Below are 121,896 nucleotides of genomic sequence, written 5' to 3'. Positions count from 1 at the left end.
AACTATCTAACAAACCATTCAGCATGTGTTTTCAACTTTAGCACATTGGCACCCTTGGTGTTCTGTTTTTACCAGTTTGAGAAAACATTTCGTGAAAAATCTTTGACCTCTTGTCTTTTTCACCATTGAGCTGCCTTATAATAGTTCATGAAGCAATTTTTATTTGTAATTCAATTTTTTTAGACATTGAAAGGACAGCGGTGCAAACGCGCACCGCATTTGATGTTACGTAGTCATGGGTTCAAATGTATATTGCTTTTTTTCTACAAAACCAGCTGTTGAAACGGCTTGAAAGTGATGTCATTCGGTTTCTAGTCATTCTGATTTCAGTTTTTGCCATTTGTATGCATGTAAACATTTGGCTTATGAACTCTACAGTAGTTTAGTTGGGATGCTGCAAAACATTGTACTTGCCCTGGCGGAATACTTAATATCCCATAACACTATCTTACACCCCTGTTAGATGAGCACCTTTAGTCTAATAAGCTCTGTTGCAGCCAACTATTGAAACACCAGCCTTGCTGTTAGCTGTAGAGGCTATGACAGGCTGCTCTGGAAGAGCAACCTGGGTTGCAACCCGACACAAGCTACCCAAGTCCAACCTATGCAACACCTGCCATAGCACCTGCCTCGAGCCACTGTTCCCCTTCTCACCTACCCACCGGGTGACTTACTTGCCAAGGTGTAGCCGGCAGCAACCAGGCGAGAACCTGGGGCGCTAATTAGGTGGCACCACCCCTAAGCGCACCAAGCTAAGCATAATGAGCAGCAGCAGTTAGGAGAACGTGATTCGGATGATGCTCGCACAGTAGCTAAACTTCCAAACAAGTTGGGGTGGTAATGAGGTGGTAGCCTGGTACCACCTAGTAGAGCGTAGCTCCAACCGACAATTGTCACGCTAGCGCACATAACCGCATTTGGCCTAATTACTGAAATCGACTGACAACTTTTTTTCTGGGGAGCTGGGCAGTTAATAAATCGACCTTCAGATAACTCGGCCATTTCTTCCAGTCACTTAAAATTCAAAATAATGAGGTTTTACTAGCCATCATGTTATTTTTAGTTGTCAGTGATATGTAAATATATTTTTTGTTACTCATTTTGAATGACCACATAACAGGTTGCATTCTGTTAGCCTGTTTTAATCAAGCAGTATACATTTTTGTATGCATCTTTTTTTTTATATGGTGCTGAGTCTGTCTAGTGTTGTTTATTCAGTTGCAAATTCCACACTCAGTTTTGAAAAAAAAATACGGGCAACAACATTTGCCTGTTTATCACTTTCCGAAATAACTTTTTTCCCATAGCAGGTATTCGATCCGATATTCGAAGCCATCTTTTCTTTATTCGTATTTGATCCACATTCAAAAATACCATTATCACAAACCCCTAGAAAAACATGTCGAAGTTCCACAATCACAGTTCAGTTGGTCACAGTGGATACTCGTCCCTCAGTAGGAGCATACAAGCATCCACATTGTACAACGCTGAGAGAATCTTGGCCAGTACTTAGCTTAGCACGACGCTGCTGTCAGGAGGGCTGTCACAAAATGCTGGCAGAAGGGGCCGAAGATCCGTGTAAAAGTGTTTTTTTCAAAATAAATTTCAATTGAGAGTAAGCACTTATGTCGTCATCTTGCTTTGTCCCTGTTGCCGTTGTACTTCAAAATCCAAGTATGTTATTCTCAGTTCAGGTGCAGCCTGTGGACAGATGCCCTTGGAGCAAGGTGACACTAGAGTGGTTTATCATTTCTGTGGGTATGCACATGACGCTTTAGCGTAGTCTTTTGTGCGAAGGCCATGGGACACCACTGACACCGATACGGCTTCTCCCCTGTGTGGGTGCGAATGTGCTCGGTCAGGATGCACTTTGTTGTGAAGCTCTTGCTGCAGTGATTGCACTTGTACGGCTTTTTGCCCGTGTGGGTGCGAAGGTGCACAGTCAGGACACTCTTCGTTTTGAAGCTCTGGCTGCAGTAACTGCACTGGAATGGCCTCTCGCCCGTGTGCGTGCGGAGGTGGTCTTCCAGGGAGCCCCTTGTCAAAAAGGCCTGGCCACAATGGCTGCAGCGAAAGCGGCGCTCTCCGGAGTGCGTCCTCTGGTGACTCTTCAAGGTGGTATAACTAGCTGCGGCATAGCCACACTCGGGGCACAGGTAACATAGTCTTCCTGCCTGCAATTCTTGCTGAGGTGATGAGCTGCAGCTGCCGTGAGTGGTGACCAAGCCTGCACAGCAAACAAAACATGTTGCTTAAAATATGACGGATACACCTCAATGCATAGATAACAGCTGGCCTTGCCTTAAAAATGAGTTACAGAATGGAAATTAGATTTCTCATAGTTCCAGATGCCATTTGCAACACTCAACTTCCCTCTAGCAGCGAATGGAAACTTGGTACGCTTATTGCTGCTTATTCATGCGCCAGGATGATAACTTCCAGCTGTAATAGTCATCCTTTGGGCATTCACGATTTCTCATAGTTCCAGATGCCATTTGCAACGGCTGTTGCCTCAGTGTTCTCATCATGTATGCTTATAACATCTTCGTTACTTTTGGGCAGTGTGTGCAATTACAAAAGACATCAAGCATAAGTAGACACTTCAACACAATGAACAAAAGAAAACAATGTACGACAGGTTTTCAAATATGCCTGGAGAATACCTGTCATGTTCTTTAATCTGTTAACCAAACGGCTAGTTTGGCCTCTTAACCAGAGGTATCTACATATCAACAGTGTGCTTTTAATGTTTAATGTCCACTTTACAAACTCATTAAAAGCCCACCTTGTCGGTTCAGGTCAAGTGTATTGGAGAGTGCACTTTATATCTGATCAAGGAGCTTATTACACTATAGCAGTGGTGAAAAACACATTTACAAGTATTTCATTAGTATAAAAGCAGAAACTATGACCAGTTAATTGTATGTACTATGGAACACGAAAGATAGCAGAACATGCATGCGATGTTGGAACTACATCGCTGTTTTGCTACACATGTTCCATCATGACTGGCACCAGTGCTTCCTTTTCTAAAAACAAAAGTACCCGTCTCTCTTCCTCACAATACCCTTCAATTATCTGGGTTTGAATGCCGAGTACAGATTGCAGCCTTGTCCAAACAGCAGCACAAACTGCAATGCTTTGCGACCCTACTGTCAGTGCCACTTCTTAAACCACGCCAACAAAAGAGCCACCACACAAAAGCTGTTCGCTAAATGATTGATGAAACAGACATGCCAAGTACATTCTCAGTTGTGGAATGCTAAGCCACATAGTGATGCTTTTTAACAATCTGGTGAAATCTCACAATTCCATAGCCTTAATGCCCCAACAGAATTTATTAGCTTGACTGGTTTTATCAACACAGACTTTCTTGAGCATGCGCAGCTACCTTGATGTCAGTGTGAAGTTGCACATTTTTAAAGTGCAATTTTAATGGTGCATGTAGGGCAAAGCGTGAAATGGCAACAGAGAAATTGCTGCTGGGAATGCCAAATGCAAACATCTAAGGCAAGCCTGAGCAAATATTGCATGGTACAGTGTACAGGGTTTAACGTCTCAAAGCAACACGAGCTATGAGGAAGGCCATAAGGAAGGACTTCGGATTAATTTCGACCACCTGAGGTTCTTTAACATGCGTTGACGCTGCACAGTACACGGGCACCTTGCGTTTCGCCTCCATCGAAATGTAGCTGCCATCGTCAGTGCGAACAAGTTAACAAAGCATCACATCAGACTTCAAATACAGAACAAAACGGCAATAGGTTTGTTGGTACAGTGCATGAATGAGTGATGGACATGACAAAAAACACTCAGGCACCCTTCAAAAGCTTTTCACTGCTTCAAGAAAAATAGGTCAGTAACAATGGCTTGGTTCTGAGTGATCCGCAGCTTGGCATAGTGGAGACTTGAACTTGAGTGAAAATGTCAGAAGGCAGCCCCACAACCTGAAAGGCCAACAAACAAAACGGAAATAAATCACCACACTGAGTTGAGGACTTCTGTTCATCATCAGCTCAAGCGCATCTACTGCAGGACTACAGCTAGGCCAATTAACCCGATTGTACACCAGCTGCGGCCACCCTGTCCTCACTGACTTCCTTATCTAATCCGCCCACATGGAAAGACTACTCTGATGCTGGGGTTCTTAAACTTAGTTCCGCAAATTGGAATGCTTTTTCGGGTTCCCTCAGCACCAAAGTCCATGCATGCTAAAACCCACACCTTTCCTCTACCAACTTTGCTGTGGGACTAACAAAGCTGTAATTTCTCACTGCCGAGTGTTTCACTGTACAGCCAGTCATTATTAATTGAATTTGGGCATTTCTTGAGACCCCATATTTGTATGCTCCTTTCTGCATGCGTGGCAGACAGGAAGGGATGGACCCCCCCATGGCTAAAAAGAGTGAGAACCTGTGCTTTAGTGTTTGCACCTCAATTGGGATACTCGAAAAAAAAAAAGGTGGATTAATCCAGTGCTTGCTCAAGGATTCAGGTACCTATGCTATGCTGACTAGCTTCCATGGATTGCAATCTCTCCCTATATTTTCAAAACAGTAATCTTGCTCGTCATCACATACAAAAGTTGAAATTCTCTTGCAATATCAAATGACATGCCCAGTCAAAAACATGGCAATAAAGCCTCATCTGCTGTTACCAAATACACAGCATGTGCCAGTTGCAAGAAGTTTTCTTCAGTGGTCTCGGACATGCTATTGAGGGTAGGCGCTTTATATGAGAAGCACAGCTAACAAGCACAAGAACAACACTAGAAGACAGCAAAAACAAAATACATATTGCAATATCTTAGCACTCACTAGGATATGCCTTTATGAAGGGAAGTACCTTTCATGATGCACTTTTTCCAATTAAACCAACACTCCGAAGGTAAAATACATGTTTTATACTAGGTAATAAAAATTGGATCCCATACGTGGTAGTCCCCTGGTCGCCACTGAGATTTTTTACAAACCATGATAAAAATGCTCATTTACATCACAGGTCAAAGCATGATAATGCCAGAAAAAAAAAAAAAAAACAGGACAACAACATGTAAGAATTCTGTCGCAGGTATGAATACTATGCTGAATCATTTTCATAAATGGCTGCATTTATGAAAACGGTAGCAGCAGCAATACACACAAGACACAACGTTTATACATGGAAAGATCCATGAACTTGGGCTCATTCAAAGGAATCTTGTCTTGTAGTGCACTGGTCAAGAGACACTAAACATAATGAAAAACAAGGGAAGCAGTTCACATTACGCTTCATGGTACAATTACAGTGCTCAAGCCCACTGCTTTAGGTTCGCTCATGCACACGGCCACCAACAAACAGTCACAAAATGCCGAACTGTCCGTCATGGTCCATATGCATAACCGTGCTGATACTGTGGCACAAGGAATGACGGTAGACAAGTTCCTCTGAACCTATAGACACCACATGTTGCAATCACCAGACATATGCTTTTTTACGAACTGTGGCTACCAAGCTAGAATTAGGTGGGGCAGCAGTTGTTCAGAAAGTGTTTGCCTGAAAACGTTTTTCTTCTGCCTCTTGCGAGAGCTCCAGTGCCTCCAAAAATAAACAGGGTGATGAAGCATACTTAAGCAAAGACCCAAAGTAGCAAGCAGCTGTGCCAACCACTCTATGTATTCTGCTTGCACACTCTGAGCAGCCATCTTTTTCGACGTAGTTCATGAAGCGACTGGAGTGCTTTTAAGGTTTTCTGGTTATTCCGCTACAACTACAAATCCAGATGGTGGGTCCAGTTCTTGTACAACAGCACAGTACCACAAAAGATGCCTTTCATGACAATAATACTCTCCTGGAAAGCCAAAGCTAGCACCCATTTTCTCATTTAGTTGGCATTAACAGATGGTTCATGTTTGAAAGCAGGATGCATTGCCAGCACTATCCCTTCCAGAGCCTCCTTTAATTTATCAGTGCATCCTTAACAACTTAGCACATACTAGCACAACTTCCATGACTAGCAGTAGCAGGCACATCTAGCGCAAACATGGTTTTGGTGACAGAAATGCACACAAGATATTGAGAGTAGTACTGCTTCAATGCTCAACTCTACAGCCCAGAGAACATCTGGATTAGAAGTATAGACAGTGTGCTCGGTAATGTGGTGTTAATACTCATATTAGTCCAGGGCGTCTAAAAATATTTATATAAAACTTGTGCTGTTCTCGCGGCAGTAGATGGCAACTTGTGTTAAAGCAATTCAGGAACACTGGTCGCATGACACTGCCACATGGCCACACAACTACAGACGAATGGAAACAAAATGTCATTTGGTGTTCTCACTGCATTCTTAGCAGAAATTTTAAGGCATGCAATGCTCACGTGTTAAGGAATCGCAATACTTTCATGTGTGGGTCAGGGGCGCATTTATGGGTCACTTTTGTCGGAAATTCGGGAGGCACTGCAATTTGACGCATTACTTGGATGTTTTTCATCGAAAAAATGAGGTTTAGCATGGCTTTTCTATGTAAAATGTAAAATTTCTCGCCTGGGGTAGGGCGGCAACTCCTCCCCAACCCCTTAAATCTGCCCCTAATGGAGTTCCACAAACAGTAAAATTTTTTCTGGGCCGCCAATGCCATAAAATATTCTGGTCACTTCTCTATGTGGGACTGAACTATACACTTCAAGTCGCATGCCAGCTGAAATGCATTAAATGGCCAACCTCAGCTGCGGTAACCTAAAATCGTTTACAGCTGACCATTTCGCCAGTCTTGTTGTTAAGCATAAATTTGAAAGAGCCTGAAATGTGCACTCCTGAGCACAGATGAATCCGGTGACTACACAACAAAGCATGCCCTCTTCAGCTTCAAGATCACAGGTTCTGAGCCGTCCACACTACAAGCTTCAGTGTTAGCACAGAACAGTGCGTATGGGAGCAGTCCATTATTTGATGCAGGCCTAGCTTGCACTTTTTTGATCTGGTTATCACTTCCAGCTACTGATGTATATTCCATGTTTCCTGACAGAACAGAACGCAAGGCTGTACACAAGCAACATGCTTTTGGGGAATACTATGAGTTGTAGTTCAAACGTTGTGAGAAATGCAAAGGGTAAAACGTCAGCACTGTAATTACTCTCGTGAAATTAAGTTGTAAATATCTAGGGCAAAGCCTCGCATAAAATTTTAAGTGCTAAAAAAAACGACAGCTGTTCTGCTGCAGCTGCCTGTGAACGTGAAGTGCACATGGCAGCAAATTACACACTCAAAAAGCTGCAGTGCAGTAGGCAAGTAGCAGTGTATTAACTAAAAGTAAGTCGCAGGTTGTTGCAGTGGAAAGTTGCACTGCATCAAAAATGTGAAAAGGCTGGCTTACACTCTGAAAAATAAACAAAGATTATACATCACCTGAAGCCAAGACTTCCCTTAATCTCTTCCCATTAGTTCTTGTATACCTTTTCAGAAACACAGATGAGAATTTGATAGACCAAGGTTACTCGCTACAACTGCGGAAGGAGCAACTGAGGGTACAACCCTGGCATCAACTAAAGTGTGAGGATAACAGTGATGAATAAATCAACGCTTGTTGAATGATTCCGACACCTCTGCAGTGCCAACTAGCTTATGGATTGAGCTTACATGAAAGTGTCTGCTGGGCGCATATGCTTTCAGCGGAAGTGACCGCTACGATAAAATGACGCTAAGGTAGAAATGATCGCAAAGCACACGAAAAACAGCATTTTCGGGCGCAGATCTACCTACTCCGTGGTATTCACGAGGTGACTGAGCAGTTAAGTGCACGAGAGTAGGTTGAACCCCTGCTGTCTACGGGGCTACAGTGTCAGGCGCGTGTTAAGCAGTTCAATGTTTGCTCGGTCATAGCCTCCGCTCGGTTGCAAAATAACGGAATCAATTGGCACATCTGCTAGCATCTTTCAACACAGACAGCCTTAAGGGTGGCAATGCAGCCTATTTCACGACTAATCACTGAGTACAGTCTTCAGTCTTGTTGTCAGCCGTAGAAGTTAAAATGAGCCCGAAACATCCATTCACTGAGCTCCGACGCATGGCTCGGCGAGTGGACAGCGGAGAACTTCAAGAACACAGTGCTAGACCACCTGCAGTGCAGAATCCAGTGTAAGCGCGCGCTTTTCAAGTCCCTTGTTCTACTACATGTCGCATTAATCACGCAAAGAAAGCGAATATTAGAACAACTCAATGGCATCTCCGGCTTAAACTTGCACATAAGAACTCATAGCCGTCGCCATCGTTGATGCGCACTCTGATGCAACTTTCCAACATCCATAGAGTAGTGATCAAAACAAAATTATTGAGCAAAACCTAACAGGCTCATTTTAACAAACTATTTTGTTTGAAAATAAGTTGTCGTTTTTTGTTTTACTTGCACAGAAGAAAGGGTCGTATAGTTTGGTTTATTGGTGTTTATAGTCCCAAAGCGACTCAGGCTATGAGGGACGCTGTAGTGAAGGGCTCCGGAAATTTCGACCATCTGGGGTTCCTTAATGTGCATTGATATCCACCGCGGCGGCTAAAGTGCTATACGGATAATACCGAAAGTTGGGAAAACTAAACGAACAAAACCATGCACCGCGTTGGTTACAGTTTCGTTTTCTCGTGTTTCGCATATTCCGCCTGTGACATCTGCAAGCTGACTGCCAGAGTGCTGTTAGATCATAGAGTTTCGCACAGTGGCAAAATACCGGCAAGGTTGACAGTCGACATGAAAAGCTGCATCCTTGTCGCGAATTCGTAACGCGTCCCCGACTTTCCGAAGGGGAACGCTATCGCGTACAGGTTCGAACGAAACAACAGAGAGATCAGCGGAAACAAAACGAAGGCATATTTATAAATTAAAGCAAAAGAGCCAATAAGAAACGGGAACAAACCAAGAAAAACACACACTCAACACGCGTACAACACTACAGAATAAAGGAAAGAGTTCACCAGGTACTGAGCGTCCCAGGTGAAGCAGGGATCCCTTGCAGACAGGGATGGATGTAGTGTGGGTGGATGCAGTGCGACGCGTCGCTGGCGTTGCGTCGAAGAAAGTGGCGGAAGGGGTCCAGGTGGTAGTAGGAGCGGAGAGAACTGCAGGAAAACGCCGCTGGTCTTCCGCCAACAGCCCGAAGAACTTTGCAGCAGCAGGATCGAGAAGCGTAGTCAGGACCCGTCTACGGCGTCCCGAAACGCTGGATATCCAACGGCTGCCACCTCCACGCTTGCAAGAACTCAGGAGGCTTGCGTCAGTGATCCAAAGGAGGTCCATGGCAGCACGGGCCCAACGTCCGACGTCTGCCACCTCCACGCTTGAATGGAATGCAGGGGCTTGCGTCGGTGATCCAAGGGAGGTCCACGGCAGCACGAGCCCAACGTCCGACGTCTGCCACCTCCACGCTTGAATGGAATGCAGGAGGCTTGCGTAGGTGATCCAAGGGAGGTCCACGGCAGCACGGACCCAACGTCCGACGTCTGCCACCTCCACGCTTGAATGGAATGCAGGAGGCTTGCGTCGGTGATCCAAGGGAGGTCCACGGCAGCACGGACCCAACGTCCGGGCTGCCACCTCCACGCTTGAAATGACCCGAGCTCCGCTGTGCTAACTCCCTTCACACCTGGGTTTTCTGACACGTCAGCTCTCCGCTCCTCGTGCTCGCCACGCTCTTCGTCGTCGTCGCCTCGCACACACCATTCGCACGTGCACACGCACAACGCTGGACTGGCACGCGCAGCGCTCCGCTATCCAAGGCACCACTGTCGACGCACCGCGTTCACAATTAAATCCTCCGAAGATTTGTTGTGCACCTCAAAATTCTGCATCGTGGTGAGCATCACATTTAGGAAATTGGTATAAATTGTATACATTGGTTTTTTGGGGAAAGGAAGCGGCGAAGTATCTGTCTCACATATATCGGCGGACACCTGAACCGCGCTGTAAGGGAAGGGATAAAGGAGGAACTGAGAGGAGGAAGCAAGAAAGAGGTGCCGTAGTGGAGGGCTCCGGAATAATTTTGACCACCTGGAGATCTTTAACGTGCGCGGATATCGCACAGCACAGGGCGCCTTTGCGTTTCGCCTCCATCGAAACGCTGCCGCCGCGTTCGGGTTCGAACCCGGGTACTCCTGATTAGTAGCCGAGCGCCATACCACTGTGCACGTACCGCGGCGGTCGTGGTGAGCATTAACAATGGCAACAGCTTTGAGTGGCGTGGTGAGATCATAGCAAGCGAGCTCACGCATCTGTCAATTTATGCTCAACAAATTCGTCACTTTTTGTGCTCATACCATAGGCCTGGCTTCAGACGGCTCAGAGCTTGTCAAGTCGCAGCATGTTAGATCGTCTTATAGAGTCTATAAACCTCAGGTGCACCTTTCTATTTCAGGAATTACGAAGAAAGCTGGTATAACATTGGCTGTTCTCAAACAGCTAGATCACGTTGGAACATTTGCGTTCTAACCACAGTCACAGCATCTGTGTCTACACAGATGGCTCGTTAACTCGACCAGTTTCGCGGGGTGTGTGGTGATTCCGGCGAGGTCCATCCTGATGAAGGTGAAGACGACCTACAATACTTCCTCAGCTGGCGCGGAACTAGCTTCTCTTCGTGCTGCGGTTGAGTTCATCGTTCAATAACCTCCACATGACTGGTCAGTTTTCACTGATTTTAAAGCAGCCCTTCAAGGCCTGCAAGCTGCACTATACGCCACGGGTCGCATGGACAACTCGATCGTTGCAGAGATTCGCGACGTGTACCACTGCGTTATATCGAAAGGTCATGATATAATTGTTCACTGACTGCCAGGACCCTGTAGTATCGAAGAAAGCCACCACGCGGACGTACGAGGCTGTCTGAACTGCCCACAATGACTAACTTCAAGTCTGTATTCCTATATCAAGAGTTGACGCAGCGTGTGAGCTACGCATGCAGACTGGCGCTGGAGCTCGCACTTTCTGCATGGAGCACTGGCTACTCAGGAAATTGGACCCTGGTCTGCGCCCTTTTGCCCGTATCATACCGTGTTGCGAAGCAACATAGATCTAACGTTTATGGCTCGGTGTTACATTTACAAAGCAGTACACGTTCCGGATTGGGATGGCCGACAGCCCTGCTTGTGTAATATGCGGCTGCGAGGAGACAACTGTACATCTCCTGTGTCGAGCGCCCTGCTCTTGCGACCGAAAGACATGCGCTGCATAGTGTTCTGGACCGCCTCGATCGTCGAAAAGGGGGTGATAGTGAGAAACAACCCTCCTGGCGCAGTGGTGCAGCTGTTGAGCGATGCGCCAGCGCCCTGCGATGGCAGGTGGCCCCAGCTGTGGGCCTTGTGCGGCCCCGGGTTGCTCTTGCCGAGCTACGAATCATTAATTCAACCGCCACCTGTCGTGGTAGGCAGTTTGCTCAATATCCGGTGGGCAGGTTGTGATGACGCCGCAAGGTCACGTGACCTAGGTGGCCCACCTAGCTGCCTCCTATGTTGCTCTGTGGGCACCACCTGCCAGAGTCATGCTCGTGATTTTTCGCTCACAACGCTGACACCGACAACGCCGATACCATATTTTCTGGACAACCGAAAAAAAATTAAGAGATCAAAATTGGTTGTGGGGGAATGGAAGTGGCGCAGTATCTGTCTCACATGTGTGCGGACACCTGAACTGGGCCGTGAGGGAAGTGATAAAGGAGGGACTGAGAGAAGAAAGAGATGCCGTAGTGGAGGGCTCCGGAATAATTTCGACCACCTGGAAATCTTTAACGTGCACTGACACCGCACAGCACACGGGCGCCTTTGCGTTTCGCCTCCATCGAAATGCGGCCACGGGGTCGGGTTCGAACCCGGGAACTCCGGATCAGTAGCCGAGCGATCTAACCACTGAGCCACCGCGGCGGGTTGGACAACAGGGCCTTCAACACTATCGCGTTAAAAATATTGAGAAGAGGGAGCTGGGGGGGGGGGGGGGTCGCAAAACCGCTCGGGAATAGAAGAGAAACAGCGCGGTGGACTTGGAAGGGAAGGGTGTGTGTGTGTGTGTGTGTGTGTGTGTGTGTGTGTGTGTGTGTGTGTGTGTGTGTGTGTGTGTGTGTGTGTGTGTGTGTGTGTGTGTGCGCGCGTGTGCGCGTGCGTGCGTGCTTGCGTGTGTGTGTGTGTGCGCGTGTGCGCGTGCGTGCGTGCGTGCGCGCGCGTGTGTGTGTGTGTGTGTGTGTGTGTGTGTGTGTGTGTGTGTGTGTGTGTGTGTGTGTGTGTGTGTGTAAGAATAAAAGGAACGAACGAAGGAGGAGGAAAGATGAGTGTAAGGAAGCACTAAAAAGAACCAGCAAAATAAATTAATTGACCTACTGTAAGCAATAAAAACGAGTAAATATAACATGTTGAAATATTATTCTAAGCAATAAAGGCAAATAAGAACACAACACATTGAAATACGGGAAGCTGATGAAAAGCTTGAACGCCTACGTCGGCCGACCTGACTGGTTTGGGGAAGAAGCAACATTTGGCTTTGTGTGTGAATACTAGAGGGAACACTTACACCAATGGCCGCCGCGGTGGCTCAGTGGTTACGGCGTTCGGCTGCTGACCCAAAAGACGCGGGTTCGATAGCGGTCGCGGCGGTCGAATTTTGATGGAGGTGAAATGATAGAGGCCCGTGGGATGTGCGGTGTCAGTGCACATTAAAGAACCCCAGGTGGTCGAAATTTTCGGAGCCCTTCACTACGGCGCCTCTCATAGCCCGAGTCGCTTTGGGACGTTAGACCTCCATAAACCATAAACCAATACTTAAACAGCCTTCGGCAGAAGTAATTTTGAGGGGTTTATTTGCTTGTTTTATTTATTAAGACATGACAGCAATGGGTCGTGCCCGACACCGGCTCCGGCTCTCCTCCGTTTCACATATTGGAAGAAATCACCAACTGACGACCTAGATCAATAAAACATAGCACAAAATTAAATATACAGAACTCGGTGTTGACCCGCCGCCGTGGCTCAGTGGTTACGGCGCCCGGCTACTGATCCGGAGTTCCCGGGTTCGAACCCAACCGCGGCGGCTGCGTTTTTATGGAGGAAAAACGCCAAGGCGCCCGTGTGCTGTGCGATGTCAGTGCACGTTAAAGATCCCCAGGTGGTAGAAATTATTCCGGAGCCCTCCACTACGGCACCTCCTTCTTCCTTTCTTCTTTCACTCCCTCCTTTATCCCTTCCCTTATGGCACGGTTCAGGTGTCCAAAGATGTACGAGACAGACATTGCGCCATTTCCTTTCCCCAAAAACCAATTATTATAATAATTATTATTAATATTAGTGCACACGTGCCAAAATTTCTAACTTGTGGACATAAGTTTCTATTTCGTGGTCACTGCAGCCAACGCCAAGTTATACTTGATCACCTGCACGGTGCAGGTGCTCACGCATGCTCTCGCGGACGCAGCGAGCCGTTTGGCCAACATAGGCCGAACTATATAGTTTAATCAAGGGTTACGGAACAGTCATATTAAAACTTCGCTAAGAAGACAGGACGACAAGAAGAGGCGCGAACAGGAACACACAAGGCGCAGACTTCAAACTAGTTTTATTGCGTGAAAGAAGTAGACTTATAAGGGTCTTCAACATGACAAAAAAAACCCAAAATGAACTGAGCATGAGGCAGCGACGCAGTAAAAATACACGATAGTAACAATACACGTAGTAAAAATACACGGAAAATACAAGATAGTAACAATGCCACGTGTGCATTAGGCACGATAGACCCGTGTGCATTAGGCCCGGACGTGGCCACCTAGGAATTCAATCTCTTTCCTCGATAAAGACAAAAGAGGGTGAGCTGACGCAGTTGTGACCCCTTTTGGCGATGTAGAAGTACTTTCCTCTCCGTTTTTGCTTTTAATAATAATAACAATAATTGGTTTTTGGGGAAAGGAAACAGCGCAGTATCTGTCTCATATATCGTTGGACACCTGAACCGCGCCGTAAGGGAAGGGTAAAGGAGGGAGTGAAAAAAGAAAGAGGTGCCGTAGTGGAGGGCTCCGGAATATTTTCGACCACCTGGGGATCTTTGACGTGCGCTGACATCGCACAGCACACGGGCGCCTTAGCCTTTTTCCTCCATAAAAACTCAGCCGCCACGGTCGAGTTTTTGTTTTTGCCATTTTGTTCTTTCCAGAAAAGGCGTACAGCATTGCTTTCGCACTTTCTGCAGTGTAGGGCAAGATTACTGCCGGTGCGCATGGATCGCTTGTGTTCTATAGAGAGCACTCGTTAAAACAGCACCCAGTTTGTCCTATGTAGGACCGGCCGCACGACAGGGGGTCTCGTAGATGACTTCAGTTCGTACATATCACTTGAGTTATGGAACAACCAATTGCGTCTGTGCGCGCCACGTGTGTTTCCTGGTGCACGTCCTTCTGTCGGGTAGGCTGATTGGGAGCAGAAAGTATGCAGGGACCACACTGCCGAGTAGCTCGATTTTTTTTCAGTTGGTAGGAAAAACTACGAATGCACGGTATTTGTAGTGTGACTTTTTTTTCTCTCTTTCGGGAAGAGCGTCATGCGGTGAATCCTGACATCGCCGGCTCTTTCTATAAGAACAGCGCGAACTTGCACGAGGACTGAAAGAAGACACACAGACTGGCGTCGCGACGTCCAAGTTTGCGCTGTTCTTTAGGAAAACGTCATACCAACTCGCCCAAGCATCCGTTTTATCGCCGGCTCACTGCCCGTCGGGACGAGAGCCACCCAGCGTCGCTTTGCTTTTATGCCTTTTTCAGCGCTATTCGCAGCACAGATCTTGTCATCGCGCAAATATGCTGCGGTGTGATTACCTGCACGGCGTGTTTCTTTCGGCAAGAGCAGCGGCTGCGATGACTCATCCGTAGTGAAGGGCTTACGGAAATTTCGACCACCTATAGGGTTCTTTGAGGAGAACTGACAGCGCACAGTACACGGCCCTTATAGCATTTCGCCTCCATCGAAATGCGACCGCCGCGGCCGGGATTGAAACCGCGTCTTTCGGGTCAGCAGCTGAGCGCATCACTGTTGAGCCCACCGAGGTGGGAAAACACCTCGGTCTCGGCGGACGCGTTTATATATGCAAGCGAAACACAAAACAGAACCCCATTTGAGAGAGAGAGAAAAACAACTTTATTGAAACACCACTCAAAACCAGCAGACGTCTCCCCCGTCGCCCCTAGCCGTCGGCCGGAATCCCTTGAGACACTGCGGTAGCAAGGGCTTGAACGATGATGTCCTGCTGGACTTTGGGGTCTGGGCCGCAGAGCAAAGCCTCCCAGGATTCTTGAGCGCGTGAGCTATCGTACTTAGTTGGACAAGTCCACACCACGGGAACCAAAGTTGCTGCCTCGTCGCAAAATTTGCACTTTGACCAGAATACTTCAGGATCTCACTTGCTGTGGAGTACTGGGTTGGGAAAAACCCCCGTCTGTAATTTTCTCCACATAAGCTCCTCTTTCTTACTGAGCGTTCTGTACGCTGGCGGATAAATTAATTTCACTCAAATTGAGTTAATTCTCTGGGTCTCCGGCTGTCATCCTCACGAATCGGGGATGGTGACGTGGACCCAGAAGAGAAAGGCGCGTTATTAGAGGGCTCCGGATTAATTTCGCTCAAGTGCACTTGAGCGAAATTAATCCGGAGCCCTCTAATAACGCGCCTTTCTCTTCTTATTTCACTCCCGTTGCGGTTCCCTCCGAGTGAAAGACAATTATTTTGCTCCTCATTTTTTCATTAGCCATTATTTTATTTTCAACACACGCCCGATCCGTTCGGTCTCCCCCGCAGTAACAGCTGTCGCCGGAAAAACTGTCACCTATTTTCAGGCAATGTAGAATTATGCGATAGAATTGCAGGCCGACACACGAAAAAAAAATACAATTTTCTAGGCTGGTAGATACTGCGCCGAGGCGAAGAAATCAACAGCTTTTTTTAGTCCCTGGGGAGCCACCCTCTTGTTTACGTGGATCGAGGTTATCTACGAGCAACCTTTGTGGGTCTTGTGGCGAAATTTAGTCCATAGATCACTTTTTCCTCTTCTGCCGGCGGTTCGCTTCGCTCCGTAGAATTTACTTGGAGATTCCCCCCCCCCCCCCCCCCTTGTTCGACAAGGGCTTCCTCTATCTATTCCGATTCTCCTCTCCTTCGGGGCAAGCGCCAATGGATATGCCCTGAAACCAGCGTGCGATTATATTCACAAGTATATAATCGCATCAGGTAGGTTCCTCTGCTAGAATGAGAATTCACTGCTTTTTCTTTTTCATTTTTTATTATCTATTTTTTGTACAAATTTTAGTCTAAGACGCAAAACTATCCAAATACTCCACTCTTTGTCCAAGAGTGCGTTTGTATCCGCAATGAACCCTGGCCAATTCCCCGCCGTGGGTATGAGGACGTCATCATCATCATCGTCTACACGAGGCGCACGAGGACAAGAAGACGAAAAAGATGGCGGATGCCGAGCGCCCCGGTTCTCGCTCTGCGAATACTGCCAAGGGGAAAGGGACCGGAGTCAAATCCCCGAAAGGCAAGGCCTCGACCCCGAAGGGTGTCCAGTCGCCGCAGTCGCAAACACGGAAAAGCGGAGAAACGCCAAGGTCCAAAGCCTCACCCGCATTAACCAGCGACTCGCCTTCCAAGCCGAGAGAATCGACGGACGAATCCCGCACCGACTCGCCAAAAAGAACCGATTCCTTGAAGCCAGCTAGTTCGCCGATGCGAGAGGGTTCTCTGCCAAAGGTGCACGGCGGTTCACCACTTCGCTCTGGACAAAAGGTTCCCTTGAGAAGGGGACCCGCGCTGAAGACTAGCAAATCTAGCCCGGTGTCATCGGAACAGGGCGTTTCACCGGCGGTCAAGCACTCGCCGAGGCCAGGAGGACCTGATCTTGGACACGGCGTATCTTCGGCGAAAGCTGGGGCCCTAGGAAAGCTCGGTGCCACATCAAAACCAGCCAGGTCAAGGGCACCTCACGGCGTAGGAAAACCTCGCAGCCCCTCACCGAGCCCGGGACGGTCGCCGAAACCGGGTGCTTCATCGAAACCGGGTGCTTCACCTCAACCAGGCTCGCCCGCACGAGCAGGTCAGTATTTTTCGAAATCCTAGCAGATAAAACTAACCGCATCGTTATTTTTTAGCAGAAACTTTCGCCGTTGGCATGGGATCAATTTGAACCTGGGAGTGGTTTAATTGGTTTCGTTTGGTTAGGTTTATAAGGTTTATCGTTCCAATTAAAGCGACTCAGGCTATAACGGATGTCTAATCGACACGAAAGGGACCCGATGACGCCATCACATTCTGCATGCTCTTAAAGGCGAACCTTAAGCGTCCCCCAATATTAACGCGACAGCGTTAAAGCCGCCTCTATAGCTGTGGCTCAGTGGTTATGGCGCTCGGCTGCTGACCCGAAAGACGCGGGCTCGATCCCGGCCGCGGCGGTCGAATTTCGGTGGAGGCGGAATTCTAGAGGCCCGTGGTGTACTGTGCGATATATCGGTGGTGGTCGAAATTTCGGGAGCGCTTCCCTACGGCGTCCCTCATAGCCGGAGTCGCTTTGGGACTTTAAACCCCCACAAACCAAACCAGCGTTAAAGGCCCTGCAGTCCACTAGAAAATGCGGTGTCGGCGTTGTGAGCGGAAATCACGGGCATATGCATCTGGCAGGTGCTCCCCAGAGAGCAGCCTAGGAGGCAGGTAGGCCACCTATATAGGTAACATGACCTTGTGGCGTCGTCACAACCTACCCACCGGATAGTGAGCAAACTGCCCACCGTGGCAGGTGGCATTTAAATTAATGATTACCTGTAGTCGCTCGGGGAGAGCAACCTGGACCGCATAAGGCCCACCGCTCCGAGCATCTACCATCGCACGGCAGCGGCGCATCGCTTTACCACTGCGCCAAGAGGGGTATACAAAGACTCCCAGGGATCTATGAATGTGAAGTGTATACCTTCTGCATATATGGGAATTAGCCCACTAAGCTATCGTGTCATGCCCTTAAAAGGGGCTCTGAAACAGCTTCCAACGACTAATAATAATAATTGGTTTTTGGGGAAAGGAAATGGCGCAGTATCTGTCTCATATATCGTTGAACACCTGAACCGCGCCGTAAGGGAGGGGACAAGGGAGGGAGTGAAAGAAGAAACGAAGAAGGAGGCGCCGTAGTGTAGGGCTCCGGAATAATTTCGACCACCTGGGGATCTTTAACGTGCACTGACATCGCACAGCACACGGGCGCCTTAGCGTTTTTCCTCCATAAAAACGCAGCCGCCGCGGTCGGGTTCGAACCCGGGAACTCCGGATCAGTAGTCGAGCGCCCTAACCACTGAGACACCGCGGCGGGTTCCAACGACTACTGATCTGGAGTTCGCGGGTTCGAACCGGACCGCGGCGGCTGCGTTTTTATGGAGGAAAAACGCTAAGGCGCCCGTGTGCTGTGCGATGTCAGTGCACGTTAAAGATCCCCAAGTGGTCGAAATTATTCCGGAACCCTCCACTACGGCACCTTTTCTTTCTTCTTTCACCCCCTCCCTTATCCCTTCCCTTACGGCGCGGTTCAGGTGACCAACTATATATGAGACAGATACTGCGCCATTTCCTTTCCCCCAAAACCAATTATTATTATTATTATTATTATTAACAGCTTCCAAAGAGAGCTCATCAACTTGCCCAATCACCGCGTTGAGTTGTCATGAGTACCTGAGCCAGATAATACACTTTTACTCGCAACAGGGAACCCACAATCACGCGCGAAAGCTAGCGAACTCCTCCCGGCGACTTCCGGGAGCCGGCGAAGGTCGGCGAGGAGCGCCGACCTTCCAGCGTGCAAGAAGTGACGGGAGGAGAGGGAAAGCCACAAACACGCTGAAGTTAAAATTTTGACTACAGATAACTTAGCTTCTACAAAGCGTATTAAAAAAAAGAAACTCATGCTGGACAATATTCGTGAAGTGGCGTGCTCTAACATCCCAGGCAGAGCCCCGTGCGGAGCTCAAGTGACCCCTCCCATTTTTGTGGCGACAGCTACATCACGGTAGCATTTCGAACCTTCAGCGTGGCTGCGTGGCACCCTGTGGCAGCGCCGCCACGCCGTCACGTGGTTCGTCACTTGGTTGGTCACGTGACCAAGTTCCACTCAGCCAGCTGAAGCTATCGCGTCGCTCCAAGTTTAACCAGAGCTAAGCCCCCGCCAATTTTTTTTCGGTTGCTCCTCTCCTCGCAAAGCTAAGTGCAACCGACCACAAATGCGCGATGTGCTACCGCTCATTTCCTTATTTGCCGCAGTGGCACAAGAGCACTTGTAACCCCAACGTCACAGGATCCAGTCTCCTAAGCGCGGTGGCGCCATTTCAAAGGAGGCGAAATGATAAAATTGCTCATGTGATGCGCAATGTCAGTATACGTCAAACATCCCCATGTCCCTGCAATCAATCAGGAGCCCTCTCGTACAGCGTCAGTCATTGCCCATGTGGAGCATCAGGGCATTAAACTGCGCACAGCACCCTCATAAAATTCGCGAATTTAGGCAGTAAATGCACTCCCGCAGTATTAAGCACACGTGAATGCACTAGAATGAAAGTGCCTAAAAACAATATTGATTGTTTACCTGAAAACACTTCTACCTGCAGCTGTGATAACCAGAACCCGCCAATGCGCGCTGACGGGTGTTTAACCTCAGGACACAACGACTGCGCTCAGGCTTTGTTCCTTCAATCAAGAGCTCAAAGCAGTCTAAAAAAAACGCCTTCAGCGCTCACTTCGAAAATCATGCAAGCATCTTCCTATGCAGATGCCAGCGTGATGATTCGTTTTCTTATAGCTACAACAAACAACATAAATCTCATGTTATCGGTTTCTAAGAACACCTGAATGACCATGAACTACTAACAGCATATTGCGCAAGCTGCCACCTGTCAAGCCATATATCTTCATATCTTGCATGATTCGCCAGGTCCATCGCTTATCCAGGAGCTCGGTAAAACCAGCGGTGATAGCTCAACAAAAGGGAAGCCAGAGAACTCTAGACCTAAGTCCGACTCTGAGGAATCCAAGATCCAATCATCGGAGCCCAAGGACGACTCACCGGAATCCAAGCCCAAGTCAACTAAACCCAGGCCTAAGGCTCTGAACACCAGCCCCAAGTCACCAAAGACAAAGGCCCGGTCACCAAAACCCGAGGATCCGCATCGACCGACGATCTCACTAAAGGACCCGCGTTTCAAGTACCTGTGGCGAGCCTTGAAAGCTGTCCGGCGAAGCACTCCTGCTTCCAGGAGCGGCTCTCCCGGAGGCAGCAAGTCCTCACGACGTCCAAGACTCTCTATGGTCGAAGCCGCAGCCAGGGCTGCCGGTTTCCCGACTCGGCGACGGCTCAAGACCACCGCTGGTAGGAGACGCGAGAGCTCCTCTTCTCCTCCAAGCTCTCCCAGGTACAGTGAGCTGCAGTCCCAGATATATACTATAGGTAGCCCTGAGTGCAGCATGACTTCGCTGTAAACGACTTAGCTTTCTCACAATTTTCGCGTTTTTCACGAATCGCGTTCAACTCAAGAAAAATATAGTTTCCACGAATAATTTAGGGAAACTGCCTGTGCACATAATTCGCCAAAAAATCCTTAAAGATAGCACGTTGTCCCCGTCTTCAAGATGTATTTTATACAAATAAACGCTTCCAGTAGGAATTCAAGTGAACTCAAATACTTTGTTTTTCACTCAATACCTTTCACAAGGTGTATGTTCTGCTCAGCTTCCTTGTTCACTTCGGGTTCACTGTACACCTCAGCGAGTCATGCCACGGGAGATGAGTTCATGCTCGCTCTTAAAGGGGCTCTTAAACACCTCCGATGAGAGCACATCAACTCGTTTAATCACTGAAATGTGTTGTCATGAATACCTGAACTAAATGCTACATTTCTACATGAAGCAGAGTGCCCAAAATCACGCGCGAAAGTTTGCGAGCCCTTTCCGCCGACATTTTCATGCTCGTACCCTCCTGTGTCGCACCGCTATGGCTATTGGTCAGGTTCTTTCAGACGCCAGGCAACTATATTGGCCGCTGCCAATAAGCTGCATAGCTCCGGTGGGTCTGGAAGCTCCACCTCCGGCGGTGGGGCCGCCGGGGGGATGAGCCGACTTTTCAGCGTGAAAAAAGCGACCAAAGAAAGAAAGGCGCGAAGACGCGGAAGTTCAAAATTTTGTCTGCATATAACTCAGCTTCCACAAAATGCATTAAAAAATTCTTAGTGGAGAATATTTATGAAGCGGCGTCCTTTAACATCCCAGCTATACCTCAGCTTCATTGAGAACCAGCCATACCTCAACTTCATTGAGAACCCCTTTCTTGGGCCATTTAATTCTCCTTGCGATGTTTGTTGTATACGTGCAGCATTCCAGTGAGAAACATTCTCTCGTGTAAGATGAGGGCACTAAGGTCGTTCCACTACTGTTGCCCAAAAGTTAATGACCGCGAGAAAGTCCCGAACTGCGAATTATAGCTGCAATCGGAAAAATTTGATCTCACGAAAAAGGAGTCGTTTATAGTTCAATACGAGGAAGGCGGTCCAGATACCTCTGTGCATTAATCCAGAGATCATCTGATGACAGAATGAGCCAATGGGGGTGAATAAACGAAGTACTTAGTGACATGACTAGGAGAGATTCAGAAGGCATGCAAACGAATTTTTTTCTCCGATGTTAAGCGAATTTCATCAGTGAAGGCAGCGGACTAGACAGACTTCTAAAAGCAAAGTAGTGACTGATCCTATGTTTGCTCTGTAGTGATCGCGTCAGTGGCGAAGTTCTGTATGAAAAGGTGGCGAAGCCTCTGTAGGAAAGAACAAACCTACGACGTGGCCTCAGCATCAGGAACCTTAACACTTAACACCCAGAGCGCTAAGTTTCACACTGAGGGACTCAGGCATGCTGGTTAGGTGGTACCGTACACACAACTCTTGCGCATTCATCGTCGGCACACTGTCAAAAGCCCACGTGGCACTTGGTCCGCAAAACCTTTTAACCCATTCAGCTATATTTCACGTTAAAAAAAAGTGATGAGGTTTTAACGTAGACGTGCGAAAGCATGTGTTCATTCTTCGCCTCTCCTCCCATTGGCTACAGCTGGCGCGTCGCTCCTCCGAACTTTCTTGAGCTTCCTTCCACTGGCTACAGCTGCGCGAAGCTCGTCCAAACTTTCCCGAGCTTCCTCCCATTGACTACAGCTGACGCCACTCTCCTCCGAACATTCTCGAGCTTCTTCATATTGGCTACAACTGGCACAATGCTCCTCCAAACTTTCCCGAGATTCCTCCCATTGGCTAAAGCTGGCGCCACGCTCCTCCGAACAATCTCGAGCTTCCTCCCATTGACTACAGCTGGTGCGACGCTCCTTCGAACTTTCCCAAGCTTCCTTCCATTGGCTCCAGCTGACGCGACGCGCCTCCGAACATTCCCAAGCTTCCTCACATTGGCTGCAGATTGCGCGACGCACCTCGGAACTAACCCGAGCTTACCCCGACAAGACAAGATTCCTGTTCGGGGTTGGTACATCTGGAGTAGTGCTTTTGCACTAAAATGCAGCTAACTGGAGTTTCCATGACCAGTTTGGTGCCAGACACGAACCAAGGTCCGCCTAAGGGTCTTTGGTGCGAGATCGAGGAGACAAAGTCAAAAACACCTCAATACAAATACTGTGCTTCTGGTCATCTGGAACTCTTGTATCTCTGGAATCTTCAGCCAGTCACACTTAGCACTTATATTCAAGTGCGCAAGCTGAGGCATCATTACTGACCATTCTTGCTTGGGAGGCTACTCCCTGTCAGTCCCCCACAAAATTTAAAATTTAAATCGGTTTATTTTAGCGCGTGAATAGTGTTTTAAAACTATATGTATTCAGTAGGAGGTCCCATAGAAGGGCACTGATTAGGAACCTGCTAGCGAGGTTCTCCACACTAGTTGTGCCGAAAACAATTGTGTCTAATTTGTGAACTCGCTGCTTGTTTTTACAGCAAAGTGTCCACTCCTGGTACCGGGATGCAAGGTTCTCCGCCGCAGTCTCCACCGCAGTCTCCCAAACGGAGCCCGCGTAGGAGTCGCTCTTTGGCAAAAATGAACAGGTGGCAGACGCCGACGGGCGGCGAGTTCTCTTCCTCCTTATTCCATTATGTGAGTCGAAAGGCAACACTTTGCCGGATTGAATCATCGAGATCGAGTGCGTCTGCTAACTGAAAAGTAGCGCTCTGTAGGGTCGGCCGCAAGCTCTATTGGATCCTATTCATCGAAATGGCTCAACGAAGACTTCTACTTGTAGTTCAGTAGGCAAAGTTCAGTGCGCAAGATTTGTGCTGAAATAATTTTTTGAATATGTGATATATATGGCCTTATCGCTGTCTTCCAAAGTGGCATGCCAATTTTACGCACGCATATTTCACTTTCCATACTGAGCATTTCTGTCAATTTGGTTTCAGTGGTAACTGGTTCGTCACCCATAATAGATGCCTTAATTGTTGAGAGAGTAACTTTAAATTCTCAGGGCCAGAGCCAGCCCGTGTCTGGGCAGGTTCGAATGTCGGCTGTCGTTTCATTTCAGCATATGCTTCAAATAGAATGTGATGATGTGCAACTCTGCGGGGGAATACAGAATTATTTCTTTATTGGAATAAATTATCCATAAAATCACTCCCTGTTGAGTGAGCAACGGCATGCCTGTTGCAGTTTGTATTGCAGTTATGTACTTGTGCTCACATATCCGGTGTGGTTAGTGCAACAGTTTGCAACGTTAGTGCAACAGTTTTCAACGTTAGTGCAACAGAAACGTTTTTTTTATACGCGAGTTCCGCTGTGTCTGCTGACTGGGTATATTGTTTCCACGTCATTCCGTTCTCTATAAGCTGGCACGAATTTGTGCACTGTAGCTATCGGCATATCAGCGCATCTTAACCTCCAAACACGTTCAGCCATGTATATATGCGGTCATGCTTGGCGCCTTCCTAAAAGTAGTAGTAGTGGTTGTTTTATTAAATAATAATAAAAAAGGAAGGAAAAGATTTTTGCTAGCCCCGGCATCTGCCGTCGTTAGTGAAGCACCTGAGCTGGAGCAGCGGAAGTAAAGGATAGCAGGCAGGATGGAGAAATGAAATGAAAGACGTGAGGGACAGGGAGAGAGGATAGGACGAGAGGTAATATACACAATTTATTTGTACACAAAGAAATGTGTACAGGTTGCGCGCGTGGTTACTTCATGATGCAGCAATAAAACACATGCGCACAGCACTATGTTGACTACAGCTGGAGTGGGGCGTCCAGTTGCTAATCGTCCAAGGTAGCACTCGCGGAGCGTTCGGTCACTGCGTACGTGTTACTACCTGGCGGAGAACAGACGGGATGTCAAGCCCGTCTGTTCGAGGAATGCACAGAGGCTCAGCGAGGTTCGCCGGAACCAAATCCAGAACAAAGAGAGGACAGTAATTAGTAAAATACCATAGAGCCTGTCCAGGCTTACGCTTCTAGCAATAAAAACGTTCCATTTATCACTTTAGTAATTCAGAATACAGCACCCTTTTATTTCTTCATTCATAATGACTGCAGATATGACATTACGCGAACGCTGAAGGTCACGTTCGTTGGACAAAAACCTTGCAGTAAAATGCGGGAATAGCAACCGAAGCAAATGATGGCAGCTAGTCTGTAGGCGACGGCTGACATGTTGGAAAAAGACTATCCCTGCATGTGCACTCTAAAAACAAATATGCCTATATGGGAGTAAAAAGCAAGTAAGCTGTCCTCTAGCTAGCGCACTCTTTTATAAAAGGGAGTGTGCTAGAGGTCAGATTACTCCCCTTTTACTTCCTTCGGTTCAGAGAGTGCACACTTGAGTAAAAACAAGGAAGCATAGTTAGCGCGCATGAACAAACTACGTCCTTTAAATGAGGCCGGACATATTAAAGCTACAAAAATGCATGGGCCCCAATAGTCTGTGTGCATTACCGCCCTGTTCAGTATACGCTGAAGAAGTTTGGTTCCCCAGAAAGGCTGTACATGCATGCGAGTCGTTCATATTAACGGCGTCGCATCAACTGGGCACGACTGTATAGGGGGCCCTCTCTCTCACCGCGTTCGGGCCAGCCACAAATGCTGGCGAAAGGAAGCGAGTTGGAAAGAACAACAGAAGATGGCGAGACATGGCGCTGATGGTGTACCAGCATCACCACGTGGGCGGCACAAGCGCCCATGTCCTCGGCCCTGCTACATTTTATATAAGGCCGCTGTTGTACTGGCGCGACGCAGGGCTCCGCTGGAAGCAGGTCTGGCAGAGGACGCAAGCATAGCGCTTTGAAGCGGAAGGGATCTTCGCTCCAGACAATGGTCGGCGCGTTCTGCTTCGTCGCCATATTCGCCATCGTCTTTCTCGGCGTTGCCTGGCGGGTCATAGGGATCATAAGGCCTCGGCCCCGCCCCCAAGCTATCCAGCGACCATCCGGCAGCAATGCTAGCGCAAGAAATCCGCGTTCAGGTCCCCTCGAAGATTCAGGCGCCGACTCGTACGCCACGCTTCTTCGAGACGCAGTAAATTCAAGCGCGGATCCTTGCGACAATTTCTACAGGTTCGCTTGCGGTTCGTGGACGCAAAAACACCCCAAGACCTCCTCGCACGCCGACAACCTCTGCTCTTTCATCGACTCGGCTCTGATGCGCATGCGTGAAGTCGAGGCCATGAGCATGGACAGGGAACCCATAGGCAAGGCAGCGCGCTACGTCGAGGCATGTCTCGCAGAGGGAGAGGATGCAGCCATCAGGGACCTGAAGACAGTACTGGCCGAAGCAGGACTGACGTGGCCGGAGCGCAGCGAGCGCTCGGACTTTCTGTCCGCTCTGTTTTTCATGGCGAGGCGAGTGGCGCTGCCTGTGTTCTTCGGCGTCAACCTGCTGCAGCGTCGGGTTGATGGAAGGCAAACGTTAGCGTTTACCCTGGATCTGGCCTTCCAGTCCATCCTGAGGAGATTCCAGCAACTCATCACGACACTGCACGCAGCGGCTTACCTCCGCGTCGCCTGCGAGAGCATGGTAGGGAAAGGCGTCAACGACACCCGCCTGTCCGAGATCCTGGAGGGCCTCGTCGGGGCGACCGACATCTTCGACGTATACCTCCGTTCTACCAACAAGAAGCAAGACATCATGAACAAAACCTCCATTTTTCGCATCGCCCCTGGGATTACGGAAAGCAAATGGAACTCCGTGCTTCAGCAGTACTTGAACACATCCGTGTTTGACGTCGACTATGTTGTCATGTTCGACCTCCAGTCAATGTCGGCAATACTTGGCCTCGTGAATACGAGAGGAGAAGCCGGAGCAAAAGACATGCTGGGCTTCCTCGCTATCCAGGCGGCCATCTTTTACTCAAGCGCAGAAATGCGCGAAAGCTTATTCGGGTCACGACAGGCAGCAGCGAGCCAGCAAAAACTCCACTGCTTTAGGGACACGTACAGACTCTTCCCTCACGTCCTGAATAACTTCCTTCTGAAGGCAAGCAACGAAGCCATGAAGGAGGTAATGGCCATTGCACGCAGCGTCACCAATGCATACTTGAATGTCTTAAACAAGAACACGTCGCATAGGAGCCGTCCTCTCGAACGTTTCGTCGAGGACAGCATTCGGCCAGTCTTGACGCTTCAGGGTAAGTTCAAGTCCGACGACATCAGGGTCCTCTACGAAGCGTACCCCAACATGAGCGCCGGCGCCCTGCTGAACAGAATATCCATTGCGGAGAAACTCGCTGGAAGAGACATTGAAACAGAGGAAGCTGGCAACGTAAATAAATCTAACGGAGTTCATCGGCAGCTTGAATTCGACAGTTACTTTGTAGCCACGTACAAGGACTTTGTTTTGACCCCGTACCATCTCTTCTTCCCGTGGTACTCACCGAGCGCCCCGCGTTCTGTTCTGTACGCAGGCATCGGCGCCCGCATAGCGGCCGCACTGTTCTACGACTGCATCGAGCGGAGTTCAACTTGCCGCGCTACTGTTTACCAGAACGACGGTTGTCTCAGTTCGAGGGACGGTGCGGGAGAGCACCAGGAGCTAGGCGTGGAACTACAGGCAGCCGTCGCGGGCGTCAGCGTTGCGTGGCGAGCTTTCCAAGAGAGGGTCCAAAACGCGAGCGGCCATGATAGCAACGATAGCATCCTCCCCACGGACTCTGCAGCTCCAGTGAGCAGCCATGCCGCGTTCTTCACGTTCGGCTGCTACTTCTTTTGCGGCGAAGACAACGGCGAAGAGCTCTGCAACACGCCTCTGCAGCATAGCGTCGGCTTCGCTCGTGTCTTTGACTGTGCTCGTAGTTCTCCCATGAACCTCGAGCGAAAGTGTGGCATGCTCGTTTGATATAAGGCGATTAGATAACCGCGTAGTGACGCATACGTGGGCGTAACTGCATATTTTCTTAGCTTCGTTATATTTTTGCATGCTTCCTGCTTGAGGGCGCACTAAAATAAAAAAAAGACTCGATGAATAATTTGATGTTTTCTGCGGTCTCCGCGTTTGGAACCACTATTCAGTTCATTTGTTTTTTCTGAAGAGAAAACTTGGACCGTGTAGAAGAGCATCAGTGCAAGGGTGCCGCAGTATAGGTTGTTCACTTAGGTGAGCGTGAATCGTGGTGGATGTACGCTTTCATAAAAAAAGATAGTGAAATTTAGCGCAGCTGCTTGCTGAAACTGGTTGTTACTACACAATTGTTACAATTTTTTTTTACTTCTGAGTAATATGAACAGGCATGGAAGCTTTTAGACATTAACATGAGAACTTTGGCTAACAGTCACTCATATGCCAGTTCCAAGGCCCATTTTTCCAGAGGGGACAGCGCACCCTCCCCCCCCCCCCCCCCCGGTCTCCAACTGCTTGCACTTGGATCACATTTCTGACAACTGAAACAGTTCAGTTTTAGGACTCTCTTAATGCAAATCACAGTGGGGCTGGTCTACTTGGCTTCATAGCCACTTGTGAAGCACTTCTTATATGAGTAACCTAAACCAGTCATGTCCCAAAATAAGTCGACTGTCTGACCCGTGTACATGATCATGATTAGCAGAATTTAAACAAACTATGCACAAACTTTTTTAATGCAATCGATCGCTCCTCGCGCGTAAAGCTTCAATTCATTTTATATTGTCACGCGTGAATGCGGGAGATCACTGACCACAAGAGACAGCGGCGGGCTTCGACGAACGTCTTGACCACAGCTCCAGATTACTTCCACTTCCTCTTTTTGAGGCGGCGCGTGCTTCAGGTCAGCGCTAAGCGAACATGCGAATGCACCGTGTCAATATTGCCGTGAATCTCATCTTTTTTTTTTTGCACCGTTTGTTCGTTCGCACTCAAAACTGCCAGCACGCGGCTTTATCATTTTGTTTTGTAATGCGAGATGCGATCAGACTTATCTCCATTGATCGCGGCCGCGAGCAAATGCTTCATTTTTCCGGATTGTAGTAGTTGCTTTTGGTTCTTTATCTCGAAGGTTCCCTACCAGCTTTAAATTGAACGCGGCATTCAGGTCAATGATCGCCGAGCACGCTTGTGGGTATCGCCGCCGCCGAGTCATTCAGTTCTGAGTGGGCGCGAGCCAGCCCCTTGAACAGTTTCTTCTGGAAGCCTTTTCGTTGTCGTCCTGACTGCTGGAGTGCCGTCACCACAACGTGACAGTAAATTTCCATCATCCTTTGAATATTGAAAAATAATAAAAAATATATAAAATTTATTATGTAAATGGGCATTAAATGAATAAATAAATAACAAAATAAGCTCAGTCCCCCCCCCCCCCCCCCCCACTTCAATCTCCCAACTCAAAAAAGAAGTTCCGGAGTCCCTGGTCGACCTGTAGGAATGCGGAGGCGCCGGCGTCGTGTCCTACCTACATACATGCAGGACTGGTGCCGTGCGTCGAACTTACCGACATCGAGGTCCGCACTGTGCATGACAGGCCAATAGGTTAAAGCGTACAACAAACGGACGAGCACAAGAGCCGTCGTGCTGAGGGTGCCGACGGTGGTGGTGGTAGTGGTTTATTTAAAATAACGTAAAAGGAAGGTAAAAGATTTTTGCTAGCCCCGGCATCTGCCATCACGTGCGGCGGCACCTGAGCTGGGGCAGCGGAAAGAAAGGATATCAGGCAGGTGGGAGAAATGAAATAAAAGAGGTGAGGGGACAGAAGAAAGACATGGGGGGAGGTAAATAGTACACTACATAAAATAGATATACACTGCATAAAAACATTAAAAGTGAACACTTATATTATAAATGCAAAATAAATATACTATATACATTATTTACACAAACAGTCAAAAAGTCAGTTGTCTTCGCGGCGCGCGTGTGCTGATGACGGGAAACTCGGCAGTCAATGGTCACACGCGCGCCGCACTTTGCACGCAACAGCTGGTGTGGGGCGCCCAGCTGTTAGAGCGTCCGAGGTTGCACACACGAAGCGTTCAGTCACAGCACTGTACTACCTGGCGCAGAACAGGCGGGACGTCAAGCCCGCCTGTTCGAGAAATACACACAGGCTCACCAAGGTTCGCTCGCGGGTGTGCGCACTGCCTTGCGGCCACAGGAGCGTCTCGAGCGAGTCCGGGAAGATGCCCAGCGCTCTGTAGGCCGCGAGCATATCGCGACGAGCGTCAGCGAACGCGGTGCAGCGTAGGAGTAGGTGCTCCATTGTCTCCACTGCACCGCATCCATCACACACATCACTCGTCGCGATTCCGTGTCGCACCCGTCGTATACCCGGGCCACACGCAACCAACGCGCGCGCGGAGGATCATTGCGCGTTGCTGCCGCGAAAGGGCACGGCAGCCGTTGAGGCTGGGTATGCGCTCACCTCCGGCGATGCGCGGGTCCGGGTGCTGCTGTCGGAGATGTTCCTGGATCACCGCGCGCACATCCTCCAGCGAGAGGGGGTGGTCACTGGCTGGCAGCTGGTGTGCGGCGGTCGCGAGACTGTCGGCCTCTTCGTTGCCCGCAATGCCGCAGTGGCCTGGCACCCACTGGGCCCGCACAACGCATCCTTGTTGCGCGAGCCGCGCGATGCCGGAGCGGATGGCTCGCACGAGTGGTGTGCCACGGCCGTTGCACTGCAGGCGGGTGAGGGCGGAGCGGGAGTCACACAGCAGAGCACTCCTGGGTGGCGGGGGGGAGATTGTGAGCAACAGGTCCACCCCGAGCTGCAGTCCGAGCAGTTCTGCGGTGGTGGACGAGCCCAGGAATGCTGCGTGCGTCTGGCTGTGCAGCCGCAGGGCGGGGACGGTGGCCGCCGCTGCGAGGGAGCAGCTGTCTCTGACCACTGAGCCGTCTGTATACACGAGGAGGTAGTCCCGGAGTTCCTCGTGTATGACGGCTCTGGTCAGCTGCTGCACAGCGCAGAGGGGTGTGCTCCGCTTTCCCGCGATGCCGACGATGTCTCGCTGTATCTCCGAGGCAGCTGGCCAGGGCGGGCAGGGTCCGTAGGGGGGGGGGGGGGGGGGGGGCGGCATCAGTTAGGCGCTTCGTACTCCTGCAGCGCCGCGCCCATTCTTGAGTGGGGATGCGAGCGCAGACGCTGCAGAAGCGAGGCGCCGTCCGGTGCGCGGTGCAGGCGATCAATGTGATGCAGTGCCCCTGCGCGTTGCTTGGAGCTGGAGCGGCCAAGCTCCTGCCTCGGCCAGCGTTGCGGCGCTCTGAGAGTTCTTGGGCAGGCCGAGGCACACGCGCAGGGACTTGCGATGTTGCGTCTCCAACTTTCGCCAGCACGGTTTGCGCACCGTGACGAGTGGCAGCGCGTAGAGTGCCGCCCCCAGCGCTGCGGCGTTGTAGAGTCGCAGCGCGGCATGCTGGCTGGTGCCCTGGCCTCGAGCGGTGAGCCTGTGCACGGCGGCGGTGGTCCTCTTCAGCTGCAAACAGGCCTTGGTCGCCGCGGGGCGGAAGGAGAGGCGCCAGTCGATGTCCAAGCCCAGGTACCGCACCGACTCTCGCCAAGGAATCGGAGTCCCGTCCAGTGACAGTGGCGCTGGGCGGGCGCGCGAGCGCGAAACGCAAGCCATGGCGACCGATTTGCTCGCGCTCAGCGACAGACCCAGGCCGCGCAAGCGGGCGTCAATTGCCGTCAGCGCCTCCTGAAGGCCCCCACGCACGCGGAGCGCCTCGCCCGGTGGCCCACGGCACCACAGGGCAATGTCGTCCGCATATATGGACATGTACACATGGTGTCGGCCGCCCGCGGGGAGGCAGGCCGGAGGTGACGTTTTTGGTGAGGGGAGTGTCTGTTCGCTTAGCTGTCTTGTCATCTGCTGAAAGTGACGTGTTATTATACTGAATGTATAGTCGAATCGCTGCACATCGCGTTGCTGCGACCCTGCCTAGATTCATTCCAGTTCTTGTGCATTCGAAGCAGCGCTATGTTGCTGCGATCAAAACCGGAAAAAGTTCTCGCCGAGTCTGCCGTTCGTGCTGCGAGCGCAAGACAGTATTTGCTCGATCGTTCTGTCGCGTAAATACGGCAGCTATGATGGATCGCCTTTCTGCTGAAACGCCGTCTGTGAAACTTAACAGATCGCGGACTGCAGCCGCTGGAAATATGAATTTCTGCGGTGCCAGTTTTGGAATTTGGGCAATTAATCATGTGCTGTTTATCCACAATGTGTCCTGCATGAGTAGCAGACAACGTGCAAAGATGTTACGGATATCTAATTGACAGCTATAGGAAGGGTACCTCACAGCGTATACTTGCCACTGCGCAAGCTGCCATGAAACGCCTGCCAAAATGGCGCGCTGGCCGCTACGATGCTCGCCCCCCCCCCCCCCCCCCCCCCCCCCCCCTCCCTTTGTGCGCGTTCCACGACACCTCACATGTGCTCTGCACCTGTGCAGAAGGTTGCCCGCGCGAGGATACGGGTTACGCTCTGTGCAAAGATACGCTCGTTGCAAACATTCCCACTTTTCGCAGTTGCCCCAGAGTTCACCCGGCGCTTAGATGAGAGGAGCAAACTTTGATTTGCTTCTGAAAATTTCACGCCCAAATTGTGTTGCTGCCAATAAATCAAAGCAACGTTGTTTCACAATCTTACAAGGAAAAAAGGTGGCCGGAGGAAAAGCTGCTACACTGCTGCTTGACTGGCTCAGCCACCCATCAGCAATGGAAACGAAAATACATTCAACAGTAATAAAGCATTGTACCAAACATAACATAAAACAATAAGATATTAGAAATCAAACCCGCCATTATAAGTACATCTAGCACTAGTATTCCTTATCAGCCGAAGTTCTTAGCCACAAACGTTCGAAACAGCTCGCATCGTCTCTCATTGAGCTCTAAAGTTGACACTGACAGAGAGGGAACTGGGCGCTCTACGAGCATGCATGCTTACTAAAGCTTCAATACAAGCGACGCATGGCTTGCAGTGCAAGTCTCAATGGAAGTGCGCGTATGCTGTCAAGCAGCCAACGCTTTATTGAACCATGGAGGATCCTCCATGCTTGAGGGTTTATCGTGGATGGATGGATAATAATGGCTTTGTTCTTTATTCTGCCGCCCGATGGCGGCAGCTTGCGCCACCTAAGCCTACGACTCCCTCCTTTTCCTCTATTTCGCTTTGTAGCGAAAGCCACATTGGCCACGACCAACCACTTGACTGGTCACGTGACCTTATGCCTTAGCTATGCCTTAGCTTTCGCTACGTATATCCTGGCATAGCCGAGCTAATTAAGCCACTGCCATTTTTTTACAATGTCTAATTTGACTATACTTTTCTCTCCAAATTCATCCCTCCCTTGACTTCCTCCATCAATCTTCTAACCTTCCCTTTGTCAAAGCCACGCTTTTAATTCTCATCCACTTGTCAGTCCTCCCCAGTAGTGTTCGGGAGCATATACAGGAAGACTACTCCCCAGCAAACGCCAGCGCCCTCTCTATATCTGTTCCCTCGGGGACGGCGGGACGAAGATCTGCGTACAGTGAACTAGAAGTATTGAGTACTTCTAGTTCACTGTAGTTGTGCGCTATCATGTGCGCGAACGCTGATGCGCGCTGTGATGCAGCTTTCCTCAACGCGTCAGTGGAACGCGACAGCGTATTGCAGCGCTGCCACAGAGTGCCCGGAACGCCATCAGCCGTTCGGTGCGACGCCTTGCCCTCTGTGGAAACACCTATGAACGCATTTTTCATTTTTAATTGTTTAATTAATTGATCAATTACACGTTAAATTTCTTAGCATCATCAAGCATTGCCTTTTTCATTGTGAGCATCTGACACCTTTGAACCTCGGCCCCTTTTTAACTTTTTTTCATTTCCTTAATTTATCAATTAATTAAAATGACTTAATTAGCTATTCATCGCCTATCACACACTAATCAATCAGCAATCACTAGAACCACAAATCACCATGATAAGATTTTTTTTTACGCAGCTCGGATGCCGATTATTTCCGACACACGGTGCCGACTACTACACTATGTCGATGGTTTTTCGACCGAACTTTCCGTAAAAAAGCGATGGTAAAGTTGTGACTGTAGTTGTTTTTTAAATCAGAAGCATTGGATCCACTGATCTCCACTAGGTGGCTGGATGCCGCATTCCCGCGCGCAAGTGAAGCCACAGGAAGTTCGCTGTCTGCTGTGTATTTCAATGCAGAAAGTCGAATCTTTCGCCCTTCCGTTCTCAGTTTTTCGCGTTGTTTTCGTGTAACGTCTACTGTAATATCAAAGGAATAAGCAAGCTCAACGCGAGAAATGCGTGCATTGTTTGGGGAACCCTGTAATTTCAGAGAACAGAAGAAAACAGGCATGCAGGTCCATATTACTTGAGGAGAAGAAGAAGAAGAAGAAGAAGAAGGTCTCACCATGCCGCGGCAAAGGGGTACGTGCATTAAGCATTCACTATTTCTGATCTGGTTCTTGTCTTCCGAGCGTAATTAGGGGAAGTAGGGGAATGACGATCAGTCTAGACCATCTTAAAAACAAATTTTCGTGTAGCAAAGAAAAGGCAATGGCGCGGAAATCCTGACACTCGAACTGCCGCTGTCTCAGTTTCAGGGTTCGTGGCGGACGATGTCTCTTCTCATCGACGGCAGGTGATGTTTATCGCTTTAGTGTGTCATTTACCTTCCAGACGTGCTTTTAATCTAGCTCAATAGCACAGCCCACGTTTTACCTACACTGCACGAGAGTAACGACTGACGAGAAAGACGAATGCAGCAGCGCATGTGACAAGCGTAGTTTGAAGTGAACTGTGCCAAGCATCGCACGAATAACAGCCCATTCAGGCATAATTTGCTACAGCACGAAACAGTACTTGATACGCTTCGTCGAAAAAGCAGTAACATATACCTTTTGGACGCGCTAATGTGAACCAGCAGAACACCGACGGCACCTCACCAGATTGTGGCCTCGCCCTCACTCCGGTTCGGTCTAAACATAATTCGGTAAAATGGTGCACTGCTAAGTCAGCTGCCTAATGAAGGTTTCCGCCTATTCTTTCTTAACTTTATCCCACATTGGTGGTATAACTTTGGCTTAGAGCGCGTCAAAATACATCACTACAAAGAACAGAGTTGGCGACGCTAGCGCAACGGGACGACACAGAGCTGAGCAGACGAGGTTCCGTACGTACTGTGTGCAGCGACGTTCTGTCGTCTGCTAGTGTCGTCCCATAGCGATGCAATGGACCCTTATTTTTGAAACGCCTTTCCCGGGGACTTTGCTGCTCTCCTCGTGCAGTTGGCGGCGCAACAGGTAGGCACTGTCATGAAAAAAGACGAGAATGTCGAAAAACCAAAATGCTAAGCGAAAAACGAGAACTGAAACTGAAAAACCGTGCTGAGGTCCGATTTCGTGCACTGCCAAAGGCTGACTTCCGGGACATGCCGCCCAACTTCCGGTGGCTTCACTTTCGGTACAGTGAACTAGAAGTATTGGAACTGGAAATACTTCTAGTTCACTGTACTTTCGGGCGCCCGATGCGGCATCCAGCCCCCTAGTGGCTCTATGCCTAGTGGAGATCAGTGATTGGATCACTTTGGCCGATACGAATATTTCTGATACTTCCTTGATTTCGGATTCCACAAATTCTAGCTTCTCGCTAAAGAGTCTTTCGCGACAAGTTAGAACTTGTGGAATATGGAAACTGCGGAAAAGGATAAATAAATGATTTTTCAACCAGGCTTCACTGTTACTTTATTGTACGAACCCCTCCTGTTGCAAATCGTAAGTCGCCTTCCCTCTTTTTATTTTGCTGTTTGTTAGCACAAATTTTCACACAGTATTAGCGGATAAATTTCACGAACTTCATCTGTTCATACGTACCCGTGCGGAAAACTGTGCGGATCATTGGTACCGTTGGTAGCAAGTGTATGGCACAGTGGTACCGGTGCTTATGGTACCATAGGGTTCCTTTCTACTTACTAGGTACGGAGCGACTGTTGCGCCGCCAAGCTATTTTATAGGCTCTTATACGATATTATATCACTTTTGAGCACTTAAAAAATTAAATTCCTAAAAATTTTACTACTTATTGCTCGAACACAAGCGAACATGCGCGTTCCGAAACCGAAACAGAAAAAACCTAAGCAAGTCATGTCATGGCGCGTGTCACGACACGCCGGTCTTCATGCGTTTGCGCCGATTGAACGGTGTCAGCTGTTTGAATCGACTTCATACTTCTCGAACCTGCGCGATTTCTTTGGAAAGTTCTCTGCGCTCGCCTAGTGTGCATCGGCAATGTCCTGCGACCCCGTGCTCATTGTGACATGCGGTCAGAAGTTCCCGGCTTCCCGCCAAGCCCTCGCACAATGCTCGCCTTACTTCGAGGCCATGTTCGCGTCGGGCATGAAAGAATCGTCTTGCGAGGAGATCGAGATGCAAGACATCGAGCCGGACACTTTGCAGGCGCTCGTCGACATATCCGAGGGCCGCGCAGTGAAGGTGGCTAGCGACAACGTGGACCGCTTGTTAAGGGCCGGTTGCCTGTTTCAGTTCGAGCAGTTGCAGCGCGACTGCGTCGACCACTTGCTCGGAGCCATGTGCCTCGCAAACGCGGTCGAAACTTGGCAAAAGGGCGACGCGTTCGGCGTCCGACAGCTGTGCCGAGCCGCACTGATCACGCTCCTGTGGGAGTTCGAGGAGTTCGTGCGGCGTGCCTCGCTCGCCGGCTGTCCGCGCGCGCTTCTCGAAACCGTGTTGTCGAAAGACACGCTCAACGTCTCGAGCGAAGCGACCGTTGTGAAGGCGGCGAAGCACTGGCTGAGAGTCAACGCGGCTTCGTGCGCCGTCGAGGATGTGGTCGCGGTCGCATCGTGCGTGAGGCACAACCAGTTGGACGCGCGGGACTCGGCGCAGTGGAGTTCGTTTTTGGAGTCCCTGTTTAGCGAACGCTGTGCAGGTACTGTGGACAGGTGGCGGGAGCCCCTGGAGCGTGCTGCGGCCGCAGCTCCGAGGTGTGCGATTGTTCGGCCGGCTGTCGTGGTGTTTGAGATGGTGTCGGACGAAGTCGCGAGGCTGGCCGTGTACTGCGCACCGAGCCGGAGCGGCGCCGCCTTCGCACTTCACTCGCCGGTGCCGTCTGCGCACGGGCCCGAATACCTTCTCCGAGGGTTCGCAATCTGCTGCGTGGGTACGTTTGCAGAGAGCAAAACCTGTATGCTGTGCACCAGGTGGACAAAATGAGCCTAAAGCCCTGCACGATGCCCCTTTTTATCCCTGCCACCTTTCACTCCATATAAGTCGCTCTGTATCATCTGCAAAGCCTACTGGAGGCAGTGGATAATAGCTCATGGCCACAAACTGGTTCATTCATTATGCTGGGCACTCAAGTTAGTAAATGGGAATTTTGAAGTGCTGGCACTCGCATCGATTAATATTGTCCTTTCCAAGTGTGAGGTTCCTCGGTCTGCTTAGGTTCACATTAGTGTGGCATACCCTGTCTAGCGCTGGAAAAAAAGCACTTTTGTGTTTTCTGTACAAGTTGTTTTTATAATTTTGGCACTAAAGTGTTCGGATCTGCTCGGAAGGCCTGACTGTTGTTATAAACTCTAGAGCATTAGCTATTCTGAGCTCGTTCCTCAGTTTCATGCTGTCGGTGCCATCCAAGCACAGACCTTTGCAGTGCGGCAAGGTGTTGCGCGTCAGCAAGACCATACTGTGTTTATGTTCTGATGGGCGTGCCAGCTACTGCAGCATGCCGTGATGCTACTGCGTCAGTGTGCACATGTTTAGAAAGGAGGTGAGATGGTGTGGAAGGGACATGGTGCTAAAGGGGACATGTATTGGAGTAGGTTCAGTCGAGTATCAAACGGCGCAGCTAACGCTGAAGTATTCTCATTACACACTAGTAACCGTCTTGGGAGTGTTTTATTGATTAAAAGAAGCATGATAATTTTCCTTATTATTTTTTACTTTTGTTTGATGTGTGTGATTATTGCATGTACTATTGCAATCAAAATATTACAGGATGCGTGTTCGTGGAAAAAAGTTGATTGCAGCTCCACATTGTGACAGAGTCGCGTGTTACTGTTGCCAGCGGTTAGTGGATATTTTTCCCCTCATACCTTGACACATTTCAGGTGAAGAGAATACTTGACTGCACCAAAAAACAAACATTTTTTTCCGCACACTCGTGTCCCGCAAACTTTTGATCGCTGGAAAATCTTATGCAGAGCTGTTGGTGTATGTTGAAGTATAGACCAACATTGATCTGTGACTTAAGCAAGATGTGGTGGCACTTCTGTTGCCATGCGGTGCTACTGACTGAGATTAAAGCCCATAGAAGTACATGTAAACAAAGCTCTTGAAAATTATTTCCTCATTTTAAGGGGCGCCTATGAACTCCATTCCCCTTAACATCTGGCGAGTAGACCTTAAGAGAGAGTGTGACAATATGAAATGTCATTTTGAAGCAAATGTCTCCTTAAAGGCATGCCGAGTTGTCCCCACATGAGTGTACCAGGTTGGAGCTTGGCCCATAGAAACGCATGTAACCAATACCACTAATATGCTATGTGCGGCTAGTTGGTTCATTCTCAGAGTTCCTTTTAGCGCACACAAGGTCAACACGAACGACGAGGAAGACAGGACAGAGTGCTAACCAATACTTTCCAAAGTGATTTTCTAATTTCAGAGTGAACTTTTGAGATGGATATTCATTAACAGCTGGCACGTACAGTCGCAATCAGAATGACCTGCAACGTTCTGGCGGCCACCTTCTCAGGTTTGCCTTTCATAGAAAATGAATACGCCGTGCTGCGCAGTGCCAGGCACATGGGCATGCTGCTTGACAGCTATGTACAGAACTTTGCAGCAGCACCTGACCCGCATTGATTCGTGATGTGAGCTCATACCACTTGAAGGGTGTTGCGACTCATACTGATTGCCATAGTACATTCAAGGAGGGAATAAAAAATGTGCAGCGTTATTTCAAAGCTGTATTTTTAGAAAATCATGATAAATGTGTGCTGTGATACCGGAAATGCCGTCCCCACATAGTCTAGGCGCTCACTGAGCTGAGCGTTTCTCCGAATTGGGCAAGCTTCTTGCAGTGCCCGAAATGCTGCCGTGTAAACTACATTTTCTTGCAAATGCAGTTGTTCAAACTAAACAGCCTAGCAGAAGGCATGCCCACATGGAAAGACAGTTCTAAAATGGCATGTGAAGTGAACCATGCATTATAGCACATGAGAGCGCTGTCAATACCCCTGGCCACACCTGCTGTCTGTGAGCGCCCCATGTTTGAAACTTTTATTTAGCCCATATATATATAGATATATGTACAATGTCTTGGGGGCCTCAGATCGTTAGTCTATATATTGTCACTGGTCTGCTTGTTCATTGCAGTATTTCTAGAACTGGTGTTTTGTTTTGTATACAAGTAAAGCATAACCTCACTTTTGTATCTTTTTCGTGTGTACTGTAGGTAAGGATGCCTACTTCTTATGCGGTGAATATGGAATCGGCTCTGGCAACTGGAACCGCCAAGTGCTCCGCTGGTGTCATGTGCTGTCAAAGTGGACTCAGGTTGCCATGCTGCCGCAGCCAAGACGACATTGCAAGGCAACTGTTGTGGGCAACCGAATTCACCTCTGTGGTGGGTTTGGCAGATACCGCGTGCGGCTGCTCAGCGTTGACATCTATGACACGACTACTGGTGAGGTTACCTGCTGACCAGCTTGTTTGCTGGTGGGTGCGTTATGAAAATAAGGAGTGGCCAGCTAATCTTCTTGCTTTTTTGTTAGAGCTGTCAGGCTGTGGAGGCTTTGTGCTTTGTGTGACGTGAGTGTTAGTTGTGTGTGTTTGTACGCTCTGTTTCATATATAGCAGCCAATGCTGCCAAAACTTCCGTACCTGTTCGTGCAGGCCAAGTCCGTGCCTGAAAAGTAGCTAGCCATACAACCAAAGTGAACACAGGCATATTTCGTTGCTACAGATCTCAAGTACCATGGCTGGCAATCATGTGCACTTCGTTTTACCTCTTACCACATTTTCGTCCTGCGACTCATTGAGACTTGAGAAGTATGAATGACACGTGGCAGTATGATACGCGGCTGGTAGGGCGAATTGCTCTGACTCCACCTGCACCTAAAAATTATATTCAAAGGGCGTAAACACTGAGCACCTCACAGCTTTTACCGTGATTCCCAATGCTAGCACGTTGTTTTATCCACTCTTTGTTTTCGTCCAAACACTCACCGAGGCTTCAAGGAGAACGAATGAGACATTGTTGGAGTAATATGGTTTTGTGGTCGCGCCACTTCTGCAGCCTCCACAGCATTGACTCATGAATGAAATGGAATATAGACATGTGCATTATGTCAACGCTGCATGTAGGTCATTGACTTCTGATCTTTGCCATCTACTTCTTAATGTATTTCACTCTCCATTTCTGTGTTGTGTCCAGAGACATGTTTCTCTGGCCAGCTGCTCCAGCCTTGCTAACTTTAAACTTTTCTCTTCCGATCTCTCAACTGTCAGCGAGCAATTTGTTATGTGTGGCACATGTTGTGGCTTACGTTTTGCTTATTCATCCTGTGCTGAATGAAAAACTGAATGGAAAAGCTTTCATGTCCTTTGAAAGCTTTTTTTTTATTCAGTTATATTGTGCCCAGGAAACTCTAAACTTGAGATTTATCATCTAATTTATAATATGTGGATGAGCAAAATTTTCTTGTGTTGTTGTCGTAGAGGTGTAGGCATAATAAAAGAAGAAAAGGGAGGTGTGCCACCTGCAGAAACTTTCGCATGGTTGTCAGGCACTTGAACAGCAGCTAGCAGAGACGAAAACCATGGCTTAGAGCAGGGGTGTCAAACACCTGCGAGGCCTTTTCGTGAGGCTCCCTCGCCCTTCACCCTTTGTGCCAGAAGCACCGTGCTGGTGTATTTTTGCTTTTGTTCTTGCTTTTCTTCTTCATTCATACTGCACCTTATCCTAGCTGTTCCTACTGGGACACCAGCCGGTTAGTCACCGTGCCTTATTTGCAAGTCAGTGAATAGACAAATTTTCTTTGCAGTAGTGGGGTAGTAATCTCTACTGTCCATAGCTTTGAGTAACTATTTGATTTTTGCAACATTCAAAACAATTGAAATATTAATGTGGTCATAGCCAGCATGAGGACTGCACTCGCCCCCTCTTCTTTTTCTCCTCTCCCTTTTCTGGATAATGGACCAAGGTAGACAGAAGTGTATCATTGCAACCTTCCGAGGTAAGAAGTTTGGGGCCTCTGGCATAGAGAATAATAGAGAGAGTTAGAACCTGTTTAGAACATATGCACAAGTGAGCGCATGCAAACAAGCCGAAAGGTAAAATGAGCTGCTTATTACAGTCCTGCATATATGATTGTGACTGTGTATGTGCATATATTATAGACATATACACTTGAGAACTAAATCTGCACGAGAAGTATACACACAAGTCCAGACACAGGATGAGTGCTTGTCTCATGTCCTGTCTTGTGTTAGTGCTCTTCATGCAACACTTTACCATGTCTGAACAATCAGATTAACTAGCCCGACATGTTTTATACTCAAGTCATATACACACGTGCGAGCCAAAGTATGTGACCCCCCCCTCCCCACGTGTGCACAGCTATGCATATATACAGGCGCAACCAGATTTGACTTTTGCAAAACTGCTTTCACCTTCGGTGCAGAATGGTCTGCTTAGTACCAGCCCTGAAGTGTATACATGTTTGAGAATCTGGCAAAAAAATAAAATGCACTGCCATTCTGTCCTTTAGGACTGTGGGAGCAGGGAGAAGAGCTGTTGCGAGACGAAGCAGTTGATGCAAGTGCCATTGTGAACCTGAAGGATCGAGTGTGCATCATCCCAACATGCCCAGCAAATAGCCACGAGACCAGCCACCCAATCTACTCAGTGTCGGACATAGTTTCCATGTCACAGACCGTCGCCATCCCGTTCAGCAGCCACAAAACTGTGGTGGTGTGCAAAGGTGCTGACAGCTGGTATACATTCCACGAACCGAGAACCTTCTCGGAGTATGCGAATCCAAAGATTTCACTCCGGTCCCTGCTGTGTGGCTGTGCCCTTGGTGACGGAATTGGCTTTTTTGTGGAGGATTTGACGACAGGTGTTGTGTACAATTTCGACACTGATGAGCAGCAGCGACTGAACATTGGCTTGTGTGATGTGTCGATTGAGTGTTGCTTTGGAATGCCATATTTTGATCTGGACGACTGACTCAATTAGAAGCCTGGGTTGCTTTCCTGACGCACTGCTGAGCAGTGCATAGTGATTTAAATGGCCCATGATTTGCCCTGCAGTTTCTTTGTTTTTGAGCCATTCTCTTTCCTCTCAGTGTTACTATCATGTTGGAGGCTACTGGAGTGCACCCAGTGCAACTTACACCTTGCCACCCGTGGGGCATGTGTGTAACATGTTCAATGCGAGGTCAGTCATGCTGCATCGTTTTCAGAACATGTTTATGGTGCACATGAAAATGCATTTTTCTTTGACTGAGATGCAGAACAGGAAAATAAATGAGGACCAGTGATGCAGTAAACCACTGCATATTGCTGACTTTTAATTATCTATTCACACATACATAAAAAATGCATGATTTGTTTTAGCCTATCATTGGTGTAGCAAAAACTTTATTGTCCTCTTTATTTTCTGTGCTAACCTCCGAAGGAAGGTAAAGAATAAAACCAAGTATTTCTTCGCAATTATCAAGTGACTACCATATTTTCCGGTGTATTAGTCTCGATTTTTTAGTGTGCTAGCACTTAAGCCCGCACTCAGCAATTTTGCTGAACTTTGTCTGAAGTCTGCCTGACCTTGAAGCAACCTAAGTGGCCCCGCTAAGTGGCAGGTGGGCTCCCTAGGTTAGGTGACCTTGTGACGTTATCACAACCTGCCCACCGGATTGTGAGCAAACTGCCCACCATAGCATGTGGCAGTTCAGTTAATGATTGGTTGAGAGAAGTTGCTCAGGAAGAGGAACCTGGGTCGCACCGGCAGGGGCGCATCGCTTAACCGCTGCACCACTGCGCCAGAAGTGGTATGACGGCTCCCAGCGATTTATGAATGTAAAGTATAGAATGATTATCCACATATACAAGCATGAGCCCATTGATGCTAGCGTGTCATACCCGTAAGGGTTAGTGCGTTAGCATGAAGGCCTCCCACTCACCGATTTCGCTGATCTTTGTCAGAAGCCCGCTTGACCATGAAAACCGAGCCTCGAACTAAAATCAAAACGGAAGTGCTAGCGCACCTAATTTGCATTTGGCCTGAGCATGCTAAATCGTCTGCCATTTTTTTCTGAAATTTTTGTCGTGTCTTATACAACGGTGTGGCTTATATGAAAATGATGCGCCACCATGCGTCATCTTTTACCATGCCCAGTAACTATGTTTGAAATCAAAATTGATGTCTATAAGAGTAAATTGGGTAGAACCATATAATCTCGCCATGGCCAGACTGAATGCGGCAGCCACTGCATCCAGTCAGTCATGCTGTTGAGGGTCTTGATTTCAATGTCAATTCCATCATTTTCACTTACGTTTGGCTTCAAGTGCGTCGCAGTTTGTTCTTGCTGAATATGATGCCGCCCCTGAGTTGCAAGACCTACAGTATGCAAAATTTTAGTTGTGCGCCATTGAATATACGCTGGATGATGGGAACTGTGCAACAGGGAGACAATTCGACTTGAGCGAGAGAAAATGATCTGGGACTGGCACAAAGCCGCTGCAGCGCTCCAGTCGTTGGAGGTAACGAAAAAGGCAGACTGCAAGAAGGCATGCCAGCCAGAGCTCGAGGGGCGTCTGTGCATGGAAGCTGTCGGAAGTGTTTATTTTTGTCTTACTCTCAAACAAAGGCACCCTCGGCACGCTTCAGGTGCATCTTGGTGCGAGTTATGTGATTTTTAAAAAAAAAACTGCCATTTTTAGGGGTGTGCGACTTGTACACAGGTGCAACCTATACACTGGAAATTATGTTACTGGGTTTTCTTAGGTTGTGTGCAAGTTGGAATAAGAGGAGGAGAAAGCTTTTACTGCACTATTGAGGGTTTGGATACATTCAGTATGTGTTGTATAAGTGTGTGTAGATGAACAGGGTAGTCAGCACTCTGTGGTGCTTTATCATCTTAGTCCCAGCTGCCGCGGTGGCTGAGTGGTTACGGCGCTCGGCTGCTGCACGAAAGACGCGGGTTCGATCCCGGCCGCGGTGGTCGAATTTCGATGGAGGCAAAATTCTAGAGGCCCGTGTACTGTGCGATGTCAGTGCACGTTAAAGAACCCCAGGTGGTCAAAATTATTCCGGCGCCCTCCACTACGCCATCTCTCGTAGTCTGAGTCGCTTTGGAACGCTAAACCCCCATTAACCATTAACCATCTTAGTCCCCATCTATGATGGTGTTCTCCATCTCAGTCACATGTACTGACTCAACCACATCTTCTGTCCTCTTATTGTATTATTTCTATACTGTCTATGGCGCACCAGACCAGTATTTGTTTCCAGAAGTGTTTAAATATTTTACAAAGGCAAGTAGCGGGCCCTTTAATGCAAAAAGAGCAGCAGCACACAATTCTATGGTGCTGTGCGTTTCTTAGTTCCGAGTGCTCCACGGAGGTGATGTGCCTGACACAAATTTAGGCTGATGTAATTACCTTTGTGCTGGACGTGTCTTTCATTGAAAGATGTTCTGGTCCTGTTTTACCACTACCTGCTGCTTGTTCTGGCTGTGGGCATTATTACCATGATTTTAACTTTGTGTGCCGTAAGGTTTGGCTCAGTCTCCTCCTGGGCACTGTCATAGGTGTGAGAGTGCTGGCTCAGTATGAAGTGCTCCTTTTAATTAACTCTGGAGCAAAAATTAGGTCAAATATTTTTGTCGGTGACCATGCTTTGCTGTAAATTTATGCAGTTCTTATTTTGTTATAATAATATTAAGTGTTTAACAATATCAGTACCAAGCTTTACTCAAGTGCAGATTTAAATGATGTATCAGTGCTCTGCTTGCTTGTGGTGACCACCAGTTATGGGGGAGAAATTTCTGGCCTTTGCTCTTTTTTGTAATAGTTTTTGTGCACCTTACTATTCAAGTCAAAAAGAAGGGCTTTTAATACATTGTTTAGTTTGCTGACTTTCCCCCAAGTGCTGGTACAAAGAACAGGAGTAGACAGTACTGGGCACACAGTGATCAGTGTCACTTGCCGATTTTGGAAGTGGAGGGGAGACTGAGAATTATAATACTCGAGCTAGCATGATCGAATCAATGCAGCCATTTTGCTGGGAGACACATTTAGTGCTACTTTGGTTACAACTTTGCCAGTTTCAGAACTCTTGTTCCACAGATGGTAGGTACAGGTTTGAAAGTTTTAAACTCATATCAAGGAAATTGTTAAAAGCTCACTAGCAGCAGCAGATGGAGTATTAAGTTTTGTTCATGTCATTGTGTGTTGAGTTAGGCAGGTGTGCCTATTTGGAGTGCAATGTTAGTGGAGATGGTTCACCAATGCTAGAGGTGTTTGAAAGATTTTTCTTTTATGTGACTTCATGCAGAAGTCACAGGCCAGAGCACTGTTAGGAGAAGGTCACAAACTTTGCAATTCAGCGTGTTTTAGCATGAATGAGAAACAACTTGCATTGCTATGACATATGGCTTTTATTTCTCAGATGTGTAAGAAACAGACATCTCTCCTTCGGCATGACTTTGCAATAAATAGTTGTAGGATTTGGAATTGAAGGAAAGTGCATCGCATTCATCACATGAAGAAAACAGTGCATGATTTCGGTAAATGAGTTTTTCTTGTCTACTAAGCATCGTTGTGTGTCTCCACTATATTCTGTGATATTTCATGTGGTTCACTGCCGACTGCCTCCACAGCACCGACCAGCTTGTTGGGATCCTTATGCAGTGAATACACTTGTAATGGCAGCTTTGCGACTATTGCGCTTTTCTTTTGAAGAGCACCATTCTGAAAGTTTGTGGAAACCTTGCCATTCTCTTCTTTATCCTGATGAATATACAGTCAAAGGTCACGGCAGAAATTTTTCATGCCTGTAAAAATGGTCCAGTGAATTTGGGCTGTGCAGTATGCAGAACAAAGAGTTAGGGAGTGTTGCAAGTTGCGCGTCTTTACATTCAGCATTTTGAAACTATTTGCCTTAACCTGGAATAATATTGTGTGACAAATTTTTGTACTTCTTTAAGCAAAGCTGCCATCACATTTTGTTGTGTTCTCACAGGTCTCTTGTTCAGTAGTACCCTTTTGAACAGAGTTCGTACCAATTATTTTCTGTTTGAGCCAGGTTTGAGGTGAAGTTGTTTGCCTTAGAAATAAATGTTAGCCAAACAATGAGAAGTATGGTTCACTGTACACGAAAATTTGCTGTTTACTGGTTCATTCTAATGAATGTAATACAGTTCTCGTTACAGCATTCATTTATGAATGTTTGATTAAAATGCTGTGAAAGTACAGAAATCACCATGCAAAGGCATTTCCTGCTGTTCTGATCTTGGGGAACTTAGAAGAAAGGATCTTATATGGCTAAGGAAAGCCAATTCTTTCCTGGTCAGTTCTCAGGAACTCATGTTCAAAGTTGATATTTGCCTGTTTTTGTTGAAAGTTACTTAGTTCGAAGAAAAACTCAGTTTGCTCACTCAGTGTCACTTATATCTAGCACGTGATGAAAATTTAATAGAGGGACGCATCTTAGCTGTTGTCTTCGTGGCGCATGAAGCGCACGGTGGTGTTGTCCGCGCCTCCACGGCGTGACCGGAAGTAGTTGAATGCAGTGAAACCCGCAACACCAAACACGAGACCGAGGATGAGCATGCCGAAGAGCAAGCCTCCGAGGCCTCCTGAAAGACGGGAACGCAGCGCATCAGTTTGGCTCCACAGTTGCAAGGTGAGGACAATTCTTTTCATTCAGTTTTATTCCAATGTCATCATCTGGCGTTCTTAAAGGGTCCCTGAAAAGGGTGTTTGAGGTTGGCTATAAAATGCTCGCATTATGTAGAGTACAGGGCAACGAGCGTTCAAGCCGGGTACAAGACCTCAAAAGCGAGCCGATACTTTACAATACAATTTTCAAAACTCCGCGCTTCCGCACCTAGCGGCGACCTGCAGTGCTGGGCTGTCGCCCGAATCCGAGCTCATTACGTCAGCATACGCGCTCGTTACGTTATGTAGCGCTCGTTATGTCAGCAGCAGACTGCTAGCATTGGTTTGCGTGCGTCAGCAGCCAGCGGCAGGGGCGAGTGTAAGGGGCCGGCGGAGGAGTGCCGACATTTCAGCTTGCAAAAAGTGATGAGAGGAGGGGGAAAGGCGCAAAGACACGGAAATTCAAATTTTGACTACGTGTAACTCGGCTTCCACAAAACGCATATAAAAAATTCTTGCTGGAGGATATTTGTGAAACGGTGTCCTTTAGCATCCTAGGCACATCGCATCCTTGTTGAGGCCCCCTTTCACAGCCCCTTTAACTGTCTGATCCCAGCTTTAACAGGTGCGTGATGGTACCCTAGCCAATAATGGAGGGTAAAAGGTCCAAAAAAGGTATAAAACTGCAATATAACAATATCCTGGCCGCTCACTTGGCCACTTTTGCCCTAACACTAGTGTAGTTTGCTGGGAAGCATTCTTCTTTCTGCTATTTATTGATGTTATGTTAGCTTTAGCACAGTCGGACGAGCCAGATTGGGGCAAGCACCTGCCTAGTCCAGTATTTGTTTACTTTAATAGTATGCATGCCTCTACAGTTCAAAACTTTCAATTAGATGGTTGTAGAGTATTGCGAGGAATCCTTAGTGGTATTCCGAGCATCTCATTGACGCTGTAAAGAAGGCATGGGAAATCAAAATGCTTGTAGCATGAGTGCCTGCTCTGAAAATTGTGAGCTTAACAGCTCTCGCATTGAGGCTGCCGCAAATGACGTAAAAGCGTGCAAGCAGCTGCGATCTTGTTACCTATATGCTGCCGGCGTTTCGTACACCTTGTTCTGAATGTGAAAGAAATGTTCAACATATAAAGCTGCATTCCTTTCGTATGCTTGGGCGGCATAGCTTCTTTTCGTGCCTTGAAACTTTTTAATCAAAACTTCTGACATTTTGTCAATGGCTCAAAGGCAATGAGCACTAATTAGTTAAAGAAAGAACGCAGTGTCTTTTAGGCCTGCTGTGCCAATCACTGCACTCACACTGATTAGCTCTAAAGAGGGCGCTCCTTGTCTTTAGTCAGCATATGGTTGCATGGTGTCGTGACAGCGCCTCGCATGCACTGCTTACACGTGACCCCAAAATGCTCACAAGACTGTTAGGTAAGCTTTGGGTTACTGACATCAACGACAGTGATGCAAATTATGGAAACCATCATAGAACAGTTGTCATAGTGAAGTACTGGTTGCACATACAATACTGTTTGAGCTTGATCTTTCCAAAATAGTCCACTTTTAAAAATACGATTTATGGCTTAGTGGCGGCGTGAATCATGTACAAGGGCCCATTTCCTTGTTGGCTGTTTCGCTGACCAATTGTGTGTACTACTCAGGCGCATAAAGTAGACGCGAAGACTGCACATGCGCAGCTGGTAATGGTGATAGGTGCAAATGCACGCCAGCTGCCATTTCACCGGTACAGTTCGTTGGCTTCTCGCGGAAGCAGATCATGCAGTGTGAAAGTTAAAACTCTCTACTCATACAAATGCACGATCAAAACTGGGGTGAACAGAAGCTGCACATGTTGCTTATCCTTTGCAGAGTATATATTTGAGGTTGTCTTAAAACTAAAATACATTCGATATCAAGAGTTTCATCCATAAGCCCTTACTTTTGCACAAGTATGTTAAGCTCAGAAGCAATAAATAGCAATGTGATTGCAGAAGTGTCTCACCAAACCAGAAACTATTGTCTTGGCAAGTATGTGAACCTGACAGAGAGAACAACTTCCTCAACATGCTTCTTTTAATTGCGTTGTGCTTTAATGAGTGCACATCGCTGTACCATACAATGCCAATGATTTTTCAGCTCTGCACTTTAACCGAGAATTTAGATGGGATTAGCATAACATCTCAGTCAAAATGACTAACTGAAGTGAACAAGCCCTATAACGAATTTCGCCAGCTCTTCGATTAACTTGTAAAAAAACAGCCGTTGACAGCCCCCTAAACAAACTATTCTGCATCGTTTCGCATTCTTGTCTGAATGCAGCTTATGTGAAGCAGCCACATTGTAGCATGTTTCATTTTGAATCCTCTGCATACATGGTGTTGACTGAGATATATGTTGTGGATTTAAATTCTGCTATGCTGCGCCTCACATATGTGGCACAGTGGTTTAGCTGAAAGTCGTAGCAAAAACTCACCTGACGTGTACCCTTTGGCTGGTGCTGCAAGGGCCTGCTTCTGGTTGTAGTGGATGAAGTCGTTGACGTGGTCTTGCTCTGCAGTGTACGTAGATGTTAGAAATGTACTCCATTCATGCCCACGTTTATGTGGAAAAGTGGGTCCATATTACAAAGCATATAGCTTCAGAAATTGCAGGAGCCTCTCTTCAGCCTCTTCGACCTTTTTAAAAGTAAAACATTGGGTGCTAGTTGATGATATAACTTCTTTGCGACTATAAAGACTGGGAATTCGCTGCCCTGGTATGGCTTTGGAGCCAAAACACTTGTGCTGATAAAGTGCTTAGGGGCCGATATACTTTTTAGGACACCGCTTTAGCTTCAAGGCTGTACTAAGACGGCAGAGTGGTCCTTGAGCTCCGTTTATAGCAGTTGAAGTATCAAGATCCGCAGTCCTCACTGCATTCCTTTATGCAGCACCGCGCCATGGCCAGTTTGCCATCTTGCTATGTGTTATGCTAAGGAAACTGACGCTTAATGCTAGGTGCGACTTTTTACGAACCTGAGGCCGGAGCTCGACATCTTTCAAACTACCATTGCAACTGTTAGGGTGATGGTGGCATGGCATGATTGTGCTGATACCTGAAGAATGTTTTAGAGTTTTGGGATAGCGTTACCGCTTACCACCATTGTCTACCAATTCTGTTGACGTCTGGCAGTATCGGTGCACAATAAGGTTCGCTATATGCTAAAACTCTGTTAGCACTTCCTTCAGCAGCATATTAGTGGCGTCGGAAGTAAATGGTACAGTATGGTTCCCTGATCAGATTGCAATAACACACTGCCTGAAGTTTAGGAGTATTCTTCCTGTCTGGAATTTGCAATGGCATAAAATCTTTGCGTCAACATACGATGCCCGTGAGCTTTCATTACCACAGACGCCAGTGCAATATTATCGAGAAACCATGTTCCTGTTGCTTATAGACTTCAGGAAATCTAATTTAATCTAAAACTTTATCCGCTTTCATGCGGGCTTTTTCGATCATGACCAGTCGATGTAGCCACGCGGCCAATTTCATTTTTGAGTAAGCTGGATATCCTGCTCTACATCGTCAGTTCCTGAAGTGCAGTTGAAATTTATGATTTGGACCAAGGAGCTACTGCTGCTGCTGCTGCTGCTATGCCCTCGTGCTCCGGAAACATTAAAATGTAAGCTAATTTGCTTCACGCGCATCAGTTGAAAACCACATCATAAATGTTTATTTTTAGCTTACTAGATTACAGACTGCAAAGAAGAAGGTGGACATATATTCCAGCAGCACTGCCGTTGCTGCCTGTTTGTGCTTGATTTGGCTGACATCAGACTTGCTTCCTCACTGGCGTCCCGTTTCCACAGCTTCTGGCTAAACTCACCCAGCTGTGAAACTCCGCAGCCGCGCATTCTATGTACCGACAACTGCGAGGCCTGAGCAAGCCTGCCACTAAGCCATGCCAGTGGGCCCGGCTGTCGTCTGCGCCGGCTCTATTCGCCAATCGGAAACAGCAGTCTGAGTTTAGCCAGTTTGAGCACAGACATGTCCAGTGATTGCAATGTCATTGGAGCGAATGTATTTTCATTACAACTCATTTGTTTCTTGCAACTAATTATGTAACTAAGGTGCACGCATAGTCACCTGACATGCAGCAGGCAAACTTTAGTCAGATACAACTCATATACGAAGCAGCAAATGCCTGTCGAAGGAAGTCCCCCAACTGTTTCCAAGCAATGGTGTGCACCTCTTTTCATGGCGTCGCATTCACCCGCTCATCAAGGAGTTTTGTCATGACCTCCTGTTGCAACTCATAGCGGACATGGCAAGTGCAAGGCGATTTACTGTGTTGCAATGACAGCAGGCCGATGCCATTGGTTGGAGGTCCTCCTCAGAGGGTTGTTTGCCACTGCGATCGAGTGAGAATGTGTAGCGGTGTTGCCCATGCGTCAGCGGTATTAGCTTGCCGTTTTCGAGTGAGGTACTTACGGAAGTAGAAGTAGCAATTCTTGCTGTCCTTGAGCTTCATATCCTTGCCCAGGTCATAGACAGAACGCGAGTTAAGCACACACTTGCGATCGGGTCCATCATCACCGGGGCAGAAGTTGAAGGACTTGCAACGGCCAGCAGGGTCGAGGGAGCACTGCTTAGCACAGTCTTCGAAGCTGATGAGCGAGATGGTGATCGAGTTGGGATCGTCCAGCTCACCCTTGGCACCTTCCCAGTAGTCGGCGGAGAACTTCTCTGCACAGCATAACACAGAAAGTTAGTTATATTGGGTTTTACGGCGCAAAATCAGCAAAGGCTATGGTGAGCCCAACACAGGGTTAGAATGTCTTGTGTTAAAGGAGATACCTATAGTTTGCCTAAAATGCCAGCTCCTTTAATAAACTTGAAAATACTTGAAAAATTAACGAGTGCTTGATCACCTAAGAGCAGCGTGGGGTGTGATGGGATGTATTCATTGTAGAGTGTTCTAAAATATTTTTTCTTAGATGTTCAAGTTTTGTACATGAAATTAAAATGTGGTTTAATGTGAGTTCATCCCCCCACAATTCGCAGAGTCTTGTTTTGTCAGTAAGAAGTTGTGTGTAAGATGTCTGTGTCCGATGCGTAGTCAACATAGAATAACTTCTGTAAAACGTTCCTGATGTCTACATGATTTCCATTCTTCTAATATGGGCTTTATAGAATGCAGTTTGTTGTTTACCTGTTTTTTCGATGCAACGTGCCACTTATTTCTGAGTTTAGTGTGCAGTAATTTCAAACAATCAATGTGTGGTATGTTCACTTTTGTTTGACCGATTCGTGCTTGTGCAGAGCATCCATCTGCTTTCTCATTACCCATAAGCCCATTACCATAAGCCCAGCAGAGCTTGGGCTTATGAACCATGATTCCGTGACTTGAGGATTATGGACTGGAGCAAAGAACTTATGGAGCCCTTTAACTTATACATAGCTTGCACCAGAGTCCTAGGGCCACCATCTCTGGGACCGCAGCGAAAGTTTGAACGTTTCGCTAATTCGCTTATCGCCAGTTGGTTCCCGCATACACTGTGGAAGCTAGCACCAGTACCGAGAGATGGCACCCTTGACGTCACTTGCAAAACATTTATAGAAGGCTGGTGTTGACTCCATAAATGACACTGTTATCGTCTTAGAGCCAAACTAAACTTTTTTTCACGCTTCTTCTATAAGCACTGTGAACACACACCTCACTGCCTTGTAGGAGTGCACAGGTGTATGTAGGTGTCTGTGCTTCCATTAAACAGATGAGCGTCACCTGTGCTTTGCCGGGGCCATTTCTGTGCGCCAAGGACTATAGCGTTGTTGCCTGCCACACAAGAGTTGGTAGCGGCTAGTAAAAACAACCTCGACCTTCCGACACCTATCGTGCTACAGCGATGCACATAACCTCGTAATGAGAGTACCGGGTAGCTGTGAAAGGGAGCAGTTTGCATACAGAAACAATTTATATTATAATTAGGCTGAAATGTCTCATACTATTTGTGCAGAGAAATTATTTAGAAACAAGAAAATAATCGCAGGTGATCAATGTGATACATGTGGTGTATGCATTAGCATTAGAGTCTGCCTGGCATTTGTACCTTCTGTACTCAGCTTCAGCTGCTAGATGACACTGCCTGTCTTTACTCCACGCATGTCACTTCCGAAACTTTGCCCCTCCACAGTGACATGCACAGAGTGAAGACAGGCAGCACCACCTAGCAGCTGAAACCGAGTACAGGAGGCACAAATGCCAGGCGGACTCTAATGCTAATGCAATCACCACAGCATGAAACACATTGATCGCTTGTGATTTTTTTCGCTCTGTACGCATCATTTCTGATGCTTTGCTTCCGCAGTGACATCCCTGCTGCGCTGAATGGTATGATCCCGAGCAAGACCTACCTAGCCACTTGCGCTCAGCCCGCCGAGCCCGGCAAGCTTCTGCATCGCTGTCCAAAGGGGCAGAATACATCGCTGGTTCCCTGGCTGTCTGTGTCGCTTTAAACTGGCCTTCACTGGACACAAGTCCAACGACTTCAGCGACCGGAGAACTCTCAGTGTAGGTCCGACCGCTTCAAACTGGGAAGGAGAACTGCAAGAACTGGCACCGCCACTGATGTAGTACGGAGTGTATGTCCTTCCATCCTTTCCGCATCTCTGATTGGCCGCCGTGCCGCCTCTCCACGTAACCCCTCCCACTGATTCTGATTGGCCACTCTCCATTCTGCCCCACCCTTCTCTCCACATTCTATTCCACCACCTCAAACTGACGCTACCGGACGTATTTTGCAAAGATGGCATGTAGTAATGCTAACACATTAAAATGCGTTCCCTTGTCTTTGATGCATGTAGAGTAAACGTTGATCAAACGTTCAGAATGTGTTCCGTTTCATATTGGCGCTACCTGTGGGCTGTACTATGCAATTAGCCAATAGAAGCATGCAATGATTTCTTACGGGCGTAGTGTGAGCAGGCCTCAGTGCCGTTGATGATGTCTTCAGGCCGGATGTCAAGGAAGTGCTTCTCGTGCAGCACGCAGTGCTTGGTGCCCGGGCAGTACTCGAAGCCGCGGCAGCGCACCAGCTTGTCATGCTTGCACAGCTGTGCACACTGGTTCTCGTTAGGGACGTTGTCCTTGGAGATGTCGCCGCCCACGCGACTCACGCTGCCCGGGAACTTCTCGTACATGTTGATGTAGGAGCCTGCGTTCAAATGCGATAGTTTGTGGCGGAGCTGTGGGTGTAGTTTCCCACTATAGTGGAGGGACTATGAGCAAGATGAGAGAGCTCCACAGTGACCGTATCCGCTGCTAACATAGGCAATGGCACTGGGCAAGGGCAGTACGGGCTAAAAATGTTTTAAATCGTTAGACTATTCTGTGTATATCAGCTGCGCTTCCTTTACTTTCCTTTCGAAGGTACCTCATGAGCGTTCGTTGATTAACTAGCAGTGTGAGGAATGAATCTCCTTTTTTTTCGCTTATGCAACAGGAGTCAAGAAGGATGGCATGTGATTGAAGGAAACAAGGATATGCGTCGAAAAAGTCTTGAAAGGCATTTTTAAACATTTTTCTTACTAAAATAAAAGACAAAAATTACGTTTACGCCTGTTGAGTAAATCGCAAATTTTAGCTAGAGCTAGCATAAACGTCAGTTTTTGGTCTAAGTTAAAAGGAATCCCTCAAGGTGGAGTATATACCTCTATGTATTAAGGGAGTGATTACTTAAGGTTGGTGCTCTCAAGAGTAGAAATGCGGTCAAAAGTCCTCAGGTCACAGTGTGTGCTTTCTGAGCAGTACTGGTCGGCACTTACGGAACTAATAAACTTATCAAGGCCCTCAGGTGTGAGGGTGAGGCTCTTTCTTGATACGAGGAGCCTCATCCTGACCTCTGAGAAACTTGTAAACTTTATTAGTGCCAGAGATTTTGAGCTTCAGGGGCATCATAAATTCCCTGCGAGAAGGCTCAAATACAGGCCCTGTGACCTGGGAACTTTGATACACCTTGTATCATCTGTGCCCATGTGGTTCAGGTCGGCGTAGAGGAGATGGTGCACTCGTGATGGTGGGGGAAGGTTGCGGCACAATTATTTCCTTTTTTTTTTACCCTGGGGAGATCTGTAGGGCGCAAACATCTGAGACTACTACTCACAGTGGCAGCTGTTAAAAGCGCGTTGTGCAGAGATTGCATCGGTCGCACGAACTGGCGTCGCAATCACCTGACTATCAAGTGCCTTGTCCATGTAGTTAAACATGTGCCATGTTACGCGATGGCCTCTATGCATATTCGAATAGGTCACATATGACAGGCCATTTGACCGAATGGGTCATTTCGCCCATTACACATGACTGCAGCACCCTCACGTACAACACTGACGCTGAAACTCCTAAATGTCGTATTGAAGAAGCGTAGCTTGTTGGGCCAGTTGGTGCATGGTATGTGGAAAACCAGCGAAAAGGATGCATTCACAAGGAGGAGAAGTACACAGGACAACACTGGAACACAACGTTGTGTTCCAGCGTTGTCCTGTGTACTTCTCCTCCTTGTGAATGCGTCCTTTTCGCTGGTTTTCCACATTCCTAAATGTCACATTGCATGAATACCTCTTCAAGTTCTGTATTCACTGCACTCAATACTTACGGGCATAGACGGTGCAGCGAGTGTCTGTCTGGAGGCTCTTGGTGGCCTGCTCGTCGTCCAGGACGTTGATGGAAGATAGGCGGCACTCCTTGGAAGCGGGACAGTATGAGAAGGAGGCGCACTCGGTGCCACTCTCTGTGATGCAGTTGCGGTAGCACTGCTGCACCGAGGTGATCTCGTTCTTGCCGTCCAGCATCACTGCGCTCATTGTCGTGTCCTGCTCGAGGGAAAGCACCTTCTCGGGGAACGCCACTTGGTACAGGCCGCTCGAGTGCTGGGCTACGTGCGAGAGACAACAAGTAAAAAAATTCAGGTGGGAATTGGATGGTGTCACTCCCTATAATGGTTAGGTGTAGCTAGTTGGAGTGGCGTTGACGCTTCGTGACCTTACCTCAACAAAAGATTTACCACAAGACATAAAATCTGAGCACAACTAACCACTATAATCACGAAACATTTGGTGAAACATTTGGTAAAATGTTGTTCTCAGTCACTGTAAAGACAGGTATTTACTTTCAAACATTTTATCAAATATTGTATCCCTCATAGCCCACCTGCAACTTCAGGATGTCAAAGCCCGTATACCACATCACTGTAGCCCTTTCACTTCTTTCTTGCTGTAGCCACAAGCCAGCAGCAAGCGCCACCAACAACTACCAACAAGCCCATTTATCCACCTTGCAGAAGCTGCGCTCAGTTGTCTAAGTGTCCTGTGGTTGTTCGCGTGTCCACATCTTCTGTTTTCACGGTACCGTGCGATCTTCAAACTTGAGATGATCCCAGTTGTTTATTGCACTGTTTCAAGTTAGAGTGTTCCAGTAAAGGCGGTCGCGACCAGAGAAGCTCCTGCTCTGAATAGTTTCTTTTAAACCGGTTCTCATGGTAACTGCTCATTGAATTGCTTCGGGTTTTAAGAAAGTATCTCTTCCACTTCACATGCAAATTGCATAACAGTCCTACACATGCCTGCCAGAAATACTGTGTGTGCATGTGTTTGGTGACTTGTTAAACCACGGACACTAGTATATGTGGGTAGGACCCATACTATACCTTTCAGCGTAAACAGCTTCCACTTGATTGAACAGTCGGTGGAAAATCTGCCTCTGCACATCCTGTCCTTTCCCCTGTCCCTGTTCCATGCTACTTATTTCCCGTTTCTTCCATCGCGCTTTCCAGCACTTTATGTCAGCGGACGGTTATTTCCTTTTTCAGCACACAGCTTGAGAGGCGCCCCTTTCTCCTTTTCTAGTGCAGCTGCTTTGGTGTCTTACTAAACACGATGTTGCCTCATGGTCTCTCAGGCTACTTGCGGCTTGCTTGCAATTAGCTCAAACTGCTATGATACGCTACCTAACCGCAAGCGTGGTGGGCTTCAGTTGGACCCACAAGCCAGGGTTCAATTCCTTGAACTTTTCACCACAGTCCTTTTACTGAATGCTGCCTGTAATAAAGTGACTGCTTCTATATAATTGCAAGCAATGGTACAGCGGCGTTAAAATGAAAACTATTGATTCCTTCTAACGATCAGTAGCCAATGCCCACCAAGTTTTTCGATTCCTCAAATAGGCGTCGACCGGTGTCACGCACCTTTCCTGTTGCTTGAAGCCGCTTAATCCGACAGCAGATGGTCATGCACTGTGTAGTTTATACATTTAAGCTTCGAACAGTCTATTGTTGATATACTGGAAACAACTGTTAAACATCTTTATAAACTGTGCAGTTCGAATGCTAAAGCTGTAGATTTACAGTCCGGTATTGTATTTCAGATAAGGGGATTCCTATCCACGTATTTTATATGCAGTTAACGTAATTGGGCACAAAAATTCTGACAGCAGATAAGCTTGGTTGAGGGCCTGAAAAACTTTAGCTGCACACGTTGCCACAGAAGTATGGGTTTCAAAGCGTACACGAATGAATCACGCCTGTAGTGAACCGCTCAATTGTCCGGCTTCTGCGAAGTGGCTTAACAGAAGTGTGAACAGATATGCAGTAGTGTCCAATCTTTTCTTTTGTCTGAGAGCTATGTTTTTTTTTTATGTAGTCGCAACTGTTGCCAAACAAGGCGCTTGGCCTCAGACGTCTCGTACATGACCTGCCTGGGCACAAATGCCATAGTGGCGCGCTGGTGAGTCGGACTAACGCTGGACCAAATCAGAAATATCCACTACCATGATCCGCTTCCACGGGGCACCGCTGCATGTGCATAGTATGCCATGGGGGCGCCAGATGGTGCCACGTTTTCATCAGCTGCGTGCGTACCTGCCGCGCCAGGACCAATCAGCATGTGTGTAGTGGTGCCCCACGGAAGTGGGTCAGGTAGCGGATCATGGATCGTGCTATGCTACAACTCTGTAATGTATAAGCATCGTCGCGCCTTTCCGTTCTTCATGACCTCCCTCTTATTCCTACAGAAGTGAAGCATAGTTAGCCCATAAACGTTTCCATAGTGCTCATAGTGCATTACCGTTGAATGGGCTGGCATCCGTGTTGATCCGCACAGCTTTGAACGTTGCTGGGCTCTGTAAAAGTCACAGGAGAGCGTGAAAATGAAATTAGCACATAACACTGATGCACTGTGGTACATTTGCATATTGCTGGTACATGCTCATGACATGCGCACGAGCAGTAAAGAATACACTACCGTAATTTCTAGCAATGCAGAACAAGGCTGTAACGTAAAAGTTCCGCATGTCCATTTGTACTCCTACTGTTCTCGTGCTTTGCGGCATTTTATTTACGAGTGCACATGTTCACTGAAAACGATGTTTTCATATCAGTAACACAATTTTATCACAACTGTTTGCCGATTGTTAAAAAGAAAACATTTGTGATTTGTGGCATTTAAAACAACATATGGCGCCACCCATCTGCCACATGGTGAGTGCTTTGTTCGTAACTGATTGAGATAGGCCTTGGTGTAGCTGATGCATTGTTAGCAAGCTGTGCCTTTCGATGCAACATCTTCCTAGAATAAAGTAAGTTAGGCAGTTAGAATCAAGCGGATTGAGCCTGCACTCGTTCTGACCACTGCACTAATCCTCCTCCTGCATTCGTGAATGGTGGCTTTCTCTCATAATTTGGATGCTTGGGAGAGCAATATGGTGGACCTATGCGCAACTATAAGTACAATACAGTAACTCTACCCCCATAATAGGCACAGCAGCGCTGCACTGCAGTGGCATGCAAAGCTATCCATAGCGTTACGCAGAAGATATGTGGCAGGTAGAAAAATGTCAAGTCTGCTAAGGATGCACTCTTTATTATTTCGTTCTGATCTTGTCTTTCTTGTGCTGCTTTCTCTAGAAATTAACAATTTTCTATGTTTGGCAGCCATATTAGTGGCACCTCACCTGCTGCTTGTCAGCGACCTTCAGCACGAGTGCTCCATTTTGGACCTCATTTTGGAGCACCCGCACAACCTCTGAGTTGTTCACGAACGTCTCGGAGATGTTATCGTCAGCCTCTGCAAGAGGAGGTGCAACGGTAATGAGCTTTTAGCAAAAACAGTTGACAGAAAGAACTATCAGTATGGCATTATGCGACGTGGTGGTAACGAACACTACAAGTACAAAGCATATCCTAGATTTTAATCCTGAACCTGAACGCTTTTTGATCTTGCACTTCTTTGTATAGCAAGCCTGTGTGCAATGTAGTGAGCCCAACAAATTCAGGCTAGTTGTATAGTTGCTACATCACGCTGAGGATAACAGCTGTGCAGGGATGGGATGATAAGGCCACAACACGAACGCTCGCCTTTTGTTGTTATTTCAGCACTGTTTTTCCTAACAACGCACATGAATACATAATAAATTGATGCGTTAAATTGAAGTGAGTTGAGTCACTCCCAATGCAACCTTAGTTATTAAAGAGAGGTGCCAACATCACTAATAATTGCAGCTTAACATAATGCAGTCTGCTAAAATATTTTCAGTGCTTCAGGACTCATTATGGGCAAGATACAAATATTTGAGCTTATTCTCGTGATGTGAATGAGTGCTTTGTTTAAGGTTCATGTCGGGGAAGCCAACTCGTTTTTGATTCCAATGCCATCCAGATCAACCAGCTTTGGCTAATTAAGCTCTCTCCTACTGCCATTTATTACGTTTATTACGTTTACCCATTCCCTAGCCTTTGTGCTTGTGCTTTTTCTTGGCGAGGTGGCACTTTAGGAAGGAGCATTCACCAGCTGCGCCAGAAAAGCTCGCGCTATGCCATGAGCGTTCGCGCCCTCGCTCCTAATGAGTGCCACCTTATCGCGACCTTATTGAGACTGAACAGAAGTGTACGAAGGAATCGCATTACAAAGCGAGCAACATGACTGAAATAAGAGGAGTGTTGATGGTCTCTAAAGCACACTTGTAAGCACTGTCTCCTGTCGAATCACGAGGGAATTCACTTACTGCTGTACCGCTGGCAACTGCGCTTGGTCAGAGGTCTTCCCCAATCTTTGGGTTTGTTGCTTGGTGAGAAGAAGCATTCATGGTCGCAGTAGATGAACGTCCTGTGAACATGTTCAGGAAGATTGGGTCAGTACATGACCTTCGTTGTGCCAACTGAAGCATTACATGCATAGTCCTGCTGTTAAACTACTGCTGCAAATTGAATAAGACAAGCTGTCTGGCTAGTTGGTGTTGCATCATATTGGTCAACAGTGCTTAGGCGCTTAACATAGGCGGCCTAGGCGCTTAACTTCATCTTTATTCCAGAAGGCCGCCGAACCGCTGCATATGTATACACTGAGGTGGTCATTTGTCTTTAGGGTATATATGCAGTGATTAGGGGTTCTAGAATAAAGTCGAAGTTAAGTGCTTATGTCGTCGTGGTTTGTGTTCGTCTGTGTGTCTAAGCACTGGTGACCAATATGATGCTGCAAATCGGGCTGTTTTTTTTACAGCAACAGCTGTTAATGTCGCTTTTCTCATTTCAGCGTCATTGGTATAACATGTAACGCTGACTGGAAAGAATGGAACGACGTCACGCACGTCGTCATGATAATGTGCCACGCTCATAATTCAGAATGAAGTTACATCACTCATTACACCATGACAGCATGTCATGCTATTAGCCAGAATGCTAACCACTGACTGGTGTTTACACATTGAGCACCAATCACTAAGGTCTAGCAAATGCCATGATTTACTACGCCTTACCGTGGCGCTATGCGAGTGGAGCGGCATAAACGCAGCAGATATCCTACACCCATAACTAAACGCTTAAGGAATTTCACACCACCTCCGCATTCGCTCAATTTTGCATTACACACTCTAAACAGAAGGAGTAAAAAGGAAGTAAGATGTCCTCTAGTGTGTACCGTTTATTTATAAAGGGTGTGCACTATGGGGCAAATTACTCCCTTTTGCTCCCAAATAGGTGTATTTGTGTTTAGAGTGTACGGTGGAAAACGTCCAGTCAATTTTTACCAGTTTCGTATGCTGGGGGGTTTACCTACTTCTTTAGCAGTAACCACGACATGTCTTGCCCTCAAGTACCCCAGAGGGTGAACGCGCAAAAAAGCTACTAGCGGTGTTGTAAGCCTTTCTTTGTCTTCCTATGTCATCCATTTTTCTCCTATTTCTCTTTAAGAGAACAGTTAGGGTGGCTGGTGAGTCAAACCTACTAGCAGCGGCTGTAATTAGCAATATTTTATACTGACGGCTGCACTCTGCACCGCTGGAAGTGAGCGATTGGTGTCCTTTGTAAAAACTCGCAAAATTATTTATCGCGGCTACTTGCTCGCTATTGTTCTTCGCAGTTTTGCTGCGTGCTTCTGTGTCTCGGATTCCTGTTTGCCCAGTGTTGTTACGTTCCAGATTTCTTAAACAGTGACATTTTTTCGGAGCAACTGATTCAAAAGCCAAATATATACTTGGCCATGCTTTGGTTGGAAGCAAAGAAGTGTGCACTTCTTGTGAGCTGTGACACAAAGAATGGCTCTCTGATGAGTCCGAGCAGCTTTAAGCAGTTCATTTGATTGCCACAGATGGTGTAATAGCTGAAATCCAAAATTCTGGTTATTCAGCGTGCATTTTATTGAAACAGTCCCTGCAGGAAGCTACGTTCAAGTTCGTGTGATATGCTCATTAAAACTTCGTGCTGGGCCAGTTGGTAAGTCGTACGTTAAAGCTGAATAGCACAACCATACGACCATAAGACGAAAAAGAAAACATCCTGTTGTCGTATGTGTTGCGCTGTTTTAAAGGTGAGGTAATGAGGTGACAGTTTAAATGTAAACAAAAAAAAAGAAAGCATGAGACCTTTAGATCTCAGAGCTGTACGTTGGCATAAGGTTGATGCTATAGTAAGGGCTTCAGATTGATATCGTCCACCTGGAGTTCCTCGAGGAAATGCTGGGAATCAGTTGAGGTTGTCCTATATCGATTACCACGTTATAATGACAGCATGGCTACTTTCGCTGAAAACGGATATTTTACAAAATTTAACCATCCTCCCACGAAAAAAAAATTGAAGGCGGATATTGCTGCCAGGAGTTGTTTTCAAAAACTTCGATGACGTGGAATGTTTTACAGCGCTACAACTGTTGAATCAGTTTATGCAAACCATATCGGAGTTGTTGCATTTTTCATCTGCAATCACAAGACCGCCAGCAGGCTACACATACACTCAGATGACTGAAACAGAGAAGGGAAGGTGGGGAATCAGACTAACATGGGCTGTCGTTTGCTACGCCTCTGAAGAAGGCTGCGCCGGAAAGCGGAGCAATTTAGCCTTTGACGGTCTGCCCATAACTCTACTCATATGTTGGAAAGCGTCGTCGTGAACATGTCATTGAGCGCATGCATGATGGCAGGGAGACCTTGAGGTACAGCCTTGGTCAAAAGTTTAGAGCCCACGGGGTTTTGCTTCTTGGCCGTGCCACGTGGCTTGTTACGCATCCCCAGCGTTCCATACTTCTTGGATGCAAGAGGAACACTGCTACAAGAGCCTCACTACATGTCCTAGTAGCAGATCCTCCTGGGCTCTAAACTTTTGACAAAGGCTGTACAGGTAGCCCCAATGTGAAAGCGAACAGTCATTTTGCTCACCAGAACGAATTATGTTGTTATTACTGCAGTGAAGTTGAAATTGTCTCATTTGCATTTTCTGTCAAGATTTTCTGTCATAACAAAGAAAAATGGTGCTTCTCACACATGCATATAGAGTAATCACTGATCGAATGCGGGTCATGTGTTCTTTTTTTATTGTAGCTACCTGTATGTGCCCGTGAGAGCGATGCTGCTAGGCTCAGACCACGAAAAGAACGCTCAAGATTTCGCGCAAGCAATCGAGCACTCACATGCATTTTGGGTCATTGAGACACTCTTGTGCGCACTCTTCTTGCGTGGGCATCTTGACGAGGTGCTTCATGTTGTCTCCCGGGAAATAGTTGCGGGTGTCCACGAAACTGGCTGCAAGGGGGCAGGGATGCGGTCAATGACTGTGCAGTTTTTAGTACCGCATTTGCAGCATGAAGCCTTGCAAAGACCTCATAGTAAATGCTGTCATTGTGAAGGTTACGTTTTAAAAGGGAAGTATAGTGTAACACCGGGATATTTTGACAATCAGGGAGCCATGGGGGGCTCTTTTCGTGTAATCTGTTTAATCCTTGAGGATCATAATGACATCTCTTGACTGAACAACGCTTGTCACCATCCTAAACGAACACGCTGGCACGACAGCACCATGATAGGATGATGATTATGCATCGCGCTCAGGGTAACTCCGCATCTTGAGCTCGAGTAGAAATTATCTTTCCTCAGCCTCATTGGCCACAGAAGCACTAAGCGTCAAGACGGGCTAGTTCGTTGAAATTATCTTTCCTTACCCTTTTCCCTCAACCACTGTACCTCAATGTCAGAACCTCGTCACTGGCTACAGGTGGCGCTAAGCGTCATGTCAAATTAATCAAAGGTTAAGTTTTCAAAGTACTGCTTTTTTTTTTCCCCATGCCGGGCTTGGAAGAATCATGGCTGCTGTGACCCAATGTCACCAAAGCTGCAAACTCCATCATGCAGGGATTTCCCATAGAGCAGCGGGCTTCCAAAGCCCGCTTTCTTTAGGACCCGCGTACAAGTGCAAAATGTTGCTTTAACGAGTTACAAAAATTATACTGCTTCCCGTTTATTCTGAGCATCCATTCACGTTATCTCTGAAGTTTCCTGTGCCAACTACGCAGAAATTTAATAATGACGTTATGAAGGCAGCTGCACAGGAATTAATGGACGTGATTGAACTGCGAGGAGTGTCGGTCAGGGTCAGTTATGGTGGTAGTGATGGCGAAAACTTTATTGAAGCAAAAGTGTTCAGCCCGTAAGGCTCTGGGCCCCCCACGACCCCACCCGTGATTAAACGTTCATATGATGACGGTCCATGATGTCGATGGGTCAGCAATGAAGCTTCGAAATGCAGTGGCAGGGAGGGAGGATCGCAGTACTCTGAAAACTTTTTCACTGACTCTATGATGAGTTAGTTCATTGTCGGCCGTTTAAAATATGAACGGTTTTTGCTCACCGATGGCACCGGGGGCAGGCAGGAGCAAGGCCACGACATGGATGCTGCCATCGTCCAGGAAGCCAATCTGTGCAGGAAGCAAGGGCACATCTCGCATTTTTGCCGCTGCTCGAATGTAGTTCGAAAGACAGAATCCCTTGCAAGGTCTAACAACAAAAGGGCTTTAGACGGATATTGAGGACGATTCAATCAGATGTTTATTGTTAGTGGTTTGGATTTTTGTGCTCTTTTGATGTTTATTCGGTAGCAAAGACAATAATATTGGTAACGAATTTCAAGCTAAACAAAATTTTTTTCCTGCCACTGGATTGAAACTCATTACTTTGACATGATCGCTGACAGAAAATGGATGGCATTGTGCTCTGGCCTCAGGAATTTTCTGTAAAAAATTACTGATGAACAAAGTACTTGAAGTCAACGTACCTTGCCTGTGAGAACTAGCCGCGGTGTTGTTACGTGTATGTCATTTTTTTTCGCCCTTTTTAGCTTATAAAAGGTGTTTTCAGTGAAAGTATAGACTCTTTGTCACTGGAATGCTATAATCAATCTACGTCAACTGATATTTGTCCTTAGTGTCCATTTAACTTGATGTTTTGGATTAAGACAAGATTCAGCTGTCTTTATCAATTTTTTTTAGCTAGTTCAGAAAGCAACGACTGGTACTGGCAAGGGGTAATATAACCTAAGACTTGCAATACTTTTGCCCCAGTAGGACAAGCAATCAAGGCTTGATTCTCTTTATTATTAACGCGAAAACATTACAAATCCCATTCAGCCACGAACCCGGCGTCGACACGAAAAGTTAGCACACAAAACCTAATGATGTCACAGGGTCAGCCAATAGATTGTCAAAGACCTAAATGATAATTAGTAAACACCAATTAACAATTAATGGTCATTAACTAATACAAAATCAATACTAATAAGATAGTATTTGCTAATTAATAATTAATGTGCACTAATTGGTGCCTGGTGTTCTTAACTAGTACTGAAAAGTGCAGGAAATGTTTTTGCATTTACTGCACGTAAGGAACTTCAGTGCACCCAGCAATTTTATAACATTTGTTCTCAGTACTTGAAATTTTCAAATATCTGATTCTGAGACATGAAATGCTCGCATGCTGTACTCTGTCATGCAGGTATGGTGTGTACAAGTGTGTTTGTTCCATTCGCAAAGTACCGTTTTCGTGCAACACCTAGGGTAACACCATACTGTCCTGAACACCAGGAACTTAATCTCGGCTTCATCTCAAAACTTCTCTTTTCTCACTCACTCACTTTAAGAATTGTGCATGATCGGCATTGCAGCAGACTGGCAGCACTTTGCTTACCTGCGGCTTCGGTATGCGCAGGGGCGAGATCTTGGGCAGAGTGTACAGCTTCTCCCAGATAGTTTCCAGAAGTGTGTCGCGGTTCTGCCAGAAGACATCCTCGGTCACGTTCTTGTCACCTGTGCCACCGCATCAGCAAAGCAGCATATGATGGCAAGCTTACACTAAAGGTTTCAGGACATGCGTCCTGTACCCAGAGGCCACACTAGGGAACGCGCAGGGGGCATCAAAGCTGAGAGGTACACAGGGTAAATGTTCCCATGTTCCGGCAATGTCCCGCAAAACCCCACGTCACATGGCTTCCGACGTCATCGCCAATGGCGACGTCGCAATCACGTGGCTGCTATAAACCAGTTAGAGCACCACTGAGTTGGCACAGGTAGTGCTCGTAATCCGGGTAGCACAGAATATTGGAATAGCGTCACAAAAATGTTATGTAAGTTGCAGCAATGTTTCATTGGAATGTTACATTAATATTAATATATAATGGTAAATAGAAAACATTATAGTTTAATATTGAAAGTAACATTGTAATGCTGACTTTTAAATGTTAGCATAATGTTAAAAATTAACAGTGACTTATGGTGTATCTTAAACATTAACGTTCCAAATAAACATTGTTTTAATATATCCTTATAATCATTATTATAACATTTTAATCGCAAATATTAAGAAATATATTACAGATATTTCAAGCGTCAGGTCTAAAAATTTTTCCTGCTCTCCTTACAGAAAGATGTTTTTCAACTAGTAGTAATTTGCGACTAAATCTCTTAGATTGTGCTCGCCATATATTGAATGCGCAGCCCCACTATTTTGTAAGAAAACTATTACCCATTCGCTACTGTCACTGATGGGACACCCTCAATAATTGGTAAATAATTCTCGATTAACGAGCGCGAAAAAGATCTACCAACTAGCCCAACTCGTCACGTTAACGCAATTGGTAAATAAGCCTGACTCCATGTTATCCATTAGGAGGCGAGTGTGCAAGTTGTTAGCTGTGACCCTCGTCACCCTCGTCGATTCTTGCAAAGCTTTGTAAACTGCATACCATCACAACTGTCGGGCCTATGCAGGGTTGCTTCACCCTTTTCGAGAATGTTGCATTGATGTCGTTTTGTGCTTAATTAATGTTAGGGAAAGGTTATTCGAACATTTATTTGTGACATTACAAAAACAGTAGAAAAAAAATGGGCATTAAGAACATTGAATTAACGTTTGACAAAGACAAAAGTGTAACATTGTTGTAATGTTCCCATGCTACCTGAGAGTCCACGAGAAAGTAGAGAGAAAAATAGAATACAATAGAATATTGTAGGGTACAACTTAAAAAACAGCAGTTGTTAACTGGGTCATGGCTTGCTGGGTCTTGTATTACTCTGCTTACCAATCATGGTAGCAAACAAAATCAGCTCTTTAATGCTTGTCTACATAAAAAAGGCAGAGACATAAAAATTTTTGAGCTGATAATTTCGTCTTGTGATATGATTCTTGTTCAGGTCACGAGAAAAACTTCAACAACGGACTATTTTTTTGTCGCGGCGATCACGAATGTGGGTGGAGCTTCACTGCAGGCTTAAGTTGTATCTGACTATAGAGGAAATCGCAGCGCCTATGACAGCGTGGAATTATGAAATAGACATCATAGCAATGCCCCCTACAATGAAGCAAATCGCCTAACAATTTTTTCTTCTTGTAATTCGGCCATTATGCAGCGATACTAGGCAATAACTACACTTACTGATGAAGAGGAGGTCCAAGTAAGTTTTGGTGATAAAGCAGTCTCTGATGTCAAAGTTCCATAGGAATGTCTCATCCAGTTTGTCTTCCTCGACGAAGTCGAAGTAGTTGACAGCGTGTATTTCGGGCTGCACAGAAGGTACAGACAGTGGTCCACTTTAGCAGCACCCCGTTACACTGCAATGATGACTTCACACATCTTGTTCAGCACTCGTCACGAACCTTGCGCAGTTGCGATCTTCATTGCTGTTTACTGAGAGTGAGTGTGTTGACATATTTAGAATAATGACCTTACTGCGATCTACCTTTTTACCTCACTTGTCGCTTGATAGCAGAAACAAATGTTTTGTAGAAATTCTTGAATTCTTAGAAGTCTAGAAGAGCAGAAAAAGTCTTCTTTGTTTGAAGACTAGCTTTTGTCAGTTGTGAAGCTGCGTTGCAAAATGTTGATCAGAATTTAGCATGAACAGTCGTTCCTCTCAAATTTTGTTGGATAAACATTCTTTTGCAAACAGTTATTGCATATGACATGCTAAAATCAAACGCGCGTCTTGAACTTGACAAGAACAGACTGGGCATAATGAATTTAAAAAGATAAATGGCTTTTGACGATTACTTCTCAGAACCGCTATAACGCATCGCTCATCCCTGTGTGATAGGTTATTCATTTCTCGCACCACCAATGAGTCGAACGATCTACAATTGCTTAACATGGCAGAATGAGACCCATCCAAGTTTCAGCAACTTGGACATGCTTGTGATACCTGATTTCAGCACGCATGTTCATCGCAAGTAGTGCTTATTTTTATACCTTTTTATAAATTTCTTTAGGATATGGATTTGACTGTTTGGTATAGCTGTTATATTTTCTTTCGTCAACTTGTTAATAAATGTTTGTGTTACGTACTGTTCTTTGATGCCATTTCAGTGTTCTTTCATTTCGTGACAGGAAATTTTTGGAGTTACTGATTTTTCAAAACTTTGCTAGAGTGCTTTGTGCTCTCTTATCCTCCATGTGTTGTACTGATCATCCCATGCAATTTACTGTATTATGACACTGTACCTCTACATTTTATCCCCTTCCCATTTCCCCTGCTAGACTAGCAGCAGTCCAAGGCCACATTACTGCTGCCCAAACTTACCCCGTTTCCTCTCATTAAACTTTGATTTCTCTCGCTCTATATGTAATTCCTTCCCACCGAGGGCCGTTAGTACCCCCAGAACACTTAAATATGTATCTACGCTTGGGTGCAAAGTCATACATGAGCACAAAAACTGCATTGCCTGAATCTAATTCTATCGTTTTCTTGATTTGGCGTTATATTTCTGGCTTTAGTTGACAGGTGTTGGCATTTCCAGTTCTTTTTTTCTTTTTACTCTCCAATTTATGGGGGCTCAGACAGCCGTGTCAGTCGCACTCACCGTCCAAACTTGTTTAGCCGAGCCTGGCTTGGAACCGGCAGTCTCGCGTCGCAGAGGCACGAACTTATCCATCTGGGCTCCAGCAGAGAACCATTGGAGCTGAAAGAAGACGCAGTGTCATAAGCGCGTGGACGTAACTCTTCACTGGCTGCCTCACACTGACCAGAGCTTCAGAGCTCTGCAGGGGTGAGGAAGAAAGTGCTCCCTCTCCAGGGAGCACGGGAGCGCTTGGTATGCTATACAGGCAGCAATGCAGGGGCAGATGCTGGCAAGGGCAATGCTTTGTTGTCTAACACAGTAATTTTGTGATGTAGTATACTAGGAGGACCCTTTCCCAGCAGCTTCTGGCATTAAACTTTTTGTTTACCTGTACATATCCCCGAGACCCTTTAGAAAAGCTTAAGGCCTTTTTGTTGCCATGATGTCTTCATTCCTAGATTGCAGCATTGCAATTTTTTCTTATTCTAGATTTCTTTTATAATTGCATGCATTATTATCGTTTTTCGGACCCCAATCCCCGGCCCTTGCGGAGGGTAGTATGTCGGCGACTTAAACATGCTTGCCGAAATTTGTGCTTTTCTATTTAAGAAATGTCTCTCGATCTCAGAGTAATTGCATCGAAAATAAGAATAAATAAAGTACAATGCAGTTAGCTTCCCTTTCCCAGCAGCTTCTGGCATTAAACTTTTTGTTTACCTGTACATATTCCCGAGACCCTTTAGAAAAGCTTAAGGCCTTTTTGTCGCCATGATGTGTTCATTCCTAGATTGCAGCATTGCAATTTTTTCTTATTCTAGATTTCTTTTATAATTGCATGCATTATTATCGTTTTTCGGACCCCAATCCCCGGCCCTTGCGGAGGGTAGTATGTCGGCGATTTAAACATGCTTGCCGAAATTTGTGCTTTTCTATTAAAAAAATGTCTCTCAATCTCAGAGTAATTGCATCGAAAATAAGAATAAATAAAGTACAATGCACTTAGCTTTAGAAAGGAAAATCTCAAGAAATAGAGAGTAGTGCATGGGGGACTCGAGTAACTGCTATCCTCGGATTAATCAAGAAGAATAGTCGGGACATACATAATGTAGAGAATAGAAAATTACCAATGACCCGTTAGGATTACGGAGTGGGTTACAAGAGAGGAAAAGCGTAGCAGGGGGTCGGTAGAAAGTCAGATGCACGGATTAGGTTAGGGAAACTTGCTGACATAGACGGTGGCCTCCGCTGACGCAGAACAAATGTAATAGGCTATCAAGGCCTTTGTCTTTCAATGGACGTAACGGACAAGCTTTAAGTTCTTGTTTGCCCACCAAGTGGCAGAGTTATTATTCAGATTTTCTGTGTAAATTAAACTGTGGAGAGAGCACGTGTTTCCTGTCGCATGAAGCATATGGTGACATTAAACAATAATCTGAAACTATTGCTGGAAGAGGAAGCCATTGTGCATCACAGCAATGCAGGCATGCAAAAACAATGATCGAACATAACCAAACCGATGAATGCCTTCCATGTGGTGCACAGAGCAAGCTGCGACCACCATGACAAATTGTGAATTTGAAAACGGACATAAATTCAACAGTTTCAGTTTACTTCATCGTTCAAGATGGGCTTTAACATAGTTATGCAGAGGCTGCCTCTGGGCTGCGTCAGACGAAGGCAGTGGGAAGATGTCCAGCACTGTGTACGCATTGCCTCTAGGTAGTACGTATCTGTACAACACAACTGCATTTTCGTCTCATTCCTTCCGACGTCCTATACAGTCACAGCTTGAGACAACATTCTACCTTTGTTGTGGCACATCATGCATGACGTGCCTTGAGCATGACGTCACGATCGCCATGATGGAGATCCACTCATAGCTTCATCGAAGCTGGTTGCGGAGGGCAGATTAGAATAACACGCAGCTTTTCACCATGCTCTTTGCATCCATCATAGAGGATACTATGACGTCAGTGCAAGCCATCTGTACTGTGAAGCTATATTGGCAGAAACTACAGCTCGTGACAGTGAATCGAAGCACCAACCATCAAAGCTTCTTATGCGTTAGAACGATCCATAATTGGTAGTAACTCTTACTATATTGTGCACCGTCCGTGGCTATCATGGTCACCAGTTTCGGGTGCCATTCAGATGTTGGATACGCTTCGATACTTCGGACCCTGAAATATTAAGGCTTGCTGGAACTTGTGTTCAGGAGCCAGAATATTGTTAGACATGTTACCACTAGTTGCGAGTGCACTTTGAATTTTCTTGAATTCTTTACTGAAGCTATCAACTGTGAGGGCTTTCTATGAAGGCGTTTTTCAGTTAAATTTTGGTTCCCAACTTGAAAGTAAAACTTGTGCAGTTGGTTCGTTGTGCCGAGACAATGACAATGCCGAGTTAATGACAGCACTAAGAATAACAAGGACTTAGAAGAGGCACGTAAAACTAGCCTCTGCGTCTTTGATTAGAATGCTCATTATCACGCAGAGTGTCCGGTGTTGGCATTGGAGTGTGAAGCCTCATTTCAGAGGAGGCAAACTTGAAAGACAAAAATCTCTTCCACAATTACAGGGGGAGGGAAAGTGCGAGAAGACGGGTGGCAAGAGGAAAGCCGCGATAGCCAATCAGAATCGAGGGTTGTAGAGAGTAGAGAGGGGGCACGACGCGGCTCAGGCTGATTGGTAGACTGGATCATGCCACCTGCTCATGCGGTTAAACACGTTAGCGGGAACGGCTGCTCTGTCCGTGGGAAACACTAGCACTGACGCATACTCTGCCGTGTGACTCCCATTGGTCATCTGTGAATTTTTTTTTACCGCTTCTACGTCTTCACCATCTTTAGCGCCACATTTAATTTCTCTGCGCGAACTTTGAGTTCACTCTGTTTCCGTGCAGAAGCAGAAATGTTTAACGGTGTTTTTTTTTTGCAACACTTTGTGGACTCTGCAGACTAGTTTAGATTCCGTAGCTTTGTAATGCAAAAATACATTATAGTGCTTACCCACCAGATTTTTCACCTACTTTGTGCACTCCGTGCACTCCAGAGCTCATCTGGATAACAATAACACAAGTTATCATTGTTATCTATAGATTAGCTTGGAAGAAGATGAAGATAGCATCAATAGAATATACACAGGCTTCTGTGACCGATCGGTGCATTTGCATTTCGGCAGCAGATGCAACTTCTTTTTATTTGCCTTCGTTACTTGTGTTGCGGTTTCAGTGATATGATTTCTTAAAGCGCTATATGGAGAGGTTATGTGTAACGTAACTTCCAGAGCAATTTACAACAACTTTGTAACATGGTTCAGACTTACCGAGGTGAAGTAGAAAGTGGTGACGAGGCGGTCATAGCTGCTGCCCTCTATGGTCACGTTGGTCCTCACAGACTCCCAGATGTCGCAGGCCACACCGCGGATCACAGACTGTTGTTTGCAGAGCATATAAGAGAAGGAATATATATATGCGGTTTAAAACATTGCTGATGGAGCGCGCCTAGGTTGCTCATCATTCCTACATGAAAGCTCTTATAGTGGTCGCATCGTCTATAAGTGCGTTCTTTTAAAAATTTCCTATCACAGAGCCAAGCCACGCATAAATAGCCAGTGCTGTATTATTTATGTTGCAAGAATGCAAGGCGCGACATGGCCTGCAAGAAATTATCTGCGGAATGCTTTAATGGGGACTGCGTGGTCCCATTCCTGCTGCACCATCATGACTTAGCAACACAGAGTGCCTGCGCTAATTGCAGAATCATTGCCGTAACCAGTGTCCTCTTTATTCAATGCAGCATTGTGTCACCGTATTCATTTGAGGGTGCCAATATCGGGACTCTGAAGCATATAGTCACCTCATCTTAATTTCCCTACTTCCCATCCACAAGCTTCAGCTCTTGATGCTGGAGCCCTGGTCATGCAGGCGACTCACCACCTGGAATCTTAATCTCACTGTACATTAAAATTATTCTGACTGACTGACGTGACAATTTTTAGATCTCGCATAATTTATTTTTAATGGATAGTGTGGACAAACTGAAGTTTTCCTGTGTCAATAGACGACCGCATTATAGTGACAAATGCACTAATTTCAGTGAAAGCGGAGCATCAATTAGCCAGAAGAAGTCAGCATGTGAATTATAGGTATCGCCATTCATCGGTTATTTTCTCAAGCAAAATCCGGGTTTTTGTGTATGGATTCTCTGAGGCTAGTCTACACCGTTATTCACTTCGAAATTGTGATCACGGAGTCTTCCTTGTTTTGACGTCACGAGTTTCGTTAGAAAAGAGGCGAAACAATATTTTACTTTTTTTAAATCCAGTTCTCTCGGCAACCAATGCATATATTTTCCACCCAGACAAACATCAAAAACAATCGATTTTTACTGAGAAAAAAAAATTGATTGATGAATCACGCTAAATTTACTTTGTAAAAAACAACTGAAATGGGCATTTTTGAGCACTCTACAACCTTTTCATTGAAAATTGTGTATTCGACAAGAAAGTTAACAAAAATTATCTCATTTTTCTTTGTTAATTAGTAAATTAGGCACATTAAAAATATTCTTTCCTTCTCATGGATATACTACCCTATACTAGCTGAATCTGCGCAGTACACGCTGTTTTTCTCTTGAAGACCTATGAAACACCGAAAATATATTTTGCTCGTTACATTAGCTCACAAATACAGTCCTTCAAACGATGCAGCCCAGTCAGCTTTATATGGAAGGCAGTTCTGGAACAGTGTGGTAAGCAAACCCCGCATATACCCCTGGCCGCTTTGAGTGTCCGCGAGCACTCCCTCTATATTTGTAAACACAGTGTTGGGCTAAATTGTAGCTCTGATCAAAATCAGTCAGCACAGCTGGCTACAGCACGAGGTCCTAGGTGAGGGTACAAGTATGCCAGCGACCATTGTACAGGCTTGGTTCGCAGCGCTGTCTGCAGCCAATTAGGCATGACTTAGTTAATACAGCACTGACCTGGCCCACGTAGTAGAAGTTTCCAACGAGTTCAAGCATCTGGGCAGGAGACTTCATGGTCTCGATCTCCCTGTTCTCCATTGTCAGGGAAAAGTAAGACTTGGAGAGGTGGTCGATCTTGCACGTGCCCTCCTTGTCGAAGCTATACATGACGCCTGGAGAAATACGGGAGAAATACACCACAGAGTTTTAAAGTGAAATTCAGCATGGACTGAAAGCTAAGACAGTTGCGACATATACGAAGGGTACTAGGGAAACTAGCAGCTAGAGTATATTTGTTTTTCAGAAACTTTCTTTGTATTCAAGAAGGGCGTAGGTTCACTGCTTCCGCCCTGCTCTTTCGATGGGCAGGCAATAGCCCATTGAGTTTTATGAGCTATTTCCTTATATTCTTGGGTGTTTTTTGTGAACAAACCCTCGTTTTTATTTCACAAGAGCATTCTTATCAATAATATTGAACGCAGTTGCTATTGTTTATTACAGAGACTTCTACAAGAAAAATCGGTAGAGTGTGCTTAACGGCGTGAAAAATGAAACTGGCAAAACATGACTTAAAATTGGTGCATATAATAGTTCCATGGCTAAGATAACTAGTATTAAAGCTACCGAAGCTTATATCCATGAGGAAATATTAGTTGACTTCGATGAGAAAATCAAAAAGCAACAAGAAAACAGCAAAGCAGGTCTCAGACTAGCAAGCCAGTTGCATATTTTCTTTTCAGTGCCAATTTCAGATAAATGACAGTTAATTACACACAGTAATGAAAGTTTGTGTTGGGTAGGCCGGCCAGGTTATTTGAGGAACAAAATTAATTTTATATGAAGACCACACGAGAACCATCTCCAGCTTGTGAAGGTATGCAAAAGATGCAACTTAAGGGTGTTGGTTCTTTATTCTTTGAAACTGTAATGCCTAGAAAGTGCAAAGTTAAGCCTGTTTCCCTCACATTGAAAGTAACGAACCTGAGTTGAAGTCATGGATCTCCGCAGTTGTTTGAGCACTGTTCTGGAAGAGCTCCACCCTTGCTACCTTGTTGGTTCCATCGTACCAAATCTGCGGACAAAAAGCCGAGTGTGGTTGTTGCGGACCTAGGGACAGTTGTTACCGTTCAGCTGTTATCTCATTCGAAATATATACCTCCACCAACCAAAGCTCTGATAATCGCTAACGGATGTGCAGATTCACCATGCCAAGGCGAAAGAAATGCGATAATGCAGGCTCAAAGGGGCGTAGGTCTCCTTACTACCAAAGGGAACACATTGTCTGCCTCCAGAAGCCACTGTTTCCCTTAGTTAATACTGTGGCATCTGTATTGTGAAGAAATGCGATACATCATACGTTTCCAAAAGTAGTTAAATAGAAGCCTCCAAAGCAATGGTGATAATTCAGAAACTGCATAATGTTTGATGGAATAGTGCGCATTACTGTGGTTGCAATTCATTCAAACAACAGCCTTCGTAACGACCACGCATTTGTTCGCTCAAAATGCATGAATATGTAAATAAACGATCTACTGCGTAACAAAATGAAGAACGTTACAGGTTACGATTTCTAGCAGATCTGTGGATAGATTTATTCAATATAAATGGGCATTATTTAGTTCTAGAGGGCTCATATAAACAGACTACTGACGCCTGACCACATGGGGCATCTTTAGAGAGGTCGTAGACACAATCCAGTGGTGTCTAATCAATGTGAATAAAAACAGCTGCAAGGTGTGGGACTTGTCGCGCCTTATTTGCATTTGTGGAGGCATGAAAATAAGCAGTTTATATCTGTGATTATGTTAACAGTGGACCGTTATGTTTTATAAAAGCTATGGCTATAGTATGTTGCGGAGTCTGCCATTGCTACCCACCTTGTTGACGGTGACGTGCTCTTCCGGCGAGCTGCCCGCCTGGTAGTAGATCTCGTACTGGAAGGAAATCTGGTTCGGGATAGTCGGCAGCTTTTTGGATGAAGGGTTCTTCTTGCCCTCGCAGCCAATGCCAGTCTTAAGCTACATTTGAAAGCACAAAGACAAAAAGGGAGTTTGTTAGCTTATCCCAACGAACCAATTGCAGGAATGAATAGGCTGCTCTATGCATTTAAATGGTTTTTATCTCCCTTGCACTTAGTGAGTTGTAAAGAGTATGCATGCAAAGGTAGAGTGAGCCGCCGTTATCATCTAATTTAGGAGCATGCTCTTACTCGCCGCATAGCGCTGGCAAATCAAAATGCAAAAGTAAGGTATCCATAAGTCAGCATGCAAATTAAGATGTTATGATACCCTTAAAGGCATTTCCTGTGGCGCTTAGGAGTCGAAATTGTATGTTCTTTCTGCGGGGTACATGCGGCCACATGCTTTACTGTATGATTTAGACACATACGGTGATCTCAGAATGGTCAAGCTCGGTGTGGGCTTGAATCAGCAGCATATATAGTGATTGACTACAGCACCGCGACAAGGGACGAAGAAGGAAGGACAAGCGCATCGGGAATATGCATGGTGTCTGTACCCCACCTTGTACGCCTCTTTGAAGGATGCCCTGCATGAAATATGCAACTCTTATATGATGTCCAGTGTACAGCACTCTTAAACCCGCAGGAATTTGGTGCCAATATTCCTGATCCGCTTGTCCTTCCTTCTTCATCCCTTGTCGTGGCGCTATTTCCATCAAACAATGCACCAACTAGTTCACCTCTTCCTTTCACTGCAGCATAGTGATATTCTACTTTCTGTGCGCGCATGGTGACCCAAATGTATATACGGTGCATCAAAGGGTGCTGAAAAGGGTGCAGTGCTTCTGTACAGGGCATCATGCAAGGCTTTGTGCAAGAGTGCGTCATATATTAGAGTATCGACACTAGATTCCTAGTTTTTAAGGTACACTGGACCTTTCTACAGACCGCTGTACTTCCTCACTGGGAATATTATACTAGGCATTGTATAGAAAGCCGTGGTTTTGTATGACAGTCGTTCCAGAATCCTGGTCTTCAGGATACTGTATACTATGCACACTGTATAAGGTGCCATGGTCTCGTACGGTAAGCGTGCAAGGAAGTGCACCGTATGCTGGACATCATATCAGAGTCCAATATTTCATGCAGGGAATCCTTCAAAGCGGCGTACAAGGTGGGGTAAAAACACCATGCATATCCCCGATTCGCTTTGAGTTTAACACAAACAGGCATTATATACGAACATGTGTATAGCATATTGTCAGAAGAACGCTCCGTGGCTGTGCGTCCAATGGCAAATTGTACTCACGTTCATCTCACCAATCTTTGGCTTGTACGGCTCGAAGTTGTAAAAGTCGTAGATAGCGTGTTCGATGCCGCTCTTGTCCACCACCTCCAATCGCACAGGCACTTCGCCCTTCTTTATGCCATTTTCAGTCCAGTCACCGGCTGCGAAGTGGACAAATGAATAGAAAGTGTTGTTATCAGATTTCCTCGCAAGTGCACTCATGCTATGTGACGGCGAGGAAAAAACACAAAGTGCGCTGACCACGCAGACAATTGACGTCGTGCGATGCTATCATTCAGGACGAAGAACTTACCTGCTGATCGTTTGCATCTATCCGAGCACTTCTTCTGAAAGTCAGTTTCTATACCCGTTTATTGCTCCAAATTCCTGTGCCATGTTTCAGAAACTGTACTCGGGTTATAAAGTTAATTTCGAAGTTGTTCAGTAAAGGTCTCGTAATTGTCTTGAAACTTTTGTAACTGGCTACCCTGTTTGGATTGCGCCGACTCGCTTGGCAAATCTGAAATTACGAACCATTCTCGTTGATCAACGACTTTGACCTGTGCATATTATACCTATGGCTATAGCTTTGGCTGTGCTAAAGTGATATAGCAGAATTCATGTCTTTTAAAGAATAGGTTGTCAGAAAAATCAGTGCTATCAATTAAACAGAAAATTATTGATAATACTAGAGCAGGTGAATGCACTCCAAAAAACTTTGTGCATACAACTTACTGCATAAAGTGCAATGCCTATGATGAAATAGCCGTTGCAGTGAAGCGTTGCTGCGATCAATGTGTTGTGCATGAGTTCTTTATTTAAAAAAAAAAGAAACAGCAGTGCTTACTGCGGACATAGACGTCGTATAATTTGTCCTTGTAGGTGCCGTGGAAGTGGTTGGCAGTGACACCTCGAACTGTCTTGGGACCGACGAATTTCTAAAAGCGAACGGAAGAGAAAAAGATTGAAATTGATCTTCAGAGGGCTGCAGTGTTACCACTGCGGTGTAAGCTAGTTTCGGCAATGAAATTTCATTTTCTCTCTGAGAAAGAACTGAACCACAAAGATATAAGGCTTTATTCACATTTGTTACTTTCACTGACCAAATGACGTAACAGCCACAACTCATCAGGCAGAAGCTATCATGCAAGTTCAGAACACACATGCACAAAAATGATAAATGGCCCCAAGAAAATCGTCACTCTTGTTTTACGGAGAAAGCCTTACATGGCCTATTAGCAACTAAACCCAGCGTCATTGTCAACATTCTGGAAATGTGGTCCAGAAAACCTTCAATGACGTCACCAGCAAAGAAAAAATCCTCCCGAAGGTGCGGTGAATTTAACAAGGGACTGAAGGTTGCTGAAGGTTGAAGGTGTGAAGGTTGCTTCTTGTCAAATAAAGTAGTAAGAACCTAGAGTATGTGTTACCTTACGATGCCTTATGACTGTATGCTAATTAGTAGGTGTGTCATTAGGAAGGAAGGAAAAATATAAATTAAAAAATTATTTCACCTCTAAGCACATCAGTAGTCTTAAAGAAATATAGACACCTGATTTTGGTGGCACGTTTTCTTCTCTACAATGATGCAGAACACGCTGCTATACATGAATCGCCATGTGGTATTCACCAACGACAGCTAAATAATTTAAAATCGAATTTTTTCTGTTATGCTATTTCGGCTTCAAATAGCCTAACGATGACTGTGACATCTACGTATGGTTATATGTCATGTGAGGCATGGAAAAACAGCGATATAATTGCTGCTTCATTGTTTTAGTTCACTGCAGTGCTGAAGCCAGCCTGCCTCAAAAGCCGGAATGACAACGAATGTAGAAGCAGTGATTATACTGCAGCTTTCTCATGCCTCACGTGAGCTATAACCGTACTCTGTTGTCAAAGTCATCGTTCGGTTGTTGAAACTGAAATCGAAGCAGCACAAGAAAGAAATTCAATTATAAATTATTTAGCAATTGTAGAATACCATGAGTAATCTATGTGTAATAATACTTTGCGCATCATTACAAAGAAGAAAACACGCACCCAAAAGTTAGGTGTTTACACTCCTTTAAACGACCTCCGTAATTTTTCAGTTAGCATTCGAAGCGAACATCCTGATATCTGCAGTCGTGAGCAACGTGAGAGGGGAAAAAGGTTTGAGCATTCATTTATTTATTATTCCATAATTATGTGACAAGCACAGTTTTCTTTTTGTTTTCTAACTAGTTTCCCTTTTGCCGCTGAAAGTTGTTCTCAAATTTATTAGCAAAATAGCCTGAAAATTTGCAATTTCGTACAAAAAGCTTGTTCCCACCCATATTGCTCATGACCATGCATTCAGGCTGTCCATAGCTGCTTCATTTTGTTATAAATGTACTTTTTCAGTCACATGTTTACATTTTATCGAATTCATGCTTGAGAACAGATAAAGGAAATTGACTTAACATCTGCCATCATAAGTTTATGGAACGTGACATTGGTGAAGTTTTACTTCCAGAGTATATCGCCTGAGACTTGATGGTAAAAAGCGTAATTCGCATGCCAAGAATCAGGCTGCATTTATCTCTTCTAGGCTGAGTGCGAAGACGGCGAACAAAATGACTTTTTCGGAGGCTATTTTCGTTCGATGAACTTTTGACTTCGCGTGCACATGTTAATTAGTGTCATGTTGCTCTACGTCTCTAGAAAAGTTTGAGTTGTCTGAACTTATAAGCGCTGCAAATATTCATCTTAATAGACAATATGTTTTGTATTTGAAAGCGACTCGGCACTAGGTGCTCAATGCCAGCGACTCGGTATGAGCCGCCATCTGCGCACGCGCACTTCTCAGATGCGTCTAGTGCGCATGCGCGGATGGCCTCAAGGGCCCAAGCGTGGGCGCAGCTGCGTAGGCACAGTTTTGTTCTCGCGTAAACGGTGCAAAGGGTCTCTGGTCACAATATGTCTATCTTCGGCAGAGTGCGGGCGCTCGTGCCTAGACACATGCTCAGGCAGCTGCATGGCGTCATCGAGAACTTCCTCCTCCTCTCGCTAGGCTGTGTTATGGCGCTACAATCGGCACGGAAACGTCATTCGTTCATTCATTCATACACCAAGGTACAACCTCCTAGAACACTGTAGCCAAGGTGTACAAAAAGACAAGAGAAATGCCGTTATACGACGGCTTTAGGTGTCCCTAACCACCGAATATAGCAGGGCCCACCCCCGTTTTCCTGGTTTTTTGTTTTTTGTGTGTAAGATCGAAAAGCTGTCCCACACTCACCATTTCACTAGGGGGCAGCAGATATAGATTGGCTGAGGGACCAGCATAGACGGTCTTGCCATCGATGGCTGCAGCCTTCTCGGACAGCTTGAATATGGTGCAAGTGTTGTCTGCAATATTCCGGATGGGAAAAATAAAAGATCAGCTTAAAGAAACACTGAGGGCAGACTTACGGTTGCCTGTGCCGATATATTACCATACAAGGATGGCACTTTCATAAGTTAGAGAAAGAAAAAATGGAATATAGTTGGCGTCAGTACTGGCCGTTTTCAACAGTGAAAATCGCGGATCTTTGAGACTGCGCGCTACACCACCATTCACATCGGAACTGCGTTCACGGAGTAGCCTTTCGGTCCTGACGCCAGGAGTTTTAACGAATGCGTCTTTTACTCCTAGAGAGATGTCAGCATGACCAGAAAGGGTCATAGGGTCGATGTTTTTCGCGAACAAAAGATTAGATGGAGTTGCCCTCGCTGTCTTAAATATGTTTCGAATCCCGCCACCAAACCGCAACCATCGCTAATCGTGCAACGTTCTCAGTGTATCATCCACGCGGTTGATGCGAAAGTCGGAGCCTTGGAAGGCTCATGCGTGAACAAGATTCTTTGCTAGCTTTTGTACTTAGATTTCGCGAATATAGCCGATTGAACAATGCACACAAGCATTTCAGAGAGATTAAAAGCTTGTCAGACGCCTCCGTGTCGCCCTTGCCCCAGCGATAACCTGTTCGCGGCCGGCACAGTACCATGACCCTTTCGGCGACTCCTGCCCCTTTTGCCCCGCTCCTGTCTGCGAGGCGGACACTAAACACTTGCTTTTGACCTGCCCCTCTTCGCGCGCCATCCGGCAGAAATACCTGCTCCGGTGCGGAGCAAGAATTTCGCACCACCAAACGTCACTGGACTACCTTCGAGAGTCCCAATGTGTATCTAAATTTGTATATATCACTTTGTGCCAGCAAGCACACTATCTCAATAAAAATAAAACTTCTCAGGAGGTGTCCGCACTGAAGCTACCTGTACTAGCATATAAGAAAAAAAAAACTAGCGGAGGTTTAGCGCTTGTTATGTCTCGTACGAACGAAAGCTGCATGGTTACGCATGGTTTAATTTTGGCGCCGAAGTCAGTCCGGCGCGCGCCTCATCCATGGCGAGACGAGCGCCGGCGAAGCAGCTGTTATTTGCCCATTCTCATATATTGTTATAGCCCCGCTAGTCACGTGGCACACCTCTCCACGGTGAATCACGTGGAATGACCTCACTAGCCACACCTCCGCTCTGCCGGCTCAAGGTCAAACGCGCACAAAACTTGAACCTGTGAGTTGTGCGAAAAATAGAGTTTTCACTCTAAAAATTAAAGTACAAAGCTCCTGTCTGTCCTCCGCACTGCAAAACGTGTGCATTGCGGACTGCTGTAAACAGGTACAGTCAACTCATGCCACCGGTCCCACCGTGTTTGCGATAGGTGCACGCAGCAGTACAGTGATAAATGGCCACGCCCAGAGATCGTTACATAAAGGTCTTGTACCTAGAATGGTGACTTCTTCGTCGGTTTCCTGGAAGTAGTACATGTAGGAGGTCATTCCTTGGACAAGAATCTCGAAGTAACCGGTGCCGTCTTCTCGGTTGTGGTACTCCCTGGTGAACTCCGACTCGTTCTGCGCAAGGTGACGCAAATAATGAAACGGGTGAGGGGGGGGGGGGGGGGGGGGGCAAACACTCTAAGCGCCGTAATTACCCGATTCTATCACGTGCCACCAATTCCAGCGTTCGCCCGATGTTCGTGTTCGCGAAAATGATAAAAGCGAAATTTGTGCGCAAGCGTAAAGCGACGTTCATTTCGTTTTGCAAGTTAGTGCTCTTCGCCATCGTACCGTTCTTTTTCACTGCCTGCGCACCACAGCACGTATGTACTATCGGCGGCAAATTCTTCGAATTTGCTTCGAATTGTAGCTTTATCTCGCTACCCCCCTGTAGCCTGGTTTTGTTACCAGAGGAAGGAGCGTAACTTCCACCTGCCAGGGTGGCAGGGTGGGCGCGCTGCCTATCGAGTGTGCGGAACGCGATCAAAGCAGGTTTTTTGCTGTTGGATAGGGTGCCTTGATGCCAGCGCCAGGCATCGCCAGGATGCTGCGCTGGCATCGAGGCACCCTACAGTTGGACACTCCGGTTGGCAGAGAACGCTAGGTGGGGTGTAGGTGGAGCTAACGGCGCCACCTACACGAAAGCGAGATTGAGGTGTCCACTGACTCAGGGATGATTTTCCTTCCCTTATGGCGCGGTACGGGTGTCCAGCGAGAATTGTGAGACAGGCGTCATTTCCTTTCCTTACAACAGATTTCAATTTCCTTTCCTTACGGCCCGGTTCGGGTGTCCAGCGAGATATGTGAGACAGGCGTCCTTTCCTTAAAATATTTTATTTTCATTTTCCTTGCCTTACGGCGTGGTTCAGGTGTCCACCAAGATATGTTTCCTTTCCTTAAATTGTCGTGGCAAGGGGTCGCACGGAACGACGATGGCGTTCCGTGGAATCCTTGGAAATGCTGCAACACGCTGTCGCGTCCTGATCTTAAAGGCGAAGCTTAAGCGTCCTCCAAATTTTGTTTGGTTTTAGAGGAAATGAAATGGCGCAATAACTTTCACATCTTGGTAGACACCCAAACTGCGCCGTAAGGGATTAAGGAGGGAGGGAAAGTATAAAGGAACAAAGAAGAAATTGAAGATTGGTTTTTGAGGAAAGGAAATGACGCAGTATCTGTCTCACATCAGTGGACACCTGAACCGCCCCTTGAGCGATCCTTGGTTGCCCCGCCGCGGTGGCTCAGTGGTTAGGGCGCTCGACTACTGATCCGGAGTTCCCGGGTTCGAACCCGACCGCGGCGGCTGCGTTTTTATGGAGGAAAAACGCTAAGGCGCCCGTGTGCTGTGCGATGTCAGTGCACGTTAAAGATCCCCAGGTGGTCGAAATTATTCCGGAGCCCTCCACTACGGCACCTCTCTCTTCCTTTCTTCTTTCACTCCCTCCCTTATCCCTTCCCTTGCGGCGCGGTTCAGGTGTCCAACGATATATGAGACAGATACTGCGCCATTTCCTTTCCCCCAAAACCTATTATTATTATTATCCTTGGTTGGGCTGAAGGTCGTTTAAGGTCGTTGTGCTGCCTACCCGAAGACTGCTCTACCTAGCGTAGTGAAGCTGTTCGCTTCAAAATAAACGTAAAGTAATGCCTACAGTCGAACTTACGCTTCCGATAGATGTTAGCTCGACGTCGACATGGTACGATTTGGACAGCAACTCCGAGAAGCCTTTGTACGCTGCAACGAGAACGCCATTTTTGTAGTGCTCATATTGGCTCAGGAATGACAGGAGAAAAGGATGATAAACACAAGACAATTAGCAGGAAAAATTACAAAAAGCAAAGAATCAGTCGCAGAGATTTGATACAAGAAAGCATTGCGCCATCTTACGAAATGCTTTTAGCTCCTAGTCGTGGCAAATTCAGGCGTCTAGCTTGAAAATACGGGGTTCGCCGGTTAATAGTCGTTGCCATGACGACCGCGTAAGCGCAAAAAAGTCGCGGTCCGGCCATGTCGCCGGCTGCTTCTCCGGCCATGCTGATACTGAAATTATGGGAGCACTTGGCCAATCTATAATTAATTAACTGATCACTCTACTGTCATCAAACTTGGCGTGAGGGTTACACTTTGTCCCCTCTATCTGGTGCTACCATCCGTTCTCTGCTATCCTGATTAGTTTCCGCGTTATTCGTGGAAGACAGCGTTACACTGGACGCGTGAGTATGAGCCATTAAAGGCGTTCTTAATATGAAGACGAGGCGTTGCTAAAGACTGTGTATTCGCTGAATTTTTACCTGTATACGTTTGGCTGTGCTCCGTGCACCTTAGTAGGGCACGTAACTGGGCGATTTGGTTAAATCGGTTGCATGTGGCGTGTAGCCCAGAAACATGCAGAGCAGACGATATTATCAGGACGAAGCACTTTTTTGAAACTGATCTTTACTTTGAATCGAGACCACCGGCTTCTAATCCGAGGCTTCTCAACTGGTTTTTCTTCGATTTCTTTTTAATTTCAAGTTTTCATATTTTCGAACACAGGCCCGAGAAGTGTCTCTGGGTGATCTTGAACAAGTTCTGGGCTCTTGTTCAGCAAGTCGAGGGCCAGAAAACACAAATCGTGACACATTGAATTAAGGCAGTGCTGGTACATCCGAGGAGGCCTAGAAGACGGTGGCAAGCGTACGTTAAATGCTGCTGATATTTGTGGGAAAAGGAGAGCGGAAACTGTCATCGTACTTGGATCCTGTGCGAAGCAAGCCAGGCCGGTGAGAGCCAGGCAGAGCGCGGCGGCCGTCCAAAACCGCCCCATCTTGGCTGCCTGCAAAGAATTGAAAGCAACAAGTGTCTTTCAGAGCAGTCACAGAGCAGCAGCGAGAGGCAGCATACCGTTCATTCGTTAATGTCATTCGTTAACGTAATTCGTTAAAGTCATTCGTTAACGCTGCTTTGTAATGCACATCTACAAAGTATACCTACATTTCTATCTACCAGGTGTTTCAGAGAAGACTAAGTAATTTTCAAAAATAAGCTTTTTGGGGTAAAAATACGGCTTTTGCGGTAGAGTATTTCCAGCGTTGGCGGACGCCGGAAAGCCGGTGTACTGTCTGAAGTAGTAAGCTGGTTAAATAATTTCTGATAATCAACTTTTTAACTATCACAGCTAGGCAGCTGGTTGCAATTAGAGATTTGTCGCTGGTCGTTAGTAATAGCCATATCAGTTTTTAGAATTTTGGAAACGCGATTATCCTCGGCGCTGTGGCTCGACAAAACTTGGCTACATCGTGCCAAAATGCATGCGCTTTCGAACAGCATGCAGGCAAAGCAACCTTTCCAGTGCACGTAACTAGCTAAAGGACCAAATTTTGTCGAGCCACAGCGCCAAGGGTAGTCGCGTTTTATAAATTCTAAACATTGATATGGCTATTACTATAGTGACCGGTTACAAATATCTAATTGCAACTAGACGCCTAACTCATATAGTTAATTATTAAAAATTAGTTAACCAGTTTCTACTTAAGACGAATCACCGATTTTCTGGTGTCCGCCAACACTCGTAATATCGCGCTGCAAAAGCCATATTTTTGCCTCAAAAAACCTATTTCTAAGAATTCCCTGAAACACCTGGTATAATATATCAAAACATCTGAAGATCAAAGTATACCGGGTGTCCCAGCTAACTTGAGCCAATGGTTAAGAAATAAATTATTCGACACAGGCGAGTGATACCAGTAGCATATTAGTGACAGCCATCTGGCGCACCGCAGACAATTTTTGTTTCGCAAATAATTAATAGGTTAATGAAGTTTAATTATCTAAATCAATATATATTGAGTTTAGGCAACAAATTGCATTTGAAGAGTTGTCGAGCACCTTCAGAAACTCTCATTCCATCATTTACGATAAGGAAACCCTGACGTGTGTTTTTTTTTTTTCCCCAAGCTCCAAAGAAAGCCCGCGAAATACAAAATGAACCACGTGACTAACGCACTTGCGCGCCAAGATCGTGCTGCTCTCAAGCGTGGTTTGAGCAAACGAAATCATCTGCAGCCTTGACTCGACGGGCCCCCACCAGCGACAGGCCGATATGTTGGCGGCGGCAACTCGCACCGTCATGTGCGCCACTGGCGAGAAACCACCGCCAGCATATCGGCCTGCGAATACCTCCACAATTATATAACAGCTACTGGCAGATTCCCTTGCTTATTGTTTCGAAAATTTCCGCATTCAAAAAAGCATTTGGGTATTTCCATATCTTTCATTATTTTATTCTCCCGATATTTGCTTTTTCTTTTCATTTAAATTACTCTGAAATTTCACCCAATGCACAATCTTTAGCTTGACTCCAGTTTTTCCTATTTTATGCGGTCTGGCCACTGAACCTTGGCCAATCCCCAGTCGTGGGTATGTGCCATGTGACCAAGGCAACAACAACAGGAGGCATGTTCGGCTGCGCCGATAGCTATAGTGCTCTCGGGCAGTGGCCAGCGAAGCTGATGTGTTCGCGCCGCCACGGGTTATAATCATAGTCGCGGATATTTATTTGATTTATATTTTATTACAATTGGAACAAATCCACAAACATGGCAAGATCTTGCTCGGGGTTTACCCATCGGAATAGTGATTTCGCACTGAAAGAAAGGAGGATCGGAGACAAAGCTTATCGGTAGAGGCCGCACATACTTTCAAGACAATGCACGTGGAGTTCTCTCCACACAGAGGGGTGGAGTATTGTACTTGCAACACTTCTGTGCAAGCTGTTGTGTATGCGCTTCTCCCTTTCCCTCTAAGAATTGCTGCCTTGTTATCACTGCTGAGGGCGGTGTCGTGCGTACGCGGCAAAAACCTCGACAGCTGTAGGCCTAGAGTTTCCCTGTTTCGGTAACGATCGAAGGTGTACGCTGCTGGAACCCCGCCTACCATTTGGAAGCATTCCGGTTCTCCCATTGAGTCTATATATATATATATATATATATATATATATATATATATATATATATATATATATATATATATATATATATATATATATATATATATATATATATATATATATATATATATATATATATATATATATATATATAGGCATGTGTTCCGACCTGATGCTCAGTTCCCTCAGGATTCAAATTCTCAGGAAAGATTGCCGTCTCTTAAGCGGTGCACAGGAATTGTTCAGCTTATTCGAGCGCTAAACAAATAGATGTCCCGCCGAAGCAGACGAAGGCATCCTCTGTATTGGGGCTGAGAAAACCTTAATTAGCGGAACATTACAGAGTCGACGGGCTATTCCGGCAAATGCCGCCATCACGCTTTTGCACAAACTCGAGGAACGTGCCTGAAATTAGTGAGTCAGCCATTATTGCGCGTTTCGTTGCCTTTCCAGTGAGTACAGTTGTTGGGTAAGGATAAGTCCGTTTTCGTGCAAGCTTAACGCAGATTATGCAAAATTTACATCTCATCGTAAAGCTCAGTATACTCCTTTTTTTTTTTTTGCTGCTAAGACGACAATGACCATCATGCGACAGTGGCCTACCGGAAGGATCCCTTTCACTCCCGCAAGTCGATGACGAAAGGAGCTTGACTGACCCCGCAGTGGAATACACCGGTTAATCGCAGTCTGACATGGAAGGCCGACTAGAAAAATATTCTTAAGTACTTCGTCTATACGCATATAGCTGTGGTTCCCATGATAAAGAGACATTGTCGAAGTTCACAAGTTTGTGGCAAAAATTAGTTCGGAAATTAAATCTTTTACGTAGGTTGTTCCCTTTCGCAGTTTATCTAAACGGGTCACCAAACCCTCAGCGTCTTCATCAGATATACATATGGCCCAATACGGTGCGTATACACCAATCTATACCACTGTTTTGAAGTTTCGTTAAAGACAGACCTTCAGTTGCAGAAATTGATCGATCTATTGATTGATTGACTGATTGGGCGACTGCAGTACAGTGTGCGTCATCCCCGTGCAGAGCGCCGGGGCAGTGTGCTCCGCTCAATAAAAACTGAAATCAGAAAGCAGCGCATGGTTTCCAAGCAAAGTGCCCGTGATCACCTTCCATTGTGCTCTACTTGCGCATAAGCGTTGCCCCTAAATCATATAAACAGCGACAAGATGATGGTTTTTTATGCGAGAAAGTGCGTCGCCCGAGTGCTCTACACACGAGTGACGCGGACTCTACAGGACGTGGTCAGTTTCTTCTTTGATCCGACCGCCTCTGGCAAAATTGTGCGTGCGACGGGACAACGTCCCAGTCTAAATCCCTGTCTGCGCCTATAAACCGAAGTCTACACAAGCGTAGCCTACACCCATTGTCCCAAGTCTAAATCCCTGCCTGCGCCTATAAACCGAAGTCTACACACGCGTAGCCTACACCCATTGTCACTTCCACGATGAGCATGAACGGGAGAGGGGCCCACCGGTTATCGAAACAAGGGGCAAAGTGATTGCACCCGGGACGCAGGCACAAAGCAAGCCAGAGGAAGAGGGCGGATGCGCATATATGTACGTAGTATACACCCAGTGCTTATCGGTCTGGAATCCCCGTTTCCCTTGTGGGCTTATCTCTGCGTGCGCGCAGGTGTGCGGCCCCTTTCCCGTCAACCTTCTGCGTTATCGTTCACGTTCGGTTGAAAAAAAAAGGGAAAAAAAAGCGTGCGATTCCTGGATGCCACTGCTGCTGTCTTGGTATAGCACCCTTGGTTACCTTCAGACAAATGCGCTCATGTTAAATCATATTCACTAGTGTACGAAAGATTGAATATAGACGTCTTCGCCAGTGCCTTTTTGAAGCTAAATTTCAAACATTCATGCGATATTCATTTGCTACTTGAAGAAGAGATTTTAGAACGCCCAACATGTCCCATGGATGGTCACGTGACCAATAACAGGGTCAAAGTGGATGTGCGATTCGACTGCACTGAGCTTCGTTAGTGCAGTTCCAACTGTGGAAGCTGCGTTTGGGAAATAGTGAAACGCAAAACATATAAGTACTCGGGTGAAAGAAGAATTCGTTAAAATTTCGAACTAATTATTTACTTATCTCATCTAGTGTTTTGTAGCCGCCGCGGTGGCAGAGTGGTTACGGCGCTCGGCTGCCGGTCCAAAAGACGTGGGTTCGATCCCGGCCGCGGCGGTCGAATTTCGATGGAGGCGAAATTCCAGAGGCCCGTGTACTGTGCGATGTCAGTGCACGATAAAGAACCCCAGGTGGCCGAAATTTCCGGAGCCCTTCACTACGGCGTCTCTCATAGCCTGAGTCGCTTTGGGACGTTAAACCCCCATAAACCAATCATCTAGTGTTTTGCCACGCTCCAATCTCGAAATCAGAGGGCTGAAGTAAATTGGTTCCGGAAATAATTCGATCTCTGCTTTCGGTGATTATCTGGCTTTTAGCTCTAACCTCGTGCTTAAAATTTTAAAAGCTGCACTTCCCGATGTCGCTATTTTTATTGTGGTAGTACATGCACTCCCACGAATTTTGAGGTGCCTAATGACATACTGCTGAAAATAACTGATACTCAAAGACAAGGTCGTATGTAACATCGTTTACGCATATTTTTTTATTATTAATTACAAGACGGTCTAGTTGTGCGTTACTGCAACTGTTCTGCCAGTGTATCTATCGTCCACTTGCCAACGGTACGCGCGGCAGCGTTCAGCAGCATTTTGGAAGGCAGGTGAAAGGTTGTTACTTCTCCTGTTAGTATATGTGGCTGGCGTCGATTGGTAGTGCTGAATCCTCATTTTCGCCAGTGCTTCATCAATTAGTTTGATCGATTGATTGCTTACATTCAAACACATTTACATTAATTTGCATTCCTACCTTTTAACTTTACCGTGTTTCTCAACGCTCTTTTGTTGCATACCAAGTTTTTTTTTTCCTTTCTTTCGCATCCTGGGTTGTGTTGTCACTTTGTACTTCTCAACTGGTTGCGAAATACACCGCACAAATTGTAAATTTGGAATAAACAAAAACAATTTGACGAGTATAAGTACTGAACCAACCGCATGAGCACAAATCTCAGCAAATGATTAGAACCAGAGACTGGCTGCTCATAAATGGAAGGTATCGCCAGGCTAGCCGACGCAGAAACTTAAGCTGACACGCTTCTGGCTCGGTATATATGCTGTCGTGACACCGGCAGACTTACAGGTTAAACGAATTCGCGGCTTAAGCAATTATTGGTCGCTTAATTTGTGGTGGCATCCGGAGTTCAAAATCCCTAAGTCACACATGGGTTATGAGGGACGCCGTAGTGGAGGGCTCCGGATTAATTGGACCACCAGGGGTTCTTTAACGTGTGCTGACATCACAAAGCACACGGGTGCCTTCTGCATTTCGCCGATATCAAGGTGCATAACCATTTCAACCGAGACTCGAACCCACGACATTAGGTTCAGCCGCCAAGCGCCACACCAGGTATGGCATGTGAGCAGTAGTTGATCACTTGGAAAGTTAATCAGACTTGGTCGATGTGCACGCGATGAATGGATATTTCCATCTTCCAATACGTATTTAGCTGCAACATGCCCCATTTATTTACTTGTTTTCTTTAGTATTTTCCACAGTTTACGGTAAAGATATGGTCCATTGTAGCCTGCCATGCCAGTGGTGAGTTGTTTTGCGGTGGCTGGGGCTTATCTAATATTTAGGTCACCATTGCAGGTAACAATTTTATCGGAGTATCGCTGTCCTCAGTGATATTGTGCGATAGTGGGTCGCAGGAAGCCTTTCATTACCATTCATCTACGCGCAGTGCACACTCGCGGTTTATTCTGTGTAATTCATTCCAGGGTGATAGTGATGCATGCATTAGTGGAAGTTACCACCTCACTTTCTGCTTCTTCCTGTATACGGTACAATACCGGCTGAGTACCGGTTATTACTTGGGCATTGCTCTTTCGGCAGAGCAGAGAAAAGTTAAAATTTCGAAGAAACAAAAACAACAATACACAGAAAGCGCCCTTAATCGCAGCGTGAGCACCAAAACTATAGTGTACGCCTGTCAAGCAGTAGTATACTACATACATGACACAGCTCACAGCCAATAGGAGCAGGGCACGAACGCTCGTTCAGTTGAAGTGCTGGGGTCCTGACAGAGGTGATAATAGCTGCGGGACTCGCCTCTGTCCTGACAAAAATGCAAGCGTGGAAATTACCGTGTTCTAGAGTGAAAACTAAACATTTTGACAGATTAGCCTGTCTGATTGGGTTTGAAGACTTATAATAAACTGCACATCTCAAACCAAAAATGTTTACTTTAACCCAACGTTGCGAAGCCGACTCGGCTCCTTCATCAGGGGTGACTGAGGGCAGTAGCTAGCGTCTTTTAAGTATGGAGGGGAGGTGGGGGTCAAAGGAACGACAGCTGTGATGCGAAAGGCGTGGGGGAGGGGAGTTAAGGCTGTTAGTCACGTTGTCGCACTACGGGGCGGCGGTCAATGGCGACTTTTTTTCGTTGAGTTGAAGAGCTAAGTCCCTGGGGATATTACTGGGTTAAAATTAAAATTTTTGGTTGGAGACGTGCAGTTTATTATAAAAGTGTTCTTGAGTGTGCTTGATTTCCGTTCTATTCAAATTTTCACAATATTGCGAAATATGTGCATCTTTTGATCGGTTCACCTAGAGTCACTAAATAAAACTCTAGGTGCACGTATTCGTGGGAGGACAAGGCTTTTCTGCATATACTTGTGTACTGTGTCGGGCATAACTCGTTTGCACCTATTGTCAGTGGCAATCACGGCCGTATTGCGTTGGCTATAGATGTTATCCTCACATATATACGCGAAGCTCGATATTACAATACGCCTGTTACGAAATGATGGATATAACGAAGTAAACATGCGTCCCTTGTAAACCACCGCAGAAATCTATGGATTCATTACCTAGTTCTAAAGGCAAGTAAGAGATATTCGCCGTCTGATGTTGTGAACCATCTAACTGCCACTGGGCTTTAGTGATGGCTGTTGCGTTCGGTTGCTCAGTTCAAGGCCGCAGGTTCGATCTCAGCTACGTATACAGCGCCCATTAAGGAACCATGTGTGGGGCCCAAGTTAATCCGCAACTCTTCACTACAGCCCATAGCTAGGGGTTGGACTTCCCGGTTTTTATTTTTTGAAAATTCGGCAGACTTTTTTCTGTGTTTATTTCAGCTGCTATTTACCAGTAATTAACGTACAAATAGTGATACTTCGAGCTGCGCTTGTATAAATAATTGTTATCGTCATTAAGAAACTATCTCAGGTTAAATGAGATAGCCGGCAGACGGAAACGCAAGTGGAAGTTTACTTCTAAGGACTAGGCTGACATGTTATCGTTGAGTTGACGCACTGAGTTCAGTGAGAGGGCGAGGTGTCACGTGGTCTCTGTGTAGATGGCAGCCACGAAACTGCAGCTCAATCGTCGCGGTAGCCCTCATGATCGTACAACTGGGCTCTTATCCAACAATACCACTGTCTCATCATGCCCCTGACTTCTCCACTTGATTAATTTCCAATCTTCTTTGAGTGTAACTCCTACTCAGCAGCCAGCTATTTATGCCTCTCATGTCAAGAATACTGATCTTTCACGGTTAAAACCCAACTTCGAATCCTGAATTCGGCGCATTACGTTTTAATTTTTTTTCGGTGTCATTTGAGCGGTCTAACCCTTATAGCCCACTGTGTTGCTCTGACACATGCAAATCGATGCATTAAACCAAACTAAATGTAACGTACCCGCCTCCTTCCAAATGAAAGGTAAATTGAGGCCCGATGCGTAGACTTTAAGCATTGGATTAACCCGTTTATGATCGCTGAATTTACATGAAAAAGAAATGCGTATAAGCGAAAAGTGCACTATAATTTCAGGATCTTGTGGGCAAAAATAGTATTTCAAGACTGCAAACGGCGCGAAAAACGGGACAAGATAGAGAGAAGCAACACACACGAACCAACTGGCCCAACATGATCCTCCCTTTTGCAAAATTAGTAGCAACGCAGAGAAATATGCAGTCACCATAATTCATACTTCATACAATGACACATGCACACAGGAGAAGTGTATTAGTGTGTCATCGCTTTCATCCGCAGTTATGTGTACAATGGTGTAATCGTTAAGACATGACCAGCATTCAGGTATCATTCGGGGGGGAGGGGAGGGGGAGGGTCTTGTGCGTATATGAACACAGCTGTACGGTGCAGCGTGTCATTGAAGCGAGTATTATAACCACATGCACAGCCTGCTTGGGCCCAGGGGCGTCTTGACTCAGCCTAGGTCCGCATTTCTCCTTCAGTCGAGAGCAGCGCCAGCTCGTGGTCGAATTCTTCACTGTGCATGTACCTCAACTTTACGTCTTTCTATTATCCGACACCGGCGCCCTCTTGAGCATAGCCCGAGTACCCGCATTCTGGAAGACCCGTGGTACGAATGGTCGAAGGATGTTTTCGCAAGCTATACGAAAGGAAGCCTCTTGAACGTGTGCATAGAGATTAGTGAGACAGCGAAAATGTGGGATACAAGCTTAGAGCTTCCGGTATTTCGTTGGTGGTGGCCTAGCTGCACATTTCAGATGTGCGAATAATAATAAAATGAAAATTGGCCAATATGTATTTAGACATTCATTACTAAACTATAAAACTGGCAAAATGTGCTTGTTTCTAAACGTCTGAAAACGAAAAAAATGGTTCACGAACCTTATTCCAGTATCAGTCATATTACGCAGCTACGCCCGTGGATATTTTAGGTTGATTCGCCGAAGGATAGGGGGGGGGGGGGGGGGGGGTAAGCTTTTGCAGCGGAAAAATCTTACAGAATGCCTCCTGGATCTCTGGCACCTAGCTGAAACTTACGCTGCTTTCATAAATACACTTGGAAGTGCATGCAGTCCGCTTAACACTGGGAGGAATTAGCGGTACTCTGCGAGCACAAAAAAAAAATACCGACATTTGGTTGATATATGTATCGTACGCGACGCGAAGGGCATTGAATGGTTAAAAATGAGTACCTTAACGTGGAAGGTGTTCTTGCAGCTCTTATGTGGGACAGTAACGGAGTAAAACAGCGATTACATTGACCAAGGTGAGCTTCAAAAGTGAGACTGTCCGCGCAGTGTACTCACCAGCGTGAGACGACCTGCTGTAAAGAAGGCTGGGATTTCAGTCCCACTTGTTCGCAGCACTATAGCCCGTGCAACCGGATCGATTAAAGGTTGGCAGGCTCCTAACCCACGCTGAGATGAACGGCCCCAATCCGAGACTCCTGCTCACTGTCGCCCCCGAATCAATCGCCGCAGCACGCCCCCCGTGATCCCGGCCCCTATTGTCTCCGCATCGCCGCCGTTATCTATCTATCTACCTGCAAGCGATGCGAGCCATATGCTTCTCCCGTCCTACGCCGTCCGCGGGGAGATAACGGCGGTGGCGGCGTTTCTCGGGCTGTTCCACGCCCGCTCGCGAGGCCGGCGATAACATTGTTCGTCCGAACCGCACGCGTTTCTCACACCGCCCGAGTGCACAGGAGGAGGTGGTTCCGCGCGGCAATTGCTGCCCCCTTCCCCCCCCCCCCCCACACACACACACACACACACCTCACTTCGGCCATCGCGCCCTGTTCCTCATTGGAGTGTTAATTGTGGGCATCTCGGGGCAAAGACACTGGAAGTGGTGCTGGCCAGCTCTTTCTGCACCTCTTCGCAAATGTTCAGAGAAAAGGCGCGCTTTGTATTCCGCGGCGTGTACACGGTGAAAAAGGTGTATACCTTCCCACTGTGTACATGAGCTTGTCAGTACACTTGCTTTCCGGTCAGTTGCGAACAGGTGCAGGAACCTGGCGCTATCTGTTCAGCGGAAGCCGCACTGCACTCAATTAGGACCGCACGGGCGTTTTTGGTCACGAATACTATGACGACGCCGGCACTTACTCCTAAAAACCTTTCTTACAAGGCAGGTTACTCCTGGGAAGCTTCCTTATACGGGTATGCTTACCGCTGAGAACGTTTATACGGAGGAGGAGCACCCCCGAGAAGATCTCGATAGGGCAGGTTACCCCTTAAAAGTTTGGCTGTGGGGAACCACACCTATGAGAAACATCCCTACGGAGAAGCTTGTCCCTGACATACTCGGTGCAAGTGCTTCGAGTACGCCCATTGTTCGGACGTCAGACACCATTTTTTGATCGTTATACTGCACAGAGGTGTGGATACGAAGTGTCAAATTTTTTATCTTAACTAAGACTCCTACGCCCAGCATGGTCATAGAGATGTGAAGACTGTGTCTGGACACAGAAATGGCGTAGTTTGCATCACCCTAAGCTGGCACGAAGCGCACGTGCGTTCAAGAACTTGATACCTAAGGATAGCGCGTACACGTGTTGTGCGCGTTCGTCGAATCTGCCCGAGGCCCTTCACACGCAACGCAGGCGTAGCCGAGGCACGTAAAATTAAACCTGTTTTTATTTTTATTTTATTTTATTTCGTAATCCAAGAGAGAAAATGGCAAGCAACAGAAAGGCAGGCGTACGTAACGGACGGGAGGTGGCATGTATACTGTATAATGAACTGCACATCTCCAACAAAAATTTTAACTTTAACCCAACGTTTCGAAGCCGACTCGGCTCCTTCATCAGGGGTGACTGAGGGCAGTAGCTAGCGTCTTTGGAGTATGGAGGGGAAAAGGGGGGGGGGTCAAAGGAATGACAGCTGTGAGGCGAATGGTTTGTGGTTGATATTGTTCGGGGTGGTTTAGATATGATCCAAACCACCCCGAACAATATCAACCGCACAAAAGGAAACCTGCCCCCAGTATATGCCCAGGGACTTCGCTCGTCAACGCAACGAAAAAAAGTCGCCATTCAGCACCTCCCTGCGGTGCGCCAGCGTGACTAACAGCCTAAACCTCCTCCCCCTCCCCCGCGCCTTTCGCGTCCCAGCTGTCGTTCTTTTCACCCCCCCCCCCCTTCCCTGCATACTTAAAAGACGGTCACCCCTGGTGAAGGAGCCGAGTAGGCTTCGAAACGTTGGGTTAAAGTTAAAATTTTGGTTGGTAATGTGCAGTTCATTATCAATCAATCAATCAATCAATCAATCAATCAATCAATCTTTATTTTCATTCTGTCAGTAATACAGAAAGAAGGACTGTGACAAAAAGCTGTTTTTCAGAACAGCTTGACTAGGCCACAGCCCCATGGAAAAATTTCGGAGCGGTAACAGCACTACCGTAAAATAAATCAAAAATTGAAACTTATCAGACCATAGGGCACACACTAAGTAAAGGAAATGCTAAGGTAATACAGAAGGCAGTTTTTACAGTCGTCAAAAATGAATACAAAACAGTTTCTTAGAAAAATGAATATCTGAAATGCTATCAAATTACAAAATGTGTAGAATAAATACACTGAATGTACAGGAAAATACAATATAGAAATCAATTTGTTACAGATAATTACATACAACCAGATGAAACAATTCAATACGGTTATGGATTTGATAAACGAGACAAAGTTTGTAGTATAACCAGTGTTAAGTAGTGGAAATATCAGAGCTATACATCACTGTGTATAACTTGCGGATATCCTGATATGAACAATCAAATAAGTCAAAATTGTTAAGGTCATAGTGATTGAGGAGCGACAATCTGGCCTTTGAAATATGGATGAACCCAAGGCTGTTAGAGCTAAGGTTGGTCGACGGGGTATTGGACCAATCATAAGCTTCGTCTTAGTGTTTAATAAAGAATTGAATGAAATTTAGGATTTCGAGTTTCCAGACAGTATCAAACAAAAGGATACTATGTGTATAGCCTTTGCTAAAGGTACCGTTAACGCGCACTTTTTATTCACGTACCTTAAAGGCCTTTTTTTGGCATTACATAGTGAAGGGGGTACGAATATACAGGGCATGAATTTTTTTTTTCTGAAATAAATATGGCGCAAGTGAACGTGTAATACTCGCGAAAAGAAACGTCACACGCTATAAAAAACGCTTCAGTTCAGTGACAAATACATCATGGTGATTTACAGATATAAAATCCAGCGACAAATTAGTTCCAGCGTCCGATGACAAGAAAAAACAAAACTCAACAAATTTCATTCCATACCCAAGCGACATAAGCGCAGGACCTGTGGGCAGCAAACACAGTGCTACAAGGATTGGCTGCAGGATTCTGGCAGTGTTCCGTTAGGTAGTCGTGATCAATGTCATCAGCAGCAGCCAGGTTAATTACTTCCAGCACAGGACAGCCATGCCTCTCGGGAAAGGATACCTCTTCGCTAAAACGGCGGAGGGATTCCTTGCGCAGACTTCGAAGGCCATGTAGTTGCCGCGGGCCTGTCACTGCCATTGTCGACTATAAAATGTCTATTTAAATATGCTTCTGCCTGCTAGCGTCTTCGTTCCTTGCATCCGCCAGCTCGACCTCACCTGGAATGCGTGACACTAATGGAAAGTAAACGAAATGAAAAACAAATGCTCGCACTTGATTTTAATTTTCTCTGTGATGGTACAGAGCGGAATATGCTAATGACTAATTGCAGTAGAGTGCTAATCGTTTTGAAGGTTCGATGTTGCTAAATCAAATTGCTCGAGGACAACTTCGGGAAAGGCTAGCTGTTTGTTTACAACTAACACAACAGAAAGAAAGGTACAAGCCAGAGACTGACTCCTCTTGAGTAACCTGACGAAACTAGCCTTTAGTCCTGCCAAAAACCACTTCTTTTAACCCCTATGTCCCCGCCCTCTGTGGGGACAATGACTAGTTGGTTAAGTTCATACACTTTCAGCCAATCAAAGGTTGTGGAAAAGAAGCCACGACCCTCAAACCAATAATTTACAAGCATTTTCACTCGCCACATTTGGTATCTCGTAAATTTCCTTTCCTCCCAAGATCTGGGCCAACAACCTCTCTTTCACTCGGGCGCGGCGTGTTTTACAGACTCAGAAAGCAAACATGGTACAAACAGCTTCTAAGAAAGGCTGTCTCTGAGGCAGACATATGTTGCTGCCATTTAAGGTGCCGTCGCTCACAAACCCTCGGATACTGTCTCGCGGACGAAGTAGACGGGCGGACAAAGCACACCTGTCCTGTCTACACTCCATATGCATATCATTCCACATTAATTCGAGCTAACGAGCAGTCATTTGTTATGTCGGCAGCTAGAGTGAGAACTCACTTCACCGCCATTCGCTCCATATCGCCTGCTTCTCGGCTTCGTTTCTCTCTCTCTTTTTAAGCGAAAGCTTTACTACTCCCTTCCGTAGCTTCTTCGGTGTGTGTTTCGTACGGCCTTGAACCGAGAAGCGGGAGCCGGGAACCGAGAAGCCATCATTTCCTCCATGGCCGCCATCGAGCCGCATCACGTGACCACCATGACGTCACTACGCTTCAGCTGCGCCGTGCTGCCGTCCTCGCCGCGCTCGTGTTGCAGCGCTTGAGTCATAGCCTTGCGATCGCTGCAGACTCTTCGGTTAGTACAAAAGGAGCGTTGCTGCCGCGAAAACAGCAGCAGTCGGCAGCAGTTATACTTGACCTAAAACTCATTCAAGCAAGACCGAGCTTAGCCAAGTATAACTACGCATCACCTTCTGCTCTCGCTTTGTCAACTTAGGTTTAACCGCGTTAAACCTTTGCTTCATTGCTTTTTTTTGTATTTTGCCACCGGGCCCCTCATGCATAGCACGGCAAGAGATAAAACAGGGATTTGAGAGCTTCATCGGTGGAATACGAGGTGAACAATTAAATGCACTGCACAAATTAGTTTTGGTCTTAATTATCTGGAGTCTGCATTATTGCTGACAAAGCAGGGGAAAAATGAATATTTTCGCGAAAAAGGCACAGACGAAATGCACCTCTGCAGAAAAAAAAAAAGATTATATGAAGCATTGGAGAAAAAGTGAGAGCTGCAAGAAAACAAGAAGGCTAAGTTGATTTGATGGATTTATTTTAGTGCGCAAGCGTGAAGCTTGACCTTGAGGGTGACCTTGGGCAAGCCATAAATAAATATTGCCGCGACCGGAATACGAGCCCGCGGCTGCGCGAACAGTTCAGCTTCGCTGGCCACTGCGCGAGGACACTATAGGCTATCTTTTGCCGCAGCCAATCACGCCTCGTGTTAAACTGCCACATTGTCGTGCTGTGGATTGCATGTTGTCGTTCTCATCGACCTCCATCTGTGCGCAAAAGTCACGAATGAAAGGAAACGCAGGAGCAGCGTTCGGAGAAGGGCCATTGCCCGGACTGCACTGCACGAGGAGTTCCACATGCCTTGGCGCACCGAAACAGGTGACAAGCCACCTGCACGTGGTGGCGGCTGCAAGTGCACAGCAGCGAGCCGTCGCCGGAGTCTAAAGGGATTAGCGCTGGTGTCGCGCAGTTCGGCAATTCCACCCCTCCCCCAATGTGGCGAGGGGGGGGGGGGGGGGGCGAAATCGAGTGTCATGCGTGAAGGCCGCTGGCTTCGGCATCGTGCACTGAGGGTTGGGGAGTGTGGACAAGAATATACTCTATCGTTTCCCTGTCTTGCATGCATCACGGGAAACGTCATCCGTGGTGTCCAGTTTTCGCCGCTAACAATTCGTCCTCAAGCCACTCCCTTTGGAATTGTCAACAAAGTTTTCCCTTTTAATCTTGGATTTAGCCGTCCAATATACTCTCCAACGTCGGCTTAGCCAGCGTTTTCTTTTATTTTCTGAGGATCTTACTTTCTGTTCCAAGGTTGTCTTAATACTAGTTTCTTCCCTTCGACATTCGTATTTCTTAGAAGGCCATCTAGTTCTTCACCTCCATGTGGTATCGATACTGCATCAGTTTGAGTACCTGACATTTTTTTCCACATATTGTTTCTCATTCATATGCCTAAACCGTTCTTCATACCGCACCTTACTTTTTGACTCTCGCGCTTCGAATGTTGACCACCCCATATCACCTTGAACTGCTTCATTAGCAGCGTTTCCACGTGCCCCCAAGGCAAACCTGCTGACTGTCCTGTGCAGTATTTAAGCACACGACATCATTTGCAAACGCCAAGCCCGGTACTATTGCGCCTTTCCAGAATCTGCGAATAACTTCATATTTGCTATATCTACAGAGCGCGATTCTGCCATGTCTTGCAGGTCTTTTTCGCCGTCTGTGAGGAGAACGATGTCATCGGCAGATATTAATCTCGGTATGTGAATTATCTGCAGTTGGCCCCGAATGGTATTTTTCTACCCAGCGTAGCACCCTGTCGCCACAGTCACATTTCGCGAGGAGAAATGCACTAGCTGTACGTGACGCTATAAATTTGCTTGTCTGGCACCCGCATAATCGATCGGTACTGCAGGAACAGGCAGTGGCGCGCAAAATGGTGAAAAGGCGAACAAAAAAAAAAAAAACTGCTATTTTGAAAGTATGGCGCGATAAAAAAATATATATCCCGTGAGTGCGGTACAAGGCAAGCGCATGAGAAACCATGTGAACAAATCACAAAACAGGAGTTATGCGGCTGCGTTCCAGTCCCCTGTTTTCCTGCAATCCGCGCTCCTTTCAATAATAATAATTGGTTTTTGGGGGAAAGGAAATGACGCAGTATCTGTCTCATATATCGTTGAACACCTGAACCGCGCCGTAAGGGAAGGGATAAGGGAGGGAGTGAAAGAAGAAAGGAAGAGGTGCCGTAGTGGAGGACTCCGGGATAATTTCGATCGTCTGGGGATTTACATACGGCCAGGCTAAACGCCAGGGCAAAATATGTATAGAGAAATACCTAGCACCCAAGGCGAACGCGGTCTACACGGAAGCCGCGGTTTATTCTTGGAAACGAGGAACGAAAGAGTAAAAGGTCGTAGCGACAGTGATAGGCTCAGATTTTAAGGAAATCACTTGCGCGTCGGCACGGCATTGTACGGTAGCCGAGGGGGAAGAGATTGGCTGTTTCTCTAGCGGCCGCGGAGGGCTACCGCACAAATGCATCCCTTGTAATACTAACAGATTCTAAATAAGAATGCCGTAATTATACAAATGGCAGAATTGGCCGCAAAGCGCTCCAGATCCTCCTCCGCGCTGGCCAGAACAAAAATCGAGTCCGACACACCCTATTTTGGATACCGGGACACACCGACATTGAAGGCAACCAATGGGTCGACAAGATCGCTCGAGAGCATACAAACCGAGCTGGCTTGGACGGAGACCCCGAGGACTTCATGACGGTGACCTCGACGTATTCAGATCTACTAAATTATCATAGAGGAACGAGGATAAGATATTCCCCACCCCACAACATAATAAACCAACATGACGCAGTACACTGGCGGAAACTGACAACCAGAACTTTCCCAAACTTAAACATACTAAGCAAAATGTTCCCTGGGCAATATAGGGACATATGCCCATGGTGCGGCGCAAAGCCCACCCTTTATCACATTACATGGGGATGCAGCAAAAACAAAGCAGTCCATAGAGTAGAAAACCCGAGTGCGGAACAGTGGGAGAGGGTGCTCTCCAGCGGCGACCCGTGTATACAACGGGTGCTCATACAGCATGCCCGACGATCAGCCACCCTCAGTGGAGCCCTGGAATAGGGGCAGCAACCCTGCCAGACAGAAGACATCACCATCAGGAAGATGGAAGAACTCTCTCGGACCGCTGAATGACCTTGTAATTAGAGCAAATAAAGTTTATCCTATCCTATCATCTGGGGATCTTTAACATGCACTCACGCCGCAAAACACACGGGCTCCTTTTGTAGCGATAGCTACATTACGGTAGCATTTCGAGCCTTCAGCGTCGCGGTGGCAGCGCCGCCACGCTGTCACGTGGTTGGTCACGTGGTGCGGAGGAGCTGCCGGCGGCGTGGCGCCGGGGCTGATCACGCGGTCCGTCACGTGTTTGGTCACGTGACCAAGTTCCACTCGGCCAGCTGTAGCTATCGCGTCACTCCAGGTTTAACCAAAGCTAAACCACCGCCAATTTTTGCGTTTCGCCCCTATCGAAACGAAATTCCTCTCTTCTTTCACTCCCTCCTTTATCCCTTCCCTTACGGCGCGGTTCAGGTGTCCAACGATATATGAGACAGATACTGCGCCATTTCCTTTCCACCAAAAACCAATTATTATTATCGAAACGCGACCGCCGTGGTCGGGTTCGAACCCGGGTACTCCGGCTCAGTAGACGAGAGCCTTGACCACTGAGCCGCCGCGGCGGGCGTGCCTCATTGTTTTGTTATTCTAACATTGTAACTTTTTGTCTTATATAAATTGTCAGCTTCTTTATGAGGGAAAACCGAAGTCCCATGAGCTCCTTCTTCCGATCCCACGACGCACCGGTCGACCGGCCCAATGAAATTCATACGTCGCCATACTCCCTAGTGGGAGGCCGGCTAACCGTTGAGAGGATTCGCGCCTTAACCTTGCCCTTTAACGTACACTTTTTTTCGCATAATCGGGAGCATTTTAAGCAGTATATTACTCATTGATTGCAGAGGGCGCGTTTTCTCAGGCAGAAAAATGGCTGCGGCTTAGCTCGGCTAAGCCCGGTTATGCAAGCGAAAGCTTAAGTTTGTTATGCGTGGTTATGCGTCAATCTCTTCGGCCGTCGCCGAAGCCGTGGCGGAGGCAGAAGCAGCAGCGGCTGCCTCCAAAGCTCTTCGCTGCTGCCCTTCGGCGTTTGAGCCAGTCGACGCTCCCACTCTTCGTCTGTCTCTGCCGCTAGCTTGGCACGTTGAACTTTCCTACCTGGTGCTAAATACTTAGCATGATTACTTAGCATGATACTTAGCGGATGATCAGACTCAGCCCGCCGTCTACGAACCGTCCCAACGGCAGACGGACCCGGCCGACTCGCTTCATCCATAACGAGAAACTGCGAGACGGCAGTCACGTGTACAACGAGGTGGCTGTTTTGAACATCCGTACGAATGTTCGGTTCGTGTTTGATTCGGTTTTAGCTAGACAACTCGTGTTCGATTTGGTTTCGAGAAAGTATACTATTCACCATGCATGGCAAAAGTACTTTTGATAAATATGGTTGAATTACATTACTGATTACTGTCTTGAAATCGCGCCACTTGAATTCAATTACATTATCGATTACCGCTCATTAAAAGGGATTAATTAAATTGTAACTACTCCTCAGAAGTAATTAAATTGTTTAAAATTACTTTTTAGTGATCATGCGTACAAAGGCATATGCGTACTTCATGTGTATAAAGGCATGCCTTCATGGTCCCCCGGGGGATGCCCGCGGTCAACAATGCTGGCAGACGGCCGTCCTAGGGAAGCTGCTACAGCGACCTTTACACCGTTACAGACGCGTTTTGCGGTAATTTTGTAATCTTTCACGAACACAACAAGCAAAAATTCGATGGTGATTATGGGCCTTCAAGGAGCTTGTAAAATGAGAAAACGAAGCGACATTCAGTGAGTTTCGAAACCATCAAACCATCAACCGGGTACAGTGAACTGTAAACCGGGTATGTGTTGGTATTGCCTTTAGTTAACCTTTCTGAATTTTCATCCCTCTGACCACGATGCTTCTGTCTTTAGCTCACGGTCCATTCTATATTTGGATTGCAAAACATTTTTTCGTCAGAAGGCAGAATGCAGGCGATCCGTGCTAAGCGGCTATCACATTGAAATTTCAAAAAGCGCGGGTAATATTGTTGTTGCCCTGTTCAGAAGAGGGCGCCACACGTCTCATCAACGGCGAAGTCGCTGTAGATGCACCTTTTAGAGTAATAAAAAACATTATTATTGCTTATAGCAATAAACAATTGAAACTTTGCATTTAAAACATTACGTATATGAACAAAATAAAAAACATTCTTGAAAAAGAAGCTTAAATAGCTTATAAAAAGTATCAAAATTTGTCAACCACGATGTAAGGTCACTGTTACTCTTTTCAAACTCGAAATATTGACTATATATATCGGAAGGACAGCAAGACGTTTGTACTTCCAAAGTACATATACTAAAATTGGAACGATACAGAGAAGATTAGCATGGCCCCTGCGCAAGGATGACACGCAAAATCGTGAAGCGTTCCACATTTTTTTCACAAATTTGCTCAGATATTATTTTCATTCGCTATGTCCAGATATATTTAACCACCTTTGTGACTGAAGGCTGCACAGAGGCGGTCGCCTCTGAATATGAACTGCGATGTTGTAACTTTGAAGAGCCGAAGTACTTTATCTCTTTAGTCTATGCTCGCGGGCGAAGAGCTCCGAAAACTCTCCGCGTGGACCGAAGGCGTGCAGTGGCTTCAAACTAAAGTAATTAAAAAGCCAACGAGGTCTTAATGAAGCGCGACCTTGCAGTATACTGCTAGTTGAAAAAAATAATATCGTTATATTAATTGGCAAATATGCTAAGTGGCCTCTACAAAGCAGTGTAAAGTGTGGCTAGACCACATTATGCCGTCCCTTCATGGATAAATAGACCCCTACTTTTCCCTTGAGCCTCCCTTTCTAAAGCTCATTCATTCATTGTAAGAAAAGTGGGGAAAGTTAGTTCTGAACTCCAGTCACTGCTATATTTGTGGTGTAGTTTTATAGTTATGTCTCAAACATTATAATTACTCTTAGAAAACTATATTAAAACAATGTTTATTTGGAATGTTAAACTATTAATATGTTAGTGATATGTCGATCATGTAACATTATTGAAAGTTCGATTAGAATAATATAATAATGTTAATCTGTAAATGTTTTTTTTTTCAGCCCCAAACAAGTTGAAGAAACTTATACCCCGTATTTGTGGCACTGAGAGCCCTGGGTGCAGTATAAAACATCAGCGTACCTTCATCCGCTGTATATACCACTGACCTGTGGAATGTCCTATAAAGGGCAAACGGGGAGGTGCATCAACAAACGCCTTGGGAAACATCGCAAAAAGGTAGGAAATAACAAAGATAAATATGTCAATTTGGTCAGCCATGTTAACACGTGCAAGTGTGAACCTCGTCTGGAAAAGGCAAGTATTCTGGGCAGGAGCAAGAGTAAACAGGTGAGTCTCTTATTGGAAACCTTTCACATAAAGAAAAATCAGCTTTGTGTGTGGGTGATGCTTCTGCCAATTTGTATGCGGCGGAGTACAATTTTCTGTGCAAAACTGATAATGCGAGGTGATAAATTAATTACGGATGTGATAAGGCATATATGTGGAGTGAAAAAAGTGCACCATGGGCGTATCCTGAGGCTATATATAAATCTATGTGGTTTTGCTTCTGCAATAAACAGTTCAAACTTATTGGCGCCTGTCCGTTGTCTCTTTTGTTTTGTCAGTGAATTTATTTAATTGCGCCAAGGTGTATTTTTTCCAAGCTTCAAAAAATGCTAAACCCACCAGCCTTCCGTAGTATCCGTGCTGGTTCCTGGGAAGAACGTTGAGGCACCCGCCGTACGATCTGGACAGGAACCTGCGCAGTGCTGCGTTTGTCGGCCACCTTAGGGATAGCCGACCCGGCGCCGTGCCGCCCGCCGGCCGCCCGGGTGCCGTTTCTCTGACCCAGCGGAGCTGACTGGCGCTGCCCGAGCTGCCATCATGCCCCCTGCCGGTCCTGCTGCTGTCCCGGAGTTCCGTGCGCCTCCACCTAAGGCGCACTGCTTCCTGTTCGTGCTCGGCGCTGACGCAACGGCCGACGACGTCGTCGATGGCCTGGAAGAAGTAATCGGCCCCAAAGGGTTGGAAAGCCTCCAGCATCAAGGAGGATTGAAGTTCTGTGTCGCCGTGACTTCGGCCGCGGCGGCGCAAAAGCTGCTAGCGGAGGGCGCCTTCACCGTGAATGGCACCTCTGTGCCTGTCGCCTGCGTCGGCCCATCCGTGGTCGTCGTGACGGCGTTCCGAGTGCCGCTCTTCGTCGGGGACGCTGCACTAGCTACAGCACTGAGCGCCTACGGGAGAGTCCTGGAAATCAGCCACCCATCGCTCAAGGGACGCCGTCACGTAGGAAACGGCCAACGCCTCATCAAGATGGAGATGAAGCAGGCCGTTCCAAACTTCATGACGGTGCAGGGGCACCGAGTTATGTTCGACTACCGGGGAGTGCGGAAAGTGTGCTCCCGCTGCGGCCAGGACGGACACGTGGGCGCGGCCTGCCGGACGGCGCGATGCGCCCGCTGCGACGTCTTCGGACACGACACGGTTGGGTGCGAGGCGAGCTGCCGACGCTGCTCCGGGAGACACGCGACGGCCGACTGCCTTCGCCCGCGCTCCTACGCAGCGGCTGCTGCCTCCGGCAACGCTCCAAAGAAACCCGACCTGCCAGCGGCGCCACAGCCCGAGAACCCTGTTCCCGCTTCGACGCCGAAGGAGGTCGCAGTGCCCGCATCGAGCCAAGACACCGACACGCCTGTTACAGAAGCAGACCACGCTGCCGCGAGCCAGCCCGAGCCGGAGCCTACCGCACCATCGGGGGAGCAGACGGCAGACACCGGAGACTCGACCGAGTCTCTCATGTTCCCCCCGAACAGCGACCTCCCGCCGCTCTTCACCTCGGGATCGTCTAGCGATAGCGACTCGTGCGATTCGGCGGAGGAGGACGATGCAGCAACCTCACGCCAGGCGACACTCCGCCTGACAGGGGACCTCCGCTGCGAGCAGCTCCCACGACCCGGCTCGGCGAACGCAGTACGTGCGTCTCGACGACGACGACGGCGCCGGTCGCCACAGGACACCCCTGACGAAGCCACCCTGGAACCCAAGGACCACGCCCTGGGTGCGCCACTGCCTACCGACACCGCCCAGCATGACTCGGTAAGAGACTCCACCGACCCGCACTCCAACAAAGGGTCAACCGGCAAGCACGCACTGTCACCGGCCAAAGACTCCGATGCCACTCCTGAAGGGGCCTCTCGGTCAAAACCGAAAAAGGTCGCGCGAGTGAACAACTCCGCCAATGGCGGAGAAAACTAGAATTGTAAGCAGAATGTCGGCGGCCTGTTTATTCGCAATGGCGGCCGTGCATCTCCTCTCCCTGAATGTTCAGGGATTTCGATCACTAGATAAACAGAGGGAGGTGATGCACTTCGCCCGCGCGCAGGGCGTCGACATTCTGTTCCTCCAAGAATGTAATTTCCGTGACCCACGTGATGCCACAAACTTTAAGGATCGCTTCCTCGCGCCCGCGTTCTTCTCACTCACTGACGCCGCTTCGTGCGGTGTCGGTGTAGTATTTCTGAACAGCTCCCTGCGCTCGGGCGCGCACTGCACGTACGGGATCGACGGCCGCACACTGGCCGTCGATTTCGCGCTAAACGGCAGACGTGTCAGGGCGTTGGTGGTTTACGCGCCGGCGCGACGGAGCGATTCTTCGCAGTTTTTTGAATCGCTGGATTCTTTTCTCCTCGATACGTACCCCACTTTCATGGTGGGCGACTTCAACTGTGTACTTGACCCCTCGCGAGATGTGCACGGCCCCGGGCAAGGTCGGCCCTACGCCGGAGCACGGTCACTACGGGACCTCTGCGTCCAGTTTCATTTATCTGATGCATGGGTGTCCCAGCACGGCAACACCTTCGGGCCTACCTGGGAAAGAGGACAGTCCGCCAGCAGACTAGATAAGTTTCTCCTCCCCCCCGAGCTTGCGCGCTTCGTTACATCTTGTAGTGTGCTCGAGTTCCCCAGGGGCACTCCGCGCATTTCTGACCATCGACCGCTGTCAGTGGTGCTGGACTTCGGCGGGTGCGCCCCACGTGTGGACACGTGGCGAATGGACTCCAGCATACTGACAGACGCGTCGAGCGTCGCTTCATTAAAACGTGCACTGAATGCCCCTGGCGCGCGTAATGATTTACCCGTGCCCTGGGATGAGCGGAAAGCCGAGTGGCGCTCCCTCCTCATCGGAGAGGGCCGCCTACGAAGATCACGTATCACGCGTGAACTTAATGAGACGCTGACGCGCATTCGTATAGTAAAAAGAGGCGCGCCGCTCACCTTCGCTATGAAGGATTATTTAAACCTGCTAAAGGCGCGGTACGGGACGCTGCTGCGGCAGTCGTCCCGTGCGGCGAGCCAAGCTTTCACCCAGGGCAGGCCCATAGCAGACCCCTTGGTCTTGCGCCAAGTACGCGCGGGCACCCTTAACGAGGACTCCCCCGCTTTAATAGAAGAGGTCGTCCTCCCCGACGGGGCTAGGAGCAGCAGCGCCACTGACATTCGTGACGTGTTCACACGCCACGTGTCACAGCTGTTTGCTTCTGGCGTCGAACGGGAGGGTGGCCCAGAGTTTCGCGAGGCGATCCGCGAGTTTTGCCGGGACCTTCCCGTAATCCCGGAGGAGCTTTCGGCTCACCTCTGCGCGCCGGCGTCGCGGGACGAGCTCCGCGCCACGCTAAATGCAATGAACACCGCCTCGGCCCCCGGCCCTGACGGAATCCCGATCAGTTTTTACACGCGATTTTATGAGTTGTTGGGAGGTCACTTGCTCGACATGGTGAACAAGTTTGTGACAGATGGAGCTAGACCGGACTCCTTCCGGGAAAGCAGAGTCGTGCTCATCCTGAAGCCTGGCGGGTGCCCATCCGACCCGCAAGCGTGGCGCCCGATCACTCTGCTCAATGCAGACTACAAGATCGTGGCGTCACTGCTGGCGAACAGGTTGAGCACGGCTCTGCCCACGCTCATCAGTCCTGCGCAGACGTGCAGCGTGCCGGGCCGCTCGGTGTTCTCCGCTCTCGCACTCACTCGTGACTTGTTCACGTTCACCTCGAGAGCGGGGATCCCGGGCTGCTTCGTCTCGTTGGACCAAGCCAAGGCGTTCGACCGTGTCGAGCACCGGTACCTCCTAGGAGTCCTAGAAGCCTTTGGCTTCCCTTCCGAATTCATCGAAAGAATTAATCTTCTTTACTCCAGGCTTACAGCCAGTTTAAGTATACATGGAGCGATTAGCGCTCCTTTCTGCATCTCTCGCGGCATTAGGCAGGGATGCCCATTGTCACCCATGCTTTACGTACTCTGCATCGACCCATTGCTACGTCGCATAGCCGACAGTCCATCAGTACGCGGATTCCCCCTGCCTGGCCAAGGCCAGGTTAAGGTCTCTGCGTACGCCGATGATGTGTCCCTGTTTTTGCGGGACGAGGACAGCTACGCGGCGTTTTTACGGCTCTTTGAAGAATACAGCGAGCTGTCCGGCGCCCTGCTGAACAGGGGCAAGAGCAGAGCGCTGCGTTTTGGCGCATTCACATCGGATCTGCTGTGCGACGTGCAGTGGGTCTCCGCCGTAAAAGTATTGGGTGTTCACTTTCTCGCGTCCGGAGAGGCGGGACGAGAAACATGGACTCAGCTCAGAGCTACCGCAGAAAGACGCTTGACCGTAGCGGCGCGCTTTCGCCTCTCTCTCGCAGAGCGCGCGTTTATCATCCGATCATCGGTATGCGCCCCCCTAATCTACGTCGCCAGAGTCGCCTACCCTCCCAGTAACCTCACGCGACGCATGTCCACTCTATGTGGCTCGTTTTTTTGGGCAGGTAAGACTGAGACAGTAGCACGAGCTCTGCTCAGACTTCCTACAGAAATGGGGGGATTTAGCCTCCCTCATTTACCCACATTGTGCAGTGTCCTCGCCTTGCGAGGGATCCGCGACCTTGTCGACAATACGGACTACCCGGGAAGGGGGCTCCTTGCCTACTTTCTCGGAACATCGCGCCCCCTTTTCTTCTCAGAACACAGTATCGGCCCCTCAGCCTTGCAGCCCCCCCTGTTTTTCCGGAAAGCCTGCGGTGCCCTCAGGTCTCTCACCACAGCCCTGCCTGGTGTGGAGATATTCGCCACGCCACCCACACGGGTTTGCGAGCTCCTCGCTGTACGAGAAGCAACACCGGAACAATTGACAAGGAGCGGGCAGGCGCGGTGGCGAGACCTGAGACATTCATCTCTCCCTGCGCAGGTGCGCGACTTTAGCTGGCTGCGAGGCTGGCGGGTTTTACCCACGGCTGACCGCCTCGCAGCATGGGGCGTGGCACCCTCCGCCCGTTGCCCGCAGTGCGGTCTAGTGGAAACATTAGAGCATGCAATGTTCGAATGCGTAGTAGCCAGAATTTTCTGGCGGCTCATGTCACGCATGTTTGGGGCTCGTCTCAACTCCAACACAAGATCGCGAGAGCCATTCGTCCGCATGCTACTTTGCGTCGGCGCATTTGTCCTATGGCGGCAGAGGGGAGCTGCGGCCTTACGCGGCCGCCCACAGAGGGCCATGTACCCCCTACTGCAGCGTGTACGCGCACGTATGCTAGAACAAGCATGCGAAGACCTTGTGACGCTAGAGGAACACAAATTCCTTCGGCGGTGGTCCACCCGCTTTATCGATGTACGTCGCGGCCGTGTGGCTGTGCTGACTCTGCCGTTCTAGCCACCGGCAGAATTGTGTGCGCGTTTTTTTGCTGTGTGCCGTGGTCTACAAGTGACACGAGTGCGCGGCAAACTTCACGGCGTGAACTGTTAGAACTCTTTCAGTGCACTCTTGTCATGTGCATTCTTGTCATGTGTTTTTTTTTTTGAAGTGTTTTTAACATGCGCACTTTGTTATGTGCAGTTTTTGTACCACTGACGACTTAGGTCGTTTTTTGTATCACTGTTTGTTTGAGGGACGAGAGTCCCTGCTTGTTATCAGTCCAATAAACTTCTCTTAATAGCCCAGCAACATGCCTTACTTTGAAATGTTTCTGTATGAGAATATTTGCTAATTTTTAACATTCATGTTGCGATGTTTGTACGTTACTGCTACTCACATAACATTTTTATAGCATTATTATTATGCTCAGTGCTGCTCCCACGGAGCTGTCTGCCCCGTTCTGAGCCTCAGGAGCAGGTTATTGTTTCGGCAGTACTATCCGTACTATATTTACGTAGAAAAAACGGAGGACTGCGCCCGCAACTAGCCCGCAAGAACTCGCAACAGCTAGTTTCGATCGGGACTGTTCGCCGCGTCATAAGCGCGCGTTTCCCCTTCCCCCTCAGACATCGCCGTTCCATGGTCGAAGTAACCACGTGGGTGCTCCACTGCGAGCGCATGCCTTTTGAAGTCCGAAATGCGCTATGTGCTATCTGCCCATAATTAAAGCGGTCCAACACAGCTGGATCTTCTACCTGGGAGGTGCTCTCCACACGAGCACATGTGCCGTCAGGCTTGCCGCGCACGTCGTTGTTGCCTTCGAGGCGCGCTACCCGGCATCAAATCAGCTTTGCCCACGCAAAGTAGTTACTTTTGCTGCTTTTGCCGCTAAATTAATCCACCAAAGTAATTCATTACATTACTAAATTACTGGAGCAAAAAAGTAATGCATTGCTCAACAAATTAAAAAGTAATTTAATTGCAAAAATTCAGTTGCAGCCATGCGTGTTATTCGCACACCCTTAAATAGTATTCGTAGAACAAGACAACGAGACTTCAAAATTAAAACATCGCAGTTCAGATTCAGAGGCGACCGCCTCTGTACAGCCTTCAGTCACAAAGGTGGTTAAATATATCTGGACATCGCAAATGAAAATATCTTGAGCAAATTTGTGAAAAAAATGTGGAACGCTTCACGATTTTGCGTGTCATCCTTGCGCAGGGGCCATGCTAATCTTCTCTGTATCGTTCCAATTTTAGTATATGTACTTTGGAAGTACAAAAGTCTTGCTGTCCTTCCGGTATATATAGTCAATATTTCGAGTTTGAAAAGAGTAACAGTGACCTTACATCGTAGTTGACAAATTTTGATACTTTTTATACGCTATTTAAGCTTCTTGTTCAAGAATGTTTTTTATTTTGTTCATATACGTAATGTTTTAAATGCATGTTTTCAATTGTTTATTGCTATAAGCAATAATCATGTTTTTTATTACTCTAAAAGGTGCATCTACAGCGACTTCGCCGTTGTTGAGACGTGTGGCGTCCTCTTCTGAACGGTGCAGCAATATCATTACCCGCGCTTTTTGAAATTTCAATGTGATCGGCACCTAGCACGGATCATCTTCATTTTGCCTTCTGACGAAAAAATGTTTTGCAATACAAATATAGAATGGACCGTGAGCTAAAGGAAGAAGCATCGTGGTCAGAGGGATGGAAATTTAGGGAGGTTAACTAAAGGCAATGCCAACACATACCCGGTTTACAGTTCACTGTACACGGTTGATGGTTTGATGGTTTCGAAACTCACTAAATGTTGCTTCGTTTTTCCATTTTACAAGCCCCTTGAAGGCCCACAAACTCTATCGAATTTTTGCTTATCACGTTCGTGAAAGATTACAAAATTACTGCAAAACGCGTTTGTAACGGTGTAACAATGGGAGCCACAGTGACACCTTGACACGGTGACGAAAGCGGCATCGTAGTGCGCATCAACGATGTAGCCTCCTTTTGGTGTCAGGGGTCAGGTACGACTTCATCAGTTTTGACTTGTTTTTGACGTTTGGTAGACTAGTCTTTATTGTTGAACGTATTAGGGAGGTAGAAAAGATACGTGCGCTTCCACCGAAGTTTGCACTGTAGACGGCTCAGCCAGCTAAGCTACTCTAGCTTCGGAACTGGAGCAGCCATACTCCGCCGCGCGAAGCCGTCGGCGCACTGTTGGCGGACGTTGCGGGCTCTGGAACCTTTACTGCGAGCAAATAGTCTGAAAAATGCTGCAATCATTAGCTGTTAAAAATCTTCAAATTGGCGTGGTTAAGGCTGCTTTGCAATAGGTGCCAACTGGTGTGCGACTTCGTGTTTGTAACCCTAGGACGAAAGAACCAAAGCATTTTATGTAGTAGTTCTAACTGTAAATTGACGCGTGACGTGCGCGACAGTATCGCGTACGCCCTGACGCATGAATACTGTACGCCTTTAATTTGTGCTACGACTGCCGAGGATGCAGTAAAGGCAGCGCTTGGCGCGCTTTACTTCTGTTCGCAGTTGTGGTTGTGCGACCACTTCTCACCACGCACAACCGGTGTGCTCGGCGGGAGTTGCGGACTATTATTGCTCCGAGGACAACCCGCAAGCTCGGTGAACAATATTGCCCTGGCCTGAGCTATTCGCGAATATTCGTGAGCTAATGTGGCTAATGTTCAAAATATCTCTCCTTGGCCCGTGTACTGTGCGACGGCGCGCGTTAAAGAAAATAACTCCAGGAGGTCAATATCTGGAGCCCTTCACTATGGCGTCCCTCAAAGCCTGAGTTGCTTTGGAACATTAAACCCCATTTATTTCCCCCTCTCACTGAGAAGTGAGTGAGGCAAACGAAGCAAATGTTTTACGACTCTTTGCTCTGTGTTTGGGAGTGGAAAAGAAGGTCTCGTTTCTTTTTATAGTGTGTGCCATTTTATATCGAACAGAGTGTCATGTTTGCACTGGGCTGTATTCATCTTCTGAGTGGTGACAAGGAAAATAGCTGTTTTGCAAGGATGGGCACTTATCAAGTAAATGTTCTTTGGAAGCTGGTCTCCGCAGGTCAGCTAGCTGAACGGTTTATTGACAACCGGAATGATTCACTTTTTGTAGTGTCTGAATTCATCCCTGCTGTCCAAACTACAACAAGCACTGGAGTTAGCCCCTCCTTTTGAAGCGACAAGCTTCACTACGCTAGGTAAAGTAGTCTTCAGGTAGGCAGCACAACGACCTTGAACAACCTTCAGCCCAACCAAGGATAGCCGTGTATGACCATATGTGGTACAGTTATGGTGTCGAACCCTTGATCCATGACCTTCAGTTAACCTTTGACATTGGGTGCCCTTTGGGTTGACCTTTGACCTTAAGAACATCCGATGGGGATATGTGAAGCCACATGATGGCATCCGATGGGGGTGTCGTAAGTCCGTGTGATACCATGTCACAGCCACGTGGTCGTGTGGGTATATATAAAATGGCTGTCCGGAGCGTGTAGCAGAGCTGCCATGGACGAGCCTCAGATGTTTAGCAAGCGTGCTTGCTTTTCGCTGAATTCCAGGGTTAGCCAAGTTAAGCCACTGCCAATTTTTTTTTTTTTGCTGTTTCATTGTGCTGTTCCACCAAGAAACCGTCGCTTGTTACGCTCTCATCTGCATTTGTGTGTAAAGGAATGAAAGATGTCCTGAATGGCAATAATGTATTCTCTCTGTTTTTTTTTTTTTTCAGGTCGGAAGTCTATCTTCTGATATTTTCGATGAGCTGCCGATCTCCACTACTACCAATTGTGGATTGCCTATGGCCAAGGCATTGTTACTTGCCTGCTCTCCTCACTGCGTTGTAACTCATTGAAGAATGTCTCTGCATTCGCTGTAAGCTTCACTACATTGATGGAATGTCACAGCCAGCTATGCCTGTATTGTTTTGTGTTTCAGCCGATGCCTTGCCATCTTCCTTTGTTCCTGCAACCGTATTTACTCGCATAATTTGGGCACATTTTTTGTGTAAGGCTTCAAAGAGCAAGGGCACAAATTACGTGAAGATTTTGCAAACACTTGTAACAGCTTTTCAAAGGTCACAATGCGCAGTATATACTATATATTGCTACCTTTACATCGACCCCCAACTCACACCCCTTGCTTGTCCCCCCCCCCCCCCCCCCAGGAAATTCACTCCAAATTTAAATTTACCTATGTTTGTAGTTCCCAGCAAGATGGCCTGACAACGTGTGCGCAGCTTAAAGAAGCAGAAGTGTTAGGATATAATTGCGAAGCCAGCAGTCGGAGGCAAATGGAGATGAAGGCGATGATAAAACTGCTCCTTCGCATGTGGCTCGGCTGACTGATGGCAAACCAAACAGCAAGTGATGTGCGCCGAAGATTACTGGAAGTCTGGCAGCTTTTTGTGCAGAAAAGCGTCCGCCAGTGCGAGGGAGCCGGATAAACAACATGCAGTTCATCCCTTCATCACTCGCGCCTTTCGCAGCCGCACCGATCTTCCCAAGCCTGCCTAGCACACACCTGCATGCATTCTGGTGATTCGCCGCTACTGGGAGCATAAAATATGTGAGTAAACTTTTTTTATATTTAAACTTGGGTAATAAATTAAGGGTGCGCAAAATATGCGAGTAAATACGGTTGTAATATGTGTAATTACACGGCTCTCATTTAGAGCATTGCCACCATTGTGTTTTTCAAACAGCACCTGAAATTATTCCTGCGGTGTGAATGTCTACATTGCCATGAGAGTGGTTGCACATACTAAAACATGATTTATGCTAGCAATACCTGTCATTTAAGAGTTCTTGATAGGTTCACTAGGGGTTGTGGAATGCTGAACATTTGGCCGAATTATCTCACATCTTACTGCTTCACCGCATGGGCCAACACCAAATTATTGAAATGTGCTTTCAGTGTCCATTTCATACATTTAGGGGCACCCTCCGAGCTGCATAAACAATGTTGCAAGACATAAATGATGTTGGGACATCCTTCCAAGGGTTTCACTCACTTTCAACAGAAAGGCATGAACATAGACACTCATGATTAAGTCAGGAGGTCTCGTAATATATGCTGCTGTTCAAAGGAGGCCTCGTAGTGTGCGCTGCTTTCAAGCTCGTGAAATTGACAGGTGCCATAGCTCCAGGGTGTTTGGGTGTATGCTGGAAAAATGTGACGCAGTTCTTTCAACGCATGTCTGTTTTGCAATTTTTTTCCATCATGCTACCTGTAATTTAGGTGATCATAGTGTTTGCATTTCTGGTATGTAGTGTGTGTGAATGTTTTCCAGGGATTTTTTTTTTTTAACAACTCTTCTGCCATGCTTTCGTAGATTCATTGATCGGCTGTAAATGCAGGCACGCATACATATACCTTGAATCGGCAAAATGCAGTTTTAGTTGCCTTCTGCTGCAGCTACTGGGTGTGAAAATTACAAATTTTTAATACCTCTGCTGGTACAATAACTAATTCATGTTAAATGGTGATAACAATTATAGTTCATTATTTGACACTGATGACACAAGTGGGAAAACAGGACAGTGAATCTTTGGACATATTTAAAAAGCTGTGTTGTGGTTGCTGATGTGCCTTGTCATGCAAGTTGTCTCATGCAACTGTACACCTGTGCAAAGGAATGAGGAACAAATAAGGTTGCTTGGAGCACATGAGTGATGCCCATACATCATGTCATCTGGAACTGTGAGAAATGGAATTGATTTTGTTACTGACACTTTCCAGTTTTATTGTACTGACATTACGTATGTGCTTCCGTGTGGTCTATTTATATTTTGAGTTGTGTGGATTCCATTAACTTTGACCGGTTACACTGCCTTGGGCCAGCGCCTGTTGCAATAAAATGATCTTTGTTTTGACCTGAATAATTGTATTGTTTGGTGTAGTTACAGCTCTCATTAATTAAGTTGGACAATGACTTAATATCTGGGTATTTCGAATACTGCAGCTGTCAATGTAGATGTCTTTGAAAAATGTAGAATGGCTGCTAATCTGCAGTGGGCACCTTTCACCTGTAGAATATATGGTTGGGTGTGTTTCATGACCTTTGGGCTTTTTTTTTTAGGTGCTGGTGTGACAGCATGAATGTGTTACATGCAGTGTGGGGCATGCTGTTGTGCGCACTTTTCTTTCAGCACAAAAGTGATCAGAAATCATGCACTGACTTGCAATATCTGCAATATTTGCTATCTCAGGGCCAAGTTGTCTCGCTCAATTTGACATTGTGCAATATTTGCTATCTCAGGGCCAAGTTGTCTCGCTCAATTTGACATTGTAAATGTTGGCAACATAAGGCGTAAATCTGAGTATCCTCACCGCGCATTACCCCTTCTTGGGGGTGGGCTAGCCATAATCCTTCCTATTTCAAGGAACATATGCTTTACTTCATTGTGCAGGCTTGGTTGCAGTGCTTAGCAGGCCCAGATCACTCGCTCAGAAAAATCGCAACAGGCAGGCTGCAGTTTTCTTGTGCGCTGCATGTGGTTATACGACAGCATATTTCACCAACCTCAAGGACCACCAGAGGACGCACTCTGGAGAGTGCCCCTTTTGGTGCAGTCGTTGCAGGCAAACGATTCGCTCAGAGGACCAGCCTGAAAGCGCATTTTCGCATCCACATGGGCGAGAGGGCATGCCTGTGCAGTCATTGCAGCAAGAACTTTAGCACCAAGAGTTATCTCACAGTGCATGCAGAAGTCCACTCAGGCGAGGGGCCATCCAATGCATACTGTGCCCACTGGCTTTTTCATCGAAGATGAGACTGATCGGTCATGTGAAAGCATATGAGCATGAAAAAAACGATCGTTCCTTTTGCTGCGTGGCAATTTCGCGCCGGGCAAATGTGATATCCCATCGAAAAAAGGTTCACTTAGAGGCATCTGCTGTTCCATAAAGCCGTAGCTTGATGTGCCAGCATGACAGGAAACTTGCAGCTGTGCAGCTTATACCCAGCTTGTAATGTTGAATGGACACCGCTTCAGGCACGCATTTTGTGGGTTGCATTTGACATTTTGTAATCTTCGAAATAATTTTTCCGATGCCTCTGAGAGCTCTCTGTGTGAATCTGTTGCAATTAGGATTTTGTTAGTAAAAGGTTCAATATTATAGTGGCCACGTAACTGTAAACATTGTGAACTGTGCCAGAGCTTTTTCTTATAGAGAAGGCATAAATTTGAACTATAAAAGTTTGTTTCGATACCAAAGAGCTGCTTTCTTAACTGGCTTTTGCATCAATATATCATTTATTTTGTCTAGCTTCAGGCTCTGCGTGCATACAACTGCTGCAGCGATATCCTCTCGATATTGGCTTTTAGTTTGTAGGTAGCACATTATTCAGGTGTAATATCCACTTTCCTCACAACAGGAGATGTGTTGTAAGTGGAACGCTGAATTACAAAGGCAGTTTAGCAAAGTATCTCGTCTAGTTTCTGATTAATAGTGCGAGACATTGAGAATTTTGGGTCTGCCAGTTTGGCTCTGGGGTCGTTGTACAAAGGACTTGTTAATAATATTCAGAAGAATATTTTTACAAGTACCATGGTGCTGTAACATGTTGGCTGTTGCCGTAATGCCAAAAAAGAGCTGCGAGATGTAATTAGATGTGGTTGACTGGTTTTCAACTCGTTGACAGTGGCGTGAAGGGAGCACACTGGCCGTGGACGTATGAAGGTTTTGTTTTGATTGGAACATTCTTTTGTATCTTGCTTTCCAACTCCTGTCTGTGTTAAATGGCAAAAGTGGTTTTGAAACCTGCTTTAGAAAACTAGAAAGGCAGAGAACAGTTTGTGCATTTAATGGTTATTTCTGGCACATTACCTATTCCATATAAGACATCACAGGCACTTTTTGTTTTATACTACTTCTGCACTTTCCTTTCTGTTTGTGTTGTGTAAATGGGAAGGATAAGCTACTTCTGAAAGTAGTGCATCATGTTTATTTTAAGGCATTGACAGAGAAATGCAGTGTTAATTTTTGTCTGATTATTGTTTCTGTTTGAGGCCTTGCTCTGCACAGTAAGCATGATTCCAGTAGTTGTAACTGTGCCCGCTGTTTGTTGTTCCCTGGTTAAAGAGGAACTACAGTTTAGGTGACTTTTTTCATATTGCCAGTATAGTAGGAGCAACTTTTATGCTTGCGGCCTCTAGTTTTCTGCGATTCCGTTGGAAATCGCAGGTTTAAGCATTTTTCGCTGAATTGTTTGTTAGCAGCCACACATTCTTTTTTGCTGCTGCGGTTCTTCAGGACATCAGTAGAAATGACAGTTGATATAAAAATTGCTATTTTAGTTTATTTGCAAGAATATAACGCGAGGGAGGAGTTTGAGAAATCTGAATAAATATTGAGTTTATAATGTATAATGCAATCTCAAACTGTTGAAGCAAGCCTTAGCCGAGCGTTCCCCCCCGAAAAAAAAAAAAAAGCAGCCGGCACATTAAAATACAGAAGTTGCAGATGTGTTAAACATATTTAAGAGGCAACGCTTTAGATGCGCGCACCACTACTAAGTGATGCCAAAATGCACACAGCCTTCCACGTAGCAGCATCCGCCGTCACCGTGCCGCTGCTACTCGGTGTCTCAACTCTTTCAGTGGCTGCTCTTCCTCAGTGGACCGCAGCGGTGGAAGAGTGGTTGAGCATCCGCCTCGCATGCGGGAGGTGCGGGGTTCGATCCCCAGTGCTGCCGGGTACCCACCGGTACAAGCTTTCCCCTGGTCTGGTGCTCGGCTTATTTAGGGTGAAATGCTTGGGAAATGGGTCTTTGACCCCACCTTGCTAAGTCGAAAATACCTTGTGCCATGGTGCTATTTGGCCATAGATGCCCTTGCGCCATAAAAATTCATAATCATCATACTCTTTCTCAACAACCCACACCACCTTCTTTCTATAACCATAGCCATTTTCTCCTTTGCACTTGCACGCTGCTTGCTTTAACCCAAGGTCATCAACAAGCTGGCTTTTCTTAATGGCTATCATGCCTGGTGGCAAAAGTAGCTTTAGCTACATTGAAGAGGAGGAAAAACATTGAAACCATGAGAGAAAATTGCTTTTCAGGTTGGCAAATGGCTTCCTTGTTCCAGGACTAAAGCTCAGGGGGGAAAAAAATATGTAGAGCTGAGCTTACCATCTTAGTGCATTAATCCGTGAAAGCTGTTATTGCTTTGGTTTAGCCATTTAGTTCTGAATTTAACTGTGGAATCTATATCATCTGCCATGAGAGAAAGCCTAGCTGCGCTAGGCTTCAATGTACTTATAAACATTGATATGATTTGGTTTGTGCCCATGTGAATCAGCAAAATCTGATCAGGCCACCCGTTTCCTCCCATCCTCTCTCTTCCCTCGCCTACTTTCCCTGTCTCTCCTCTTTGTCACTTGCCAACTGTGGCAGGTAGCAATTAATTTGAGTTAATTAACTGAAAGCAAATTTTATTAAGCTCCCCCACTCTCCTTGCCACATGTGTAGCGGCATCACTTAAGGCGCGATGGAGATTGTGACGGCTGCTGCCACGGCTGCGTTGCCAACGTGATTGCAAAATGTTTCTCCATGTTTACAACTTCAAGTAACAGGTGGTAACCGTCAAGTAAGCATTTACTTGACGGTTTCGTGTGCATTTTTCAGTTTTGCTTCCGTTCTGCATTGTCCTTTTGATTTGTCACACGAAAACTGCATGTAACGAAAAATTGTGGGCTTTTCTCACTTTCGTTATATCCAAGTTTTAACATCTGGATGTCACAAACAATGAGCAGCTCACTTCAGTTATGTCTAGCATTCATGGTGTATGTCGAATTTCTCTTCTCCCCTTGCCAGATAGAGCTGCTTCTTTGTCTTATCGTGGAAAGTCCTGGCTAGAGGTGATGTACTTTCTCTTTTTGTTTTCAGGCTGGAAGCCTGTCTTCTGACATTTTCATTGAAGAGCAAGCCACTGCTGTAACACTCTGTGGATTACTCACGGCCAAAGCATTGTTATTCCTGCCTTTCTGCAGTGCAGTTTGTCGATTCTTTGCATTTGCTTTCAGATGTGCTGCATGGTCACCGATTGCTAAAGCTAAATTCTGCTATGTTGTTTTGCATTTAACTTGATACCTTGCAAATTTCCCATTGCATACAAATTTATCTCCCATATCTTAAATTTGTTTCCACAGAAACAATTGCTCTTTACACTTTGCCCATTTGTTTGTGTTATGGAATCTGCACATCATAAAATTCCTTGACTGCAGCTACGCACATGGTCATGAATGTGGTTGCACATGCTCTACAATGCTTCAGTGGTTACCGAAGTAGTCTGGGTAGCACTAGGAAAATTAAGATTGCGGAATGGATATTTGGCTTAGCTGCATCTTTGCATACCCTAGCAGCCCATTATACTCCACTAGCACACCTGGAATCTCCATTTTATGCTCGTGCAAGCATCTTCTGGCATCATCTGCATGATGGTGTGAGAATGTACTCCGAGTACATTCTCTCATTTAATTTAAGCCTTGCGTGATCTTGGCCACATGTCAGACACGATTTCATGCTGCACTTGGCATTTAAGTTCAGGGAAATGAAGCGTGTTGTATGGAAGAGAAATGAGTGTTGTTGTGTGTCATAGTTTTCAAGTGGTCATAGTTTGCTCGTTAACACCAATTAAATACCTGTAATGTGTCTTTGGACACTGATAGGCTCAGTGCCCAGGTGTGAAATGCACTCACTCATCCACTATCCAGCCAGGTGGATAAGGTTTGGCTTTAATTACATCCCCCAAAACGCGTCCTTGCAGAAACACTGAAATGTCAAGGCTCACTGTTGTTAGCATCCGTGAAACTAGGAATTCATTATCTAATAGCTTAAACGCTCAAACTTCAAACTGATTCATCAAATTCTCAGATGCTGTAGAAGGCAGTAATCTTGTTTATTGTGAGCCCAGTGCTTTTTACCTGACCTGTGCATTTTTAATACAAAAGCATTACTAGTTCTATTAAAAGAAAAGGCGGCGGTGTGGGCATGTGTGTGTGTGCGTGTGCACATTTGTGTACTTGTAGATGGTACGTACATAATATCCCAGCAGTGGGAAGAAAGATAGGGTAACATCATCAGGCGGCCGTACAACGCATACAGCAAGCCGAGCATCGTCGTTTCAGACAATCGTATGCATATTCGTCTCCATATACTCGCCACTGGCCTTTTCCCCACATTCATACCAAAATTGTGTATGATTCAATCATTTGTCGTACAGCATTGTGGGTGGTGTCATGAAGTTTTTCGTTTCTTATAGCTTACATGTGCTTGTCAAGTTGGAGGCTAGCTTGTGACAACGATTCAAACCGACGACATATGCACCTTCACTTGCATGCGTTTCCAGACTTTCGGATTGCGATGCAACCGTTCGTCGTACAGCGTTCCGGGTGAAGTTGTACGTTCACATTTCTTCCCTGGATTTCATTGTGGCCAGTTTACTTGTGTGCTCGTGCAGTGAACAGTGAACCATCAATGCTTTTGCATTCTCTCACATAAGCAGTCTTAAATGTTTCTGGTAAACATCGCATGGATAAGCAAAGAACTGAGGCTTGAGAAAGGACATCCAAACTATATGTTACCCTTCTTGAGAGGTGGCCCGTCTATATATGCACTGATGCATGGTTTCTTCTATTGTGCAGGTTCAGTCACAACTGCGTGCAGGAGCCCTTCACTGCTTCAACAACTATTGCTAGCAGGAATGCAGGAGCACTTGTGCTTGGATTGTGGCTATGCCACAGATACCCATGCTGACTTAATGAACCACCAGAGGACGCACACTGAAGAGCACCCCTTGAGGTGCAGGCATTGCAGCCGGAGCTTCACACAGGAGAAATACCTGAAAATGCACCTTCGCGTCCACGCCGGAGGGAGGTCGTACAAGTGTGTCTACTGCAGCAAGAGCTTTTCACAGAATAGTGAGCTAACAGATCACCTTCGCGTCCATACAGATGAGAGGCCATACTAGTGCATTGTTGCAGGAACTTCATAGCGAGTGGTGACCTAACAATGCACCTTCGCATTCGTATGGGCAAGAGGCCATTCCAGTGCAATGTGTGTTGTGGCTGTCTGCTTTTGCTGCTAGGGGGAACCTAAAAAGCTGTGTGACCTTCAAGAGTGAAAGACCATTCAAGTCAGTTGTTTAAAAGCATTTGCATCCAATGCACACCTGCAATCCCATGGCAACAATATTCACTTAAAATCGTATGGCCCCTAATTTTCCTGCTTCTGCGAAAAATCGTACAATGTAGCATTTCTTGCAGAAATGCATGTTATTGGCATCATTTTTTTTTATAATATTGTATTCGTGGACGTTACCAGCTAAGAAAGATAGAATAACTTAATGATTTGAATTCTCTCGAATGGTAGAATCTGGTAATAAATTAAGTCCTAGTGATGGCTAGACATGACAAGTGCCCCATCTGCTCAAGCAAGCTAGCGCATTTATCACTGGCTTTTGCAGCAACGCACTTGCACAGTTGCACAGGAAGTCACAATACTTCTGCCTGTCAAAAATCAATATTTCTGTGTTTGAAGCACCTGGCATTATATTTGAACCAATCTAGCTAAGAATATAGCAC

General features: G+C 46.7%; 4 protein-coding genes, 2 long non-coding RNA genes and 2 other non-coding genes across 8 annotated transcripts in view; 5 read left to right on the top strand and 3 right to left on the bottom strand.

Annotated features, from left to right (window-relative positions):
• Positions 1–1,325: 1,325 nt before the first annotated feature.
• On the bottom strand, positions 1,326–8,242 carry LOC144108875 (uncharacterized). Its single transcript, XR_013309534.1, has 2 exons — positions 3,821–8,242; positions 1,326–2,227 (listed from the first exon to the last, which is right to left on the bottom strand). It is a non-coding gene; the product is annotated as an uncharacterized LOC144108875 (long non-coding RNA).
• An 8,195-nt stretch (positions 8,243–16,437) lies between these two features.
• LOC144108312 (uncharacterized) lies at positions 16,438–20,488 on the top strand. Its single transcript, XM_077641576.1, has 2 exons — positions 16,438–17,075; positions 19,944–20,488. Exons 1-2 carry the CDS (start codon positions 16,442–16,444, stop codon positions 20,486–20,488), a joined length of 1,179 nt encoding a protein of 392 aa, XP_077497702.1. The 5' UTR covers positions 16,438–16,441.
• A 4,860-nt stretch (positions 20,489–25,348) lies between these two features.
• On the top strand, positions 25,349–27,367 carry LOC144108311 (endothelin-converting enzyme 1-like). The gene has a single exon (XM_077641575.1). It carries the CDS (start codon positions 25,349–25,351, stop codon positions 27,365–27,367), a length of 2,019 nt encoding a protein of 672 aa, XP_077497701.1.
• An 8,206-nt stretch (positions 27,368–35,573) lies between these two features.
• On the top strand, positions 35,574–45,193 carry LOC144107476 (kelch-like protein 30). The gene is made up of 3 exons (XM_077640490.1): positions 35,574–36,614; positions 38,910–39,140; positions 41,227–45,193. Exons 1-3 carry the CDS (start codon positions 35,723–35,725, stop codon positions 41,685–41,687), a joined length of 1,584 nt encoding a protein of 527 aa, XP_077496616.1. The 5' UTR covers positions 35,574–35,722; the 3' UTR covers positions 41,688–45,193.
• On the bottom strand, positions 45,099–93,436 carry LOC144107475 (uncharacterized). The gene is made up of 24 exons (XM_077640489.1): positions 93,112–93,436; positions 83,746–83,827; positions 82,676–82,746; positions 80,960–81,089; positions 79,433–79,542; positions 77,018–77,108; positions 76,192–76,331; positions 74,800–74,940; positions 73,904–73,994; positions 72,941–73,095; positions 71,280–71,387; positions 67,978–68,076; positions 66,557–66,683; positions 64,813–64,931; positions 63,482–63,548; positions 62,268–62,379; positions 59,374–59,474; positions 58,324–58,436; positions 57,438–57,492; positions 54,974–55,252; positions 53,291–53,536; positions 50,814–51,068; positions 48,817–48,894; positions 45,099–46,317 (listed from the first exon to the last, which is right to left on the bottom strand). The coding sequence occupies exons 2-24, from the start codon at positions 83,816–83,818 to the stop codon at positions 46,169–46,171; spliced, it is 2,910 nt and encodes a 969-aa protein (XP_077496615.1). The 5' UTR covers positions 83,819–83,827; positions 93,112–93,436; the 3' UTR covers positions 45,099–46,168.
• A 9,472-nt stretch (positions 93,437–102,908) lies between these two features.
• Positions 102,909–103,011, top strand: LOC144108905 (U6 spliceosomal RNA). The gene has a single exon (XR_013309545.1). It is a non-coding gene; the product is annotated as a U6 spliceosomal RNA (small nuclear RNA).
• Positions 103,012–110,468: 7,457 nt separating this feature from the next.
• Positions 110,469–110,571, bottom strand: LOC144108904 (U6 spliceosomal RNA). Its single transcript, XR_013309544.1, has one exon. It is a non-coding gene; the product is annotated as a U6 spliceosomal RNA (small nuclear RNA).
• A 692-nt stretch (positions 110,572–111,263) lies between these two features.
• The window catches only part of LOC144107854 (uncharacterized), a 12,474-nt gene continuing 1,841 nt past the window's right edge, over positions 111,264–121,896 (top strand). Inside the window, exons 1-2 of the long non-coding RNA XR_013309417.1 lie at positions 111,264–111,318; positions 113,039–121,896. The exon at positions 113,039–121,896 is cut by the window's right edge and continues 1,841 nt beyond it. This is a non-coding gene — a long non-coding RNA (uncharacterized LOC144107854). The remainder of the gene's footprint in view (positions 111,319–113,038) is intronic.

The sequence above is a fragment of the Amblyomma americanum genome, chromosome 10, assembly GCF_052857255.1.
Source record: "Amblyomma americanum isolate KBUSLIRL-KWMA chromosome 10, ASM5285725v1, whole genome shotgun sequence".
In the NCBI taxonomy this organism is placed as follows: domain Eukaryota; kingdom Metazoa; phylum Arthropoda; class Arachnida; order Ixodida; family Ixodidae; genus Amblyomma; species Amblyomma americanum.
This window is presented reverse-complemented; position numbering and strand designations above follow the sequence as displayed.

Excerpts from the sequence above, each read along its gene's own strand:
- LOC144108312 (XM_077641576.1), top strand. The coding sequence starts at position 16,442 with ATGGCGGATGCCGAGCGCCCCGGTTCTCGCTCTGCGAATACTGCCAAG. Across the intron at positions 17,076-19,943 it reads AGGCTCGCCCGCACGAGCAG|GTCCATCGCTTATCCAGGAG; the intron begins GTCAGTATTTTT and ends ATGATTCGCCAG.
- LOC144108311 (XM_077641575.1), top strand. The coding sequence starts at position 25,349 with ATGGTCGGCGCGTTCTGCTTCGTCGCCATATTCGCCATCGTCTTTCTC.
- LOC144107476 (XM_077640490.1), top strand. The coding sequence starts at position 35,723 with ATGTCCTGCGACCCCGTGCTCATTGTGACATGCGGTCAGAAGTTCCCG. Across the intron at positions 36,615-38,909 it reads GTTCGCAATCTGCTGCGTGG|GTAAGGATGCCTACTTCTTA; the intron begins GTACGTTTGCAG and ends TGTGTACTGTAG. Across the intron at positions 39,141-41,226 it reads CATCTATGACACGACTACTG|GACTGTGGGAGCAGGGAGAA; the intron begins GTGAGGTTACCT and ends TCTGTCCTTTAG.
- LOC144107475 (XM_077640489.1), bottom strand. The coding sequence starts at position 83,818 with ATGGGGCGGTTTTGGACGGCCGCCGCGCTCTGCCTGGCTCTCACCGGC. Across the intron at positions 66,684-67,977 it reads CGGCTAAACAAGTTTGGACG|CCCGAAATACACGCTGTCAA; the intron begins GTGAGTGCGACT and ends CCTTCTGTGCAG. Across the intron at positions 58,437-59,373 it reads CAGTTGCCAGCGGTACAGCA|AGGCTGACGATAACATCTCC; the intron begins GTAAGTGAATTC and ends CTCCTCTTGCAG.